The following is a 119,697-nucleotide window of genomic DNA, read 5'->3' as shown; positions in this document are numbered from 1 at the left end:
AGTTGGACTAAATGCATTTTGCATTATGTTATGGCTTCAAGCTCCATAGACTCATGTGTTTGAATGCTTGGCGATAGGGAGTAGCACCATTAGGAGGTATGGCCTTCTTGGAGTAGGTGTCACCTTGTTGGAGAAAATATGTCACTGTAGAGGAAGGCCTTGAGGTCTTCTATACTCAAGCTATGCCCATTGTGGCACACGGTCCCCTTCTGTGTCCTGTGGGTCAAGATGGCGACCTCTCAGCTCCACTAGCACCATGTCTCCTAGATGCTGCCATGCGTCCCACTCAGATGATAATGGACTCATTATGATTACCTGGAACTGTAAGCCAGTCCCAACGAAATGTTCCCCTCTATAGGCGTTTTCATGGTCATGGTGTCTCTCCACAGCAATAAAACCCAAACTAAGATACAGGATCTCACTGTGTAGCTCTGGCTGCCCTGAACTCACAGAGATCCCTGTGCCTCTGCCTCCTGAGTGCTGCTGGGATTAAAGGCAACGCACCATTATGCCCAGCTAAAAGAGAAGATGATTAAAGGAGAAAGAGGGAAACGGACTGTCTCCTAAGATGCCATTAAAGGCTTTCTAGGAAAAACATTTCTGATTTTGAGTTCATAATCAAGCAGGAAATTAAGGGCTAATTTTCCATGCCAAAAAAAAAATCATGACTGACATAAAAGTGTTGAAAGAACACATATCAAAGATTTTATTTAACTCATTATTAATAAGCGAATCAATCAGATGTCATAATGAGAGAGAAGGAGGGAGGGAAGGAGGGAGGGAGGGAAGGAGGGAGGGAGGGAGGGAGAGAGACAGAGAGAGAGAGAGAGAGAGAGACAGAGGCAGAGTGAGAGAGAGAGAGAGAGAGAGAGAGAGAGAGAGAGAGAGAGAGAGAGAGCGAGCACCGGTACCTGGTATACTCTCTATCTTAAGAGCTTCTGGTTTCGTTCTAATCCACAGCTCCTCTCCTGGTTCTCATACATGGGCATTTCTTGGGGGTATCCCTCCATCTCTTGATACTAAAATTTAGCATGAATTAAGTGCCTAATTGAAGACTTTAATATGAAATACCCCAACAGACTCGTGGTTGAACAGTTGGTCCCTATTAAGTGACAGCACTTTGGAAAACCGGAAAACCGGTGGAGCGGGGAAGTCTGTCTTTGAAGGCTATACCTGTTTCTACCTAGACTGGCTTTCTGCTTCCTGTCCACCAAGAAGCAAGAAACTGCTGGAACGTGCTTCCTCTAGCTGGCCACAGAACCAACATAGCATACTGTGGGCTCCATTTTCTGCAGCCATGAGCAGAAATAGGTCCTTCCTGCTTTCCATGGTTTCTGTCAGGTACTTAGAGTGAAAGTTTCTAATGTACCTATACTATGCTTTGAGTTCCTGACAGCCTCCATAAAGCCTCATAGGATAGTCTTCCCTTGCAGTGTGAGAAATGAGCTAGGGATGTTGAGTCACTCGCACAAAACCTCCATCAGTAAGGCTTGGTTTGGGTTCAAATCCCAGTGCCTCAAACAGTATCTTCTCTTCCTCCCTTAGTTCTGCACCAGGACACCAGAGGGCCTGTCACACCAGAAGCACATCCTACAGTCGCTATTCATGCCAGGGTAGCAGTTATCTCTGCTTTCTCTGAGAATCACAGTTCTATTAATCCCGACCTGGGTCCCAGTTTTTATTTACTCAAACTCTATACATGAGTGTTTTGCCTGCACGTACGAGTGTGAATCATGTGTATGCAGTGTTTGCAGACGCCAGAAGCGTGTGTCAGATCTCCTTGGAACTGGAGTTACAAAGGGTGCTGAGTTGCCACACGGGTACTAGGAGCTGAACCCTAGCTCTTCTGCAGGAGCAATGAGTCATCTCTCCCGCTCCTCAGTTCCAGTTTCTTACAGCTATCTCTGCTCAGCCATACACAGTGGCACCTTAAAGAGATTTTTTTTTCTTTTTGATCCTTTGTTTTGTTCTTTGAGACAGGATCTCTCTACACAGCCCTAACTGTCCTGGAACTCACTATGTAGACAGGCTGGCCTCCAGCTCACAAAGATCCATCTGCCTCTCTTTCTAGAGTACTCAAAGAAATGTGGGGGTTTTTTTGTTTGTTTGTTTGTGATATTTATTTATTTATTAAATTTATTGTTGTTGTTTGGGGTGTCGTTTGTTTGTTTGCTTGTTTGCTTGTTTGTTTTTGAGGTGCCTATCTCTCCATGGGCCCAGGAAGAGAATATTTATACAGGTATGCTTGAAGAGAAACACAGACCTTACAGATGAAGTTCGGAGGTTGGGCTAAGCGTTGGCTTAGATCAGGAGTTTACAAACCAAAGCCATATCCAAGTTCACTTGGTGTTTGTAGTATACAAGCTAAGAATGCTTTTGCTTTAATGACTAAAAATTCTCAAAAGAACAGGGCAGTGGTGCTACATGCCTTTATCCCAGTGCCCAAGGAGCCATAGGTACTCAGATCTCTGAGTTCGAGGACAGCTTGGTCTACAGAGTGAGCTCTAGGCCACCCAGGGATACACAGAGAAAGCCTGTGTGCAATAATAACATAGATAGATAGATAGATAGATAGATAGATAGATAGATAGATAGATAGATAGAATTAAAAATATGTATTAAAGAGAAGTTTTGACATATGGAAATTACTTGGCATTCAAATTGCAGTTTCTGTGTTTTCCTTAGAATACAGCTTCACCCATTGACACTACGTTCTTGCTACCTGTCTTCAAGTTGCAAGAAAGCTAAAAGCTAGAGAACAGCAGCTTCTTCACAACTCCCAGCCAACAGTGTCTTTCTACTTGGGAATAATTTTTCAGGAAGCCTAGATCACTCTGAAGAACCTAAACATTGCACGTCCTAAATCCCACAGATTTTTGAATTATGTAAGGGGAACGGGTGGGGAACCTAAGCTTGAATATCGTTTTGGGAATGTTCTCCATTGGGCTTCCTGCACTTGGCACCTCCATCGATTTGTGGCTGTCCTGGTTTGTGTCCCGTGAAAGTCTGCTTGAATTTACCATTAATTACAATAATTAAAGTCACGGAGTCTCCTCGGTGGGAATTTTCCAGCTCCTAGACAGAAATGTTTTCTTACAAGCTCCCTCTACTGGCCAGTTCTCAGAAATACATTTTCTTTTCTTTTCTTTTCTTTTCTTCCCTTCCCTTCCCTTCCCTCCCCTCCCCTTCCCTCCCCTTCCCTCCCCCCCTCCCTTCCTTCCTTCCTTTTCCTCTCTCTCTCTCTCTCTCTCTCTCTCTCTCTCTCTCTCTCTCTCTCATTTACTATCTTTAATCTTTTTTTGTACAGTCCAGTCATTATCCCCCTCCCGGTCCACCTTCCAACAGTTCCTCATCCCATTCCTTCATTCCTCTATCCCTACCCCCACCCCCGTCCTCATGTCCAAAAAAAAAAAATGTCCCCACCCCTCCGCCCCACCTAACCCCTCATCCTCCACCCCTCACCCCACAACCCCCCCTCCCCTACCTCAGTCCACCTGCCAGGCCTCCTCACTCCCTGGGGACTCAAGTCTCTCGATGGTTAGGTGCATCTTCTCTCACTGAGGCCAGGTCAGGCCGTCCTCTGCTATACATGTGTCAGGGGCCTTGGACCAGCTCCTGTATGCTGCCTGGTTGGTGGCTCAGTATCTGAGAGAGCTCAGGTGTCCAGGTTAATGGAGACTGCTGGTCTTCCTATGGGGTCACCCTCCTCCTCAGCTTCTTCCAGCCTGTCCCTAACTCCACCACAGGGGTCCCGAAGGACAATTAACCGCAGAGAGAGCAGGAAGAATCCAAAGGTATGGATCTATAGAAAAAAGTTACTTGGGGTATCAACTTTTTCAGTGCAGGGACGTCGACATCTAAAAATATACAGCAGTTTTATTTAAATGTTTTTCAGAAACGTCACACAGGAGCGTCATCTCTATCTCCATCCCTTTCTTGGTTCTTGCTTACAAAAATTGTTCCTTCATTCAAGATAATAGTCATCCAAACTCTTGCTAAAATGCAAACTTTCTCTCAGGATCTGTAAGACCATTGCAAGGTGGGGGCAGGGAAGACCTATAAAAATCCAAGTGAAAAATTCAGCTTAAAGCTTGTAACAAAAAAGGTTAATAATTAAAAATCTACACATAGGTAGTCATAATTTGCTATTGCACATTTATATGTAACTTTGAAGTCAATTCTGGTCATCTTTTTAAACTAAGGAGACAGCAATAGACCCCCAAGATATTTTGGATTAGGGTCAATTTTTATATGATGATTTTTTTCCCGAAAATTTTAAATAAAAAAACAATATATGTTTAACAAATAAAATATATTAATAAACAAGGTTCATAAATCGCTAAGTTCTGTGTACTCAGATTAATGGTAACTGAAATTAAGACGTATGTCCAGCCTCTTTGTCTTTGCTCACTTCGTTAAGCCTTTACTATCTGGGTAAACTGAGTCACACAAGAAAGTATAATAGTCTGTAATGGTGTACTATAAAGGAATAAAAACAAACGGGGGTTGGGGATTTAGCTCAGTGGTAGAGCGCTTGCCTAGCAAGCTCAAGGCCCTGGGTTTGGTCCCCGGCTCTCGAAAAAGAAAACAAACAAACAAACAAACAAACAAGAAACAAGGTTTCCAATCTCTCTATAAGTTACATTATAGTTTTTAAATTTTCCAGTCTCTCTATGGGCTACATTTACAACATGTTTCATTTTGATACTAAGAGACCTTCCATTCAAAATATTATAATTTCTGAGGCTAAAACTTAACATGGATAAAGCTGTAAAATCCTAATCTTGTTAAAGCTGCTAACTTCTTATAAACTATTAAAGATGATCAGGATACGGAAGTTAATATTCAGTCATCTTATAAATGATCACATTCTTTAATGTACTCAAAACTATGCTTGTAATCATGCTAAGTACAATTATAATTCATTCTCAGGAACGAGCTTTGATTTAGCCTTCCGGGTTATACCTAAAGCAAGTAAAAATAAAGTATGTTTAGCTCATATATACTTAATAAATACTGAATGTCAAACTTCATATAGATCTACTGGATACTGCATTTTAAATGTTTAATGAAAAAAAGCTTACTGAACCCCAGCTCCTAGCAGTGACCCTGAAGACTCCAAAGAAGGGAGCGCAATGGCTCCACCAGGATTATGGTAACACTAACCACTGTGTGAAACTGCCTCAAATGCCTTATTGGCCACCAGGACCCAGCAGGACACTGGAAAGTTGATCACCCCCGCTTTGCCTAGGCAAGGTGAGGTCATCTCCCAAGTCCCTTCTCCACTAGAAAGCCTCTCAGATCTTCCGGGCCTGGCAGACAAAGACTGCTGCTGTCCTGGGACCTCTGCCCCCCAATGGAGCACCACTGGAGCCTGGAGGGAGGGGAGGTGACTTTCTAGGTAATGGACAAGTCTCTGTCATTTTAACCGATACAAGGGCCTTTTGGATTAGACTTCCCACTATAATTTATTCTTCTCAGATCTCCGATGGCATGGCTGAGATCTTTCAGTTTAACAGCAGCAGGTAACCAGCTCCTTTCCCCAAGGCTGCAGGCACCATAGTTTATTTCCTGCGTAGACATTAGGCCTTGCTGTTCCTAGAGCTGCCAGATGTCCTGCTGAGAACGGCTGGCAGGTTTGTCTTGCCAACAGGCTTCATGTTAAAGGACAAACAGGTTTCAGATGTAACTTTTCACTGTTCCTTTATTTAAAAAGAACTTGCCTTGCAATGACTGCTCTCGGTAACAGCTCTTTGTGTCCCGGATAAATGACGAAATAAAAAAGGTTAAAAGTCTATACATATTCTGAGGGGGTTAAGGAAGTGTTTTGAGGAGTAAGCTCTGCGGATATGGACACTTAAGAAAGCTCCTGAGGGGGGTTGGGGATTTAGCTCAGCGGTAGAGCGCTTGCCTAGCGAGCGCAAGGCCCTGGGTTCGGTCCCCAGCTCCGGAAAAAAAAAAAAGAAAGCTCCTGAGGGTCTAAGAAAATGACTTAAAGTATGGAAATGCAAATTGTAAAGGTCCAAGAAAAGGGTTCAAGGTACATGAGAAATAGAAAACATTTCAGATTTCTTTCTCCCTTCTATGCTATTGTTTTACTAAGACTTCAGAAGCTCAGAGTTTTAACGTCACGGGGTGGAGTTCTGGTAGGCTGGTAGAGCCTCCTTACTATTCAGTCACAAGCTCAAGATTTTAATTTTCCTTAGGTTGTCTTCTAAATGTAGATTTTTTTTTCTTTTCTTTTTTTTGGAGCTGGGGACCAAACCCAGGGCCTTGCACTTGCTAGGCAAGTGCTCTACCACTGAGCCAAATCCCCAACCCCCTAAATGTAGATTTAAGGGTGCTTCTCATTGGGCTAAAACATCTCTGTACACTCTCTCTCTATATCTACCTCTCTGGAAAACGGGGGGAAAATATTCATGGTTTTAACCCAAAGCTGTAGCTTTTGCTATGACTCAAAGGTGTGAGTCTACTCTGGCTGTCTTACAGAGCCTGTTAGCCGATTTTCCTACAATGTGGATTTTAGTACAGATCACAAACAGCGGTAATGCTAATATATCTAAGACATATCTCTTTGTAAACTAAAAAAAATATCGTGTAAGCTTCAGGGAATTGTGGGAGTCATAAGACTCAGCTCCACTTCTCATGGGTCAAATGGGCCCCGGATTAGTATAACTTGTTTCCCCACCCGCCTATCCCAGCGATAGGATCTCTCTGTCTCTTTCCCCTGGTCTCAGGACTCCTCCACTCCCACAACTACCGGGATAATGGACCTAAAATTTCCAAATGTAGATAGAATTTTTGCTTAAGTCTCTAACCATTAACGTCTATTCCTAGTCTATATAATTGTTCTAGTGGATTTGCAGTCGACTAATGACTCAAACCGCTTCAAACATTCCAACTTCAGGTGGTCCTCCAAAACTAGCAAGCCCTAGACGTGAAGTAAGCTAGAGGCTCTGACAAAAATCTCCTACCATCGTGAGCTCCAGCTTTGGTCCGGCACTCCAGACCTGTTCCAAAGCTACCCATACTTCACCAGCCTCAGATGGTCCATCCAAACCTAGACAGCAAACCAGATGTTACCCTGCCCCACTCCAGGCCTTTGTCCATTCCAGCCTTTCTGGGCCTGGCCATGACGCCCTAGTTTGGCTAAGAAGCAGCTACAGAGAAGACTATAACATCCTTTATCATTAACGAAAGCCTGGAATATAGGTCCAAAGAAAACCAGTTCCCACTACCAAAGGAGACATTTTCCTATCACTGTCAAAAGAAACAGATGGCTGTCTGTTTCATCTAACTCAGGAATCCAGAGCCTGAAATATCTAATGTGTCCGGGAACTCTCTTATTTGCTTCTTGGTTTGGGGGACATGGATTCCTTCCACGTGGTGCTGACAGTTCTCCTACCTTGAGTGACCTTGTGCTAGATAGTTTGGCGGGGTGAGCCTCCTTCTTGGAGTTGAAATATCTGGGGCCGTTGGAGCAAGTCCATTATGACTTTCAAACATACAGCAGTGCTCGCCTCCTGTCAATAAAATATACTCTACATACTGGAGCAGAGTCGAACTGCACTGGGACACCCGGAATCCTGTTAAGTCTTTTTGTTATGCCTTCCCCAAAGAGTGTAGGGGAATTTTGAACTCTTCGGGTAGTTGGTCCAGGTTGGCTGGCTAGTCTCATTATACATTGGATCTCATTGGATAGTCTCATTATACATTGGATAGTCTCATTATACATTGGATCTCTTTGGATAGTCTCATTATACCTTGGATCTCATTGTATAGTCTCATTATACCTTGGATCTCATTGGATAGTCTCACTATACATTAGATCTCATTGGATAGTCTCACTATACATTGGATCTCATTGAATAGTCTCATTATACATTGGATCTCATTGGATAGTCTCATTATACATTGGATCTCTTTGGATAGTCTCATTATACCTTGGATCTCATTGGATAGGCTCATTATACATTGGATCTCATTGGATAGGCTCATTATACATTGGATCTCATTGGATAGGCTCATTATACATTGGATCTCATTGGATAGGCTCATTATACATTGGATCTGATCTTTCAAAGGTAAACAAGGGTTAGCTAACTGGTACCAAAGAAATAGAGAGGTAAGCATTCTTAAAGCCCAGCCTGTATAGATCTGGTGATCTGCTAAAATTTGGAGCTGTAAGAGGCTGGTTTCTGTCCATTTATTTGCTTCCTTGAGATCCTGAACCTGGTGATAACCTGAGGCCCCTGGTTTATGCACAGGAAGGAAAGGCGGAGTCCCAGCCAACTGCCAAGGGGTAAGGGAGTTACCTTCACACAGCCTCTTGAGATGTAGAGCTTTTTGGTTCCAGAGGTATCGCCAGACCCCCATTGATGTGGCTGTAGGAAGGGACTCACCAGAACTGCTAGCTGGTGCGGTGCTATGCCAGGAGGACTTTTCTCAGCCTGCATCTTAGGGAATTGTTGTTGCAAATCCTGGAGCAGGGTCCCTGGGTCTGGATTTGTTCCTGCTGTTGCATCTGGGAGAACTAGAAGGTATTCTTCAGACAGAGAACAGTTAAGCTAAGTTGGCAGGCAGGGGTAAAGAAAATTTGAGTTTCTTAAAGGGTAAAGGTGATAATGGTGTCACGGAGTTCCAGAACACTCAGAAAAGATCCCTAGGCTCAATTCAGATTTTAATTCATCAAATTTATTAAAGCCACTAGCAGGGTCACCCATAGTCTTTGGCCCAAATCAGAGACATGCTACCCAGAGGCAGGTAAAGGAAGGTCTTTTAAAGATGAAACCCAGAAGAGCTTTTCCTTCCTGCCAAGATTATATGGTCAAGATGACTTCAGAATAGTCCTTGAATGTCTACATGAGCAGGTTATAAAAACGGAAATGAGCAGTTAGTCATTTCATAACAAGCAGATGATCATGGCTGTTCATTTCTGGGGGGGGGGTCAAGGAGTCAGGGTTCCCAAGAGTTTATCTTCTAGGAACGTGAGTCGGGGCGAAACAGCTATTAGGTACCAAGATGTATGCTGAGCACAAACATGGCGTATCTTTATACAGTGGTGCCTGGTTTTCAAAGAATACCTCTGTCCAGGAGAGGGAAAGAGCAGCCTGAGACCACCACAACGGACTGTCATCTGTTTAGGTGTGAGGTGACTGTCCTTGACTGTGCCCGTGGCTCCCTGTATTGGCAAATTTGTTTGTTTGTTTGAGGATTATTCCCTTGGAAACAAACAGTACAGTATGAGCCGTAGGACGCAGAGTGAGCTGACTGGAACGCAGTCCGCATAAACCTCGCTTGTCTTCAAGCATCTACCTCAGCAGCAGCAAGGCATCGTGCCTGTCCTATAGAGCCTCAGTTATTAACTTCTTGGGGTACCTTGATGAACTGAGAAGTATTCATCCCTGAGAAGCCCTCTAGATTTTTGGGGATTTTCTTACGGATGTCCAGAGCCGATAGAGTGACAAAAACCAAACTTAATGGTCTAGCAGTCTTTCGGAGCTATTTAATCAAAAGAGATGTAAGATCTGAAGGCTTCCCCCTCCCCACCCCCGTCCTCGAGAAATGCCCCCAGGAGACTTTTCTGGACCTGGAAAAGCCTCAGAAGTTTAGTTTTACACAAATTAGAGGTTGCAAGCTGCACCCTGAATTCTAGTAATAAGATTCTGGTGACAAGTGTCCACAGCCTGCATACGTAGTGGGGTCCCAATTGGGGCATTTGGATGGAAACACTGACTCAAATCGAGTAGCTTTTAAAAGCATCCATACCAGCAGAAAAAAAAAAAAAAAGCCTTCCTTTACCTCGATTCAGATCTCTGCCTGTGTATTCCCTTTCCTTTGAAATAACCGGTCAGAAAGAATTACTGACAAACATCATCCCAGGTAGAGAAACGGGCACAGAGGACAGATTCCATGAGAGAGTTGGGGGGGTGCTTATTAGAAAAAGGGGCTCTGGGACCAAGGAAAGGGTGACACCCTTCTTTTAAACCACTGCCCCCTGCTTCTGGAGGGAGTAGCATCTTATGTGACAGAAAAAGAGAGGCTGGTACGTGAGTTAAGTATGGGACATGGTGAACCCTCAAGCTGGGAAGCCAAAAGGTTCCTACGAAAGCCGGCAGGGCTGTTGGTGAAGAGAGCAGCCGCCGCCCTGCGCGGTAGCACCAAGGCTACCCGTCCAGGTCCAGGCTCCACGCAGAGCCCAGAGGAGCGGAAGGCTCCATCCCTCACCCTCGCGGGAGCCCACACAGAATCCAGCCTGCCCAGATCCCGGTGACCTTGTCACGTGAAGCAGGCCAAGAATGGGGACAGACCCCCAACTGTAGGGCCCCCGGGTGAGAGAAACACTGGGGTGCAAATCAAAAGACTAGCAGCTAATAACGGCAGAGGGTGCCACCTACTGACAGAATACGGGAAAAGCAGCAGAATTTTAACCAATTGATCAAACAAAACACCAATAGCAAAATCAAGAAATCAATTAAACAACTCCCAAACCCAAACTGGCCTGTCACACGTTCAATCAACTCTCTGGGCCAAACTTGGCCTTTTATGTATTCAACCATCCACACAGTTGGTCAGCCAGTCATTCACTCAAGAAAAACTAAAACCAGATCTCTCATGAGAGGCAGAACTCCGAGTCCCCACTATCGACGTTCCAACTTAGTAAGGAAGGAGGATTAGGAAAGAATTCCCTACAGAAAATTGTCTTCCCCCAACCAACCAGAGCTTCCAGGGACTAAGCCACTATCCAAAGACTATACATGGGCTGACCCTGGGCTCCAACCTCATAGGTAGCAATGAATAGCCTAGTAGTAAGAGCACCAGTGGAAGGGGAAGCCCTGAGTCCTGCCAAGACTGAACCCCCAGTGGACGTGGTTGTTGGGGGGGGAGGGTGGTAATGGGGGGAGGAAGGGGAGGGGAACACCAATACAGAAGGGGAGGGGAAGGGTTGTGGGGATGTTGTTTGTGAAACCGGGAAGGGGAATAACAATCGAAATGTAAATAAGAAGGGTTGGGGATTTAGCTCAGTGGTAGAGTGCTTGCCTAAGAAGAGCAAGGCCCTGGGTTCGATCCCCAGCTCCGAAAAAAAAAACCAAAAAAAAAAAAAAAAAAAAAGAAATGTAAATAAGAAATACTCAAGTTAATAAAGATGGAAAAAATAAATAAAAATTTAAAAAAGAAAAGAAAATTGTCTTCCTAAACCAGGACTAGGGCCTTAAATACCCATCCGTCTTATCCTGAAGAGACCACCCTCTTCGGGTCCTATCTCTTTTATCCAAAAGTTTCCATGGGGCCTCATCCTCCTCACCCAGGATTCAGTATTCAGACTCACCTCCTACCAGTGATAGAAGGACTCTTTTTTTTTTTTTCCTTTGGTTCTGGGAACACAGCAGTCACTCCGGACCTCTCCAGACTCTATGAGAGCCGTGGGGCCCCTGGACTGCTCCGGAGGAGACGCCTTCCCTGCAGCCTCTCCTGCACTAGGAAGGCCAGTCTCATGGAGCAGAGGGTGGGGAATCTCACGTGGCCTCCGATGTTATGATCCACAAGAAAAACTTATTGACAACCATAATGATTAAGACAATAATTTTAAGTCCTTTTTATTAATGGCCAGACCAAAAAGGGGTGTGAGCCTTTGAAAAGATTCTTGGTACAGAGTTTTTAAAAGCAAAATCCACACACATACATTAGTTAGATGAGGCTCAGAGTGACCTTGAAACATTTACTCCTGGCAGAGCATAGTAGGTATTTTAGACATAACTGGCCAATTATTCTAACACCTCTGGACCATAGTCAAGGCCACAGAGATCTCAAACATGCTGCCAAGGTAGACGTGGCTTTTGTGGGAAGAAGTGTAAAGGACTGAGACTGTCTAGGTACACACAAAATGAAGGCAGAACAGGATAGAGTTACCTTAGTCATCTCAGTGGGAAGCTCACCCAGCTTGTGGTAGCCATCCTCAAGCCTGTGGCCAGGGTTCCAGTCAGCAAACCTGAGGTGTGGTGGAGGCTGGGGAGTGGGTTCTTCTTCACTTTGTTTTTTCAGACTGGGTTTTGCTGCCCAAGCTAACATTAAGCTCACACGCCTTCCGCCTCAGCCTCCTGTGAGCTGGGATTGCAGGGGTATGTCACCACACCCAGCTTGAAAATGTGTGGTTCTGCTGGGCTCCTGGCAGTTCTGAGGCAGCTGCTCCATGTACCATGGATTTCTGACACCTGCGAAAGAGAAAGTTCACACCACTGCCAGTGGTTCCCAACCTTCCCAATGACGCGACTTTTTAATACAGCTCCTCATATTGCGATGACCCCTTACCAAAAAGTTACTTTCTTTGCTACTTCATAACTGTAACTTTGCTACTGTTGCAAACCATAATGTAAACATTTTTTTTTTTTTTTTTGGAGCTAAAGGGTTTGGACCCACAGATTGAGAACCATTGTAACACAACGGAATCTTATGTCAGCTGTATCTTCAGATTCTGTGCAAAGTATTAGCTGTGTAAAAATCGGAATTTTGAGAGTACTATTTGGCATACAGGTTTAGTAAATAAAAGAGCTAATTTAAACAAACATATCAAGTACTCATGTAGATAAAATGTAGACATAGCTAGGTGTGGTGGTGCATGCTTTTAAGCCCAAAATACTTGGGAGACAGAGGCAGGCAAGTCTCTGTAAGTTCAAGGCCAGCCCAATCTACATATAGAGCTGTATGCCAGCTAGGGGATACATGGTGAAACAGTCTCAAAAACAAAGAAAATAAAACTTTTAAAAAAAGTGACTATAGGAAGATTTGAGCTACACAAATTAGTAATATTAGTTAAATATGCAAATAAAGTGAGGGTGAGAATAATTGGGGTGTAGCTCAATGGGTTAGAGTACCTCAGGCCTGAGTTCCTATCCAGCACTAAAGCATACCATAAAAAAATAAGAAGGAGGCCTTGATTCTCAAAACAGGAATCCACCGTCTATCTTCCCCCTTCCCTCGGGGAGCCTGCACACAAGGCGGATGGGGGAGGCTGAGCACAGGCTGAGTGGAATATGGTCTGACTAGGAATGAAGGCCAAGAGTATGGGAGGGACTGAAGGGGAGAAAGCCTTCCTCGGAGTCTTAGGCATGGCTCTCTAGTTGAAAGCCGTCCCCACGGTGATCCTTAATGAAGAAGTCTCTGAGACGATCTTTGCTTGTTCATCTTGCTTATTTCTATGGTGGATGTGAATGCCTACCCTTTCTACAGGATGAACCAGGGATTAAATACCTTTGGGGAGAAGGCATAGCCAGGAAGGGAAGCTCATTAGCTGCAGGCTTAAGTCTGTCTAGATACACTGTTAGCATGGAGAAGAACTCCAGGTGTGGTGCTCCATGACTGAGTGCCATGGTCCTCAGTGTAGCGTTGTGCTTACAGGTTTCAGAACAAGTGCAGACACACCGAAGGAGGGAATGGCTCCACTCCTGCTGTCAAATCTCAGAGATCTCCCTCCACCCCTGGGTTTGAACTCATTCAACCTTACCAGTTCTTACCCGTTCTGGCAGCACGGTCCCACATGTCCTACCTCTATTACTCAATATTAAGATGAGATGAAATGATACGAAATGAAACTAGAAGGGCGTAGATGGCTGCAGACCTGAAGGTCCTTAGACACTGACTTCGGGTTTCCATGACTATGATAAGGCCATGACTTAAGCAACTTGGGAAGGAAGCTCCTCTCTGGCAGTCTTATGGCTAAATTAGTGATGATTTGAAGAGTAGAATTCAGAATTAAACTCAATGGCAACCTTGCTTCTTCATTGAACAAGAAATATTCAAGTGAGCAGCGTCGAGTTTAGACATCTCCTACAGGCAAGGAACCAGCCCTGAAATGCTTCTGCCCACAGTGGGAGAGACTTCACATCCAGTAACATAGTCAAGACAATGTAGTCAAGGGAACCCTGATCCGGATCACTGCTCACCAAGAGGCTCTTCCTAGGGGATTTTAGATTGTGTCAAGTTGTCAGTTAGACTGAATCATGACACTACCCATAAGGCATTGTGTGGGTGTCACATGGGAAAGTGTCTAGCACAGGCAGGTAGTATCAGGAAGGAGTATAGTAGCCCAAGTAAAGAGTGGTCGTAACAGGTGAGGGTTGGCCATGGGGTCCAGCATAGCCAGGAAGAGAATAAGGAAGGATGCTCCTAGACAAAGCAGCATGGAAAGAGCTGTGATGTTTCCAGAAATGAGTGGAGGATAAGCATGATAACAAAAAGAAGGAAAGAAAGAAAGAAGGAAAGAAAGAAAGAAAGAAAGGAAGGAAGAAAGGAAGAAAGAAAGAAAGATTATCCAAATAGTTGTCCACATCTAAGAATGCTAAGAAGAGAGAGGTGTAAAGGAGAACACATACACATTCACCTAGGAATACTGGCAACAAAGAGGTGTGAAACACATGCACACACACACACACACACACACATACGCACACACACACACAGACACACATACAGATGCACACACACACACACAGAGACACAGACATACACAACAGATGCACACACACACACACACACACACACGCACGCACACCCCTCTGCATGCATCAAGCTGCTCTACCTGATGCTCAAAGCTCACATCCTCCCTGACCCTCACCTACCACAGCCAGCCTCCTAAACCACTTTCCAGTCTCTATGAGCTCCATTCTCCTCTGTGAGGATATCACAATTCAAGTCCCAGTTTGCCAACCTTCAGTGACTTTCTGCTGAACACTGAATCAAGCCCATGACACCCGGGGCCTCCTTGGTATTTCCTCTCACTGTGGGTTGGGAATCTCTAACTGAAAAGCAGACACACAAATAAAACCTGAAATGCTCAAACATTTGAAACTTTTGGAACGCTAACTTGACATCACGCTACTGGGAGACTCAGTACCTAGCCTCACAGAGCAGGTGGCAGTAAAAACACAGATGTTCTAAAGACACTGTGCACTTTAACCTGGAGCTGTGGGTACAAGGCATGTATTGAAACAGGAATATGCAAATATTTAAAACGTCTAAAAGATCTAAAATCCGAAGCTTGGGCCAGTGAAAGACTGTCTCGGAAATTAAGATGGGAGGTGACTGAGGAAGATATGGGACACCAACCTCTGACCTTTAACCTCTGACCTTCACAAGCCTCTCACACATGCATATACCCATACTCACTTGCACTCACTGTCCACAGGTCTAAGAGCCAGGGCAGAACGGCAGGGGTTCACTGTCCCTGGGAAGCTCGCAGCATGGGTTCACAGGGAGCAGTCCTAGGAAGCCTCATTGCAAACTCAGCTGTCAGAATCCTGCCTTTGGTGGGCTAGCCAGAGGTTCTCTGGGGACCTGGACCGTTAATGAGCAGTAGCTTCCCCTACCTAACTGCTAACCTCTGGGAGAAAGGCAGGGTCTCAGAATTCAAAACAAAGAGAAATAGCCGAACCTTTGCAAGTCTCCTAGGGAACCTGACTAAGGAGCTCCCTGACAGGGCTAGGGGAAAGGGGAGAAATAACAGGAATGTGCACAGGAGGTGTGCAAAACAGGCTGGAGAAGGCTGGCTGTGTGTTAGTCAGGCTTACGGGATGTGGTCACCTCTCAGTCATTCATTGCTTGCTTTTGCTTCTTCAGAAGTGGTTTCCTTGATATTTGGGAAGACCTCATAGAAATTTATCCATGAAACATCCACCTCCATTTCTGAGCCTTCAACTCTCCCTTCTGGGCCTTCTCCATTTTTCTGGGAGACTACATATACCTGTACTTCCAGCCATATCTTTCCACACTCCACTCGGACACTGTCCTCCAAGACACATGCTCAGCCCTCCGTCCTCTCCCTGCTCTGATGTGGACCACGTCCAAACAGTTGCAAACACAGCGTCCTAGTGGGGCATCTCTATTCTCGCCCCTTTCACTCGTGTCCATTCCTGACCTCTCCGCGGGGACGCTGGACTACAGCTGCCATCACCTCAGACTCACAGGTCCCATATTTGATCCCTCAGCTGCCACACATGAGCTCCCTTTCACCAGCACTATTGTCTCCATTCGTAGCTTCTCCACTGTTGTATTCTGACCCCATGTGGAGTCCCACTGGTTCTGTGGACCATTTGTTTGAAACCTCTCCGGGTTATGTCCTCAGCTCAGGAGGATTTCCAGTGTGACTGGCTCGGTCACTGAAGGGAGTTATGGACTCATATGTGTGCAAAGCTGTGGCTCCACACAAGACATTTTCAGGAATGGCCAGTCTCCGTCATGCGTCTTTTTTTTTCTTCTGTAGAATTGAATGTGGGTGATGGATGGCTTGTGCTTCTTGTGTGAGGAGAATTCCTAGTCATGAATATTCCATCTCCACAATAAAATGTAGTTCTACTTAGATGTCCTTCCGTTTCTTGGAGTCCCTTCAGATGCCACAGAAAGGGTCTCAGAAGGAGATGAAGATGCTCAGGTTCCCCGAAGGAGAGGGGCCTCTCTGCAGCACACAAGTTAAGAGAAATTCTGAGTCCCTAAGTTATGCAATTGGCAACATTTATCAGGATGTAAATCATTGTGCGCACTATGGAGGCTGTTGTGGATGTCTCTAAATTTCACCAACTTGTTTTGCTCGCTCTCTGAAGGATAACTGAACAAAGATGTAGTGAACTTGGTGGCTTTAGAAAGGAGAGATGGCTCAGTGGTTAAGAGCACCCGACTGCTCTTCCAGAGGACCTGAGTTCAATTCCCAGCAACCACATGGTGGCTCACAACCATCTGTGGAGGGATCGGATGCCCTCTTCTAGTGTTCTGAAGACAGCTACAGTGTACTCGTATAAATAAAAATAAATAAATCTTTAAAAAATGGCAGGTTAAACTGGGCATAGTGGTGTACACCTTTAATCCCAGCACGCAGAGGCAGAGGCAGAGGCAGAGGCAGAGGCAGAGGCAGGGCAGGGCAGAGGCAGAGGCAGAGGCAGAGGCAGAGGCAGAGGCAGAGGCAGAGGCAGAGGCAGAGGCAGAGGCAGAGGCAGAGGCATCTCTGTGAGTTCGAGGCCAGTTTTGTCTACATAGTAAATTCCTGTCCAAAAAAGGAAGGAAGAAAGGAGAGAGGGAGGGAAGGAGGGAAAGAAGGAGGGAAGAAAGAAAAGAAAGAATTTAACAAGCTTCAGAAATGTGAAATTTGTGTCTCTGATGGTTACCTTACCTATATGATGCTGATATTGCCATCCCCATGAGACTCAACCCCACATACCTTGAAGATACTTTAGATTTTGTGAGCCTTATACATGGCATCTATTCAACTTCTTCTCTGATGCAGTCAAGGCAACCAATAAGCAAGCGGACAGGTCTGTGTTCATATAGAGCTTTGTTTAGAAACGTCAAGATCAGGGCTGGAGAGATGGCTCAGTGGTTAAGAGCACGGACTGTTCTTCCAGAGGTCCTGAGATCAAATCCCAGCAAACACATGGTGGCTCACAACCATCTATAAATGAGGTCTGATGCCCTCTTCTGGTGTGTCTGTAGACATGCACAGTACACTCATATATAATAAATGAATAAATCTTAAAAAAAAAAAAAAAGAAATGTCGAGATTGGAATCGCATGCAACCAACCATATGGTTAACCATATGGCTAACCAACCCCTGCAAGTTTTTCTTTACATTTCACCTTCTCAGTGAAGCCCTACCCAGACGGACCCCTCTGCCCCAAACAGCTAGTGACACCAAGTCCCCCACTCCCTCCAATTCACTGTCCTCACCCATTTACCTTCCTTCTCTTGTGACTTCCCATAGTACTTAGGGAGCATAATAAATAATTTGCATATGCATGTTTATACTGTTTGTCTTCCCTCAATAGATAGAAAGCTTCTCAACTGTAGAGTTTGTTGTTCATAACTTCACAGAGACCTCCAAAGGGCCCAGAAGACTTCCTGACTCACAGAGGACATGCAAGGATGAATAATTCAGTGGATGGGTGAGGGACTTGTGAAACTCTCAATCAACCACTGGTTGGGGTTCAGGTCATTCGATAATAAAACGTTTCCCCATTTTATTTTATGTGGGTTTGGTCTTTAGAAGTAAGGCTGTATATCTTCTATTTCAAATGCCCTGCGGTGGTTTGAATGAGATGGTCCCCCACCCCCTCCCCATAGGCTCCTACATCCGCATGTTTAAGTCCTGGGTTTGATTAGCTGTTTGGAAAGAGTGGAGTGTGTGCTCTTACTTAAAAGAGGCGTGTCGCTGAGGGTGGGCTTTGAGGTTTCAAAAACCCAAGCCAGGCCCAGTGTCTCTCTGCCCGTCTCCTCTGAAACTGTAAACAAGCCTACATTAATCTCTTTCTTTTACAAGAGTTGTCTTGGTCATGGTGTCTCTTCACAGCAATAGAACAGTGACCAAGTTTCCTTCAAATTTAGAAGAAGTAAAAAGACATCATACTTTAAAGATAAAATATTACATATGTATAGTGTTATGGGTCCCTCTGTGACTAGCTTCATTCCCTTCAGCATTCTGTATGAATCTTCCTCTGCTGTCCTCTCCCCTGCAGTGGCCGGGCCTGAGGACCAGCTGCAGGCTCAATTAGCAGCCAGTGTGGGAACTTGAATCAGAAATACACCAGAAGCCAACAACTTAGAGCTTAGTTCTAAAGTGTCAGTTTCAGAACACTAATGGCACAAACCGTGTCCTTTTAAGAAATGTACTATTGGGGATGGAGAGATGGCTAAACAGTTGAGAACACTTGCTGCTGTGGGATGATGTCACAGGTGAGGGGCAGGTACAGGATAGAAGGAGTCCTGTCATTGGATGAGAAGGAAGGATGGACAGGAGAGATGTCTGAAGGAAGAGGAGGAGATGGGAACAGAAGGGAGGAAGAGACAGGAGGGACAGGGAGAGAAGCTGTGGTAGGATAACATGGCGGGTGATGTTAAGATTCCATGCTGTACCTTTACAGGTTGTTTTGAATGTTTTTAAGGGATGGATGTGTATTGGGCTTTGTATGTTTAGGTGGGCAATTACATCTTATCAATTTGGCCAAAGGTTATTGTGTTGTGTGTTCCTTCATGTAGCGATTTAAGTGTAAGAAAGTGTGCGGTGGTTGGTCTGGAGTTCGGATGTGTGTTTCTGGCATGGAAACCTGCCTTGGGAACTAGATAGGTAGAGAGATTGCTGCCAGGCTCAGAGAGAGTGAAATGAGCACTGTGAAATGGGATGGAGCAGAGCGGGTGAGAGGCTTTGCTGACTGAGAATTAAGGTATCCAGCAGATACCCCTTTTTATTTTTTATGTTTTTACACAGCGTGCTGCTCTTGCTGAGGATGTGAGTTCAGTTCCCAGCACCCACACAGAAGCTCACAACTGCCTGTAACTTCCATTCCAAAGGATCCCACGCCCTTCTCTGGCCTTCGCAGACTCTTGCGTGCATGTGACGTATTTAAACTCACACGGGCTCACACGGTACACATGAAAAGTGAATCTTTTTTTTTTTTTTAAGAAATGTACTATTTATTACCATGTGAAAATGTTTGTTATTTTTTCTTCAAGGAGTTTTTTTTTTCTTTTTTGGCTAAAATTTCATGAATTATTCAATTAAAGTGAACTGTAGTGTTGATTACAAAACCCCTTGACCTGCTTCTCTCTCCCTTTCTTTCTTTCCTTTTTTCTTTCTTTCTTTCTTTCTTTCTTTCTTTCTTTCTTTCTCTCTCTCTCCCTCCCTTCCTTCCTTTCTTTCTCTCTCTCTTTCTATAGCCATCCACAGACACACCAGAAGAGGGCATCAGATCTCATTACAGATGGTTGTGAGCCACCATGTGGTTGCTGGGATTTGAACTCAGGACCTCTGGAAGAGCAGTCAGTGCTCTTAACTGCTGAGCCATCTCTCCAGCACCTGTCCTGCTTTTCTTGATTCACTCAGTATGCAACTTAATTGGGAAAATATAAATTGTCTCTGAGAGCCCTGTTAAAACTGCACTCGGGCCTTGTGTCACATTCAAAGCTTCTCATTATGCACGTGTCACTCTCTGGCTCCAGACTAGAAGCCTCTGATCTAAGCATCTGCGTTGATTATTACATTTAAACTGCCTGAAATTAGACACTACGGCTTCTTCATTTGTATGCCCCACAGATGCAAACAGTGTTTAATTACCCGCTCCTGAACTAAAATGAAATGTATAGTTGGCTTAGCTCCAAGAGCTTCAACGGCGCCCCTCAGTTTGCCATGAAAGGCCTCTCTGATCAGGCGCCTGCCTTTGTCCACAGTCTTGCCAGCTGTCACCGCCTCCCTCCAGCTTCCATAAGTGTTTCCCTCTCGGCCCCATTGTTGTTCATTTCTTGCCTTTGCACATCCACTTCCAGCAAAATAAGTTATCATTTTGACTGTGCAGGAGCTCCTCACTAGGTTCAAGCCACAGTTTCTCTTTTTTGTTCCCCCTCCTCCCACCCTTTTTGGCCTTTTAAAGAGAATCAAAGTAGACAGCGGTCTGTCTTGCTCATCACTGCTCTCCTGTATCTGGAAAACAATTTGCAACAGGAATGGGAAGGATCTGAAATTCAGAAAGAATCCTTGATTGTCTTAGAGCTCAATGGGTAACCATGGAGGGAAGCATAGGAGAGAGGTTGGCTTAGACCCCCAATTTGTTTCTGAGTTATTCACATACGCCCTCTTAGAACAGTGCACTTGACAGCCTTGTTCTCCACCTGTAAGTAACACACATGCACACATACATGCACGTGCACACGCACACATACACACACATACACATGCATGTGCACATGCACACAAACACACACATACACACACACACACACACACACACACACGCACACATGCACCCACACCCCACAAACTATTGTCCAATTTACCTGACACCTCAGACCTCCCTTAACCAACCCAGATTATATGTACTTCCACCTCTAAATAATGTTTCTTCACAATCACACTTAAACAGTCTTTACTCAAGTATATTCCCAATGCATGGGGTATAAAGATTAGAAGGGTCAAGCTAGCCTCAACTGGTTTGAGGTGTAGGCACAAGTAAGAGGAAATTATATCCTCTAATAACCTTTTAAGAAGAATCTCCTACTTACTATCACATGCCTGCATGTGTGATTAAAGCCAGTTACATTGTGGGAAGGGACATGAGCAGTATTGGAATGATCATATAACTTGATCTATCAATTAAAATAAAGGACCATCCACATTAGCAACCAGCTCCTCCTTTCTCTTGACCCGTGAAAAGAGACTCTTTGCACTATAGCTTTGCTTCAAATAAAACTATTTTGCTTTTGCAAAGTTGAATAAGAGGCCCAAAACCTGGGAACATGCAATTCAGAACAAGCATGGACAGTTTGCTAAAAGATAGGAAGAAAGTTTTAAATGGGCGCTTTAGATAATCAGTTACAGAGTGGGGAGCTAGATCACCAAAGGCAAGAAAGAATGCTAGAGATGGCAGGAGTTAGTCGCCCACTTTAGTTAATGACTGAGAGTTTTGTGAGAAGGAAAGGCCAGTTCCCGGGTTTTAACTTCACTTTTTGGCGACACACTGAAATATTGCATAGGCGTTGTATGTAATCTGCATCACTTCAACTAGTCCAAAAGAATATCCTGCAGGCACCTTTCTTTACCAGAGTTCAAAGAGGGGAAATTAATACGTTCAAAATATTAAGCAGCAACTCAGAGTCAATAAGAGCTATAGCCAATCGAAGAAAGCGTACAGACATTTTTTTGTTTGTTTGTTTATTAGGTTTGGTTTGGGGTTTTGGTTTTGCCTACTGTAGCAAGAAAAGGAATTAGATCCACTAATCTCGGCTTCCGACTTGCTTTCGGTCCATTGTACAAATAGGAAGCTGACAATAAAGTTTATTTGAGCGTCGACGTGCCCCGGCGTGGCCCCGCCTCCTCAGCAGTAGCGGTGATTGGCGAGTTCTTACGGGCTGAGGGCGTTTCTAAGCCGCGATTGGCTCCGACTGCCGTCCGTCCGGAGCGTCGGTCATCGCCCCGCCCCCTCGCCGCGTCGCCGGTGCCTGCACCGCCCGCCTCATCTCGCTTCTCCTGTCCCGGCGGAGGCCCGGGCGGCCAGCGCGAGCAGCGGGGACCATGTTCCGACGCAAGCTCACGGCCCTGGATTACCACAACCCCACAGGCTTCAACTGCAAAGGTGGGTGGCGGCCGCGGGGTTCGGCGTCGGCGCCTTCCTAGCCCGCCTGAACTAGGACCCAAACACGGCGGCCGCTGCCCGGCGGCGTTCGGCACGCTTCCCGGCCCCGAGGTGGCTCAGCGGGCACCTGCTGGGGCAGCGGGGTAGGGGAGGGGACTGGGGATGCCCTTTGGGGCACACAGAAAGTTAGTGGTCGGCTGCCGGGGAGGTGGAACGTTTCAGAAAAAAAAAATACTGAAGTCCTGCCGGCCCGTGGGAGACTGGGAGCGAGGCGGGGACCAGGGCCTCATTCCTCCGTACTGGACGCACAGGTAGAAGTGGGGTAGCAGCGTTTGGTCTCTAGAGCATATCAGGGTCTGTTCTGGTTTTGTACTTGGCTTTTTACTCAAGGATTGGTGGGTGGCGGTAGAGCCGAAATTGAGGTTTGAGTCCTCAGTTCTCTGGCGTGTTAAAATGAGGATTTTCCTGAGGATTTTGGGAGAAAATTTAAGGAAGCAAATGCATCCTGGTAACAGTACCCTGTATTTAGGATGTTTTAATCGTTTATTCCTTGTTTATTTTACTCTATTCGCTTGCTTCAAAGTTTTTACATGCCCAGTCCCCCTAAACTCTAAAGGAACCAGAGTACTAATAAAACATAGGAAACACTGTTCCACGCGTGTTTAATTCATTTAATACTCAAAGCCTGTTTTTGAGGCTCAGAATCTGAGTGTATTGCAATGACCTATGACTCTACAGTCTGAACTTTGAGCTCTTGCTTACTTCTCTTGGGGTCAGTTAACGTAGTGTTTGCAGGTTAGAAAGCCACCAAGGATCTCAAGGGCTTCTAGTGACTTGATACGTGACGGTTCGTTGCAGATGAAACAGAATTTAGGAACTTTATCGTTTGGCTTGAAGACCAGAAGATCAGACACTACAAGATTGAAGACAGAGGTAACTTGAGAAACATCCACAGCAGTGACTGGCCCAAGTTCTTTGAAAAGGTAAGGAATCAGGAAGTAAAAGGAAGCGCAGAGAACTCTTGTAAAGGTTGAATGAGGTGGAGTTGAAAATTCCTATATTTTTTTAAGCTATAATAGTGATCACTGTAAGTGAATCAATTTTCATGGATTCAAAATTCGCTGTTTGGATTTTTAAAGCAAATTATCTTATCGCCTAACAAGCTTTCAGCATTTAGATTAAACATCATTTTCTAGGTGGCATGGCATTCCTTAATAGGATTGTCTGCATAATTTGTGTGTGTGTGGGGGTGTGTGTGTGTGTGGGTGTGTGTGTGTGTGTGTGTGTGTGTAGAGTATCCACAAAGGCCAGAAGAGCACAGCTCATCTCTCAGAGCTTTAGTTAAGGTTAGATACAAAAGTGTAGCAATATTCCTTTGAGTGCTTGTTTTAGTTACATTTCTATTGCTGTAAAGAGAGACCATGACTAAAACAACTTATACAAGAAAGCATGTACTTTGGGACAGCGCAGCACCATCGTGTGCAGAGTGTGGCGGCAGGCAGGCAGGCAGGCAGGCAGGCATCACTGGAATCAGAGCTGAGAACACACATCCCTATCTGCCAGTAGGAGTCAGCGCTAACTGGGAATTGTGGGAAGTAAGAAGATGTGGGTTTCAAAAGCCCCACTCAGTGATACACCTCCAACAATCTCCTAATCCTTCCCAAACCAGTTCACCCACTGTGGACCAGACATTCAAATATATGAGCCATGGGGGGCCCTTGTCATTCAAACCATCACACTACTCCTTAAGAGACATAAATTTTGGGCCTGGAAACTTGAAACTGTCATATTCATTCTTATAGGTAAGGTACAGATGGCCCTGTATTTCATAGAAATGTTTTTGTGACTAGAATTTCACGTTGATTTATTTTAATGTTAGTAATATTTTTTCAGGAAGAATTGTTTCCAAACTTGATAAAAATCACATTATGTCATTACAGCAGTGTCAACAAGTGGGAATGACAGTGGGAGCTGTCTCTTTGTATTCTTGCTCATGAGCCGTATACTCAATGTGCCTGTTCCCGTAATGTTTACCCATAACGAGGCCTATGTGCTGCTCACCACTGCAAGTATTTCTAGTGGTTTATCTTTGTTTATACCCTTAGACTTTTTTCAGTTTTCAGTGGGCTTTTAAAGATGTTAAAATACAGTGCTAGTGTTTTCTGTTGACTCATTTGGCCTCCGCAGCCGCTCCTCCACGTAAAAGGTCCAAATGAAAGAGTATGCAGAGATTAGAGACCATTGCTTGTTTAAAAGCCCCAGACAAATAGTAACATAAACAAGCCGTAAACAAGCCGTAAGTCACACAGAAACTGTCAGAAATGTTGTTTACAGTATCTTTGGAAACATCTATGTGGTAATTAACATAGATTGTTCTAGACTGCAGTGTCCTTGTCTAAGTGAGATTATCCTTATATCTTGTCGTTGTACCTGGGATCTCCAAGTACAAACATTTTTAAAAGGGAATATTTCATTGTTTTCCTTAAAATGGTAGTTTTAAGCATTTTCCTCTGAGCTGTATAATTACATCAAAGGTTTGATAATGGAAGATGTGGTGCACGCTGAAATCCTGCGTCAGGAAGATGGAGGTGAGAGAATCAGGAGCTCCAGGCCAGTCCTGGATATGTGGGGTTCAGGACCAGCCTGGAAGAAATTCTCAAAGCTCCAAACTGAGGCCTCTGTCAGTCTGCTGTTCTGTGTTTTGTGGCTACGTGATAATGAAATAGATTTTCCCCTCCTTCCCTTCACAGTATCTCAGAGATGTTAATTGTCCTTTCAAGATCCAGGACCGGCAAGAAGCCATTGACTGGCTCCTTGGCTTAGCTGTTAGGCTTGAATATGGAGACAACGGTATGTTCTGTGCAGAATGCAGTGTGGGTGTGGGCTCAGGGGCTTCTCCAAAGACTCTTATTTCCAGTCGTGTGTGTATTGTATGCCTTCTACTGTAGGCCAGGAAAGGACATCGGCTCTGCTGGAGCTAGCTACAACGGTGACAACTGGCCCTGCCGTGTACTGGGGGTCTAGTCCAGGTCCTGGCCAGGGCTTTCCCACCGAGACGCCTCTCCAGCCCATCCTTACTTTCATGTCGTGGGTGGCTTTTTAAGATGAGAAAGAAGGTTGTGGAAGAGGTTTTTTGTCTTATATTTTACTTTTGGTTTATTTTATTACAAAAAGTGGAGTGAACTTTATTTTTCTTTTAGAATTTGGAAGTTGCTTCTGAAAAAGGTTGATAGAATACCTTAACAAGGAGCATTACTTGGTTAATTTACCAGCTTCCACAGTCTGCAGCTTAGCCATTGACACTGCTGCCAGCCTCAGAGCCCATGGGGTTTGGAGCATTGGGTACAGCAGCTATTTCACAGGAGATAGAAACATTCTGGGGTGTCTAATGCCAGTGCACACTAAGACAGCATAGGCCTACATGTATGTGTTACGTTTAATCCTCTTTAGCTATTGACGTTCTTCTGTTATCGGAAGCTTTTGAATTTGGTGCCTGTGGAAAAGGTGACTTACCACACTGCTTCCTCTCACTGAACACCATGCTTCCCTTCCATCCAGGGTCTGTGTGTTTTCCTTCACGGTGCTGTCACTTTCAATCCTAGGCGTGTGCTCCTGAACCTGTCTGATGTGTGTAGCTTCCCTCTGCCCCACCCATCCGTTACCATTAGTCTCTGTCCTGTTCCTGCTGCTGCTGCTGCCCTGCTTCAGCTCTTGTCACCTTCTAGTACGGGACAGTGCCACCTCCTGTTCTCAGCTGCATGTCCTCGGGCTAACTTTCCGAAATGTGCTTTAGAATGAAGCTTCTTTCGAAAGACCAGGTCTGGTTGCATCTTCTAATCTAAAGCATTGCCTCTTTCTCATTCTCATAAAAACACCTAAGCAGCAGCCCTGAGCTTGCTTTCCATGGTGGAAAGCCGACCCCAGCCTTGCTGATGGTCTGGGCCTTAGCAGTTCTCTCTGTTTCCTGCTCTGTGCTGGCAGCAGCCCTGTGGGAGGTTATTGCAACAGAGTATCCTGGGATCCTGGCCCTTCTCAAGGCTGATCTTCAGATGCTCCCAGGTGGAGTCCTGGCCATCCTCCTTCTCTCATGGCATTTGCTCCGTCTTAGACTGACCTGCAGGGTTGTTGATGTGTATCTCAGCACAGCATTCACATATGCATTCATGTCTCAAGTAGTGTGGCTTCAGTAAAAGCCTGTGTGTGAAATGGGGAATTTTTATATTGGGAAAAGGGAAGTGGAAAGATAATAGTGTGAAGAGTGTATTACAAGTCTCAACCAGACAGCGAGCTTTGCTAGTGTGCAGTTTCAGCACTGCAGGAGCAGGCTGAGCTGATTACGGCAGCAGTACTGGCCTCAGCCTGCAGGAGGCGCTGGCGTTCTTGCTGTTCAACAACTTAAATTTGTTGAAGTCTTTGAGAATTTTTGTGTGCCCTTCCATTATTTAAGAAAACTTTTATTCATATTCCAGTTACTTAATGTTATTAAAATCTGATTCAAATTTCACTACTTTTTTAAAAGTTTGGATTGATAGAAAAATTCTAACAGTAGAGAGTTTTCTTATACCAAGATCTGAGAAGCCATTTTTGGCGTTAAGTTTATTCATTACTTTAAAATATTTTTCAAGTGAAAACAATACACCTTCAAAGTTTTTAATTTTCATGGTATTTTAAATCTGTATCATAAACATTTTAAGATATTTTGATCTTTGTACTGAAAACAGTATTTTACATACTGAAAAGATTGGGAGGAAACTTTTTTAGTGTTTGCCCAATACTTTCTTAACTTCTCTCTTCTGTTTAAAACCTGAGACAGGTTTTTGACAAGCTGCCCGTTGTCCCTGGATTTGGTTTGTAGCTCAGGCAGGCGTGTGACTCGTGATCCTCCTGCTTGTGTCTGTAACTGGGATTGGGATGTGTTGCCACCATGCTGCTGTCTAATCCCTGGGTGACTCATACCTGTGTGCTGCCCTCCCTCCGTCTGCCATGCACCCCTCCTTGCACCTGTTCTTCACTCCCACATTTACAAGGAAGTTCTAGAAGAATGTATTTCCTAATCTTCAGATGTTGAGTTATTTTTAGGGACGTTTATGCTGTAATCCAAACAGTTGGGAAGTAGAGGAGGAGGAGAAGGGTCAAAGTCAGGGCCAGCCTGTGGTCCATCAAGCCTTATCTCAGAACCTTGTGTCAAGTGTTCCAGTAAGCATTTCAGCTTAATCAGAAATTTACGTTATCTTTTTTTAAGTTTTTGTGTAGTGAAGTATAATTTTGAATGGATGTCATAATCGGACTAAACTAAATTCAGTAAATATGCAATATTCATCTTAATCTTAAGTTGCAGTTACTCTACCCTGTTGCTTGTTTTTTATAGCTGAAAAGTACAAGGACTCAGTGCCTGACAACAGGAAAAACGCTGACAACGCAGCTAAAAACGCGGAGCCATTGATCAACCTGGATGGTGAGTGTGATGCTCACAGGTGACAGCCTTGGTCCTGTAGCCGCTTTCCGCCTGTGGAAGGCCGGCCGTGAGTGCCTGGCACGAGTGCACAACAGCCTCTCCTGTTGGAGACTGTCAGGCAGTGAGCTTTCCTTCTCCCCATCCCTTCAACACAGAATATTTGAATGTTAAAAGCACCAGTGGTTTTTTTTGCTTCAAGTAATTTGGATTTTGATTTCTTGTTCATTGTGACACTCACTGGTCACCTTCCTGGCAATATAACAAATGTTAAATGTTTCATTATTACAAGCCCCACATGCCCCTTTAGTGATTTCCTTTTAAAGCCTGAAGATTATGGGAATTAGCTACAGTAGAGTGTGTTAAGTAAGCGTTCACTGACTGAGTCATTATGACCTGCAGTAATCTATTCTTCAAAGGGAATGAGCTTGCGTACTCCAGAGCCACTGTGCACAGGAAAGTGCTAGGAAAACCATCCATTGAATGCATCTGTATTAAAATCCACAGCTTTGGGAAGAAACATTAAAAAGTGTCTGTAGGTAGGCCTTGCAGACTGCTCCAAGGCAAGCATACTGTGAGTTAAGGTAGCCATTGATGAAGTCCCCCCACGTGGCTGGTGCAATTAGTAAGAGGCTTTCTCCTGACTGTAGACATGCTGTGCTTGCTTTTTTCCTTTCCTCGAATGCAGCAGAAGACCAAAGATGACTCAGTCCTAGAAAGTTGCTACTTCTGTAAGCTCATATGTTCAGATAAGCAATTATGATGTTTGTAGAGCTGGATTTTGCTTATTCACTTTTAATCTTTTACAGTAAACAATCCTGATTTTAAGGCGGGTGTCATGGCTCTGGCTAACCTCCTTCAGATTCAGCGTCATGATGACTACTTGGTAATGCTGAAGGTAAGCTGCCCGTTTTATTCTTGACAAACTGCACGTGTAGAGAAGTCTTCACTTTTCTCTATGCTATCTCTTTACTTACCTTTATATGGGATGATGAATAGAAATTGAGAAGACTGTGGGACCGAGAGCACATGCGTCCTTACTTTCTCTGTTTCACACTGTCCAGCAGTAAGCTGGCATCTGAGCATTAACTGTGTGCACCAGTGTGTTCTGTCTTACAGAGGTAAAACTTCACTCATCCTATTAATATCATGCTGAGAAGTACTAAGACCAGCACAACAGGGCCTAGGGAGCTGGCTCAGCTGGTGAAGTGTTAGGTGGTACCTGGGTTTGGAACTCAGCACCCACATAGAAAACCAAGCAGAGTGACAGCTCTACCCCAGTGCTGGGAGGCAGAGACTTGGGACCCTGAGCATGCTGGCCAGCTAGCCGGCCAAGTCAGCGTGAGCCGCCTCATTCTCATCACTGCCTTCGTTTTATTTTTGACAAATACCTAATTCCACAGAGAAGGGCTAATTTGAGAAAAGGTAGAAAGCAACTGAGTAGATATTCAGTGCCAACCTTTAATCTTCACACCCCTTGTGCACACCCATACGCACAGGTTTGCGTGATCATGCATACACCTCACACCCAGAGAAAAGATGTTACTAGGAAGCAGATCTAGAAGGTCATGAACATCCAAGACAGAGAGTGCCAGAGCCAGCTCCACTCAGTCTGCTGAGAGTTGAGTCTGTTAAGGAAGGGGAAATGCCAAATCCCTAACAGTGAATTTAGCCACACAACAAAACCTCTTTAGCAAACAAATGCTCTCTTCTTCAGCATCTTTCCTTTCTAGATAAACCATGCAATTTATACGTCTACAGCAAGGAACAGCTCTCTGAAAGAACATCATTTTGAGAAAGGAAAACATTTCCTAAACTGTGTGCTGTGAATGTGCAGGGGGTGGGGCAGGAGGATGCAGACAGTAGCCGTGGAGACTGTTAGATAAAGGCTGTTGCAGATCTCCAGTGACGCTTACTGTCAACTACTGCGTAATAAATTGAATAAACTTCCTCTACCCAGAAGGGGTTATAATTTAACCTTCTTAGTAGAATTGCCTGGGTTACATGGACAGTTTTAACAACAGAAGTAGTGTTCTTAGCTTAATAGAATATTCATGTTGAATTCAGATGGATTTTTCTCACCCAACTTGGATGCCAAAGATATCAAGTTGTTAGTGAAATTTGGCTGTTTCAAAGTTTTATTTTTTGCTCAATCTAGTATGCAAATATTTCCTAGGGACAGCCCCATGTCAGTTTCAGTCATAAACTAAGATAGAAGAAACCAGATAATGCAGTATATTTGGGGTTACTTTTACAAAACTTTGAAGCCCAGAAGGAGTACTTGCACATACAGTAGCTATATCAAAAAGCTTTGTAAAGTCCTAGGTCTACATATGTAATTATCCTGTTAGGTGTTCACGTAATCATGGTACTGTATGGAGGATATTTTAGGTTTGCCAGGCACAAAAGTTAGCATATTAAGGGCTGATGTAGCTCAGTGGTAGAGTGCTTGCTTTGTGTGCATAGAGCTTGGGTCCAATCTCAGGGCAGGGGTAGACATTTGTGTCTTAGTGATTTGCCAAAATAGTAAGCTTGGTCTTTATTGGGTTTCCTAGGCAATTCGAATTTTGGTTCAGGAACGGCTAACACAGGATGCAGTTGCTAAAGCAAATCAAACGAAAGAGGTACGTGTGTTTCTAGTTCTAAGCCAGTCAATGGAGGTTCCTGCTGGTGTTGCATGCATTTAAACTTGTTATTTACACACTCTGGGCTGGGTATGGTGGCTCACACCTTTAATCCCAGCATTCTAGAATCAGAGGCAGGCAGATCTCTTGAGTTTGAGGCCAGCTGGTATACATAGTTCTAGAATAGCCAGGACTACATAGACACACACACACACACACACACACACACACACACACACACACACACACGCCCCATAAAAAAGATGCCCATTCTGTTAGAACAAAAGGAGAAAAAATAGCTGACTTATGTGTGAGTTGAATTTTAAGTAAACTCAGTGTATTCAATAGCTGAGGTTCAGACAAACGGGTGAGCAGTGAATTTCATGTTTGACACATTTCACATTCTAGAGACTACTAGTCCATTCAGTCTGGAAATGGAGGCAAGGCCAAGGCCTTGTGAAATATGGATTGTTGGACACATGGTAGAAGGCGGCAGAACACACTTAAATTTATCTCCCTTTGCTCAGTATGTCATGGCCACCTCCCCTTGCAGAGTACCATTGGGATTATTTTAGACCATGCCATCAATACAGATCTCTGAAAATGCCAGGTGTGGAGAGACAAGCATTTAATCCTACTACTAGGAGGCAGGAGGTCTCTGATTTCAAAGCCAGCTCAGGCTCTGAGGGTAAAAAAAAATGAAATTCAGGAAAAATTAAATCTCCCCAAAGCCACAATGCAGAGAATGTTTTTGGGTAAGAAGGAGCAGCTGCAGTTCTCAATAATGGTCCCTTCTTACCACACAGATGTTGAAGTGACGTGCTTTGGGCATAGCCAGCATTCTGAGGACTCTGGCCCCTCCTTTTTCCCCCTCCCTCAAGTCCTCCAATGCCCTTTGTCCTCTGACCCCTTTAGTAAGTTCCAGTAGTAATGAAGGCTGCTGATGCCAGGGCACTGCAGCGTGGGCACCTCTGAGACACGCTCTGCTTTCTACCAAGGTTCTTACTGGCTTAATTACGTATGAATTGGCCACTGGGAATTGGATCAAAGATCAGCTTATTTCACCCACATACAGAACAAGCAGCAAATTGTTCTGGCATAATAGTCATTCATTCACCGAAGTGATGTCTTTGGTTTGGAGGCATTGCTGAGCCAGAGCTCTCTGCTTCTGTTTGCAGAGTAGAATCTAGTGTTCCGTTGCTGCAGTTAGTAACTTCAGATTACTTCAGATTACTGTTCTTCGTAGCATCCCTGACTGAGGGATAAGGTGGATGTCAGGGATAAGTGTTCCTTGGTGGTCTGTTGGCAGACAAAAAGAACCCTAGTCTGTGGTGCCAGGACATCAGATAAAGCCACTCAGCCACAAGTCTCCTCTCCACTTTGTTCTCTGCATACCCGTGCATCTAAGCTATAGCCCTGTTAGAGCCGAGGGGAGCATGTTAGTAGATGAGGCTAGAACTTAGCACTAGCTGATTATCTCCTGGCCTCCTTTCTGTGTTAGGTAGTTATTGTGCAGAGTGTACAGTCTGGTATTATCCTGACTGAAAGTAACTTCTATAATAAACATTTACATATGACCTAGTAAACAAGCAGGCTGAAAAGATTCTGTTTTAGATACATTTGTACTGTAGTTCCATTTGTAATCTAATATGCACAGCACTTGCTTACCCACCAGCCCTCCTTCCTTAGCCACATCAAGTGCTTTTGCAATAAGGTCTCTACGGGCTTGACTTAAAAGGTTGGATGGGTCTGATGTCTCTGGTTCATTTGAAGAGCATCACAAGCTAAACCCTGATAGTCCCTAAACCAAACAGCCCGCTGGTCTTTAGTTCCAAATGAGAAAAGTGACCCTTAACTAAATAGTCTTGTTTTTTTTTTTTTTTTAAAGGGCTTACCTGTTGCTTTAGACAAACATATTCTTGGCTTTGACACAGGCGGTAAGTCATTTTGTTGAAGTCAAGCTATTTTGAGGGGCTTGGTGTAGTGAGGTGCAAGTGGGTGGCTGGAAGCACAGAAACCATACATACAGATGCACTGTTCTTGTCTTGTGACAGATGCAGTTCTCAATGAAGCTGCTCAGATCCTGCGGTTGCTACACATAGAAGAGCTCAGAGAGCTACAGACAAAAATTAATGAAGCCATAGTAGCCGTTCAAGCCATCATTGCTGATCCAAAGACAGACCACAGACTGGGGAAAGTTGGAAGATGAGCACATGAGGCTATCAGCTTCTCACCTTAGTGATGGGAACTGTCACACCAGCATGTGCTTGGAAATCAAATGTCACACTTTCAGGGGAGGAGTCCCAGGAGATTGACCATGTCCTAGAGATTTACCACAACTGCTTTTTTTCTTTAATAAAGTTGGGGAAGTAAAAGGCTTTGTTGTGCTTTGCTTTGAATTAGTGTATTCTGTTTCTATGATTATTGTGCATTCTTTATGGTTAGAGACTCATCCCAACCCTTAATATAGATATTTAGACCACAGAAAGCTTTAAAATATTTTATTGGAGTTATATAGAAAATTTAAGAACTGCTGTAGTCTTTGGTGTTTTATACAGAATACTTTTGAGGGATGCTTCTGCAGAGGCACTTGGGGAATCATTCTAGCACCTTTAGTATAAATACAGTCTGAGGACTTCACCGGGCAGTATAAATAGGCTGGGTCAACCCCATGGTCTGCTGGACAGGGGTCTCTGAGCTTTAGGAATAAGTTTTCATAACATTCGTTTGCTTCACTTTTCTTGGCCAGGTAGAATCCGTGGCAAACAAAAGTCAGACTTGGTGTCTGCTCTAGCTGATTGTTTATATAACATTCTATCTGAAACTTGTGATAACCTTTGTTTTTAAAAATACAGTAGTCAGGATTGAGGTATACATTTCACAAGATAGACTTGAGTCTCGCTCCACTGAAAATGCTCGTTTTGTGTGCCAAGAGCTCATAATGGCCAATTCCTCCTTCACTCTTTGCCTTCGTAGCAATGTTCTTAGGTTCTTGTAAACTTGAAATCCTCCTGTACATTTAATGTTCACTTTCTTCCTGTGGGAGAATGGACAGCAGTGAGTGTTTCACTGGTTAAGGAAGGCAGTGTGAGAGTTACCACAGCCCCCTCTACCCGCTGGTCCAAGGAAGGAAGCCCAGTGATGCCCTTCGACGGACCCACCTGTTGGACAGTAGGGATAGACTGCAGTGATGCCATAGAGGTGAGAGCGCTGTTCAGGAAGATACTCGTCAGTAAGCTGGCCACTGTCTTTACTCACTGATATAACACCATCCCTGGTAAAGGAAGGAAGATTCATGGGTGGTCAGTCTCAAGGTAAAATTTCAGAAACAATTCGGTTGAATGATTTTTGACTCAAGTGTGTCTATACCAGTGATCCTGGATGTAGCCCCACCAACATCACCTACAGGAAAGGCAAACTATTGTTCCTCTAAGTCAAAACCCTGGGTTAGCACACAGGATGTACTTAATGTTCCGTGGCCGTAGGAACCAGTGGTTAAATCAGTTCCTGATTCTGGCTAGGCCCATGGTGTCCATTCAAGTACTGAAGATTGTAGGACAGAAGAAACAAATTCAGAAATGCGCCTTTGTTCTGTTTTGAAGTGTTCTTAGATGATGATGATGATGATTACTGATATTTTTTTCAACAGGATTTCTGTTTTTAGTCCTGGCTGTGTAGACCAGGCCTGCCTCAAACTCAACAGATCCTCCTGCCTCAGCCTCTCTAGTGCTGGTTAAAGGCATGCCCCACCATGTCCTGCTTATTGATGTTTGTACCGCTTAACACTACAGATTCTCTAAGAACATACTTAAATAAATGTTTCTCATTAAGTAGCTTATTACCAAAATATCTTCAATGTACATGTTGCCCACTAGCAACACCATTAAACTTGAGGTGAAATACAGGGATGATTCCAAGTTGTTACCCTGCAAGACCTGTGTCTACTAATGGACAAAAGTCCAACAGGGCTTCCAGCCAAGGCTGCCGACTGTCAGAACGCAGCATGTTCTCCAGAACGCACCGCCCTTCCGGGTTGCTGCAGCGTGCTTACCTCCGCCAGTCCGTGTGGTAGAAGTGATCCGCGTAGCTGACGACACTGAAGGGGTAATTGAGGTGGTTTTGGATGACACGGCGTCCAGTTCCATCAGGTAGTGTACACTCCAGTTTTTTGGTTCCTTTTAAGACATCCAAGAGAGAAAATGAGTTCCTTTCATGCCCCAAGCAAACCACTGCTAACAATGAGGTGCCAGAGTGTTTCTCAAGGGAACAGAGACAGAATTTAAACACGGGGCATTATATGCCCACTGCAGTTCACGTTAGCATCTAAGTCTTGCCCTAGGATTCATCTCCACCTGGCATGGCGGAACTCTGGTTTTGAGGTTCAAACTTCAATCTTTTTGTGGAAAAATCTAATATATTGAAATCTATCAGTGTCTTTCCAAGGATGACATTAAAGATAAGTATTTTTATAATTTTAAGTCTAAACATCCAGATTGGCCAAAATACTTATAAACTTATAAATTCTTGGTAGAAGAAAAAGAAAATGGTACTGGTTATTTTTACATGGTAATACATTAAATTTTTCAAGAATTTTCAAATTTCATATTTATGAAGACTGAATTTCATACATCCTTTTAAAATGTAATATTCAGCCAGCTACATATTTCATAAATTTGAAAACTAACTTTGTTTAGTAGAATGAGATACACACACACAATCTTTTAAGATTTTTTGGTAATGCACAGCACACCACAGCATAGACAGCCCCCATGTTAACCAAATGCATTCCTGAAGGAAGACATCCTCTCACAGCATTCGTCAAAAGGATCACAGCACACCAAGTGATGAGGGTCAACAGCAGCCAGTACTTCAAATCTAAAGGTTTCCAGGTGGGGTCAGGGGTCAGGGCAGACATGCTACACAGTCCAGCTGCCTCCCTGAGCCCTGGAAATTTTACTGTAAGAATCACTGTAAAATGTCCTTTTAAAGCTTACAGATCTGGTATGTTCTGTACTGTCAGAAATTTAGACCAACAGATGGAAAAGCTGGGCAAGACTTGGTTTGCAGTGACATCCCAATAGTGCTCACGTTGCTTGCCGTAAGGCAGGCTTAGCTCTTCCACATCACCAGTATTACCTGCATCTGCCCAGCAGAGAAGTTTGGAGAAGGGGTCAAAGGTCAATCCATTGGGTAATCCAATATCTTTGTTGATCAGAATTCTTCTGTTTTCACCATCTAAAGATGATGTTTCAATTTTAGGAGCTTCTCTATTCCAGTCTGTCCAGTACAAGTTGCTGTGGACAAGTTTTAAGATTGTTATGAACAACTGGGCAGGGGTTGGGGGATACAGATTAGTAGTGGGGTTTTTGTTTAGCATGGATTTTATACGAAGCTGGATTTTATACAGCAAGCTACCTTTTGCCCAATGGCCAGCAATACCCTGAGGCCTGCCAGCGGTCCACATGAGATTTTTGGAACGGGACCTTCTTTCTCGGAAAGTCTGGATCACACTGGCCTTGCCTGACCACCGCTCGCTACCTTGGTTGCTGTTTCTTGACATTACCTCATCTAGATACCTCACTCACAGTGACAATGCTGTCTTAGGCTGCCATAACATATGATTCTGACAATCATAACTGTGTGGGAAGTCATTATCTGCTAACTGTCTACATCCTTGCCTCTCACACACCTGATGCAGTTGCCCAGAAACCTTTAATTTGTGGAAATAATTGAATTAATTAGAGCTTGGGCCTAGAATCCAAAGAAATGTATTTGTTAAAAACAGTCTTGCGGTAGAAGCTATGAGACCTGTTATAAAGAACTAGGTGGGACTGAGGGATAGACGGAGAGTTTCCTGGGAAAACACAGTGTTGAAAGGGAAACTTAGCTATCCTATACCTGACAATGACCTGGACAGAAACACTCTGACCTAATGCACATAGAAAGCAGGATCTCATTAACTGGAAGTTATACACATGGACGCAGGGTTACAGAGCAGGAACAGTGAGAGTTCCATGAGAGCTAGAGCTATTTGTTGGTTGAGCCACAAAGAAACCCACAGAAAGGAGAGAAACAGTTTCCTCTACTGCGGGCATCACTCCTCGTGGGTGGCAGGAAGAGAGCAGTTTCCACTTTGGGGCAGGCTGAGATCCGCTCAGTGAGCAGTATCCTTGGAGATGAGTGACCAACCCTCCATGAAGGCTCAAGTGACATTGTCCTCTAGATTCTAGATCTTGGAGCCTAATGACCAAACAAGGCGCCATTGTTCAGTCCCTGCCCTGTCAGACAAAGCACCAAGAACTATCAAAGAGGAGCCCTTAGGGTTAGTTAGTCCTGCAGATAGGGAACCTTCATGTGGAGAACTGGAGTCCAAACCATCTTTCTGCCTTGAAGGGCTTCTCTGCAACTGTGTTTGTGGAAGCTGCGTCTTGATAATCCCGGGGACCCCTGACCCAGGTCGGGACACCGCAGGTGACAGCCTTGGTAGTTGTCACAGAGAGAACATTTTTATCTGGATTTTTGTACACTCTCTATCCAGAACAAACAAAAACAAGCAAATAGAAACCCCGCTGTGGTTTCTGTGCTCGAGGTACTGCTGAAGGAAACCACCTCCTCCTGTATACCCATTATTTTCCAAGGCCTTGCCTAATGGTCACGATCCAGGCAGCTCTGGACCCTCCCTGATGGAGCTTGGATTCTTGGCGTGACACATCCCATCCCAGGCTAACACTCCTACTGAATGTCATCTTACGTCCTGCCTCATACAATGTAAGTTCCTAAAAACAAAATAAAATTTAAAAACAACCCTGATTTTGCCTATAAGAATGCTTGACACCAAACAGTGTCTCAACATATCTGAACTGCTGTATTTGAGTTTCTATTCTGGTCTATCTAGACCTTTCTATGCCATATAGAAGAGCCACGGGCTCCAAGACAGACGCACAGGTGAAAGGAGAGAAGGGGGCAAGCAGCTCACCCTCGGATTGGATCCACAGTGATAGCTCGTGGATTCACCAGATCTGTGTGGAAGAGGACCTTACGCTCGGAACCGTCCAGTCCAGCCCGCTCTATCTTATCCAGGCCGCTGTCTGTCCAGTACATCGTTCTCCGGAAGTGGTCAATGGCAAGTCCTTCTGGGCTTATCAGACCTGGAAATAAAGGTAAGACAGGAGAGCATTGGCCAGCGTAAAAGGTGAACTCAAGTTCCGTATCTGCTGAACGGCTTACAGAATGCAGAGCACAGAGGCCTTCATCCCCAGAACGAAGGAAGACTAAGAGGAATGGATCTTCCACCACCTTTTCAACCATATCCAGTCTCTCCTGTGCCGGACCTTGCTGCCCCAATGGCACCTGGCATCTGTGCTGCTAGGGACAGGCTGTAACCTGCCAGCCCTGAAGTCCTACTGGGAACCACTCCTTTGTGGGAAGTTCATCTCGTCCTAAAACCACCTTTCTGTTCATCCCGTATAAATGCATGTTTGCAGACAGACAAGGCTTGTGGAGCTTAGAGATAATCTGCGCAGAATTTAGCCTTCTTTTTAGATGAAAGCAGGAGAAACCAGGACGAAACAGGCAATGCAGTAAAATAAAAGGTACCGCGGGGTATCCTTGGGAAGAAGCTGCCGACCTGAGGTAATGATGGTCTCGGGTTCGGCTCCTGCCTCCAAGCTGGCACGGCTGATGGTCCGCCCGGCAACGTCTGTCCAGTAGACCATCCTCTCCCGGCAGTCATAGTCAATCCCCACGACTATGGAGCCCTAAGGACCAATGGTGACATCAGGATTAGGATTTCCCAAATCCCCAATCCTAAGTTCATGGCTTCACTTCTGCACTACTGAGAATGACCTGCACTGTGGTGGCCTGAGGCAGTGACAGAGAGTGAGCCAGGCTCAGGCATTTAACCTCCATGCTTTCATTTACCCCAACACAGCAATCAGTAAGAGGTTTATAAAGAGTCCCAATGGCGACCTCCAGACAGTAAGCTCCTCCAGCACTATTAGTGCTGTGAAAACGGTCATTTTATGAGAAAAATCAGACCTTTCACTGATGAGAGGAGCGTCCCACTAAGTAAGCCCTTAATATTTAATGGTGCAAAAGACGAACGCTTCCAAGTGTTACTGGCACCTTCTCAAAGAGCCTTTCTAAATCTGACAACACGTGCCAACGAAATTTTCCCTACTGGGTGAATGGAGTGAAATCCTCCCCACCCCAAGGTGTAATGGCCCCTGGCTCTTAGTATAAGTATTCAGTTGTGCGGTATACAAGAGAGCCTGTAATTTAACAATTTGGGAGGGCCGTGGTCACCGGCCTTTGGCTGGTGGCACAGTCTCTCCCTTTCCTTCCTGATGAATGACAGTCTTATTCAGAACCCTGAATCTGTGATGTTCCTCCACAGAGGGCTTCTTTCCATTTCTAACCCAGTTTCTTGCTGTGAAAACCCCCAGCAGACATGGAATTCAACACAGGCCACACCAGTCCCCACCTTGCCTAGCAACACTGCCCAGGGTTTGGCCTAAAGTAGTCACCACGAAACACTGTATGAAGAATTTGGCTCCTGTAGAAAAGCTTCATTTATATGGGGGGACCTAAGGTCAATGGTACTTTTATTTGAAAATTAAACTTAAAAGGCCCCCATCTGAGGCAAGAGCACACATTCATACAGGCGGCAATGAGCCCGGCGATTCATGGGATTCACAAGCCAGGCTTCTGAGTGTGAAGGTCACATTTTAGTTAACATTCCCTAAAGTGTGCCTGTAACCCCCCTTCTCCTTCAGTTCTACCTATCCATCTTCTCCTTGTCTTTGGACATGTTCAGGAAGGCAATCAAGTCATCTGTTGTGTCTCGAACACAAGACGGTTAGTATGGGGAAACTTATAAAGGGCTCGGGGATGGAGCCTTGAGTCTTGAAGAAAAAGACCAACTTTTCATCATACACTGGCTGCTTTGCTGCCTTCTTGGGAACAGTAGTTCATTAACGGAGGTAAACAGACCTCTGCCCTGTATGAGAAGTCTGCTCAGTGTATACTGAAGACAAGAGGGTCAGACCAGCTTCCATTTTAGCTACTGCCGTCTCTCTTGTCCCCACTTCAGAGAAGAAATCCCTCCTTCCACATGGAAGTGTCTTGCTAGCTCAAGAGATAAGCACATACCCAGGGGCTGAGCTGGGAGACAGGGCAGGGTGGGGGTGCATGGGCAGCACACATTCCCCCAAGCTGCACAAGAGACCAGGCTAGGAAAGAAGTGAGTCAAAATGAAAGCGACAGTCTGACAAGCCACAGTCGTCCTGATTTCTAACCCCTACTGGTCTCAAATGACCACCTCCTGGGGTTTTTGTCTTTGTTTTTGTTTTGACTTCCAAATGTCTGCGACCTGAACAGAACCCCCCCAGGAACTTGAGGTGACAATGATCTTCCTATAAACAGACAACAGCTCTGAAATTCATTGGCTATCTGGACTTCCATGACACTCTCAGGGTATAGCGGCTAGAATGGGCCAGACATGATTTCCACCAACTAAGCCCCACTAAAGCAGACGGAAGCCCAGAAGCATGCCAGGATCCCCTGCACTGCACTTCCCTCTGAAAACCACAAAGTGCAGTACCCCCAGGCCCACAACCACAAGCCCAGCCTGCAGGCTCACCCTCATCCCAAGCCCACACTTCCCGTGGAGCCCACCCCCCCCCCGGAGAAACCCAGTTTACATGTAGTGACAGCAGGGTCCTGGCTGCATCCTTCTGAAGCCTGCTGCCATTGAGGGGCAAGTGACCGATCTGCTGGCCCTGGGCATAGAGCAGGAAGGTGCCCACAGAAGGAGGAGTCACATCAGGCCGGGGTGTGGGCCGGACCACGGGTGGGGCGACGGTGGGTATGCCTGTTTGTGGGAAGGTAAGGAGAGGAAGGAAAGTTACTTGTGCACACGAGACCCTCCAAAATTAGTCCTTCATGGAACATATTTCTTGGTTGCTAAGGTTTTTTTTTTAAGATTTTTATTCAAATTTCTGCCATTTACTCAGGAGATAAAGACAGCTATCCTCTGAACCAAGTGCAGAGTTTTAGGATATGGTACAGCAGCCAAATGTCGCTGGGACCCCCAGGGAGGCACTGTCCCCTTTCACCCAGGGCTAGGGGGGGCAGAACGGTCAACACTCTGGCCCAAGATTAGCTGTTTTTATAGCAGGGACTACGAGTGGCAAAGCCAACGTTACGTCCATACTGGGATCCTGAGATACCGAGCACATGGATGAGGTGACTTCATCCCTCAGACTGGGTAACCCTTTTCCTCCCTTCTCTGCCCACCTCAGGAAGTGAAGCCCCAACAGAAATGCCTCAGTGACTGAAGGGAGCGCCTGGGCCGTCCGTGCTTACATGCAGGCATGGTGCCTGGCTGGGAGCGGGTGCCCGGAAGTTCTCTGCCATCCTTGTCCACACACCAACAGAAATCACTCTTCCCGTGGCACTGCAGGGGGATGAAGTGGCCCAGGTCGTCACACTGGGGCACATACTGGTCGTCCCTGGGTGTGCCCCCGTAGTGTTCCAGCAGGCTTTCCCTCCAGCGCTCACAGACTGTCCGAGGCCTCTGGGTGGGCTCTAAGACGGGGAAACAAAACTCTGGATGACCCACCAAGATCCATACAGTTTCAGGTCCCAACTCGTGCTCTCCCGGCCTTCCTTTTCCTCTGTCCAGTCACGAAGTTTTAGCCATGCCCGTGGACACAAGCCAAGGAAGCATATGTGTTCTCAGAAATTCTCTGTGGAAACCCAGGAAAGAAATCGCCCTGATGTTCCTTGAAGTTCCTATCTCCCATGGCCAGGAGGACCTGTTGCACGGAGGCCCAGCCACATCAGACAAGAACAAGGGGACAGCTCACTCAGGCCAGTGGAGATGCATGTGGACATTTGGTCATGTGCCCAGGGCTCCTCTGATGACACAGCATGGTTCAGACTCTCTGAAGACCCACTGACCCATATGACACTTTAAAGCAACTCCTTCCCACTTCTCTCAAGTTCTTGCTAAGAGAGCCATCAGAGGCTGACCTAAGTGTCCTAGAAAAAGAGGCTGAAGACCACGCTGAGCTATAGGCAGCCCTCGGTTTTACTGGCCAGTCACAAGGAGCAAGAGTGACGGGGTACTGTATGCGGCCCAGCAGAGGTGGCACTGAGCATCGGGGAACTGCTTCTCGGACTATCCGATTTCGAGAATTCACTGCCGCCATATTGCTGGAACTACCTCAAAGCTGAACCTTTCCTCCGAGCTCTAGTTTTCTGCCACAACACTGTCCTGTTTTCGCTCTAGTACGCCACAGGCCCAACCCTCCTCAGACCCTCGGGCTTCTGGTTCATGCCATGATTAAACAATCATGCTGGCTTCTGACGTCTGCCAGTCCCTCCGCCCACCACCCACCTGCCATGGCTGCAACTTGAGGGTCATGGAGGCTCTGCCCTACACATGGGATCAGATCTACACAGGCTCTTGAAATCACTTCTTCGCTGATGGCCTGCAGAGCACAGCTAAAGGCGTTTCTGGTTCTGTTTTCACTGCTGCACCGCAAAGCCTGTGCTCTGCAGAATCACACAGCCAATTATCTCCTTGCTACGCACATAGGAACTCTAGCACGGAAGCACAAGTCAGGCTCCTGCATTCTCCCAAACTGGATCCTCGTGCCCTTTCCTCCACTAAATGCATTTCCAGCACCTGCGTTTCCCACTGCTCAGAGGAAATCACCTGAGGGCCCCTTTCTCTCACTCCCCACATCTCAGGTCAAAAAAATCTCATCGGGGGTTGGGGATTTAGCTCAGTGGTAGAGCGCTTGCCTAGGAAGCGCAAGGCCCTGGGTTCGGTTCCCAGCTCCGGAAAAAAAAAAAAAAAAATCTCATCAAATTTACCTCCAAAAGCATTCTGACTAGAGGTGGACGTGATTAATAGTGCATGACCTTAATACAGCACTCAAGAAGCAAGAGGCAGGTCTATCTCTGTGAGTTCGAGGCCAGCCTAGTCTACATAGTGAGTTCCAGCTAGGGCTACATAGTGAGACCTTGTCTCAAAAACATACCAAAACAAACCAAAACCAAACAACAATAACAAACAAGCAAACAAACAAAAACCATAGACTGTCTTGACTTCTTGCTACTTCTCCCATATGTCACCCTGATTACGTGAATTCTCTCACACCAGAATCATGACAACAGTCTGGCTGGCTTTTTTGCTTCCACTGTTTATCACCAAACCAATGTATACTCATCCAGCAGCTACCGTGGGGCATTTAAACCCAAGGCATCATCTTACCCAGAGACCATGGCAACAGCCTTTTGGCTTTTGCTGTTCCCACCTTCCCATTCACTCCACCAATCCAGTGCGCTCAGCCAACAGGCACAGTGGTGCGTTCAAAACCCAGGATCTTACTTATTAGTTCATTCTTCTGCTGAAAACCTTCCATCACTTCAAAGAACAAAGCTGGGGGCATCACAACTAGGCTGGAGGGGAGATACCAATAAAGTCCCCGATCTCGAACTCAGCAAGTTCAATCAAGACTCAGCTTTGGGAAGTGTCTGACCCTCAGGCTGCCTCAGCTCATGAGCCAATAGGAAACAAAGGAGACAAAGGCAGGACTCCGCCCTGTTCAGCCCAAAGGGTTCCAGGTTCCAGGACAGGCTTCCCCCTCAAATACCCACCAGATACCTCACAGTGGGGTGCACTGAGAAATCCACCAACAGCCCATTCCAATGGAACACCCCCAAGAGTCACTCGTTTCTGGGGACCACCCCAGTTTACTTATGTGAATCTTTAGGATTTTTTGTTTTGAAGAGTTTTGTACAATCTATTTTGATCACGTTCACTCTCCCTCCCCCAACTCTTCCCAGATCCAGGCCCCTAACTTTTATCCACACGCATCTTAGAAACACTAAAGTTACGAATGCTAAAGAATTAAAACTAACTGCTGGAAACTGTCCAGCTCAGTTTCCCTCACACATTAAAAGCTGAGATCAGTGGCTTGTAGATTTTTTTGTGATTATTTTTCTATTTTATAATCTAGCTCCCAGATCAGGAAGTGTTTGGGCTGAAGCAGCAGTATGTGTTGCCCGATCCAGAATAAGTCAGCAAGAGGCGGGAAAGCTGCTCAGTGTATAAGCGGCTCACACTGCGGGCGAGGCTCTGCCCACCATGCCCTAGCTCCGTGGCAGGAAGAAGGCGGCCATGTCTGCCATGAGCACCTCAGATCAGATGGATGGGTTCCTACACTTCCTCTGAAAGCAGCTGTGGAAAGAAGACCTTCCCAAGACCACACGGAATTGGCTTGGAAGGGATGGGTCATTGGATTAGAAGGAAGATGGATCCGCTCTGAGTTTCATACCTAATTTACCAGCTAACACTAGCACAGCCTTCAGACTGCTTTCTACACGGTTACCTTGAAAGAAGTCTCGCTTTTGGATAAAACGCCATGCAGGGAAAACTCGTTAGCTCTCTCGAGCCTCTCTCAGTGGGCCACAGCCTGACTCAGACACTCAGCTTCCAGTCACAACTCGGCAGGGATCTATGCAGCCGGAGTCCGATGCATAAAGGACCCCACATGTCACCTATGTATCTATATATCCTATGACATTAACGTGCACATGGGTGTGTCTATGTCATCCGAGTGCTCTTTGGAGGAAAAGAAAGCTATGAAAAAAACAGTAGGCAGTCAGACCCACTCTGCAGAGCTGCCTACTGCCAAAGCCATTCTATTCCTTGACTCTAGGCCCAAGCAGGCATAAGTTATTTCTTTGGGGCAGGGGGCTCACCTGGAGGTGGTCCACAGTGGGGCGGTGTGGAGCCAGGTGGAGTCTGGGTGCCGGGGACTTCATGGCCATTTCGGTCTACACACCAGCAGAAGCCGGTGCTGCCATGGCACTGCAGCGGCACAAAGTTTCCCTGGTCGTCGCACTGGGGGATGTGGATCCGTGACCCAGCATGGGCATGCTGTGCCTGGGCATAGCGCTGCTGGTATTCACAGGGCTTCAGTCCTGGAATGGAATCTTCTGGAACTGTGTCTGAGGGAGACATGAAGGAGAAATACGCCACCCGTCCTCCCTAGCCAGTTCCCCATAAAGTCTTCTGTAGAGAGCGTTTCTTCCGTGCAATTCGAAGTTACCAAGACACTGAGGTTTCTCAGTTACTGTTTAGTAAGACACTAACATTTTACACTCCTGAGTTCTTACTTTGGCTTTGGTACCATCCATCTAATTATTATGAATTCCTTCCATTTCCCCGTACATCCCTACACGAATATAAATGTGAGCTAGCCCAGTTTGTCCCTCAGCCTTGGGGGACCAACTGACATCTGGGCAAAATGAAGAATAAATGTTGTGGCTTGCCCTGAAGTTACTGTATTTTGATGCTAATTCCACTGCCCCGAGGACAGCTGCCTAGTCAAGGTCTCAGAACTCAGGTGACTTCACCAGAGCCACCTCTCCATTGAATTTGTAAAGTACTGGTGAGGGGGAGGTACAGGATAGAAGGAGGCCTGTCATTGGAGGAGAAGGAAGGATGGGTGGGAGAGAAGTTTGAAGGAAGAGGAGGAGACTAGGGGAGAGAGAGGGAGGAGTCGGGAGTGAGATGGGGATTAGATTCAGAGAATAGGGTTAGAGAAGACAGTTGGCGACAGTTGAGCCAGTAGAACCTGAGCAGGGGTGGGAAAGCATTGAACAGTTGATATAGTTGGCAGAGTGAGTATTAAAAAAAGTGGGAAAGGGACTGTTTAAGCACACGACGGGGAACTGAGAGAGGAGGAGACAGGAGATGGAGAGAGGGGAGAAGCCATGGCAGGTGATGTTAAGATTCTGTTCTGTGTATTTATAGGTTGTTATTAATGTTCTCAAGGGATAGATGGTACTGGGCTTTGTATGTTTAAGTGGGCAATTATATCTTACCAATTGGATCTAAGATTACTGTGTTGTGTGTTCTTTTATGTGAGGGTTTGAATGTAGGAAAGTGTGGGGTTGGGCTGTGTTTCTGCCAAGATATCTAGCAGATATCTGGGGCACTGAGGTGCAGGACCTAGCAGGGTAAAAGACCAACATTACCGTTTTATTTTTATAATTTTACAACAACAAATAAACTTCCCAGCATTCTGGGAGACTCTGGAGATGACAGGTTAACTCCATCCACTCTTTGGGACCCAGAGTCTAAGTCTGAGAAGCCCAGGGCAATAGCAGGCACGTTACTGTATGCTGGCCAAGCTCTATGGAAGGTCTGAGAAGCCCAGGGCAATAGCAGGCACATTACTGTATGCTGGCCAAGCTCTATGGAAGGTTTGAGAAGCCCAGGGCAATAGCAGGCACATTACTGTATGCTAGCCAAGCTCTATGGAAGGTCTGAGAAGCCCAGGGCAATAGCAGGCACGTTACTGTATGCTGGCCAAGCTCTACAAAAGCAGTCGCCACGTGCGCTGACTTCTGGCTCCTTAGTACAGGAGGCTCCTACTGAGTAAGCTCTTCCTCGATGGTCTTTCCAAACACCACTCAGCAAAGTAGATCACTCCGGCGGTGGAACCAGAGCAGCCACGGGGTGAATGGCAGAACTGCAAGCTCACAACGCAACCAGCAGTAAGTGGACGTCAAGAGGCTACTGAGGAGAATGCAGAGCTTGGAAAGCCCCCATTCCGGGCCTCAGACCAGGTTCCGTCTTGGGCAGGGAGGAAACTATGAGGGAAAGAGCTGGGAAATCCCTGAGCTTCATCAGGTCTTCCATACTTACCAGGGGTGCAGTGAAACCCGTCCCCGTGATACCCAGGCTGGCATCGGCAGGAGAAGGACCCGGGGGTATTGTAGCAGATGGCTGCCCCATGACATCTGTTTTCCGCACATTCATCAACATCTGCAGAGGTCAGGGACGGACGCAGAGAGGTGAGGAGAGGAAGGAAGAGCATGACTTCATCACAAACAGCTGTGTGACTACATGGTCAAAGTGCATACAGCTCAGTAAGTTATCAGCTTTAGAACCTCCCTGAGTCTGAGGTGATGTTGAACAGTAAAGCATAACAGAAAACAACAACCAAACATCCCCCCGCCCAAAAAAAAACAAACCACGTACTAGCAGTCATGTCAACTCAACACAAGTCAGAGACAATAAAAGAGGTGGGAGCCTCCACTGAGAAAATGCCTCTTTACGTATGTATGTGAATACACTGTCACTTTCTTCAGACACCAGAAGAGGGCATTGGATCCCATTACAGATGGCTGTGAGCCACCACGTGGTTGCTGGGAATTGAACTCAGGGCCTCTGGAAGAGCAGTCAGTGCTCTTAACCACTGAGCCATCTCTCCAGCCCAAAGGGTATTTTCTTAATTAGTGATCAATTGGGGGAGGATCCAGACCATTATGGGTGGGAGTGGTGCCATCCTTGGGCTGTTCGTCTTGGGATCTGTAAGAAAGCAGGCTGAGGAAGCCATGGGGGCAGCAAGCCAGGGAGCGGCACCCCTCCTTGGCCTCTGCATGAGGTCCTGCCTCTAGGTTCCATCCCTGCATGGGGTCCTGCCCTCACTGCTTTTGATAATGAACTGTTATATGGAACTGTGAGGGAAATAAACCCTTTCCTCTGAAAGTGGCTTCTGGTAAGTGTTTCATCACAGTAATTGTTACTTCAACTGAGACAGAAACAAACCCGGGAGCATGTGAGCTAACAAACAAGATGAACGCTCGTGTAGAAATCTAATCTAATCTGAGCATAGGTACTCACAGGAAAATAGCCCGCTGTGGACTTCTGGGGTGTTTTTTCGCTACTGTGAATTCCAGAAGTTATTTCCTTTCAACTATTAACCTAAACTGTAAATCATTAATTTCCTGTTGGTGATATTGCAAAAATAGGATAAATACAGGAAACAATAGTTTTTCCTTCCTCGCTTGGCATCCACTCCTTTTACGTTCCTGTGGAGGGACAGGTGTCAGATGAGGCCCAAATACATTTCCAGTTTAGAAGGACCTTGCCTGATCAGACTGCTGTCTAAAACCTCCAACCGGAGACAGCTTTACAGAAACGTACTTTTCACTTGTACGAAGAGAAGAGCGTCACTGGCACTTTTGGAACAACACACGCACACGAGAGCCTGAACTTACTGGCCATAGATAAGCAGCCCAGGCCCCCACACTCTGCAAGAGCTTCCTGAGGGAGTTACATAATTGTACAAGATGAGCAGCTTGAGCAAAAGCCAACTGATGTGCCTTTTATTTTACTTATTAAAGCTGTAAAGCTGGCCCATGTTATGTCAAGAGTCACCCCCCCACACCCCGAAAACTCTCTGCAGCGGAAAAGCTGATGCCAGGGGAAGAGGTACGCTCTGGGGGGGGTGGGGGGGAGCAGGAAACCTTCCAGAGGAAAAAGAGGGCAAACAAAAGGCTTGACTTCCAGACCTCCAGCTTGACTAAAAACAAAACAAAGCATGAGTCATACTCACGGAAGAAAACAGAAGTGTGAGGGGAAAACCAAACCAAACCAACAACAACAAAACCCACAAACACTGGACAGGGTGATGGCGGGAGACCCAGAGCAGGAAAAGGAGCTGGCCCATTTAGTATGGCCATGGCAGGCACACACCAGCTTGGAAAGTGAACTTTATAACCGGGGTCAGATCTGAATGGGATCAGGGACAGACTCTCCCAAGCCCCCATTCTCCTACATTCTCCTCCTACAGCTCAGGAGTTTTCTTGGCTGGCGGCCACTGTTCCTCATACCCAGGCTCACGCCCAGGCATTCCGCCCGTTCCCTGGACAGGAAGCCCTTTACCCATCTCGGGAGCATCTGCTTTGAGTCCAAAAACCCCTGAATGCTCAACAGAGCAAGCTTAATTCTACCCAGAGTGGCTCTCCCTGGGCAAGCAAACGGCCTTTTCTGGTCATCTTCGCCTCCCAAGATTAAGACGGGAGGTGTTTAATGAGCATCCTAGACAGTACTTCTGTTACTAAAGAACTGTCATTTGTACCCTGGTAGCATATCCTGTCTCTTCGGAGGCCAGCCCCAGGGCACGACTGTGTGGGGAGCTGACTGGGCCTAGACGCTCTAAAACTGATGGAGGAGCTAAAGCTATAAAAATGAACTTCCAGCCAATTTCAGGAAATTCCAGCTGTGACAGAACATACCCTATAAGTACTTCCAGTGGCAACAGGAACCCCAAGCAATGGCAGGAAGCAGGAATTCCTGACCATACAGCTGACTGCAGAACCCCAGGGAGCCCTTTCTTAGGCTATTTTTTCTTTTTAAACTAAGGGAGAGGGGATTCCCCAAGGTTGCCAAATCTCTGTCATTATTAAAACCCTTACCTAGGGATTCTGACCAAACCTGAAATGGTCACTCTCCCATTGTTACACTCTTCAAGAATGCCATGGTTACAGCAGATGGTAGTTGTCAGGAATGACCAGAGAGCAGGAAAAAAAAAAACCTTTGAAGAAGTTTAATACATCTCACACACACACACACACACACACACACACACACACACACACACACACACACACACACACACACACACAGCTGGAGAACCATAGTCTCCCAGAATTGCAATCCAACTCCATCTTGGAGGGCCTCCATGATGGACAGCCAAAGGCCAGTCAGTGGATCCAGGGCCTGAGCTCAGAGCTGGCTTCGCACCTCTTCTGGAGCACAAACACCGTGGGGTTTGCAGAGAGTTAGAGTTCATTTCACAGGACAGGCAACTGTCCAGAGAGAAGATGGGGAAGGACTTTGGCCTCTTCTCAAGGCAGGAGCTCTCTCTTTAATCCCCACTGAGACGAGGATGCCAGTAACAATTGACTGGTGGGCAGGATGATGTTCAGGGGCTGATGGAAGACTCAGGTCAGGACAGGAGGACCGAGAGGAACAGGACAGTCCCTTGTCACAAAGGCAACAGAAAAAAAGGCAGGGAGATTCCAGCACAATAGACACCTCCACCATTCATCCATTAAACTAAGGAATCTGTTAGAAAAACATGTCTGGAACCTTCCATTTGGATCTCATCCCTTCCTGCCCTCGTTCTGAACAGAAGCATCTGGAAGCAAATTCGACCACTGAATGACTGACTTGTTTTTGTTGTTTTAATTCTCTGGTGCTGATTAGCCTTTAAACTATCCACCTTTGGTCCATATGGCCTTGCCTTCTCTCTGCTCCCTAACTGTCCAATCACACATAAATGTCTGCTGTTCGTGTTTGTGTGGCATGGGGACATCTCCCTTGGGACCTGTAATAAGGCTGTGGTAGTGGCAAACACTGTTCCTTCTATGTCCACACCCTCTTGTCCGTGCTTTATTCAGTGTCTCTGAGCACAGAAATCCTGAGAACAATGTCTGTGCCATTCATCTGCCTCCCCAACAAAAATGTAACAGACCCTCTCTACCCCGGCTTCTTTCGCTCAGACCTGAAACTCCAAGACAGTCTGTTCTTCCTGTAAAGTCACCCAGACTCTTAACAACATGCCTGGGACCCAACCAGCTCACACTAGTACAGGCTGGAAACTGCTCCAGTTGGAGGGAAGGTGGAGAAGACTTGACTCTTTTCGAATCCAAGCCTCCTGCTAGTGACTTCAACCAGACTGAGAGGTGGAATCCAAGGGCGCCTTTCCAGGGCGCCTGGTTCCCAGCTAAGCGTGGCTGGAGGAAAACGTACACACATCCTCTTTTCATCTGATGGAACAAAAAAAAGAAAAGTGTGCCTGCAGACTGCATGGCTCCCAAAACACAGAGCTGTCTTTGCTCCCAGATGTGAGCACCATGAAACATCTCTAAATAAGAATGCATGCGCATATCTAACATGTTGTAGGTTTATTCTGTAAGTGACTTCCATGCTTATCATAGGCTACCATTTGGAATCTTTAGGACAGTTACAAAACATGGTTGTGGTTTGCTGGGGAGCCTCCAAGATGGACCTCAGTGACCCCCGTCTCACGATATGCATTATTTCTATCAAGCCTCTCCCGAGAGACATATACGATCAGAACAAATACTGTAGAACAACACTGCAAGCACCTTTGAAACGATGACTTCCCTCTTGCTGGCAGGCCATAATAAAGCAAGCTGTCTTGTGACTCAAACAGCCTTGTCTCACTCGTGAGAGGCCCACATGACGAGAAACGAAAGGGCACAGCATGCTATGACAGAACGGAAGCTCTGTGTCCAACAGTCCTGACACCTGTCCATGCTAAGTGGTGGTTCGTGTCTTAAGCCTTACCAGAGATCCTAAGATTTAGCACCTACTGAATCATGCCCAGACTCCTGACCCATGGGGAACAGATGGGGCCTTGTGAGGTTGTTTGAAGATCAGATTCATACCCAATAGCGTGACTGTTTAGAGAACTGAAGAATGCATCAATGTAAAGGTTACTCAGGGAAGCTTTTAAATCGTCTGAATAGACTGCAGTACATGACAACACTCAGCTACCGTAAGAGAATACCATGAGAAAATAAAGGCTGGACAGCATTTGAAGTGGGAAAGGGCCTCCTTTGAAAATAAAAATCTAAAAGGTAATCTTTTCTCCTTTGCCACCTCCTGCCTGGGCCTTCCAAGATAATGTGCTAGGACAGTCCTGGAACTCCCTGGGCCCTCGTGACCAATGTCAACAGCATGCCCCTTCACCCCAATCCTTGTTCTAGCTTTGCTTTTCTGTTGCTGAGATGAAACACGTACCCAACGCAGTTTAGGAAAGTTTACTGCTGGCACTTCCAGACCACAATCGGTGATAGTAACTCCAGACAGGAACTGGAGCAGAGACCATGACGGATCAATGCTGTGGATCAATGGCTCGCTCTCAGGCTCGAGCTTACCTAGCTCTCTCACACTGCCCCGGAGTACATCTCCGGAAGAGTGGCCCCGCCTCATATCAATTAGGAATCAAGAGAATGCCCACAGGCAAAGCACATTGAGGCAGTGTCTCAATTGAACCTCTCTCTTCCAGATAAATCTAGGTCAGGTCAAGTTCATAATAAACGCCGCCAGGTCTGATGGCGTTCCCCTTTGATCCTTGAGGCAGAAGCAAGTGTCTCTGAGTTTCAAGCCATCTAGGACTACACAGAGAGACCAGACTCTGTCACAAACCAAACAACCAACCAACCAACCAACCAACCAACCAACCAGACAAAACAACCACGTTAACCAACACAGCAGCCCATCAAACCAGGTGTTTGAGGAAGGTGGAAGAACTTAGAAAGAACTGTTGAGCTAGCCTACACTAGCTCCAAAGAACAGAAGGTTCCCAGGCTGATACCAACATTACAGGACAACCACGGGTGTCCATTAGTCCAGCACCGGAAGACCACCCTTGGGCTCCCTTTCTGACTCTGAAGATGCCTGCTCTCTTTCAGTAATCTCAAGGCTGTCTGAGTCACAGGAGGGGAGAAACTGTATCTCTATGGGGATGTATACCTAAAGGGACCATGCAGAGTCCTCAAGACTTACCCACAGGTACTCACCAGAACACTGGTGCCCAGTGCCAACAAAGCCGGGCAGACAGGCACAGCTGAACGAGCTACCTCCATGGTGAATGCACTGGGCCTGCCCCTCAGGGGCACAGGTGTGACTGCCATCCAGGCAAGGGTTGGGAGGTGGGGCGATCACTGAAAAGAAAGTGAGAGTTTAAACGTGTGTGTGTGTGTGTGTGTGTGTGTGTGTGCGTGCGTGCGTGCGTGCTTGCGTGCGTGCGTGCATGCATGCCTGCCTGCACGTGCACCCACAGACTAACGGCAGCAGCACACCTGTGGATGCGGGGTCTCAGGGGATTCAGTAAGAACCTCAATTTCAGCAAGATTTAGCAAGATTCCTAGCTCAGAGTTGAGATGTGCTAGTGTGCTTGAGTTTAAAATATCAGACATGAGGGTTGGGGATTTAGCTCAGTGGTAGAGCACTTGCCTAGCAAGTACAAGGCCCTGGGTTCGGTCCCTAGCTCTGAAAAAAAGAATAAAAAAAAAAAAAAAAATCAGACATGACATTAAGTCACCAAAACATATCCAGGTCATAGCTTCTAATTCTCCAGAGTACTGCACACATATGACAGACAGACACAGACAGACAGCCCACACAGTTCCTAATACCACTGTTACTCTGTCAACTCATTGGCGACTGAGATGTGTATTTCTCTATTACCAGTTAGCCCCATTGGTGGGGTAAATTTGGAATTCTAGGTCTTTCAGATCCATTCGTAGAGGGTATATTTAATGTGGATGGGGTCTTTGGCTCCGCATGTGAGACAAGCACTTTTCAACACGAATTCTGTCTAGAGCTGGGGGTGTTACCAGTCGCTGTCCGGTCATGTGACCAGGCCAGGAACCCCAACTGAGAACACCTTCCAGTAACTCACTACAGCACCTAGACGGGGAAAACCCAATGGCGATGTGTGTCACTGTGACAGGGCTGAGCTGAACCCCAGCAGAGGGCTGTTTCGTATTTCAGGAAAGCCACGCGTTAGCGCTGCTGTACAGCGGGCTCAGTAGAGACGTACGCAGATCAAAAGGTGGGATTCAGCAGCCTCCTAGCCGAAGGGAAACGGGATTCCGGTACTCACAGACACAAGTGTGCCGGTCATCTGCGAATTCATAGCCGCTGCGGCACTCGCACCTGTAGCTCCCCACCAAGTTGACACACACGGAATTGGGGCCGCAGCGATGGAAACCAATGGCACACTCATTAACGTCTAGGCAACAAACGAGAACGGAAAGCACTGACGAGACAAGAGCGTTCCAGAAACGAAGGTCTGACGGCTTCATTTTCCCAGCACTCCGAGGCTGGGTGGGAATTTTTGCCAGCTAAATGGCTGGCGAACAGAAAATGTAGAAATCCCAGAGTTCTGGACAATGGGCAAAAACCCAAGCAGCCGTTCACCAGAGGAACAAGGGAAAACCTTTTCAAATATTTCCAGTTAAGCCATCAGGGAGATGGATTTTTGAACACTTTAGAAATTCTTTTAAAACGTGAAACAATTATATTTTCACAACACGGTTTCTTTCTATAGCTCTAACCCAAATGCCCACCTTCAAATTATCTTCCCAAAACCTAGCCAGACTCTGCCTCAGCTTTCACATAACAACATTCGGATTTACGGAGACTAAAATCATTGCCGGAGGACGGCCACAGGTTCTTGTCTCCCACAGACCTCGACACAGGAAAGACCAAGGTGAAGACCAGGGCTATGCGACAGAAACAGGGAACATGTCTCTCACCCACACAGCTCCGTCCGTCACCCTGGAACCCGGGCGTGCACTCGCAGGTGTAGTCCACACCGGTCCCCGGGTGGCACCTTGCTGTTGTGTCACAGGTGTGGCTCCCGTCATAGCAAGGATTCACTGCAGTAGGGGCCGAGTCCACTATGCACAGGGAACAGAAAAAGGCAGAGCGGCTGTCACAGAGAGAACGGGGGAGAGAGGAAGGGGATGGAGTCTTTGCTAGGTCACGAATTCAAAGCTAAGGTGAAGCGGGAAAGCCTCTAGCCTCTAGGCTCTCGGGATGACTCTGTGCTAGACTTCTGTTCCCATAAGGAAGGTGAGCAGGAGACGTGAGATGGATTCCATGAAGCCAGAGTCAGCAAGTGTGTATGTTGGCACAGACTCAAACTCCAAAGTTCGGGCTCTGAGTCTGTCAGCCTCTCACGTCAATCTCACTGTTTGGATTAAATCTAAAACCTCACAGGGTCTCAGGCTCTGTCCCCGTCAGAATCTCAACTTCAGTCAGATTCCTAGATCAAGGGTTCATATGTGTGATAGCTGAGGAGTGCTAGCGTGTTGATGGTCAGAAACACGAGGCGTGGCAGGAAGTCATCCAAACGGGCCTTGCATGCACATGACTGACTGACACACAGACAGACACACAGTTTCTACTACCACTGCCACTTCCTTATCTGATAGAGATTTGAATGTTTCTCTATTATCAGCTATCTCTATCAGGAGGATAAATTCAGAATAAGTCATTTTGAAAATTAATATATATATATATATATGTAATTTTGTGTATGTACACACAGGTATGCACACTCCAATGTCCAGTGTATGTGTAGAGATCCAAGTACACTTCGTAGGGTGTGCTCACTCCTTCCACACTTACGTGGGTTTCAGGACTTGCCCTCTGGTTGCTGGTTAGACTATCAACTTGACACACACTAAGGCCATCTCGCTCATTTGAGAACGCGCCTCCTCCATCAGACTGACCTACAGGCCACCATTTTCTTGATTAATGATGGATGTGAGAGGACCCAGCTGAGGGTACCACCCCTGGGCAGGTGTTTAAGAAAGCAAACTGAGCAGGCCAAGAGGAACAAACACTTCTCCATGGCTTCTGCTTCAGTTCCTACCTCCCGCTCCTGTCATGAGCTCCTGCCATGACTTCCCCTCATGATGGGCTGTAATCTATAAAATGAAGTAAACCTTTCCCTCCCCAAATTGGTTCTGGTCATGGAGTTAATCACAGCAACGGAAAGCAAACTAGTTCATACGGGAAGCTCCCTTTACCCACTGAGCCATCTTGGGTCATCTTCAGGGCCCCCAAACTTTCTTTGTAAAGATGCAACTGAATAAATAGAAATGGTTTCCCACTGCCTACCCTTCCTAAGTCTCACGAATCCATCTCTAAGTGACTTCTAGAGAGTGTCATACAAGTTGCAGTTGACATTCCCTGAGCATCTCCTCAGTGGCATTCAGAACTCTCCATATCCAACCCCATTTAACCGCACGATCACACAGCAGACGGCATCAATGGCTGACCTTCCTTCTCTATGCGGCACACAGGCAAGTAACTTGCCCAAGGTTACAGTCAGGAGAAGTAACAGGCAGGGACAGGAGATAAAAACTCAAACAGCCCCAGGCCAGGGCCCAGGCCGCCCACCACTCTGCTACAGCCGCCACCAGAGGAACCTTATAAAGTTACCTGCCTAACCCAAAGGCACGGACAAGGACGACATTCAGATTCAGATGCCCAGTGACTCCCTTCGACTCCTCTGTGCAAAATCCAAATGACATGGTTTGTATCTCCCAGGTTTGCTCTTTAAAACAAGGCATACAATATGTCTCAGGCTCATCCGGCTATCCTGAGGGACTGTGTCCTCCTCCTCCCTTCTCTCTGTCCTTATCTGAGGTGTTTGCTTTGCCTCCACTTTGCCTCCCTCTGTGGAATTGTAATCTTGGACAGAGAGCTTCAGGAGCCCCGTGTACAACTGTCGGTCTCAGTACTGAGCCACTCCTGCTATCAACACTACTCCGTGCTCGATATAACAGCAGGGGCCTCTGCCTTCTTAAGTCTGTGTCTGAACCCTGTGTTGGAGGGCAAGTTTGTACACACCCAAGGACACCCCACCTCTTACCTGTACAATGGTTCTCTCACTGGCATCTGTACACACACCTTAGCAGGACCTGTGCTTGCCACTCTGCACCAGGATTCTCTGTCACTTCTATCTCACCCGTGACTCCCTGACCACCTTCTACAGCTGAGACCTGTCCAAAGTAGCAGCGGGTTACCCCAAGGGCTCGTTACCACAGCCTCCTTCGGCTTCCCCTGAATCCTTCAGGACTCTCGCTGTCTCCCTGGTACTTCCCCTGTCCTGATGCCCAAGTGAGACTCTTCTGGTTTGCTTCAACAACAGTCTGCAGCAACGTGAAATGCCAGGGCTGAGGTACGTCTGCTTCCTAATACACTCCTTCCATCCACTCCATAAGAAACAGCACAGTGCGGGCTGGAGAGATGGCTCAGTGGTTAAGAGCACTGACTGCTCTTCCAGAGGTCCTGAGTTCAAATCCCAGCAACCACATGGTGGCTCACAACCATCTGTAATGGGATCTGATGCCCTCTTCTGGTGTGTCTGAAGACAGCTACAGTGTACTCATATATAATACATAAATAAATAAATCTTTAAAAAAAAAAAAAAGAAAAAAAAGAAACAGTACTGTGCATCCCCACGGCAGAACATTCATTTTCAGTTCCCCAATCGGGGCCTGAGTACGAGGTTGGCTACGGATCTATCCTCAGTTCACCTCAACGTTGGCTAACACGAGGGAATCTCTTGCCAGACCAAATAAAAAAACGCCCGCCAGCCATCCTGCTAATGCCTTCTTCTGGACCTGTTTGCCAAGGGACAAGAACCCAGCAGTGCTCAGTTAATGTGGGCATGCAGACAGGGTTCCTGAAACCGGTCTCCGCCAGATTTTAACTAAGAACAGGGTCACAGCCTCGCACCAGGCCCATACAAGACAAGAACCTCCCTCTCCCCACAATTATTTCCTCATTTTAGAATATCTTCCAAAGGGAACAGTCATCTTCAGAATACTTTAATTTATAAATACCAGTGCTTAGCCTTCTTAGGCAGCCCTTTCCAGCATCCAAATTTGACCACAGCGAATTCCAGGAAGGATTAATGAGTGCACGAGTTTGTCAGAGCCTATCTCCCTGCTACGCAGTAAAATAAAAAAAAAAAAAAATTTCAGAAAAGCCAGCTACTTCAGTGAGCCCTTCTGCACGCAGCCACTAAGTATAGTGTCCAGTGACCTCTTGAGGAAAACGTTCCTAAAGCCACTTCACTGTTCGTAATTTCTGCGCCTGCTGGCTCTCTCCTCTCACAGTGAGCCAAGGACAGCAGCCAAGGGCTGCTTAAACTAGTGATGCCCTTATGGAAGAGCTAGAACTCACTGACTGACTTAGAAAGAGAAGAATGGTTTCCTTAAAGGAGCCGCCACTGGGCTTCGCTGAATTGCTTCCTGCCCAAATGTCTCCCAGAGACCCCTGGTGAGGGGGGCTGAGCAGCATGGTCTGTTCTGTGACAATATGACAAACAAATGCCTGGGACACAGGCCTGTGGTTGGAGGGCAGCAAGGGCCACAGGGTTTCTTCCTCACCCGGAAACAGCAGCATCTGCATCTTGCAAAGCCGCACAGTGTTGGAGTTGCTCTTGCGTGCTGTGTATTCAGACGCTGAGTTCTGTGCCCCAAGATTAGGCAGCGGTCTGACACGGGCACTGTGCTGACATGTGCTGTGAAGAATGCTCCCCAAGAACCTCCAACTGGGTCATGAAAAGCTAGAGCCTGTGACTGGGCAGAGGGGAGAGGGAAGCAAGACTTTGGACTAAGTGATCTCATGTGGGGACCATGAGAAGGACAAAGGAGAAGGGAAGGAGAAGGTCACCGTGAGGCGTGATGGACCCATAAACACATGGCCAAGAGAAGCTCACCCTGAGAACACACACAGAGCACAGCACGACTCAGTTGGCAAGTAACGGGCGTTTATCTGGTTACTGATAGACGAGTCGGGTTAGAGTAGCTCAGAGCCTGCCCAACAGTGCCTTCAGCTTGTCAACAAAATCTGATGTCTCCCTATGTACTCGGAAGGTAAATGGGATAGAGTGGGGGCAGACCTCCCATAATATTACTACTATAACATAAGAGCCGCATTGGTTACGTGACCTGGCACGCCTTCCAGACCGACAGACGCCCCCTCTGGAAAGGCTCCTGTGCAACGAGAGGGGAGAAAGCAGGTGAAGCACGGTTCAACCTCAGAACGTTAAAGCCTACCTTCCATGGGATCTGGGGCTACACCATGAGGCTGTTGTGAAGCTGACCGAGCCCATGTGGTGCAGCTGCACTCTGTGGGGCAAGTGTGGGCTGTGTGCCCAGCGCCAGGGTTTGAGTCCTAGCCTGCCACTTACCGGCTGCCTTCCAAACCGTTCCACCTCTACATCTATAAAGAAATAACAACGCACCCGTTAAGTAGAGCTTGCTGTGGGGATAAGCTGACCCGTGTGAGGTGCCCAGGACGGTACTTGGAAACACACCACACTATTTTTTAAATAGTACTTGGGTGGGAAAGAGGCTCACAAGACTAATTAGCGACTGGTACGTTTTGCTAGCTTGCTCTCGATTTGGTAAGAGACCCAAAGGTATTTCCAAAGACGGGAAAACCACTTTCCTAAATGGGTCCACGGGATTCTACGGCATGGATGGTTCTTCCTCACAGATCAGATCTCTGCACTCGGAAAGGGCAGGGCTAGGCATCTGTGTGAGAAGAGGTGGTTTGTGTGACACGAGTGATTTTTTTTTCCATCTTTCCCCTCATGGAACGCAACTGGAGTCTTCCTTCTTCGTTTACACGCTGCTCTAAATCAAGCTGCTTCTCCACGCATGGATTTACTACGTTATGATGCCATCTCTGGCTGCCCAATGTGTGGATTCTTTTGCCCAAAGCAACCAAACTAACAAACTCAGGTTTCCTTCATCCAAGGTCCTGACACCTTCCTCTTTAGCTAATGTGTTGCCGAGGCAACACCCCCAATACCCAATACTCTCACACAGATTTGCTCAGTCACCTCTCACAGGTACCACTGCCTCTGGGCTCACAGGGTCAACAGTGACTGAGAGAGACAGGTCCTTTCTCATCACGCACCTCTTGCTCCAGGGGGAAAGCACAATGTATTACTTTAAAGAATTCAAATGTCGGGGTTGGGGATTTAGCGCAGTGGTAGAGCGCTTGCCTAGCAAGCGCAAGGCCCTGGGTTCAGTCCCCAGCTCCGAAAAAAAGAAAAAAGAAAAAAAGAAAAAAAAATAATTGAAATGTCACCTCAATTCTTTGTGGACTTTCTAGATTTTGCAGGCCCATCTTAGCTTGCCTAGGTCATGTTTTTGTGAAACAGGCAGCCTCTGAGGAACAAGCAGGTTTACAGAAAAATTGCTAAGAGCGTTTCCCTAGCCTCATCTCTCAAACCTTGGCCACACAGCTCCTCTATCATTAGTGTGCACGGCTGTTGCAGTACGGGTGACTAATGTCCACGGATCTCATGCGGTGTCACTCCAGAGGACACTAAGTCCTGTCAGAGAGAGAGCCCGCACACACATGTTCAGTTCTGCACTGGTCACAACAGCAAGGAAATGGAGGCAATACAGATGCCCACATCACAGACAACGGCTAGAGAACATGTGGTACACACAGACAACGTACTTTCAGTCAGTCATCGAGAAAACAGAAACAGTGACATCTGCAGGAAAACGGATCACCACACTGCTTCTTCTCGTAAAAAGTCTATGTTCTAATTTCTAGATAGGTGAGCATATGGGCGGCCATAGAACTAGGAAGAGTGCCGTGAGAGGGGAAGAGGTTTAAAAGGAGACAGAGTAACAGAATACACAGTCATGAAAGAACGGGGTCCACTCTTGGCAAAGGCAAGGGGTAAAGGGGGCAGCGAGGCTGAGAAACAAGAAAAGGTAATATAGGAGAAAAAGGTAAGCCCAAACACAAATCTGTATGAAAAGCCATAACGAAACCTATCACTTTGAATATTCATCTTAAAAATCAATAAAATGAATACAATTTAACAATAATAGGGCTTACACTGGAGAAATGGCTCAGTGGTTAAAAGCCCTTGCTGCCCTCTCTTCCAGAGGACTGGAGTTAGGTTCCCAACACCCACATCGGCTGCCAGAACTTCATTAGATCTGATGTCTCTGGCCTCCCAGGGGATGGGGGTTGGTGCGCACACACATGCACATGCATGCGCACGAACGCACGCACGCACATGCACACACAGGCACACACGCACTGCATGCAAGCAGTCAGGTTTTGACTAGCACACATGCCTAAGAGTATCAGACCCGCCATCAGAGTCGGGGTGCACCGTGGCTTCACAGACCTAGAAGACCCAGCTCCTCTCCACCATCCTCCTCTCCACCCCGCCCATCACTGCTCTTACTTTACCATCACCTCTACAATTCTCCCTTCTCAGTTCTGCGGGGCTGGAGTCACCCAGTCTGCAGCCAAATGAGACTGACTGCCACATAAGGTTCTGCCGTGTTCTGCTGCTGCTGGCCACAGAACGTTCCTATCTGCCAGGAGGGGCTAAGGCCCAGTGAAATGTGAATCATGGCGTTGCTTCCACCCGTTTCCCTCGGTTGAGATCCGATACCCGTGACGCACAATCAACTCACTTGAAGGGCAAAACAATGACTTCACCTCAGTCGGGGCTGCACAACCACCGATGATCAATTCCTGGGACGTTCATCACTCTCGGAAGGAAGCCTGCACCCCCACGTGACTATCCTTGGTGTATACCCTCTTGTCCATCAATCTACTTTGTAACTCTCTGGGTTGCCTGTGTGTGGGCATTCTACATACATGGAATCACACACCGTGCTGTCCCTGTCACTGGCTTCTTTCACTTAGCGTGATGCTGTCACACTCCACCCACGCTGTAGCACATATAAGTACTCTATTCCTTTTCATGGCTGAATATTAACTCTACTGTGTGGGTTTAGGACTATTTTGTATGTGCATCAGCTGACGGCCATCTGGGTGCTTTTACCTGTTGGCTGTTATGAAGAATGTTGCTATGTTAGTGTTAACATCACTGCCTCAAAATACAGAAAGAAATTCAGAAACGAACAGATTTATTCTGGCTTGGGTTTCAGTGTACAGAACGACTCTGTTGCTTCTGACTATGGTAAGGCGATCACGATGGTGATAGGATAAGATAGGAACCATGAGGTTATGACCCCATGATCTACTTCTTCTGCTAGTGCCCATCTCCTAGTTTCTGGAACCTCCCCAAATAGTATAGCTATCTGGAGATGGCCTTTGGTAAATGCAAAAGTTTAGTCCTCCCATTTAGTCTTTGATCCACTCTGAGTCGGGTTTTGTTTATGCGTGAGGTGAGACAGGGGCCCTACTTCATTCGTTTGCATTTGGAAGTTGATCCACGATGATCATATTAGCTACTATGGGTTCCTGGAATGCCTGTTTTAGAATCAGTTTGCTTGTTTCTGCAAATAAGTCAGATGGTTTCTGATAGAGACTGGGTAGATCAATAAAACAATTTGGGAAGTAATACCAAATCAATATTACATCTTCTAATGAATGAACCTGGAACATATTGTCACTTACTTGTGTGTGTCTATATGTGTGTCTATATGTGTGTCTATTTGTGTGTGTGTGTGTGTGTGTGTGTGTGTGTGTGTGTGTGGTATGTTTATGTGTCTGCATGCATGCACATATGGAGGCCAGAGGTCAGTATCGGTGTCTTCCATGATTGTTAATCTTCATCTTAAATTTTAAACATTTACTGTGAACGTACACATGCAGAGACTCCCATGCCATGGTAGGCATGTGCAAACCACAGTGCGTGTGTAGAGATCAGAGGACAACTCTCTTGGGATCCAGGATTTGAACTTGGGGGGATCAAGAGCAAGAGCTTCTGCCCACAGCAATTCTCACCACTCACTGATTCCGCGCTATGCTGGCCAGCCAATGAGCTCCAGGGACCTGCCTCTGTCCATGCCCCCAGCACTAGGGGAGAAGCCTGGCTGGTACCACCCAGCCTACGGGTTTATGCTCTATACATGTGTGTGACCTCTGGCGGGGACTGTGTTCTCCATGTTGTATATCTGCCTGTCTACACGTGCAGGCCAGGACAGCCTCTTTGACTTTTCTCTCTGGCACTTAACCAAACTTCACTCACCCCAGACCTATTTTAAGGCTTCTAAGAAAGGATACGATTTTTTTTTTTACATACCTTCGACAGGGCCAATCTGATTGGTCACAGCAAACCTCAGCACGCCCTCCTCCTCACTGTACAAAGCAAAGGCCCGGTCCACAGTCAGTTGCTGGGTGGCAGGGACGGCCAGGTGTCTGGGGGCATGACTGCACGCCTTGTAAGTGATGTTCTGGTCGATGCGGTAGGACCGTGTTTGGTTGATAGAACCCGAAATGAGGGAGAAACTTCGGGAACTGGAGGATGTCACGACTGTAACGAACGTTTCACAGGCAAACCGGTAAGATTTTTAAAATAGTGAAAACACAAGCAACCATGTTTGGTGCATTTTTCTACAGTTTCCTACCCCGTTCCTGGGAGCAGGTTTCCCCAAGAGCTCCCATCGGCTTCTACAGAAAGCTTGCAAGGAAAGACCTGGAACCTTAGGAATCTGAGTGGATGTGAAGCCCCACTGCTGAGGAGAAGAAGGGACTACAAGTGCTGCAGTTGTCATCGCACACTAGAAACCAGCGTCATGATGTCACGGTGTGTGTGAGCTAAGGGCTGTATGCTCACCACGTGGTTTGCTCCTCACCGCCTGCAGGCGGTGGCCGTGTGTGCAGAGACCACTGAGTTTAGGTGAATAGCCTGGGATGTGGTAGATCTCTGACTAGAACTCAAAGCCAGCCAGCTCGATATCTCTCAAGATTTGAGGTATAAAAGAAATAACCTCTCACCCCCCCCCAACAGCTTTACGCTTCGGTAAACCATCAAGGCTTAGGGAAAGGCAAAGCAAAAGGCTGTTCCTCTCAGGAGCTGCACCAGGACTGGCCCCAGTACATTCTGAACACAGCGAAGGTCTGCATTCCAGCTTTTTCCACGTACCCAGCTCACATGCTAGAAGCCGGGGGTACAGAACAGGTGCTACTCAAGACACACCAACTGCACAGTGACAATCGTGAGGACTGGAGCATCCTGCACACGGCTAATACTGTGCAGGGGTGTGCCCAGCTCTCTGACGGTCTGACATGACACTATCATCTGCAAATGTGTTGGGCTATGTTTATAGCTACCCTGAGACATGCAGGCAGGCTGGACATGCTTTGTAGAGCGAATTGCACCGTATGCAACTTATCAACAGCAGAAAATATGTCTTTATTCTTATGCTAAAAATGAGAAAATAGACTTTCCAATGATTCTTTTCCCCAAAGACTTTAATGGCAAACCCAAGATGTCAATCAATTCATCAATATGTTGACTTCAAATCTCGGCTTTGTTTCAGAATGCTGGGAAGCATCATTCTGTGACTCTCAAACTAAAATCGTCATCTGAAATGGCTACAATCATAAATCTAACAGTCAATACAATCCATGCCAAGAGGGTAATATCTTATCAGTTACTACTATCAGAAAGCAATGTGCAAATACATTGACATTCTTGTGTAAGAAGTCAGGACTCTGATCATATATACACATCAATAAGAACGGAATTATCTCAACCTCACTTTGTGTCCCATGCAGTTTGGGACATTCCATGTGACCATTCATCTAACCTAACCCTTGTCACTGTCTTGTGAGGCCCGTACCACGTCCACTTTAGAGCTGTGGAAACTCACACATACCTGAGTCTCTGTGATGATAGAACTCTTGGTACGGAGCAATGTGGGCTGTGAAATTCGCTGGGATAAAGGGCACCTGGCCTTCGATGTTGGTCTTAAGGCTCAGATAGTTCTCTGGGTCAAGCCCCTCGGCGGTTTGAGTGATACGAACCCTCTCCTCTCCAGGGTGAAAAGTGACTTCCACGTCATGGACAAAGGTAGCTCCTGCAGGAGACAGAAACTCAGCAAGGGGCTGACAGGAACTCTTGAGTCATTCTGAGGCCTGGCTGGGGCTTGGGCGATAGGGCACCTGCCTATCCCGTAAGAGATGTGGGTTCAAATGGCTGTCAGGAGTGTGCCTGTCCTCTCTCCAGTCTCTGTCGGACACGGTGCCTAAGGAGGGTATGCCATGCCCCGGCTCAGTTGTAGAAGCTGCAGACCCTCCTATCTCTCAAAGGTCTCAAAGACTCTCAATTCTCCCTGCCGGGTTCTCTTTAAAATCTAGCGTATTAACAGAGAATGTTAACTTGATACTTATAAGTAGGAATTCACCTGTCATGGACATGTCATCTGCGGAGGCTGCCTGGGGACGGTTTTTGAATCCCTGTTTGCCAGACCTGAGCTCTGCTCACCTGTGAGGCTGAAGCCATTCTCAGAGCCTGGCTTCTCCAAAGCGAAGAGCCAGCCAAACAGGCCTCCGATGGGCAGGACAGGGAGGAGGGCCTGGGCTGCGGGCTGCGGGATCTGACTGATGGCAGTGTAGGCTCTGCCGTCATTGCTCACGATGTAAGCGTGTAGATCCACGTCCGTGAAGTGCACAGGCGTGTGGCCCACTCGGAGGTGGCCGCTCACCTTCCCATTCACTCGGTGAGGCGCCCCTGAAAGACAAAAGCAGGCCTTTCAGCCTTGGGCATCAGCACGCTGGGGACAGACGTGCACAGCTCACTCTCACGACCACACCTCACGCCCACTTTGGAGGAAACACTGCTTTTTCCGATTATTATCATTATCACCGTTAACTTTGGTTTTCTTGTCATCAGCTCTCTATGGATGCCAACTGAGGATTCACGGTGAACTCCAGGCTAGCCTTCAACTCTCCACCCTTCTGCCCTCTGTTTCGGCAGTGTTAACATTTGCAGGCACGGGCCACACTGAGTTTAACAAGTCCCTCGGATGAACAATTCTTCACTTGTGTGTGACCTAGTCCTGTCTGTCTTCCATTCCCCTTTCTTTACACCCCCGCCCCCTTTAGCTCTACCAAGTTAGAAAGAGGGCAAAATGGAAACATTTCAAGTCTTCTCAAACCTATCTTATCACCCCCTGAACACTCGCAAGTCACTGGTGCTGGGATTCAGGCAGCAGAGACGTAAGGCAGAACCCACAGTGTAACCAGAAACAGGCAGTTGTCAACAACGAACGCACAGCCACCCTGGCCTGTCAATCACCTTCTGGCACGCAGTGTCTCCCGTTTCCGTAAAACCTAGACTGGCAGTGGCAGCAAAAGCCAGTGGTGTAGTCAGTGCAGAAGGCATGCCGGGAGCACTGGCCGTGGCTGTGTTCACAGGTTTCCCGGTTGGCGCCATTGTAAGTGAAGACTGCAGAATAGAACAGAGAAGCCTTAGAAGGGCTGAAGGATTCCAGCATCGTTACCACCACGCTTCCCCAGACATCACAAGTGCTCTGTGAAGTCAGCTTGGACTGTAGTAAACAAATAGATGTGATGTTGCAAAGACAGGGAGGGATAACATTCAGCCTGAGGAATTAACTTTCTATTTTCTGGCAGGCAGCTCAGATCAGTGCAGCCAACTGGGTCTCTTTACAACCACCGGTGAGCTAAGGGGCTGCATCACTGAGGCCTGAGAGCAGCCCTGCAGGCAGGCAAACCGTAAGAGCGCATTAGAGTGAGCTTCATGAAATCACTATTTGGTGAGGTTAAAAAAAAAAGGCCAGATACTAGTAGTTGTTTATGACTCAAGCTTGAAGGATGTACACACACTTGACATCAAATGCAGGACTGGGCAGGGGAGAGAGGGGACCAAGGAGCAGTGTTAAGGAGCTCCAGGTCCACGCAGGCGTTGTCCTTTCTGGCACGAGTAGGATTTTCACGCAATAGAAACAACCTAGTCCATAGTCACAGAATCTCCACAAAGCCACTCTGAACCAGGGTAAGCTTAATTGCCCAAATCTCACAAATACCCAGTAAAGAGAGGTGTTTGTGCAAGAGGGAGAAGGAACAAACGGAGGGAGGAAGAACGAGAGGAGCCTGGAATCAATGCCAGTTATGTTTTCCTCTAGGGAAGAAATGGCCAAAGTGTGCCTGGATGTGTCACAGGTAGGATGCTGGGCAATCCCAATCCCAAGCTCGGCCACTAGGAGGCAGAGTAGGCTAGAGACACCTGGAGAGTTTGGACCAAGCAGGAAGGGCAAAGAGTTTCAATGCACTCTAACCACTGATACTGGCCTGCATGTCAGCTTTGGCCACTTAAAGGAACAAAATAGGCTGTGGTGGCCTCTCAGGGCTTTGTCTGAAAACGAGGAAACAGGCCGGGGTGGACGAAATTCAACACTCAATATTTACTGAGAGTATTCCCAGGGAGAACAAAAACCCAAACATGGAGAGATGATCTAGCTCCCGATGTGTAACAATGTAGCCGGGACAAACACCTGCGTCAGCAAGGACAAACACCTGCGTCAGCAAACACAATGATTACAGAGCTAACACGTAAACCGGCTTGACACAGACCACCAGCTTTAACATTAACCCTCCATTTGCACCAGGGCCAGGGGGAGCAAGTACTACTTTTAATCTGTTTTCCAGATAAAGAAAGGGAAGCAAAGGGTTAAGGTGACTCACCCGAAGAAGTCACAAGAGTAGCAAGCAGCTGGGTCTGAACTCTGAAGGTTCCAGATCCTTACTAACATCTCTGGGGCATCCAACTAACACTAAGGGTGTTTACAGCATGTTGGGAAAAAACACCCAGGTAAGAAGTGGCAAAGAGGACTGGAGATGGCTCAGCAGTGAGGAGCAGTAAGGACCCAAGTTCGGTTCCCAGCACTCCCATGGCTGGCTTCACAATCACCAGTAACTCCAGTTCCACAGGGTCTACTGCCCTCTTCTGGCCTACTTTTGCACCTACACTCATGTGCACATTCCCAAACACACAGGCATTAAACGTAAAATACTTATTGAGAAGTCCTGACAGCAGTATAAGCCCTGGGAAGTATAGGTCCCTGAGAAGCAACAAGCTGAGGGGTCATCAGGTCAGAATACCTTGGCTGAAGAGAAAAGCCGAGCTGTCAGAAGGGAGCCAGTGATTCGCCTGAGTGATCCCAGCTTGACAGAGATAGAAGATGAGTCAGAATTCAACTTTTCTCTTAACAAGAAAGTGACAGGCATTAACTTTTAAAAAAAAAATAGAAAAATGGCAAAACTTACTGCAAAAAAGGGCAGAATGGATCGTGACAAGGATATCACAGGCTTTCTACGGAGAGAACTACTTATTGGTTTAGGATGGAGGGGGTCGGCGGTGAGTGTGTATGAGTATGAGAGAGAGAGAGAGAGAGAGAGAGAGAGAGAGAGAGAGAGAGAGAGAGAGATCTGAGATTGATGTGGGGTAGATCCTGGGGCCTCCTGCACACTGAGCTGCTCTTTGTCACTAAACAAAGCCCCTTATCTCAACTAACAGCAGGTGAATAGAAGGCTGTGAGTGTAACGCAGGCTGTCAAAGGGCAGAGTTCCTCGGCTCAGGTGCACGTGTACAGGTGTGCTCCTGAGTCAGCACAGATGCCACTTTGGAAGGTCACAAGCTGGGCCACTTTTCAGCGGCTCTGTGAGACCACAGGCAAGCGTCACCTGCACACCTGCCTCAGAAGTCCCCAGCACGCGCAGCCAGAGTCAGCCTTTTCACCTCTCTTCTGGCACGAGGGCACAAAGGCAACCCGATGCAGGTGGACAGGAGAGACATTTTTCAGTAATGTTTGCTAAAAAGAAAACAGGTTTCACGCACGGCGTGGCTTGCAAATCAAAGGAGGGACAGATGGATTTTGCTGTTCCTGTTATTCTGTGAAGACTGTATTGCTTCAGTCCCTACTTCAAGCCTTATCAGGAAATGAAGAGTGGGAGGGAGAGGGGACCAGAGACAGAAGAGTTAGGTTAAATTCAACTAAAACACTAGACATGGTCATTGCATGAATCACAGACGCTGTCCAGTCGCTCACACGAGACTCTGCATGCAAAGGGGCTATTTTAATACTTATTTAGTGTATGTGTATTTGTCTTTGTGTCTGCTGGTCAAAGACCAGGAGAATCAGCTCACAGATGCATGCACCCACGAAACACACACACACACACACACACACACACACACACACACACACACACACACAATCATAGGTCCCGGGTCATCAGGCATGGTGACCATCTCTCAGTCCCAGGGAAGGGGTTTAAGTTAGTAAGGCACCAGGATGAAAACATGATAAAGGCTGGAGAGATGGCTCAGTGGTTAAGAGCACTGACTGCTCTTCCAGAGGTCCTGAGTTCGATTCCCAGCAACCACATGGTGGCTCACAACCATCTGTAATAGGATTCAATGCCTCTTCTGGTGTGGATATAAATTTAAAAAAAAACCACAAAAACATGATGAGGCTTCCTTATAAAGGCTATAGTACGGCAGACTCCCAACTCCAAACCACAATGACTGAACTCGTTATTGGGAAGCTAACCCGAGACCCTCCTCAGCTTTTTATGGAAATTCGTATTTTGGGAGTGGAACTTGAGTCCAGTCATGCGGCAGCCATGGGTTAAGGAAGCTGTGCTTCATGTAAACCCTCATCCATCCCCTCCCGCACATACACCCGCACACCTTACACCTAAAATGGAAATGTGCCAGCAAAAGCAAACACCTCACGAGATTTTCTTTCTTTCGTTCGTACAATCGTTGAACAAGTATTTACTAAACACTAAAGTCAGGCAGACAGAAGCTTGTGTTCTCCTGGGCAGCAGCCGGTAAACAAACATGGCCGACCTCAGAGAGCTGGGGCCTTGGTAGTAAGGTGCTAAGGAAGAGCAAGGGAAGGAAGGTGTCTAGGAGACTCCGGAGGCAGAAGAGACAATGTGAGGTGTGAGAAAGGGGACAGAGTGCGGGACAAGCCTTAGCGTGGGCAAGGCTTCACGAGGGTGAAGCGGCGGCCCTCCTCGCACTGTGTGGAGGGTAGGCTTCCAGGTGATTGGCAGCCTTGACAGCTGCTGAGGGTTTCCTCAGGAGACTCGATGCAAAGCCCACCCTCAGCATGGCGCCTTCACAGGGAGGGTTAGCATGATAGGAACACTGAGATGATTGTTAAAAAGACTAATCCTGAGGCCCACCTTAAACCCATCACTTCCTAGCTCTCTCTGGGAATGCCAGGAATCTATGCTGTTGCGTCCACATACTATAGAAGGCTAAAATGCTACGCAGCCAAGCCTGGGTGGGCGATGGGCAGAGGCTGCCAGGTTCAAAGAGCTCAACTTGCCATACACTTGACACCTGAGGTCAGACAGCTGCAAAGGGCAACTTGGGGGTTTTTGTTTTTTCTTACTGTTTTAAAAACAAAAAACAAAACTCTTCTCATATCCTTAATAGAAAGAAGAATGGGGTACGAATCTATACAAGACAAGGCAAGGGTGCTGCCAGGGTACTTGAGCCTTCTCCTAATTGGGAGTTTTTAACAAAAATAGAAATTCTCCTCTGGACTTGCTCTGACCCATCTGTCAATCTTTCTTTCCCCCCAAAGGCTGCAGCACTTGTCTTCAGCTGTTGGCCTGCCTTCTCACAGAGTGCAAGCTCAGGAGGCAAGGAAGTTCCGTAGTGAACATCGCAGGAGAACACGGGGTGTTCTGCACCTGCCCCATAGCAGCTTGGGTAACTTTTGCCTTTAACAACACTGACAGCTCCCTTAGAAACAAGAATCAATGGTTTCACTGCAGGGCAGATTCCCAGGTGCCCGCCCGTCTAGTTCACATTGCCGAAGGCAATCATACTGAGGTTCATACAGAAGAGCCTCAGCAGGGTCAAGAGTACCCCAAAACCAGTTAGTGCCTGTCTGCCAACACAGGCAGTCTCCGGTCCCTACCAGCTTTAGCGTCTCTGGTAACTCCTTAACTCGCCCTTACCCTGGTTCCATTTCTACCTCTGTACCTACCTTCCAGAATGTTCTTATTCTCCTCCCTTTAATGCCTTGGATTTAGATCCCTCAAGCATCCCTCCTTCAGTAAGACTCCTCTGACCGCAGCCACCAACACAGCTGTAGCCCTTCGATGACCTTAGTGCGAGCATGTCTGCCCCTTTACCCAGCAAGACACTACCCATTTCCAGCCGTCAACCAGGAAGGCTAATGCTATTAACTCCTTCCAGCTAATTGCGAGCATAAACCAAGATAACAGGATCTAAAGCAAAGTTCCTGCTTAGAGTACCAGACTGCACAACGCAGCTCAAGGAAACGTTCCCCTCAGTCACTTGCAGGAGGAAGCATGCTGGTGCTTGGGTAATTTCTTGGCTTGACAACAAACTACTGGAAAACGTAAGTCACCTCAGAGAAAGGAGGCTCACACGTCTGCTGTACTGCTGGCTCATTGCTGGCTCTGTGAGTTATGACAGCAGAGTTAAGCAAAGGATAAAAGGCTGGAGTTTATATGTGCAGATGTAATTTGAAAAGAATCTGGATATGATAAAAAAAAGAAAAAAGGCTTGTAAGTGGATAGGCCCGGTGGTACACACCCGGTACTCAGAAGACAAAAGCAGGTGGATCTCTGTGGGTCTGAGGATAACCCAGTCTACACTGCAGGTTCCAGGAAAGCTAGGGCTACAGTGAGACCCCGTCTCAAAAGTAAATAAATACATAAATACATAATCTATAGGGCTGAGGAGGTGGGTCAACCAGTAAAGGACTTGCTTTGCAACCATTAGGACCAGAGGTGGATTCCCAGAACTCACGTTGAAAACAACAAAAAACAAAAACAAAAACAAAAAGACAAAACCAAGAGAGGTAGTGAGTTCCCTAGGACTTTCTGGCCACCAGTCTAGACTACGTGGCAAGTAAATTCTAAGCCAGCAGGAGACCATGTAGATGGCATCCCTAAGGTGACACTCAAGGTTGTCCTCTCTCCTCCACCCAAATGCACCCGCACATGCACGCATGCATGCACGCACGCACACACACACACACACACACACACACACACACACACACACCCTAATGAAAACAATACTAAAAAGAAATTTTCTGAGCCTTTAACAAAATTTTTAGTCAAAATTCCCTGACTCAGCAAACCAAATCCTATACGCTTAAAGGGGAAGTTAAAATTTATTGGAAAGGGTGCTCTCTATTCAGAGAATAAGGTTCAAACAGCATCTGTCTTCAAACTATGCAACAGAGCTGTGGGGGAGCTCAAGTCCATCCACTACCGGAAGCCGTGGATGTCCTACCCTGAGCTGGAACTAGAAGGTCTCAGTTACCCCCATGTCTCCAGCTACCCAGAGTAAGCCCACAGCTGCTGGATAAACCTCCGGGACACCAGTGTTTCCTCTGAACATGAACAGTAACAACTACGTGTTTCTATGCTTCACGCAGCTCACAGAACATTCTTTTCCTAAGTGCTAGGCTTTCCCACACATGAACTTGTACACATGAACACACATAAATATTTAAGTAAAATTTAAAAGTATTCCTCTAAGACTTAAAAGCTTCCAGTTGGACAATCTCCCCCTGAATGTCTTTTTCGTAAACATTCTGGCATTTAGATGTCAGTATTGACTACATTTGGCAGCTGATTAAATACCACAGTTCATGCCCCTCCTGGGTTATGCCGTTACCCTCAGTTCCCAGTGACTGATTCCATTTCAGGCTTTTCTGAGCTCTTAAACAGCCACGCACAACCTTTGACACTGTGACACATTGTCATCTACAAAGTTCACGCTTCAAGAACCATGACTGAGTTGCAAAAGAAAACTCTCAGAAGGTTTTAAGTGAGTTTACAGTTTTGTGCTGGGCCACAGCCCGCTCCTCAGGTTGCAGACAACTGTACATACACCTACTTTCCAATAACTGTGTGCTCTTCCTGGGCCAGGAAAATACAACCCCTAACAAAAGGCCACTCAGAAAAACATCTGTAACACAAAATCCCTTTGAGGAAACTTTTGATTCATGCCTTTAAATCTCTTTAGATAGAAAGAACTCACACTGAATTTATTTTGGAGATTGTTAGAAGAATCTGAAACTTCTAGAACCTTTAAAAAGAAGTCCACGCCTTAGGCTTTACAGGAACAACTGCTCACCAAACTTCATCAAGGAGAAAAGGAGCCAGGAGGCAAAAGCTTTTTAATGAGACTTTCTGTTTTCAGTTTCTCTGTTTTCCAGCCTAGCAGTTCACACACACCCCCCAACCTCCAAAGTTTCCTATGTTTTAAGTCCTCTAAAGATTAGTAACGATGGCCATTATTTTCTTCTAAAGAACCGACTAATGCAAGTGTTCACGACATAACATATACTAACATTAAATCCTGGCAATACGTTAATAAAAGAAAATCAGAGACTTGGGAGTGAAATAAGTTGCCTTAGCATGGCCAAGATTCAAACTTGACAACAACGGTCCTACCCTAACTATTACTCTATGCTCTGTTAAACACAAAGTGTTTTCTTCCCTCCTGAACTGTTTCTCCAAACAACTCCTGAACCTGCAGAAAATGTCCCAGCAGAACCAGAAGGTCCTCTCTGCTAGGTTAATGTTTTTGTGAAAACTCTGACAGAAAAACTGTAAAGTTGAAACATTGTGCAGAGAGAGCTGGGACCTCTGACCCTTCCTCCTGGCAGAGATCATTGAGCAGGGAGAGGGGAAGAGAGGGGGAGGATGAAGCTAGGGCCAGTTTCCCAGTCCATCAGTGTGGATGAAAAGTTGTTCCCTCTGGGCATTCCCCTGCCTTCCTTCCTCCAGCTACGATTAGTGCTAGTGCATCACAGAACGAGGATAAGGCTCGGGGGAGGCGAAGGCCACAGCTGTGGGGACCAGAACCAGAAATAACAGCAGACACAGGTGTCTACCATGTTCTCTCCCCCTAAGGCTCTTCCACATGTTTGCCTAAGCCTGCACAGCTAACTACCACAGTCAAAGCTAAATGGCTGTACCCTCCGTCCTGCAATGCCTACGGAGCCTCGAAATGGCTCACCTTCTCTGAACTTGCAAACCGAAATTTTTCTTTACACTTGGGAGGAGAGCTGGCACAAGCAGCACAGTTCTTTCCCCACTCCATGAGGCCTAATTTTTTTTTTTTTAAGAACACATTATTAATGGTCAGGAGGCTCCAAGAAGAACTCTTCTGCCAAGATGTACTTGGCAAAGGGAATTTATCTCCTTAAAACACAAGGAGGAAAAATCAATTCCAATCTGCTTGCTAAACTTTTCACCTATTCACTCAGAAGAACACCACAGCTGTGTTTTTTTGTTTTGTTTTGGAAAAGGTTCACTGTATAATCCAGGATGGCCTAGAATTCTCTATATGGCCCAGGCTAGTCTTGAACCTAGACAATCTTTCAGTCTCAGCCTGCCCCAGCCTGCCCGGTACACGAATGGGCCCAAGTGACTGACCATGTCTATTTTGTAAACTCTGCTATATTTTCTTTGAACAACACCTCAAATGCCCAGTTTTTCAATGCACTTACCTTGATCTTTAGAACTCACGTGGTCCTCCAGTCCTACCACATACCTCCTTCCACTCAGGGGTGGCACGTGACCAGACTCGGGGTAATTAGGAAGGATTTCTCTTTCCAGAGGAGCGACAGGACCCTCTGGCTCTGAAGGCACTGGCCGTGCCTCTGGATAGGACTGGGTGTCTCTGTTCCCAAGGTCTTCCCTGCCTGGAGTTAGGAAAGCTGCATCTGCCCCTGGAGGAGCTGGGGTTCTGGTGCCCATCTGATCCAAAAGTTCTGCTGGGTCCTTGAAATCCAGGACCTCTACCTCTCCCACAGGTGGCCCCTGTTTGGTTTGAGGGTCCAAAGAAGCCGATTCTGTTTCCCGGTAGGATGGCCAGTTACCAGGTACTGGGTGTGGCAAAGGAGAAGCATGATCAGAATCTGGAGACGTGGGATTAGCCTCTGAATTGAAAGACACATCAATTCTGCTATGGCCTTCCAGGGCCTCCCCTGGTTCAATGGGTGGATACTCTACATCCTCTTCATTCTCATTGTAGTAATCGAAACTGTCCTCAGTATAGCTCTCCAGGGCTGCAGCATGGTTGAAGGAGTGCTCCAGCGCTGAGGAACGGGCTGTGGAATGGTCACCTCCGACCGTGGCTGGCCGGACATTGTCCAGGGCCAGCCTGCTGCCGATGTGAAAGGCCCACGCTCCAGGAATCCCCAGGTTGCTTAGTCTAAGAACAGAGGAAAGAGCAGATTATAACCAGTCTATTCATCCTCCTTCAGAATTTAGTTTGAAATCAAAAGACTCTTAACGATCAAAGTCGAATATTCCCTGCTATGTCAAACAGAAGCAAAGCTTCTAAGTGACTGAGACCAAATACCGTACTGGAACTTTGCTATAAAGCTGCCTTTTGTCTGGCACTGTGTGTGGAACGCTAAGCCATCAGGTTGTATGTCTGCTCCAGAAGCCCAAATCAAATGTTCTGTCAGAAACCTGGCTGTCTTGAGAGCAAACATGGAATGAAGAATATTTTATGCTTTCTCGACGTGAATGAAAACTTAAATCGGACTCAAGGTTACTTAAGCTTACAATTCCTAAAACGCTTAAATAGTACTGATTTCTACAAGCCGTGCCTACACCAGTGCTTATCAGTCTTCACTGTGCTCTGCAAGATAGGGGTGGTAGCTGTGCTAGATCTTAGTGAGGAAAAAGTTGGTTTTGAGAGGTTAGCTAATCTTCAGATCATACAGCCAAAAGTTGGCAAAGCCAGGGCAAGAATTTCATACTAACAAGAAACTTTGTCTTCCAAACATCTCTGTGTACTCTGATTCACATGGACTAATGTATTAATGACAGAGGATGATAGATCTATCAGTACTTTTTAATGACCAAGTCTAAAACAATTTTTGAGCAAAAGTTCAAAACGGGTGAGATACAAATGTATTAATCAAAATGAGGCTCAGTATCTGGGAACAGATCTTCATTGTCTCTGTAGAGTAGACCATGAACCCCTCTCAGTTCCCAAGAATCTCTTTTCTCAGAGGAGTCTCACCAGATAGTCCCAGCTATCCTGAAACTCGAGATCTTCTGCTGGGATGTGGCACTACTCTCGCCAGCTCAGTGACCTACTATCTCAGTGTCAATGGTACGCTTGCTGTGAAGAGGACAGCCATGTGTAAGACGACTCCTAACCGTAAGAGAAAGCTGGGGTTAAGAAGCTCTGGAAAGCTAGACCTAGCCAATGACACCAATCCTGTGTTTGCACGAAATACCAAGCTCAAATTCTCCCACACTACGGGATTTCCTCAAAAGTCAACAATGAAGAATAAGAGGGAATGGCTAAGAAGAAGTATTAAGAGCCACTGAATCATATAATGAGATCTTTGTTCACTGGGGCAAGTATTCACCATTCTAGTCTAGGTTTCTACTGCAATAAGGAAGAGAGTTGAGGTTTTCTTCAGTTCTCTTTCTCTCTCTCATTCTGTGCACTGTCCACTAGCCACTACCTGTACCCTAGTGTATTCATGATACTCTGCTGTACTGGCTGGATTTCGTCACCCTGATGCAGACCTGAGAAGAGATTGCCTCAATCACACAGGCCTGAAGGCAAGTCTGGGGGAGGGGCGTTTTCTTGGTTAATGATTGGTGGGAGGAAGAGCAGTTCACTATGGGTGATACCACCCTAGGGTACCAACTCTGGTTGTGTAAGAAATCAGGCTGAGTAAGACAGAGGAACCAAGCCAATAATAATGTTCTTCCATGGCTTCTGCTCCAGTTCCTACCTCCTTCTAGGTTCCTGTCTTGTTTTAGTTCCTGCCTTGGCTCCCCTAATGCACTGTGTGACCCAGGACAGTAAACCAAATAAACCCTCTCCTCCCCAATCAGGTCAGTGTTCGTCCCTTCTGTGATTTGTTATATTCAATTGCTAAGGTTTCTTTTCATTTTTTGAGACACAGTCTCATGTAGCTGATGATAACCTTGAGCTTCTATTCTTCCTGCCTGCACCTCCCAAACATTGGGATACCAGCTGTGATACTAAACCCTGTTTGTGTGGCACCAAGGTCAAAACTCTGGGCTTTGTGTCCGCAAGGCAAGTGTTCTACCAGCAGAGCTTCAAATCTTGCCCTCAGTTGGTGCTTATAGAAATTAGGGTTGCAAATAAAACACACCACAGAAGACAAAACTCCAGGCTGATAAAATGACTCAGCAGGGAAAGCCACTTACCTACAGGAGCTTAGAGCTATACCCAGAATCCACGTGGTGGGGGGAGAGCACAAACTCTGACAAACTGGCCTCCGACCCAGACACACCACCCCACCAGCTGCCTCCAACCCCCAACTCCCGCACAGTAAATGTAATTTTAAAAACTGAAACCAATCAGTAAGAAGAGACCCTGGGGCCCCAGCCCATCCCACAGCAGGGGTATTGCAGCTGGGAAACCTCTTGAGTTTGGAAGTGGACAGCTATAACAGCTTCAAAGAGTAGGAAAATACAAATCATGCAAGAGTGGAGCTAAATAAATGCCTTCTAATGAGATATAAATCAATATCCTGGCGTTTGCCACAGTGCCTGGTGGGAATCTAAGCAGTTAATTTACCCTCCACTCTGAGGTCCTTTTGAATGCTCACGGATAGAATTTGTCTCCTAGAAAGAAAAACTGTATCACAAAACAGGACAGCCATGCTGGCCTGCCTGTGGGTAATCCCTTCCCAGGAACTACTCTCTTCTCTTCCTGAGTGTGCATTTGTTTCAGAAGAGGCCTGCAAACATGAATAATGTATGACCTCTGTTGGAGGAAGAGATTCCAGGACTAGGAAAATGTCCTTCTCCTTGGAGGAGTGCAGCAAAGCATCCAGAGGGAGCTAGGACCATGATCCTGAGGTACTTTAGTTCACAAATGTTGTCCTCAGTGCTGGGCATGTATGATGCAATGTTTCAACCCTTAAGACAATGATACTGACAGAATCTGGAGGAAAGAAGCCTAGGAGACAGTGTTAAGTATGGAAACATTGAATGGGAGGCAAAGCCCACGCTGAAAGGGGAGGTAGCAGAGTTGTCACTCAGAGTAGTGGTAGGATAATTCTGACTTGCATTTTATGTTATTCCATTGTCTGTAGTTTGTCTCATTTTATTAAGCGTGAGGCACACCAAATCTGTCAATCACTCTGGTTATGTCTCACGCTGCTCCTTTTTGGCACGCGCCTGTGTCTTAAAAATCGTAGTATTTCAAGCACTCAGCCCTCCTTCCAAGGGGCTCTAGGTGCAACCTGGGGAAAGAGAGTCTTTAAGCTACAGGGGAAGAGGTAAGAGGAGAAAGGATAGAAGGCCAATAGCTAAGTCTGTTCTAGAGTCTAGACTACACAGCGGGTGAGATGGAGACCAACACCCGGTATGGATCACAGAATAGGAAAGGACACTTATATGTAGAGCCCTTGGAAGTAGGGCTGAGTGCTTGAAATACTATGAGTTTTAAAAGGCACAGACCCTAGACACCAACAGCATCTGGGAAGAAGGACCAAGAATCACAGAGTATTAGAATGAGAATTGGTACCTGCATAGTCGTAAGAAGTTGATGTGCATGTGTGTATGTGTGCCCATGTGTGTGTGTGCCCATGTGTGTGTGTGCCTGTGTGCCCGTGTTTGTGTGCAAAAAGCATGTCAGGAGAAATTTGTGTTTCCCTACTAGGGCCATAAAGGCATTTATACACGTGTCGCACACATGCATGCACGTGTGTGTGCACACACACACACACACACACACACACACACTCTCATCCACCCACTCAGGTTCTTCACTGTCTCTCCTTAGATGCTTTCCAGAAATATCAGAATTGCAGGAGAGGGGCAGAGGGAGCTGTGACCGGAGTGACTGACAAAATGAAACAAAATACGAACAACCAAGTAACATGAATTTTTAGTAAGAAACACCCTATCTACTCTGCATAAGAGATCACCCCTGTATCCGTACTTCAGAGCTGTATTGACTATGGCTCGGCCATTTAACTCTGACATAAGCACCTTCCATAATTTCTGTAAGACTATTTGTAAAACTGGGAAGATAGTTATACTTACCGCCTTTGAGTGAGTTTTAATTAAGATAATATCTGCAAGTGTTTTATCACAATGCTCTGCAGATAAAGTGATCAGCAATTTTTGCTCAGTCACTCTATCTGGCCGGGATCTAGTTGACAAGCACAACAAGGTGCATGCATGCAAAGTGTGTTTCTGTAACCAAGCTGGATTCAGTGTGACTGAGAAACAACTATGAGAGGCCACAAAGTAACTACTGTGGGCTAAGCCCGTATTGCAGAATATGAAGACAAAAGAGCCCACCTGAAGCCAATAGGTCTCACAGGAGCACCAACTGGACAGACACCTGCAGAATAGCCTATCCCAGCACGAGCAGAATAACCCTCTGGGGAGACTAAGAAATGGATTTGTCTCTGGCAACACTGTGGGCAAACCAATCAGCATGATTTCAGGTGATGATGCCAGGAGAATCCTGAGACGTCTAAAAGCCTCATCTACCCCCCCTCCCAATTATATTACTCATAATTTAATCCTTAACAATACCTGTTTGAAAGACTGAATCATGATGCCTCCTCTCCAGAAATCATTAACCTGAAAAGCCTCCATCAAGGTAGTTATTACTGGATATTTTTATGTAGCTCCAAGAACAATGTTTTTCATAGCAAGCCCCAGTGGTTCTGCAAAAACATATGATCGCTGCTGGTTCTGGTTTCTATGCCTGACTGACAGTGCAGGAAAAAGAAAGGATCTTTTACATCTTGGAAAGCCTGAAGCTCCAGGGGTCCAGCTTAGCTCCTGGTTTTGAGCCAGTGCCTTTCTTAGAAGCCACCAAAGGTTATTATGAAATGGTTTCTGGTCACTAGAGATTGTGTCTCTCCTAAATGTCCTTCCAGTGCATAGCACGGGCACAGACCCCACATTACTCACTGGTAGAGATTCTTCACCGACTGTTCAGTGTTAGTCAGGCTGAAATACAGCGCTTCTCTCTTCAGGTCGTCTGCTTCCCCTCGGCAGAAGCCCACCCTGGCAGGAAGCAGCAGCTGGACATTGTAGGACTCTTTGGGGCGGGTTCCAAAGAACTGAAGACCATTGGCAGGATAGAGAAAGAGGGCGTAGGTATCAGACTCATCGGATGCCAGAACGGCCTGGAAAGTGTTCAGCTGTGGACAAAAAAGAATTGCAGACATCCTTAAGCAAACAAATAAACAAAAGAAGAAAAACAGAACACAGGCAAGGTGTTCCAGCAAGGGGCCGGAGCCCAGATCCTTTTTAGAATTTCCCCAAGTTGGTTTTGAACATAATCTCTTTTAGAATCCCCTCTTCAAATTACAAATATAATTTTGTAAACTGTATGAGTTATTATTCTATACCTCTTCTACCAATTTAGATCCATAGTTAAATAATGCATAAATAAAACATTGGTTTAAAAACTTTAGGGCTACAGGGAAGAGGATGAAGAAGAACTAACCAACACTAAGGATGTTTGAAAAAGCCGTATGAAGGGCCAGAGAGACGGACATTTAAGGGCATGGGCTGCTCTTCCAGAGGTCCCGGGTTCAATTCCCAGCACCTACTCAGCCATAATAGCTCACACCTGCTTGTAACTTCAGTTCCAGGGCTTCTGACAGCCTCGCACAGACATACAAGTAGGTAAAACATCCATGAATATTAAAAGACAAAAGCCATATGAAAAGCTACTTGCCAACTTACAACAAGCATTTAAAGGGAACTGGCTTACAAGGTGGGTTTCTCCTTCCATTGGCCACAAGTTCTCAAAAAGCCCAGAGCCAGGTGTAGGACACCTCACTCTCAAGTTGTTGGTCAAGGATGTCACAGAGGCGATACCAGAGTTGTCAATTCTCATTGCTCAGGGCTACCCATCAGAATGTGATGGTAAGATTCTATACCTGATGATACCACAAGTGTAGATCAAAGAATTTGGAGAAATCACACAGACCTGCACGCGCAAGCACTCCTGAGCATACAGTACTTACATAACAAAAGCCCTGGCAAGATGTACTCATGGGTGCGCCCTAAGTGGTGGGAATGTTATGAGGATCACCAGTCATTTTCTGGGTGGATTTAAGGTCTGCACTACAAGAGGAAACTTTTGCCTGGCATTGTAAATCTGGTCAAGAAACTATGGTGGAGAGGCTCATAAGCCCTGGGAGTGAAGCATAGGTTCTATTTTGTTAAATGGATATATAGTATCAACTATACTAGTTACAAACTCATAGATTAACGCAGCTCTCGGTGGTCATCAGGGAAGCATCTTCGTACAGTGGATGGTAGTTAATACACATTCATAACTAGTCCAAGTACCGGGAACGAACTCTCTGTGGAGAGCTCAGTCACAGATGCTCCCACCCGTATCAAATTCCCTCAAGGCTCAGGGAATATTGGAAAGAAAAGAGGTGGAAAGAGTTTAAGAGCCAAAGGTCGGAAGGAATGGGATCAAAACAATGGCTTGTGCTCATGACACGATTGTTGAACTCTCACAAACTCACAGCAGCTGGCGACCAGCAGAAGAGCAAACCACTCAACATTCCAGCACGGAAAACCCTGCCTGCAGCTGAGAAGATTCTGACAGTTGAGAACTGCTAGGGGAGGGTTTTCTTTAGGGGTGTGGTCCGGAGTGGGTGGACTATGCTGCAGTGGTGGCCCCTGACCCGTGAGTAGGCTTCACTGTCCTCAGGGGGTTATTAGAACAAATACAGGAAGTGAAGTGGATATACTGAAATATACTGTATCAATGTATGAAATTCTCAGCAAATAACATTGAAACAGTGTATTTAAAAGTGATAAGGTTGCAAGCTTCTCCAGTCCAAACTCTTTTGAGAGTTCTGGACGAGGAACAAAATTAACTTGCTCATTCCTATACCCTCAGTCCTGGTTTTTATCTTGTGTCTCAGCGGCTTTCATATCCATATATCATATCAGCATCCATGCATGTACCCACCCATGCATCTGTCCATGAATGCATCCATCCATCCAACCAACCATGCATCCATCCATCTATGCATCCATCCATCCATCCATCCATCCAGCCAGCCATCCATCCATCCATCCAGCCATCCATCCATCCATCCAGCCAGCCAGCCAGCCAGCCAGCCAGCCATGCATCCATCCATCTATCCAGCCATGCATCCATCCATGTATCCAGCCATGCATCCAGCCAGCCATGCATCCACCCATCTATCCAGCCATGCATCCATCCAGCCGTGTATCTATCCATCTATGCATCCAGCTAGCCATGCATCCAGCCAGCCACGCATCCACCCAATGTCTACTGCAGGCAACACTCAGTCAGGAAGCAGCTGATCAAAAGGCATCCTTACTTATCTCACAGCCAAACTCCCTTTCCTCTTCAATCTCTTTACAACACGAGTTATCTTGTCACATTGCAGATGAAGAAAGAGACCCAGGGGCTTGCTTAAGGTCGGGCAATGATTAATGGTGGAAGCCAGCCGGACCCAACGGCGCATCCCCTGCAATAGACAGTCATCTGAACTCTACCAAACAAGCCATTCCAGGACACCTGCTCTGACCCAATCTCCCTTCCCTGGCTCAGCTCCACTAAGCCCTCTACACAGTGTTTAAGGGTCCCCACTCCTACTAAGTGCTTTGATGCTGTGTCCATCTTTCCCTGCACCAAGAAAATCCTTACCAGCAAGCACTGCCTCCTGGGGGTTGAGAACTGTGATTCCCTGCGGAACCCCTTCCATCCTTCAGCACCCACTATGTTGGTTTTCCAGTATGTATTTGGCTCCTGTTGGTTGTCTGGTTTGGCTTTGGCCTCCACTCACTAACACATCTGAATATTAATTCATCGGGGTTGGGTACCCGCTAAACCACATTATGTTTGATGCTGCAGTCAGGACAGAGCCAAAAAACTATGCCCCAAGAGCCTGAATTATAGGAGAGAAAAACAGCCAGGACTGGAATTTTAGGAGAGTGACTGGGGACAGGCATGGTGGCAGAGGCCACAGAAAAAGGAGAGTGTCCAGGACATCAGAGTGGGGTAGGGTAGCATCACAGTGGCAGCCAATGAATGAAGATAAACACTGTGGGAGCCAAAGCAGACCTAGATGAGAGTTGGAGTCTGAATTAACACCAGGGTGACTGTGGAATTACTCCCTGATGTTTCATTTACTGAATTTCAAAGGGACCTTTTCTGCCATTACCACCTTCTTCCACCAAAGAATTAGTTAAGGGATGCTCCTCTGTCTTAGACTCTGTAGTTGGCTTCTCTCACTAGATCATATATGCTTTACAATTTAATAGGGAACTGGGGAGACATTTCTCTTACAAATACTCGCTTTATAAAGAAGGTGGATGACAAGAAGAAAAAGAAATCACTTATTGGTATCATTACCTCTTCATTTTGCTAAACAAGACAAACTGACACAGCAAGAACCTCAAAACTGAATACAAGGAACGAATGTGTCCTTGTGTTTTTTTCTGTCTTGTTCTAGAACATCTCAAATGTTACTTTTACCTTTCTGACACATAATGCTAAAGTACAGCTTTGAGGTTTGGGTGATAAGACAAAGAAATGCAGATAGTAAAATGGTTTCGAGAAAAAAAGATACAATGTATCTCCTCTGTATTCTCTAAATGGAAGAGTCTGCTTACCTTCCTTGTTTTTTTTAAAAAAAAAGTTCATGAATTCAGTCCCCACATGCTACATTTGTTGCAGCTGTAGTCCTCAACTATCTGAGCAGCGGGGCTTGACCCTCCCCGGAAAGGTCAAAACCTCTAAGTTTCCACCTCAGGTACACACAGAACATGAGTCATCCATCATCAGTCAGGGTAGGGCCAGAGGCTGCCAAAGCTTTATTTCAGTCACAACAAAGTTCAAGTAGGAGATAAAAAGCGGAACTAATAATCCCATCCTTAAATAACCAACTGTGGAGGCTCCTGGTATGGTGGCCACAATCAACATCACAAGATAAGGGAGAACCAAGGTTCTAAATTTAGAGAAATTCCATATGATAAGGGCTGTCTACATGGGGAGATCAGAAGGCGGTGGGGAGGAGGTCTGGGAAGAAGTGAGGAGGCTGTGATGGGAGAGCCTGACTTTTAACCTGGAGATCTGCACATGTAGTGCCTTATTTGCTCTATGTCTTTTCTGTGTCACCTTTTGGAGAAGCACTCATTTCAAATGGCAAGTTTTTAATTTCCTCGTCTCCATTAAAACAGGCAAATACCAGAGAAAAAAAATCAACAAAACTTCCTTTAAATATAGTTTATGATCCCAAAGTACATTCCGGAAGAGCTGAGCTGCTTGAAAACTGCCCACTCATGAACAGACCCCTTGTCAGGGCTACAGACTTCCGCACAGAATGGCTAAGAGGCCACTGAAGGTCCTGAAGAGCCCCTCCTCACAGACACCCTCTGTCTGACTCGTTTCCAAAGGGAAAGGCCCTCACATTCCCAGAGACAAGCTTTCCAAGAGCCCTCCACACAGGTTCTGAAGGGAAGCCCTCAGATACACAGCCAAACCCTGTACAAGAGTCAAGGCCTCCCAACCTCCCCAAAGAGGAAGAGAGAGTGCCAGGGAGGAGAGGGCTCTCCACAGGGTGGGGAGCAGTACAAAGAGGATCAGGCCAGAGTTGCCCAGCTGCATGGTCTCCAGTTTCTTGTTCAGACAGAAAACCAGGAGCCTTTGAAGAAACCACACAGGAGCCTCCACGCTCTTTCTAGATACAGAACATGGCTTTCCAGTGTTGATAGGACACTGGCAGAGCCAGGTGACAACTAAAACATACCGTCCCGGGGGTTGGGGATTTAGCTCAGTGGTAGAGCGCTTGCCCAGCAAGCGCAAGGCCCTGGGTTCGGTCCCCAGCTCCGAAAAAAAAAAAGAAAAAAACAAAACAAAAACATACCGTCCCACAAGGGTAAAACATCAGCCAGCAGAATGCCATCTTTAAAACAAGGGATCTGTCTATCTAGCCTTACCAAAATGATAACAAAATTAGAAATGGGGTGATTCCTTCCGGGGGACAAAGTTCGATGCTCAGTCTTCCTTAAGGACACATTCTCTGGAGGTGTAAGGCCACTGATTCTGGCCTCCTATGTGTGGTGTGAATACCAACCACCACTTTGTATGTTATTCTTTCCCCATTCCTGTGGGGACACTGGTGTTCTTGGGGTGTTCCATATTCACCCTGGTACTGCAGAGTTAAGAGAATGCCTAATGCTTTCACGATGGCATAGTGTATCCTCCTTCATATGTAGTCTCCAAGGACACCTAAGCAGTTTTCTTCAACCCATTTTCATATATCTAGTTATTCTCTATCCTCTCTGTCTTCACTGACATGTGGTAAATTACACACATACCCTTTCTGTGGACTCTAGCTCCATAAATTAAAAGCTCCAGCTAAATCCAAAGTTCTTGATCAACAACTGTCACCTCTGCACCAACTCAACACCCACCATTCCATGTTAAAGCGTCCAGGGACCAGCTGTGATGCATACTATTAGCTGTCAATCTGACACTATCTACAACCATCCAGGAAACAGTCACCAGGCATGTCTCTGATAAAGTATCTTGATTAGATTAATTAAGGAGGGAAGACCCACCCTAAATATAGACACCACCATTCCCTGGGCTCAGGCTTGCACTGCATACAAAGAAGAAAGACAGCTTAGAAACAACACCCATCTTTCTCTGCTTCCTGACTACAGATACAATGTTTCCATCCTTTTCTGAAGCAACCTCCACGCTCCCATCCCTCTCCCAGGGATGCAGCCCAGACTAGGGCAAGCTCTCCTACCACTCACACTCAGTTCCCATTTCTGTGGTCCTTCCAACCCAAATGAAATTCCTCATCAACAAAAACCTTCGACATACTATCTAACTCAGTTCTAGATAACACCCTCCTCCCCAGTGAGAACACAACAGCCTTCCCCTGACACCAAAAACACACAGAGCAACAATGACAACAACAACAAAAACAGTACCCATCATTACTCAGATCTTCCAGCCATAACCTCTTTGCTCTATGAAGTGACAGTTTAAGAAATCTCAGATTAGGGCTGGAGAGATGGCTCAATGGTTAAGAGCACTGACTGCTCTTCCAGAGGTCCTGAGTTCAAATCCCAGCAACCACATGGTGGCTCACAACCACCTATAATGAGATCTGATGCCCTCTTCTGGTGTGTCTGAAGACAGCTACAGTGTACTTACATATAAATAAAAAAATCTTTAAAAAAAAAAAAAAAGAAATCTCAGATTAACTACATGAACAATCGCTTTATTTGCTCATTTTTTTTTTAAATACAGTTACACCATGCCATTCTTGCACGCCAGGTAGAACACTCCGTCACACCCAATGTGAACGTCCTGGAGGGAATGAAGAGCAGCAGAAGCATTTCACACTGTAAAGACGTTATTCCTCTGATGTCAAGTTTCCAGTGACTAATATTAAGATTACTACACCAGATGTAAGAAAACTATGTAGAGACCACAGAATCCTCCAGGCAAAGGAGATTTGTGTGTGCCAAAATCTACCTCAAAAATAAAAAAAAAAATCTATCAAAGCAAGAGCTCAATCCCAGGGCCTTCAAAGTATTCAGAAGAGCCTTCCACAGGAGTAATTGAAAACACATCCTGTGCTCAAACCCTCATCTAACGGAACAAGTCCTGAAGCCCACTCAGCCTGTGGCAATATCTGCAGATATGGATGTTTGGAAAAGTTAAAAGACAAGAAAGCTACAGAATTTTCCCCACCTAATTCCCCTACAAAAAGATAAGAAAAACAAAGGGGAAAAAAGTGATTTGGAAAACCCTCCATTTAAAAAGTTCTTATAGAGAGGGCCAGAGGAGGCTCAACAGGTAAATAAATCCCTTGCTTTGAAATCCGAGTTCAGTTCCAGGAACCCATATAAAAGGAAAGAACTGGTACCGGGAAGTTTTTCTCCCAAGCTCTGCCGTGTGTACACATAAATCATACAAAACCACATACCATTCATGTCATACACACATACCATACACACACACCACATATACATCATACACACACAAGAGGCCTCAATGCAGTGTGCACATACCGTACAAACACCACACACTCACACACAACGTGCACACACCATATGCATAGAAACACACCATACAGACACACACAAGCACACACATGCACACACACACATCATACACATATACCATACACAGACACACACATCACACACACATATTCATACACATATACAAACACACACATAATGCACAAATGCAGACATACATACACATCATGAACATGCAGACACACAATTTCATATACAGCATTAACATAGATTATTTACATACACACACAATACATAGACATACATATTCACATGTAGCATGTAAACATATACATACACATACATGCACACACAGAGAGAGAATAAAATGAAATAAAACAACCAAGTCCTTACATAAAGGAGTTCTACCACAAGATCGTTACATGGCAGGAACAACACATCGCCTTGGTTAATTCTCATGACAACCCTAAAAAGTCAGCACTACCATGTCAATCTACAGCTTAGAAAATGAAGACTGAGGGCTTGTGTCTTCCAAGACCACTGCTGCAAGTGTTTTCTGCCTTGTTCCTGACTTCACAAGTACCTGGAAGGTGTCATGAAAGAATTACTGTGCCTATGGGTGTTGCTCATTCATGAAGGACTTACTTAGCTAACCTTCATGAGGACTTGTGTTCAAGTCCCAGAACTGCAAAACTGAAGGAAGAGCTGGGAAAATGGTTCAGTGTGAGGAGTTGCTATTCAAGCATAAGCACCTGAGTTTGATCCCTAGAATACACACTGAACAAAAACAGTCATAGTGTCTGTCAGTCCCAGGTCTGTAGTCCCATAGGTAGGAAGGCAGCTCCGTGTGCCTCGTCACCCAGCAATCAATCCTGGCTTAGCTGCTGAGTACTGGGTCAGAGGGAGGTGTGCCTGAAAATGATTTGAAAGGGAGCTGGACAGAGTGCTCAGCAGGTTAAAGGCGCTAACCTCGGAAGCCTGATGCCCAGAGCTCAATTCCCCCATGAAGGGGGATTAGCAGAGAGCTGACTCTGAAGTTGTGACTACCACAGTGTCAAAGTATGCACACGTACGCAGAACAAATAAATAATTTTTAAAAGGTGGATAGTGCCTAAGGAATGACGCTCTCCTCTGGTCTGCACACACATGCATCTCCACACAAATGTGAGCCATGCATGAATGCATGTGTGCACCTGCATGTGCGGACACGTGCGCAGGCACACACAGAGACACAGGTACCGCATGCACGGACACCAAAAGGAAATTGTCAAAGACTGTTTCTAATGAAATGTTGCTAATGAAATGAGAATCCTAAGTAGTGAACTCATCTCTCTGGGGCTGTAACCTTCATGTCAAATAAACACTAAAACACTTGGGACCCACCGCAGCCTCAAGACCCCGGAGCCTCAGTGCAAATGCTTCTTGCTCTAATTCTTCTTTTTCTGTTGCAAGAGGCTAGCTAATTCAGCTGAATTTTCCTTGGGAGCAGCAGAACACTAATTTCAAAGTGAGGGTGTCATCAGAAGGGTCCCTCACAGCAACTTCACTCCAGTTCACACCTCCTTTGACTATGGCTCCAAGAACTGTCCTAGCACCAAAGCCGCAATGAACACTAAAACGCTAACCTTATTTATTGGATGTCTTCAGAAAAAGTGCAGCGATTGTTACTGTAACTACTTATATGATTCGTGTACAGAAAATGGGTCTTGCATGAAAAGTGTAAGAAAGGGGGAAACTATGTCTTTTAAGGTGCCTTTGCCTCACTTAAGGCAGATTTGGAAATTATTTTCTCTTCCATGATACAAACAGTAGTTACTGTACTTATCCTGTGGGACTGTGTCAAGAAGACAGTATAGGGGTTGGGGATTTAGCTCGGTGGTAGAGCACTTGCCTAGCAAGCGCAAGGCCCTGGGTTCGGTCCTCAGCTCTGGGGGGGAAAAAAAGAAGGAAAGAAAGAAAAAAAGACAGTATAAAACACTCCTGCAAGAAGGTAAGGAGAGGGGCAGAGGGATGGCTCCCTGGTTGAGATCATTGGCTCTTCTTCCAGAGGACCTATGTTCATTTCCCAGCACTCACATGACAGATCACAACTGTAGGAAATCCGGTCCAGGGTATTCCACGGGCACTGCATGCAACGGTGTGTAGGCATATGACCCATGTGCATAAACACAATTTTAAAAATTTAAAGAGAAGTCTGATGGTGTGAACAAACAGACTATTTAACAGTTGTCTAAGAGTTTGCCCTTCGACCCTTACTAAGGTCACCAGAAAGACTGTGGCTCAGCTAGTAGAGTGCCTGGTCAGCCTGCACTCTCGGTTCAGTTCCCATCAAATGGGTAGGGTGTGATGCTGCACACCCACTATCTCAGCACAGGTCAGTCAGGTCAAAAGGATCAGAGATTCAAGATCATCCTCCATTATGAGGTTCGAGGCCAACCTGAGATGCATGGGGGTGGGGGGGATCAAAAGCAAAACAAAAGGAACAACATAAACGTCAGACTCCCCACTTCAAATCGTTCAAGGCTGCCCACTTCCAGGAACCAATTGCAGTCCTCAGAGGGGACGTCTCCACCCTTGAGTTCTCCTGCATCAGATCCCAACACCCTGCTCTTCTGAAAGACACTGTGCCTGCCATACCCCTAGTACATTAACCTCCAGCACACAGGCTGATACATGCTCTGCCTTCTATCCTGGAGAAATTGCTTGCTCACTGAAACCTACGCAAATGGAATCCCTGAATCAGGATGGGTTAGGAGGAAGCTCTAGCTGGAGAGTCTACCATATTCATAACAAAAGGTTATCAATGGTGTCCCTACTAAATGTAAGAGAGGCCTTTCAGAGTAAGAGCAGTTTGCTCAGAGTCTGCGTCTATTTCAGTGCTGATATAAGGCGACTGGGTAAAAATAGTTTCTGAATTAACGAATATCAACTATGTTTAAATAGAGATTATATATGCATATATATGACTCTCTGCATATATATAATCCTAACCCCAACCTTAACCCCTAACCCTGTGACATAGATTTTTTTTTAAGATTACAGGAGAAGCTGGGAAGGCGGCCCAGCCTATGAAGTGTTTGCTGTGCGTGCCTGAAGTCCTGACTGATTGGCAGCACCCAGATGAAAAGCGGGTCGCTACAGCACACTTGTAATCTCAGCTCCGGAGAGAAAAACAAGCAGATCCCTAGGGCTCACTGGCCAGCAAGCCTCGCCTAACTGGGGAGCCCCAGGTCCCAGAGAGACCCTGAGTAGAAAGACAAGATGGCTCCCAAGCAAAGACATTTAAAGTTGACCTCTGGTCCACACATGCATATGCACACACCCAGATGCATGTGCACACATGCATACGCACCCACATTCTCACTCATAAATGAAAAATTAAAAAAAAAAAACTTGTAAGAAAATGTTAGAACTGGTGACCTAGTTGCTTGAATTAGAAAAGTTTATTTTGTTTTCGACTATAAGCTTGTTATACACGATTTTAGATAAATGTTTTAAAAAGAATGTATGAATGAGTGAATGAATGAATGAATGAATGAATGAATGAGCGAATGAAACCTAACAGTGGGGACTGTCTTCTCTAGCCCTGTAGCTGGCTGGCCTGCATGAAGGAGGCAGTGTTTGAGTTGAAGGTATTCTGTTGAACTGTAATTGAGATGTCAAACCCAAGACTAGTCAGTAAACAAAACTGTCAAGTAAGAAACCCCTCGATCTCTGCTGGTGTAGGCTTTAGGAAAACATGTCTCTTCCTTTAAGTTCACAGAACAAACACAGCCACTGTCAATGACAGGACAATGGGCAAGCTCTTAGGGAAGACATCACTTCTGTAGCTCAAAGGCACTAGGGGAGTTAAAGCAAACACAGATTTGCTCCAGGTCTATGGCATTTTACACCCAGGTGGAATTTCACAAGAGGACTCTGTCTCTACCTACACCAGCAATGAGGCCATTTACCCTCACCCACCCATACCCGCATCACATGTTGCCAAGACCAAAGCCAGAGCAGAGTTGGTGTTTTCTCCAGGGAGACTGCAAAGCAGGCTCCTACAGACAGAAGTATGTAAACTGTTACAAAGGCAATGTGGAGAAAGCTACAAGGAACTTACTAAGAAGTTCATGGCATGCTCGCTCACTCTCCTGTGATGTCAGCTAAGGCTGTGCACTGTTTTGACACTTTAAACCGTGTTGGCTTTGAAGAGGTGGCTCAGCACCTAGTAGTCCTTTCAGCATGCTAGCTCAAATCTCTGTATCCATTGTCAGTCAAGCAGTTCACAACTGCCTGTATGTAACACCTCCAGGGAGCCCAAGCCCTCTTCTGGTCCTACCAACACCCGCAGACACAGAGAAAGACACACACACACACACACACACACACACACACACGCGCGCGCGCGAATAAAATAAAAACATTGAAAAGTGTTTTATAGTATTGATTATAGTAAAAAAAAAAAAAAAGTCACAGGAGCAACCTTAATGACCACTAGGAAGGGTGAGATCTTATACGGTTGTAATAAATGATACAAAAATACACTGACCAGAGCATACTATACAGCAGAACGAGCAAGTGAAACAGTAATATGGGCACTGTGGACCCACTGTTGTCAACGGCAACAATATGCTGAAGAAATAACTAGAAATGTACACACAAAAATATATGTGTTATTTCTAGTTTGTCGAGACAAGGTTTCTCTGTATTCTGTCCTGGAACTCACTTTGTAGACCAGGCTCCCCTCAAGCTCACAGAGATCAGCTTGCCTCTGCCTCTGCAGGGATTAAAGGCGAGTGACAACACGCCCAGCCCATACCCTCCCCCCCCCAAAATTAACGGTGGTAGGAAAATAAGAGGTTGTTACTTTTTAAATTTCCTGAATTTTTCATTTTTTCAATGAACATATTAGAAATATTTGTGTACTTATAGGTGACTCCAGAAAAAAAAACAAACTGTAAAGTACCTTAAGTTTCCCCAGGGTCTTTGGTATCTGCACCTTAGTCCCTCATTTTACTAAGCGATTTTCTTTGCTAACTTAGCCAAGTTGCAGAGCCTTAGAATCCTCCCAGAGACAATAGACCTCACTCACAAGCTGCCTAAGCACTGGTTTCAGATGGTTCCAGCCAGATCAAGGGAATGCCTCCTAGCCAATGCCTTAGCTTCCAGCTCAAACCCATCCCTTCAGTTTGTTCAGCTGCAGGGTATCCCTCGCTTACCTCTCCGGATGGCGCAGCCCCGCGCCTGACCTCCTCGTAGGCGCCCACGTGCTCCCAGGTGGCCAGGAAGGCGTGGGTAGGGGTGAAGCTGGACCCGGTCAGCGGGAAGCCTGTGCGCACGTAGCGGGCAGCCAGACTCAGCACAGCCTGGGAGGTGTCCTCGCGGTACAGGATCCGGCCCCTGCTGTGACTAGTGTCGATGTCAGCCAGGAATGGGGCGATGGCTGGGAAGTCAGTAGGAAAATCATCATCTACATATTGAGTCTCCCTGGGGAAGTCCTGGGTGGAGATGATGCCGTTGGTGCCCACCTACAATAAGACCACAGGGCTGTGAGACAGTTCAGTAGGTAAGGGCACTTTGCCATTAAAGCTGACGACTTGAGTTCTAGTAATAAAAAAACTGGTTGTTTTCTGATCTTCACATGCACGAGGGGGCACGTGAATCCCGCCCCACACAAACATTTTTTTTAAAAGGGAAAAATAGTGGTGGTCGCTCAAGTCCCAAGGGCAGCCACCAGTCGAACGCACCTACGGTCCGAGTTCTGCTCGAGTCAAGAAGACTTCCCCCTCTTTGCAGACTGAGACACATCCAGGGTAACAAGCTCAACTTCGGCGACAGTCCTGCTCCTACCTCACCCAAGTGCACTGCGACCCACAGGTGCGGCCGCTCTCGAACCCGTACATCTTTCTCCACCACTGCACATCTTGGGCGCCACGTTCTTAAGAAGATAGCTATGCCTGCGTGCACAGCCTCCCACCGCCCCTACAACGCAAACCCCACCAGCCGCCTCAACTTCATCTTCCTGCCTAGGATGTCAAAGTAGAGGGGGACGGTTCCAGCTCTCCCTTAAAATGATCCTTATTCCTCCACAGTAGGGATCAAGACGCTGCAGCGCCGCTGCTAAGCCTGGTCCCCAGAGGGGACGACAGTTAAACATGGAGGTTAGTTGCTCCACACCCTCGGAAGAAACTACGACCCCGCACCAAGCCGCGCACCTCTGGGAGCTGAACTTACGTAGAGGTTGCTGAACTGGACACGTAGAAGCGTAGAGGTACTGCTAGCTTCACAGCCGCGGAGCTTTCAACGTCGCCCTCCCGCAGCAGCCGGTCTCCCCACGACTCCCCGTAAGGAAAGAGCTCTTCAGGATGCAGAGCCCCGGCTCGTGACAGCAGCACCAGCACCAGGAGCAGCGATAGCGGTGATGGCGGTGCCAGCCGCCTGGCTGTCCGGTCCCAAGACATGCTCACCCCTCCCTGGCTCTGCCCTCCACTCCGCGAGTCTCTGCAGGCCACACTGCCCGCCAGACTCCAACTCGGACCTCTGGTCCGCAATGCGGGCCCGCCCAGCGCGCTGATTGGCTACAGCTCTCGGCCACTGACCAATCAGCGACTCTGAGAAAGTTCGCCAGCGGCCACTACATATGGTTTTCATTAGGTTTTTTCTAAGACCGCTGTAGTTTGGTGGAGCGGCCGGCCTGGGAAGGTGAGGCTGTTAGCCGGATCTGGTCTGGGCTGTCCCAACTCCTGGGCTACCCACAACTCTCCAGTATGGGTTACGACGCTGCAGGCAGGAGGTGACCTCATGGGCTGGAGGGACCTGGGCGCACGGGCAGCTGTAGGCTGCAAGCGACTGTGCGCGCTAGGCTGGCAGAGCGAGGGAGGGTAATGAGATTACACACTGGAGTTTGCTCCCTGCCCTGGGGTCCGGAGTACCCCTCTCGCTAGAGGCCAGGCCCTCGGATAAAGATTCAAAGGAGCTTTGTCTCTATCCCTGGACTGCTCCGCCCCACCCACATTTCCTGCTGAGAAGCATGCCTTTGTGAAAGGCTGACTCCCAAGTTCCATCCCCAAGCGCTGGCTAGCCTTTGGGAGGACACTGCCACCCTCTGAAATGTCCTTCCCAGCTGTTTGCCTTCCCTGGGCAGACGGTGAATCCCACTTTGTGTGATCCCCTTGAATTGGAGCCTGGAGTGAGGCTGCCAGGCGCCGGGGCGGGACGACTTGAGTGTTTTCTCCCAAAGCCTGGGAGTAAAGGAACTGCCCTAGCAGGAGGCCACAGAGTCAGTAACCCGAGCTGCCCTGTAGGACTGGGAAACCTCACAACCTGGAAAGCAGCTGCGCCTGTGTTGGGGAACCCCCTCCACCATAAACATCCCCTCTGCTAAGCCTCGGGAGCCGGATGAGATTTTATTACCATTTTATTATCAGGAGCGTGAAATTTCCCACGTACAGTCCGTTTTCTCTCAGCTAGGGCCACCCCCAACGGGCTCCTTAGAAGCAAAGATCGTTTTAAAAAGAAAAAGCCTTAGAGATACTTTAAAGGACTCCCCAAACCAGCTTTCTCTTTGTGTTTATCCCAGCCATGTAATTCCTAAAAACCCAAAGGGCCAAATACTCAAATTCTTGAAGATACCAGACTGAAAGACTCAGAATTAACACAGAAAAGGCCCGGAGCAGTTTGTCCCCGCAAGCTGGAGAGAGCTATGTTTGCTCCTACAGAAAACAAACTGAAGTTTGCACATACATTTTTCTCAGATTCCCCCGCTGGGACCAAGTATTTACATTTTGCTGAGGACAAAATGGTGTCTCAGAGGCCGGAGGTGATTTGACTTGTCCAAGGTCACCTTATGTTACGCTTCCACCCACCATACACTTCTCCTCTGGCTCAGCACCCCTCCACTCAGCACGACAATAGCGCTAACATTGACTGGTGGTCTAGCCTACAAATTAGAGGAAAACCAAAATCCAAGATGGAATTCCCACAGCCTGATTTCCTAGTGTTCTCTCCCTTGTATAAACCCCCATCCTCCCACCTCCCACCCCGACCCCAACCTGGGAAGGGTAGGCTAACTTGTGAATTCTGACCAACAGAATGGGGCCACAGTGGTCAGAATTCACTTCAGTGGCCTTTTTGTCTTGCCAGCCAACACCTTATGTCCACTGGTTCTGAGGAAGCCATATACTGCATTAGGAGGGCAACACATAGTGAAGAACTCCAGACAGCCTCTCTCTGTTCACCAGCCAGCAAGAAACCAAATTCTGCCAAGAGTCCTATAAATGAGCTTGTGGAGTTTTGAGATAGCATCACAACCCTGGTTGACTTTGGTTGCAGCCATGTGATAGACCCTTGAAGCAAGGGCCTCAGTTAAGCCATAACACATCCTTAATTCGTAATGACCCTGAGAATTACTAAATATGTGTTGTCTTAAGGCATTTCATTTGAGAGGAGTTGCTGGACATCAATAGATAACCAAATCAGGACGACACTGTGCTAAGGAAGCTAAGCTTGAAGAGTGTTTGGTTTTTTTGGGTTTTTTGGTTTTTTTTTTTAAGTGATTACTGTCACGTGACTGGTGTATGTCAAAGCTTATTTAAACCCAGTTTTGTCTTGTCTCTAGACTTCTACCTTCAAAGGCTAATTGTACTGACTCAATGGCATTTTTACTTTGCAACATAACTTAGGTTAGATTCATCTCTGGCTATGCTATCAGCTGTCAAATGCCGCCTCCTACATTTCATGATACAGAATAACTCACACACTAGTCCCCTTCCCTGTGGGGGGTAAATTTTCTCACCAGTCTACAAATGACCCTTTGTATCCCTCTAGGCATGAAGCAATAGTCTTCAGAATGCTTTCCTGGACAACAACTTGATTTAGAAGCCTCTTGCCCAGCACATGCCCCACGCTTACTTACCAAGGTGGAATCTCTTCCCACATCTCTCTTGTGATCCAATTAGACACCTTCAATATGTTTGGGGAGAAGAAATTTCGCCTTATTCTGACCCTTATTTCTAGTCAGATGCCTAGAAATTCGAGGAGTGTTTGTTGAATGAGTGAAACCAAGCAAGCCACCCTGGGACTAGGACCCAATTTTGCTGGCCCAGAACAGCATTCTTTCTCCCTGTCCACCCCACCCTTTCTACTAATGGGACCTAATCTGTAATCCTCTTTACCAGGCTGCTTAGCAACCCACCCACTACTGTTCTCCAGTTTTCATCAGTCTCTCATTCATTCGTGCAATATTCCTGCAAGCTTACCCCGGTGGGTAAGCTATGAGGGCTTTCATGACCTGGTCCTCGACCTTACCGGCCCACGATCACAATTCGGTTGGAAACTGAAGCATAAGTATACAAGGCTCTAACATACCATGTATTCACCAGCAAAACAGGCAAACTGGCTTTGAAAGTAAAGATAGTACTGGATTTGATTCCTACGTGATCTGAGGATCAATAAGTGAATCCGGTAGAGAGATGGCTGAGGTGAATGGTCTTGTGTCCCTGAATTAGAACTGTGCTTACACAGACATTCTTTGGAGCTTTTACTCTAATTTATTTTTAAATAACTCCATTTTAAAATGTCACTTTGTGTCTTGGGGAAAAGAAATTTTCTGTCATAGCTGTTCCACTAGTCAGAGGGAAGAACTGCTTCTCTGTACCCATAGCTCCATTTGCAAGGATAGAATTTCCATGGAGCTGCCCAGCTGGCTGAAGAGGCAGAGGCCCCTTTCAAGCTCAGATTGTAAGGGACTACAGAAGTGTTGAGTCCTCTTGGATTGGGTCCTTACGGTGACTGACACCATTTGAGAACTGAGATTATTTTATCCCCCTCAAGATAGGGACTGAACCAGACACCATGCTTCCCAATAGATCTCAAGTGACTCTCCACACATTCCTGTTATGAATACCGTGACCTCAAGAATGATGATACTTCCTGTTATTTTGCTTAGGAAAATGAAAGCACATCTGCTCCTCCGTGTGCAGATAGATGCAAGTTCTCAAGAGCACGTTCCATGCATAGGCAGGGGAGCATTCCCAATGGTTAGTTAGGTGAGCATGCTCAATGGTTAGTGAGATGAGCATTCTCCAAGGATAGGCCAGAAGTATATGCTCCATGGACTGTCAGACAAGCATGCGCCATGCAAAGTCAGAGGAGCACACTCTCTGTGTAGCCCAGCTCTTGTAGTACTCACGGACTCTTTGCATAACTTTGCTATCCAACTATATTCCAACGTTGGTGTGATGGCCTGTGAAAAAGTAGAATAGGGCAAATTAGCATGTCTTCTCAGACTGAGGCTCACGTGGAATTATGTTGAGCCTAAGAAATACCATTCACAAGATAGTATTTGATGTAAGATGTATGGTGTATGAAGACTGAGTCTTGCAGTCTTGTCATCGGTGTTACTGAGCATGTAGGTTTCCTATGATTTTAAATACAGAAAGCTGGCGTGGTGGACATTCAGATTCTTTCCCAACGCCTTCCTCTTCTTTTCTTGGGACTCAAAAGCTTCATACTGTTCAGACTCTAAGTGCAGCAAAGCTAGGAATGGTGGCCCCCATTCTGACAGACAACTAAACTTGGTCCGGCAGCCATGATTACAGTTGCTACCTCTTCCATTGCAGAACACATCCCTTGGATGTCTGAAACTGTGTGTTAGGGCTTTTCCTATGCACCTCTAGGACAGCATTGAGTTGTAGCTGAAGGGGCTGGAGAGCGCTCAACAGTTAAAAGAATTTGCTGCTCTCACAGAGACCCTGAGTTTGGTACTGGGCACCCGCCTCATGCAACTCAGGACTGTCTCATACTCTAGGGATTGTGGAAACCAGACACACACACACACACACACACACACACACACACACACACACTACACATAGTTAAAAAATAATAATAAAAGTAAACCCTAAAGGCATTAGCAAAAAAAGAATAGAACAAGATGCTTTAATAAGACATATTAAAAATCTATGCATTATTTATTTCTGGAAGTTTGGGGGCTGCAGGTAGTTGGCCATGAATAACTAAGGCAATAAAATACAAAGCCATGGACAAGGGGAGATGCCTGAATGCCTTTTCTCCTTCCTACAAGAGTCTCCTGTGTCTTCAACCATTCCCTTCCTATTGGCCTTTCTCCTAACCTCTAACTATACCCCATCAAGCCATTAATGTTTTTCTCTACTTCCTATTGCACTGATTTTCTTCCTCTGCATTTTTAGAGCCTCTGCTGAGAAGGAATTTAACCTAGCCAGCTGCCTTCCTTTACAATACAGGGAAATGGACTGTCCCATCTCCACCAATAGACTGCTCAGATCGAGACCAGCTATGAAATCATATGACAAAATTCTCTATGCAATTTCCAGTCTTTTACCTTGTTAGGCCTCTTTGGTATTTCTGGCCCTTCTGGAGCCTCTTCCTAGAAATTCTCTGCCCCCCGGCTTCTCCAGTCATCTCCTTATAGTCTCCCTTAGTCTTCTGCCTCTGCTCTAAAAGCATGTCATTACTGAGGCCTGATGCTCTTTCTGCTCCATGACATCCTGGAGTGTCCGGACTCTTCTAATGGCCCCTCCTCCCGCTATAGTCTCAGACCCAGCCCCCAGCCTTTGGCTTTCGAACTTACATCCAGCCCTTTGCTGAGCCTCGCCTGAGATGGCCCCTGACTCCACATCAAGAACTAGAAGAATTTCTAAGTTCCACGTTTCTTCTAAAGGCATGTATTGTTACCATTAGCCTGCTGCAGGTCCTCATTGTATCTCACCTGCTCCCTATGGTAGAAGAAATGGTAGCTTAACTTATTCATTGTTTATTCCCAGTTTCCCATGCCCAGACCTTTTATACAAGGAGAATTACTGCTTGCTTAGCTTCTCTTACAAAGGTGGCCATTGGAGAGGGTATCTACTTGACTTGCAGAAATCTACTGAGGCCGTTGGTCTCTGGAAGGGCTGTTATGATGGATGATAAAGGACCTGTTGGCTTAGATCCCACTCTTGTATCATTAAACGCAATTGCAATGTCCTGTGCTCAACCAACCATCTTCTTATGGCGGAATGGCCTCTATGAGAGCAAAGCATGACAAAGCCAAACTGCAGAGAGCAGAGTACCTGAATCAGTCACTGCCCTCCTGTCACCACCCCTTCACTGTGAGAGAAAACACACCGCTGCTGGCGTAAGCTTTTCTTACATGTAGGCATTCCTATGCCTTATTAATACAGTCTACACTTAACCCTGTGCTGTCCATAAAATTTAAACAAATCTATGGTATATCTCTGTCTGACATGCTTGGGTGGAGCTTCCCCACCTTCCTGGAAAGCTAATGCTGTCCTGCCATTCTGTATCTCCTCTGATATATCCTGTTCTTTCCAGCCTTACATCCTCAGAATACCGAACTGTTTCTCTCCAGTACCCCATCCACAAAAACAGCTGGATCCTGGTATACTTCAGCGGATGCTGCTCCTTGCCATTCCCACCTGTAGATGTTCCAAAGAACCTGCTCTTTCTGCATGCCTAATACTTGGGCATATGTTCCTCAGCTTTTCATCTAAACTCTCCAGTTCTCTAGTTAGGCCTGTCATTTCCAAAGGCTCCAGGGTTTGAACTGTAGTTTCATCCCATGGTACATCTTTGACCCACTCTGTCTGTCTCTGTCTATGTGTCTGTCTCTGTGCCCCCCTCTCCTCTTTCTCTCTCACTCATACTCTATCTACCTTATGTAGCCACTTAAGAATGCTTGTTTCTCTGATCACAGGACAAGAGAAAGCTTTACAAATGTATTCCTGGCTGGCTTTGCATAGGCATTGGAATGTGGTCAGAGATACATAGTATCTCTCTGTCTTATTTTTCACAGCACAGACCTGCTACACAGGGCTGTTCAGTAAACCCTTGCTGACATGAATAGGAAAAAATACTACTCGGATGGCTTTCCTAACTCCCACACTTTCTCCTGGATAATCCACTCCCTGATTCTTTGCATTCTTGCTACATTCTTGATTGTTACTAGAAATACATGGGACTTGAGTTAAAAAACAAAACAAAATAAAACAAAACAACAGGCGAACCCACACACAAGTTATACTTAACTATATTTTATCAGTCCCTATGTCCTCCAGACAGATGTCTTCCCCTCCTCAGACTGTTTCTCTGAGGTTCTACTTTTCATTTCCTTTAAGACTTTCACAGCTGCCCTAACACAGTGTTCTGTAAATAAGTGCTGGTGGACTTCTGATGATGCAGAAAGAGCTCGTGGCTGCCCAAATGTAACATCAGTGTGAGCTGTCTCCACTGGGTAGTGAAAGCAGCCATGTTTCCAGTTGTCTTTGGCTTTCTTTGTGCTGTTTGCCTAGATATGCTGTGCTTTTCCCCAAATCAAATCACCTGTTATTGTTACATGTGACCTGCTGGCCACCAGCACTTCCTCTAGAACTTGGTACTTGAGTCAGAACAATGTTCCTGAAACCAATAATAACAATAGCAAGCCTTAACTGAGCCATCTATAATGTACCGGGCTCAGCCTGGGGACTCTTTCCACTGTTTTGTTCATCCAGTGAACGTGACCCATTTTCAGATACAGAATCCGGAGTGGAGAGGAATTACCTGACAACAAGAACCCACTCAAAAGAGTGAAAAGCAAAAATTCAAGCCCACGCTATCTCACCTCTGACCTCCCCTCAAAACATGGGCAACAGCTGAACCTCTAATTCTGCCAGCCAGTTCTTGTGTTCCCGATTTTCATGAAGTCAGAATTATGTGCTGTCAACTGGACATACCTCATAAAATTAGAGGACTTTAAATATCTGGATTCTTTAGACTGAGAAAATATGACACCATGCCCTTTAAAAGCTTGCAGTCTAGATTTGTTGATGATGTTGTCATAACTTATTAAAAATTTATTACACAATAGACATTGGAATGGATTCGTAATCTTCATCACATCGTATGAGATAAGAAAATTGAGATTTTGAAATTTTAAGTGGCTTGCTCAGGCTCCAACAGCTAACAGTAGCTAAATGAGGATCTGAATGGCCCCGAAAAGCAACCTCACGCATAAACATAGCTATGCTTCATTAATCCAGCAGCAGGAACTGGGGTGGTAAGCCATCCAGAATGACTGCAAAGTTCAAAATTCTCAGAATTCCTCCAAGCACGAGCACCACACATTATACCACAACATAAAATACTAAATGAAGAGTAGGTTCCACTGAGATGGTATTGTTCACTGGTAGTGGAATGTCATATTGCACACTCTGCATGTTTCTTCCTACTGAAATACTATTGTCGAGATTATCCTGGGCAGTTGGGAGTTATCACTTTCTCAGTGATGGAAAGGGGGGCTATATTCTAAGGCTGCTTTTCTTCTTTGTTTTGGTCATTGTGTTGGCTACTTTTAATTTTTATTTTTTTTCGGAGCTGAGGACTGAACCCAGGGCCTTGTGCTTGCTAGGCAAACGCTCTACCACTGAGCTAAATCCCCAACCCCGTGTTGGCTACTTTTAACTGTCATTTTTACACAATCTAGAATCACCTGGGAAGAGAGTCTTAATTAGGAATTGTTTAGATCATGTTGGACTATAGGCATGTTTTGGTTGTGGTGGTGGTGGTAGATATCTTGATTTTTTTTTTTTTAATCTCAGCACCCAGCAACTATCTTACTCTTGGTACCATTTTTTGTTCTAGTCTTATTTGTCTTACTGTCATAACATATCCTGCCAAGAAACAATTTAGGGAAGAAGGGATTGTGGTGGTTTGAATGAGAATGGCTCTCAAAGGTGCATATGTTTGAGTGCTTAGTAGGAAGTCCTAGCCCACTATGGGCAGCACCATTCCCTAGGTTGGGCCCTGAACTATATATAGAAGTAAAAAAGGCTTCCAAGTAAGGATCCGTGCATATATGCTCTCTTTACTCTTGACTGTGAATATTTTTCAGCCATATGCCTCACATTCCTGCAATTCCTATGATTTTCCCACAATGATGGACTGTTACCTGAAATTGTAAGTCATATAAACCCTGTCTTAGTCACTGTTCTATTGCTATGAGGAGACACCATGACTAAAGCAACTCCTGTAAAAGAAAACATTTAATTGGGGGCTTGCTTACAGTTTTAGAAAATCAGTACATGTTATCATGGCCAGAAGCAAACAGGAAGGTGCTGGGGCAGTAACTGAGAGCTTTACATCCTAATATAGCCCAAAATGATACACTGGACTTGGAAACCTCAAAACCCACTCCTCCAATAACATGCCTCATCCAATAAGACCATATTTATTCCAAAAGGCCACACCTCCTAATCCTTCTTAAACAATTCAACTCCCTGGTGACTGAGTATTCAAACAAATAAGCCTTTTGGGGCTCATACACAAGAGAATGTAAATGACTATACTCAATTCTACACCAAGGACTGTGGAGAACCAACCCATTCATTGGTCATTCTGTGCATGTGATGGCTTGTACTGGGTAGGGTTTCTCCTAAAAGGAAGAAACACACAATGTAAATCTATAAAACTATTGGATGCTACAAACTGTTACTTTCCTCACTGTGAAACACTAATAGACTTTAAAAATCTGTTTTTTATAATAATCACAAGTGACAGAATACTAAGGCAGCCACATGCCCCTCCCTCTATGAGAGGTCTGAAATGGCACTACTGTTTTTTCCTGAACTTTGAGAAGAGACAATTGGACACTTTCAGTTGGGTTCTATTGAGAAGCCTTCATTGGGATCTAGAGGTGGGGGGGGGTCCATTCAGGTATTTTGATGTCCAGAAGCCCACCTCCAAGAAGAAAACCGGACCAACCAGCTTAGCCTCAACACAACTCCTTTCTTCTGGTCAACTTTAAATAGTGGGAGGAAAAAACAAACCAACAAAACCCCAAAGCATAATAAGGTTATGATGAGGTAAAGAGCTACCCTATAGATAAAAAACTCCACAAAGGTCTGCTGAGGTAATCCAGAGCTAGAACTGAAGCAGTGAATCCCAGACAGTTGCATAACACCCGTGTCAAGTATTTTACACACTGCAGGCCCCCTAAGAATTGCACCCCACACACCATCCACTGTGTCCTGGGTGTTGAGGACTTACACATTCTGTTTAAGTAGTTTCTGACTACATGCATGTGTTCTCTACTGTGTGGTGATATTTTGGTACTATCCCTCTAGGACCTTGCCCATCCTACAGGCTTGCCTTCTCTTGGGCACGCTTGAGGTTTTGGGCACAGTCAAAACAAAACACCGTTTCTTTCCATTCCCCCTCTGTACTGTTAAGTCAGCAGAAAATAAGCAACTTGGATTGCACTAAAGGTACCTTGGCTGAATCAAGATTAATTTGGTTAGGCTTTCCTTTTTAAATTTCCATCACACTCTTATGTGTATGTATGTATATACATGTATGGGTGCGGAGGTCAGAGGCCAACTTGTGGGTGGTAGCTCCTTCTACCATATGTGATCCAGGTATTGAATTCAAGTCATCAGGCTTTGTGGCAAAAGCCTTTTGCTGAGCCTTCATGCTGATCCTCAATTTTTATAATAGTTCTTCATGAGGAAAATGGACTTGACAAACAGATCTTATATTCAAGACTATTATTACTGTTGGTGAACTTTCCCATATTGATGTAAAAGGATAAAAAAAACCCTCCTAAACATTAATGATTGAACGAGGGGAGCATTCAACTAAATGGGTGGCTCCTCAGCTAGGCTTTGAGAAATTAGAAAACTACAGAAATAACCAAGCCCGGGAGTTTAATGTAGGCCTTGTTCTGTCTGAGGACAGAACTTGGACTAGATGTTGACCCTTCACATCATCGTGTTGAACACTGAGCGTCCTATTTCCCCAGTCCATCCCTCTCCTGCATTCTGCTGATATCTGTGGCACTGCTGTGTGTAAGGTGATGTCATTATGCAGCAAGGCGGGTCCGGGATAAGCCGTAGCCTATCATTGGATGAGAAGGAAGGGTAGGCGGGGAAAGTCTAGGAAGGAGGGAGGAGGAAGAGGAGCGAGGAAAACCAAGATGGAGACCACAGAGCAGGATGATCCAGATCCAGGTGGACTGGGTCGGTTTTGTGTTGTGTAGGTGGGCGGTTTAAATCTTATTAACTGGCAGTGACTTTGTCGTGTGGATGTAATGTGGATTGGGAATTCAACATGTAAATCTAATTGCTAAATTACAAGGTTCTGGGACTTTGGTTTACTGGGCTAAAGGACAGTGTATGAAAAAAAATGGCTGAGATTGGAAAGGCTGGATCTGGTTCTCCTCCCGTGGGTGAGATCACACAAGGGCCTGCAGAATGAGGTGTGTGTGTGTGTGTGTGTGTGTGTGTGTGTGTGTGTGTGTGTGTGTGTGTGTGTGTGTGTGTGCATGTGCCAGGCATAGTAACTACCACCTAGGAGATCGAGTGGAGAGAGGCATCTAAAAGGGAGACAGTTGGGAGAGGGCGGCTTGTGGACCTTGTGGTAGAGTAGCAGCCAGAGTGATCGGATCCGGCTCGCAGGAACTGATAGAAAACGTTCCTTTTTAATATTACCGAAACACCTGTGTCCCCAAACACCCCCTGCAAATGACATTTTGACTTCCCAGTTTCCATCTCATCGATGCCGAGTTACTTTACAAGGGCCCCAGTTCCTAAAGGCATGGAGACATAGATTCTGCCTGCTTTAGTCACCGAAGCATTCCCAGTTCTCCATAAGAGAACTGTTCAGTAACGGATATGTGAGTGATGGCCACAGACTTACTTTCTGCAGGGTTTCTCAACTCTTCTTACCTCACAGTCACTGCAACTGTGAGTCCTCAGCATCGTTCCTGTCATACAGGCCCAATGTCTATCTCATCCTGAGACCCCGCCCTCCTCACAAAGTACACATGGCCCTGTCTCTGTGAGTTCAGATGCTGCTCACCACTCACTGTGAGTTTCTCAGCCTCTTCCTAGCTTGAAGGTACCTTTGTTCTAGTGTTCAGGATGAGTGCTTGACATCATCCTTATGTCTTGTCTTAGGGTTTTCACTGCTGTGAACAGACACCATGACAACTCTTATAAAAGCCAAACATTTAAGTGGGTCTGGCTTACAGTTTGAAAGGTTCAGTCCATAATCATCGTGGCAGAAAGCATGGGAGCATCCAGGCAGGCATGGAACTAGAAGAACTGAGTGTTCTACAGCTTGCTCTGAAGGCAACCAGGAGGAGACTGTCTTCCAAAGGAAGCCGTGAGGAGGCTCTGGATCACACTGGCCAGACTTGAGCATATATGAGATCTCAAAGTTCTGCCTCCACAGTGACATATTTCCTATAACAGAGCCACAGCTCCTAATAGTGCCATGTCCCTTGGGCCAAGCATATTCAAATCACCACATACCTATTTCTAATAATAATTGTATAGCCTAGGAGGAGAGAGGGCAGAGGGCAGGATCAGTGTGGGGTCAGATGGTCTATACTCTATCCGAGTTTGGCAAAAAGTAGAGATTATGTACATGAAAGCAGTTTAAAGTGGCCAAATATCATAGTTGGGCACATTTCATAGACATGCACGAAGAAAACCCTGAATCATTTTCTAAGAGCCAAAGTGTTTCAGGGCGTCCCAGCAGTGGCTGTCTTACTTTAGACATACTTCTGCTAAAGATTTTGGTTCAAAATCTTACGAAATTAAAACAACCCTTGTATTTGAGGAGTTTGCGACTTATGACTTATTTACTTTTTATTTCATATGCATGAGTCTTTAGCTTACATATATGTCTGTGTACCACATTTAGTCCTGGAGCCCTCAGAGGCCAGAAGAGACAGAGAATTGTATCCCCTGGAACTGTGGTTACAGAGAACCATGAGCTGCCATGTATGTGGGTTCTGGGAAACCAACCCCTGTCCTCTGCAAGGGCAGTAAGTATTCATAACTACTGAATTCTCTCTCCAGCCCTGAGTTAGTGGATCCTTTTCTCTTTCAGAGTCTCTCTGTGTAGCCCTGGCTGCCCTGGAACTCTTTCCGTGGACCAGGCTGGACTCCACCTAACAGAGATCCACCTGCCTCTGCCTCCTGAGTGCTGAAATTAAAGGTGTGCACCACCACCACCAGCCAAGTTAATGATTTCTTTTTTTTTTTCCTTTTCTTTTTTGATGCAACCCAGGGCCTTTTGCTTATCTACCACTGAGCTAATCCCCAACCCAAGTTAATCGATTTCTAATGCACACTTTCATATTTTACATAATTCATTCCAACATTGTAGACAGATCTGCATCAGCAACCTAGTGGGAAGGTCAGGGGACATGCTCAGAGCCACCCAGGTAGTCAGTCAGTGGTTGTAGTTGATGCACAGAAACTATGGCTTTTTGGGATTACAAAGACCTCCTTTTAGTGGCACTTGAAGCACTTGGCAGCCATGGTAAATAATTACAGACTCAAAGGAACAGAAGAGAGGTTGGAAGCTGCTGGGCTCCCAGCAGGAAGAAAGAGGTGGTCTATTACAAGGGTAGACCATGAGCAATAGGAAGCACTTAGGAACTGTAGTTCCCATTGTCCTGGACCTTGAGTGAGTAGCTGTGTGAAATGGCCACTTAATTAAGAAAGTCTAAGATGCCATACTCACTACCCAGGCTTATTTACACAGAGCTGCTTCTTTATACATCTTATTTGCAAGGCCTAATTTCTTAGGCCTGACTCTTTAATAGAACTCAATAATAATACTGTGCATAGAGTAGGATCCTTCCTCAGAGAGTCTGAAAAGAAATGGATCTAACAAAGTTTAGCCTTCCAGCTTCACCCAGAGGTCCCCCAACCCTATTCTTCCTTTTCCATTGCTTCTGTATCATTACCTCGGTCCCCTTCTCCCTCCCCACTTTTTCTTGCTCTGGATTCAGTCTTACTGCTCCTCTATTCTCCACATAAACTTAAAAGAGAAGCAACCCAAAGCAGTGCTTTTGTTTTACTGTATAATAATAATAGTAATAATAATAACAGTAATAATAATGGTATAATTGTATATATACATTGTGTGTATGTGTACATAATAGTGTTAGGTTTACAGTGCTTACACCTGAGGAGATTAATCTCAGATACTTTAATACTGCCTGGTGTAGCGTTATGAGTTACGTGTTTGAGCTTAAACAGATACACTGAATTCAGTCCAGAAACCTGTCAGAGGAGGGACACCTTGCCCTGGCTGTAACACACCTATTTATCTAGTGTTTGGGACTTAAGGCAGACATGATTGAACAAGGTGAGGCGTTCCTCCAGAATGAAAGGAGAGTTGGTTGCTGTGAGGGCTTGGCATAGACCATCCACAATGTGGGGTGACTAGTTTCCCTGATGAAGTGTTGGCCTCTGCAGTCGTATGGAGTTTTCCAAACTGTAACTATGAACTCCCAGACTTTCAGTCACTTTCCTGGTTTCAGTAGAGCGACTGCCAGTTTCAAAGCTGCTTCTCTTGACTGGACAGAGCAAGGCCACAGGATAGCTTCAGAGGTACGAGGAGCCTGGCGATGTAGCTGTCAGCAGAGCTTTCCCAGCATGCACAGCTGTCAGCAGAGCTTTCCCAGCATGCACAAGGCCCTGGATCCCATCCTCAGCACGACAGAACAAAAGCTCACTTGTGAAGCGATTTCTAAAGAGAAAACATGAATGGAGTGTATTTTGATAGCATGTTTCTTTTTGAATTTTTAGGTTTGCATACAGCCGTACTCATTTTGATGGTCAGATCTCTGAGAGCGACAGATGCTTAGAGACCTGTGAGCAATACTACAGTCAAGAGACACAGCTAGCTGTTCCATCCCTAAGGCTTCCACTTTCCTCGTACTCCACCATCACATTGTGTTCTCCAACCCTCAGGCAGGGTTGCTTTTCCCACAACATCATATAAATGAGAACAGAGTCCTTGACATCTGGCTTCTTTCACTTAGCATAATGCCTTTGGCCTTCATTCATGGAGTTTGTAAATGTGCTTGGAGCATTGTACTTTAGGACAAGTGTTGTACCGCACCAGGGTGTCAAGGCTATACATTTACCAATTGAAGGACCAAGTGCTGCTTCCAGATGGCAATGACTGTGAATAAATCAATAACAAATAATAGCGTGTGATTTTTGTATGAAAATAAGTGTAGGCCTTTTCCTAGAAGTGGAATTGCTGGGTCATTTACTAAGTATATGTTTAACTTTTTAACAACACTTGCAAACCTCTGAGTGGCCATACCCCTTGCAGCCTCCAGTGATGTGTAAATGATTTGCTCTGGCTGCATCTGCTCCAGCATTTGGTATGATCACTATTTTACCCTCCCCCAGGCATGCAGCCATGATGATTGGTACAGAACAAGTGTTACATTATGATTTTAACTTGTTTGTTCTAATTGTAATAATCATTATTTGGTGTTGAGACGACATGACTTATCTCTACATCCAGATGTTTGACGTAGTGATTATTTTATATCAAAGATGATACATGCTTGCTATTAAAAATAAAAAGATAATGTATTGCCAAGATTGGTGACACATGCCTTTAATGCCAGCACTTGGGAAGCTGAGGCCCAAGGGTTAAGAGTTTGAGTCCAGCATGGGCTGAATAGTGAGTTCATGCTGGCTCAGGAGATACTTTCCTAAGTAATCAAATAAAAGCCAGGCAGTGGTGGCACAGGCCTTTAATCCCAGCACTCTAGAAGCAGAGGGAGGCATATCTTTTCAAGTTCAAGGCCAGCCTGGTCTACAGAGCTAGCTCTAGGACAGCCAGGTCTGCATAAAGAAATCCTAACTCAAAAAAAACCAATCTACTCTCCATTCATCCAAACAAACAAACTAAAAACAAGACAATAACCCAGTGATAACATGCTATAGAAATATCTTATAGAAAATACAAGTTTCCCATAACCACTTCAGTTTCTGGTTATAGCTACTGTTAACATATCCTCTCGTGTTTCCTATGCTAGCATATGCTTTAAAAAGATTTTATCATTTATTTACTTTTCGTGTATAATTGTTTTTTTGGCTGTATGATCAATGTGTAAAACCATTTTAGAGATCAGAAGAGGAAGTTTTTTTAGCGTGCAGACAGTTGAGCTTTTTGCTGAGAACTGAAATTAGATCCTGTGGACCACGTAATGCCTGGAGCCCTCACTCTAGGCACGAGTGATACTTGGATCACTTTTAATGCTGGATTTTTGTATATACTAATCGAGAACATTTTAAGATCATTTCATAATAATTTCATATAGTGTTTTATATTAGAACGTACAGATCCAATCTACCTTTTCCTCTGGTGACCTTGTGAGAATCCCATGTTTTATTCACATTTTATTATATTTTCTTTTTTTTTTAGATTTATTTTATTTATATGAGTATAGCTTCTTCAGACACACAGAAAAGGGCATTTTCCCATTTCAGATGGTTATGAGCACCATGTTTGTAATAATTCAGGCTCAGAAGAGCAGATAGTGCTCATTTCATAGCCAACTTCCAACTCCTTTGTTTATATTTTCTAAAACATAAATTTAATTTTTTTTTTCCTGGAGCTGGGGATCGAACCCAGGGCCTTTTATTCAGGCAATTTATACTGAGCTAAATCCCAACCCCATAAATTTACTATTTTTAAGTTGAAAAGTCATAATTTGACAATTCCGTGTTCTAAAATAACAGCGACAGTACTTTTAGTATATACTAGTAAAATCTGGGGCAAAATCTACCACTGTCGTCTCATAATCTTAACCTTAGACCTCTGTGTTTGCTTAACCCGAAAGAAATAAAAGGAAAATCCAGTCATGCTTTCAAAGGTTCCTTTTATGCAGAGATAGGCACAGTTAATTGTACATTTATTGTCCCACTAAATGATGGAATTACACACTTCATGCTTTGAGCATGTGGCAGTTATTTTAGTAACATATGATTAATTGAATTCTGTGGAGACATGAAACACAGTCCTGTTGATTTCATGGTGATGCCTCAGGAAACTCCATCTGGATGGCTGCAGTACCGTGAGGGTGAGCAAGAGGACCAAGAAATACATGACGCTGTGTTACGGCCTCCCTGGCTTTTCCACATCAAGCAAGCTGATTCCAATGCGGACCCACAGTAATCTCATTAAAAGGCAATTCTTTCTGCATCAGTCACTCCCACTAGCTTGTATAATATCCTCAGGGGAGCTAAAGTCCCACCAGCGTCCTCGTTTTCATTTATTTGATTTATGTCTAGTGACTTAACCTCAGACCCTGGTGTTTACTTAACTGAAAGACATATAAAGGGAAAATCCAGTCATGGTTAGTGTTCTTTTAGCCATAGATAGGCAGACTTAATCTTAGAAGGGCTACACAGATGTGAAGATGGACCTCTTTCTCTCTCTCTCTCTCTCTCTCTCTCTCTCTCTCTCTCTCTCTCTCTCTCTCTCTCTCTCTCCTGTCTCAAGAGTATTTAATGTTTGGTTGTCTAAGCAAATCTCTTGCAGCTGCAGCTGTTCAGTTCTCTGTTCGTGCCAAGGACCCTTTGTTTATAGTAAGTGCACCCAAGGAATTCTTCTAACACAAGTTGTACTACTTAAGCTCCTTTGCAAGTCTCAGACTGTATCGCATCCACAGGGAAGCAGAACCAGGCTCTTCTTTCTCGACATTCTTTCTGGTCAGAGCAGAATGAGGAGGATTTGATTTCTCGCACAGCATTTCTTAACCTAAGCGTGCTCATGGTTTCTGCGTAGGTATGAAGGAGAAAAGACTTCCTCGGACCTGTTTCTGGATGGGCCCAATTTCATGCTAGGTGAGGACCCCCTTAGAGGGGCCTGAGCAATATTTAGTCCATCTGTTGAAACCTTAAAGTCAGAAGAAATCGAAAAGCTGAAGAAACAGAAGAAACAACTTGATCAAAGGCTGCAGAGGGACAGGAGTGCCAGGCCCATGAGCAACTCAGGGCCTCTCAGCACTGTGGGAACAACTAGTTGACACATTTCCTCCCCCTCCACTTTTTTTTATTTTTTAACGAACAAGCAAGGTCTTGCTATGTAGCCCAGGCTAGCCTCAAAATCTTTTTCTTCCATGTTTAACCTCTCAAGTTCTGTGGCTACAGGAATGCACCGCCACACCTCTATTGTAGACCTCAGGCATGCTTTTCCTTCCTTGTCTTTCTTAGTGTGTGTATGGGTGGGTGGGGTGGGTGACTGTATTTGTGCTTCCCTGCTCCTTCCCCTGCCCTTGTTCTTCCCCCTCCCCTCCCCTTCTCTGAGAAAGGATCTCTCACTGGCCTAGAGCTCATAGCCTTGTTGGCTGCCAGTGAATCCCCAAGGTCTATCTTTTCAGTACTGGAATTTCAATCACAGGCCACCACACCTGTTTGTCTGTCTGTCTGTCTGTCTGTCTGTCTGTCTGCCTTCCTTCCTTCTTTCCTTTCTTTTTCTTATTTTTTTATTTTGTTATTGGTTGTTTTAACTAGCTCTCCAACCCCTAGACATGCTTTCAAGGCCCATGAATTTTGTTTAAAAACTAGTTATAGGTGCTGGAGAGGTGGCTCAGCGGTTAAGAACACTTGTGGTTTTAGAACCATCTCTTTCCCCCCATCCACCCCACCTCTGTTTCTGTGGATGAGACTCCCCCTTCTGGATTCCCACAGACAGCAGGCACAGATGTTGATGCACACATTCATATGCAAATATTCATACACATAAAATAAGATAAAAAATCTAAAAATACTTTTCACAAGCTGGATATGCTGGTGCATGCTTTTAATCCCAGTAGTAAGGAGGCAGAGGCAGGGGGATTTCTTTGAGGTCAGTGTGGTCTACATAGTGAGTTCCAGGACAGCAAGAGCTACATAGTGAAGCCCCATCTCAAAATTAATTAAGAAATAATAAATTCAGCTTATCTCTTTTTGACCATCAGACTCAAAAGTATATAGTTTCAGAGATGAAACTTCTGGTAGCTGACTGTGGACTCAATTCTAGACATCTGTTTTTCTGTCAGAACTGCTTTAATAAAATGTCTAAAATTGTGTTTGATTTTGAGTTTTGGTTATGTTTTGATCTTGGTTTGGCTTTTACTGAGACAGGGTTTCTCTATGTAGTCCTAGCTGCCCTGGAACTCACTCTGTAGACCATGGTGGTCTCAAACTCCGATATTTGCCTGACTGCTTCCCAAGTGCTGGGATTAAAGGTATGTACCACACACTCATGGACCGTCCAGGTGTTTTAAAGATGTAAACACAGCCAGTATCCTGATGTTTGCAGTGTTTGCCATCACCAATACAAGAACCCAATGTTTGGTATCATACAGGGAAACAACATCTGCCCAAAGCACTTGACTGAAACTGCCTCTTTCCGGTCTTCGTTAACTTTTCAGTGCCTTCTCTAAAGGTCACCTTCAAGGTGCAAGCGTCTGGCTAGCACTAGTCTGGCTACAATATTCACTTGTATTCTGTGTGACCTTCACCAAAAACTCTCTGGATCTCTAAGTTCTCTTTTAATGAAGTAAGGAAAGCAGTAGTGTCTCCTTGAAGTGGTTATGGGCAAGTCAAGGTAGAAACACCATGTAAACCTCCAGGGTAATGCCTGGATGGGTTGTCACTAGCGGTGTTCTGGGAAGGACCTGTGTGGGAATGAGTGTAGCAGGAGGAGTGGTCAGGTGACAAGACAAGTATGCCAGGTTCCTCAGGGTATTTGATGACAAATAGAACGTACAAGGTGAGCTTGGTGAGTTGGCCACAGCTGACGTCAGAAAGAGTACATTTGGTAACATTTCTTCACAAGTCTGTTCAGTGCAATCAAGTTAGTGGCTGGAGATCAGCAATGGTGGGATATTTGTATCATGGGAACCACAAGTATGAAACAGTCTCTTCCCTACCAGTACCCCGAGTGGTAAACTCTCCCTGGAGCACACTGCCAGGCTGGAAGAGACACCCACACTTGCATCCCAGCTCCATGCCTCATCAGCCCTTAAATCTAAAACCACAGCTTCTTGAGTTGGCGATCACCCAATGTCTGGCAACAGTAACAGATTCGAGTACTTTGTATTGCGCATGTGTCATTCTGGCAAGACTAAGGAGAGCCCAGTGAAGTGACTGGGCTCAGAGTTTAGACTATTGTGCGTTATGAACAGAGCATTTCCTATAGTTCTCTGTTCTCCTAGCAACACAGTGGTCTCATTTCAGAAGACAAAGACTTTTAATGTTATCTGGCCGTTATGGGTCGGCATGTAAATGTCAAATCCATACAGCTCTGGGTTTTAACTACTTTATCTATGTGCATGTCCAGATTCGTGAAAAAGTTTCTCAAGTGAAAAGGATTTCAAGCAGGGAAGTTTAAGAATCCCTGCCTTTGGGCTGGAGAGATGACTCAGTGGTTCAGTGGTTAAGAGCACTGACTGCTCTTCCAGAGGACCGGAGTTCAATTCCCAGCACTCATATGGCAACTCACAAGTGTCTGTAGCTCCAGGGTCTGACATCTCACACAGATATACAGCAGGCCAAACACCAATACACGTAAAATAAAATGAAAAGTAAATAGATTGTTAAAAAAAGAAAGAAAGAAAAGAACCCCCGCCCTGCTACAGCAGCTCCCTCAGGCAATTGAGCCTCCAGCTTCTTGCCTGTACTTGAGGAACAGGTATGTAAGGCAAAGGACTGTCAAAAGCCAGGCTGGAGGTCAGGGTACAATACCAGCACTTGGAAGGCTGAGGCAGGAAGACTACAAGCTTGAAGCTAGCCTGGTCTTTATACTGAGCCTTGTTCCTTTTCCCAAAAAAGGATCATTAAAAAGAAGAGATAAGATACATGAAGGACTTAAAATGTAACAGCAAACAAAATTGCTAGTGCCTGTTCAAAACCTAGAGGATACAAATCTCAGCTGAACCTTGCATCTTTTACTTGTTTTGGATAAACAGTTGATAAAGATAAGAAGAGTATGTTGGAGCGATTTGGTCAGTCAGGCTTGGGAAAGGGTTTGTTTTATGGGGGAAAAATTCTGAATAAGTTCTTTCCTTGTTTCTGTTTGAGAAACTATTTAAACAAATTTGAACATCTAAACAAAGATAGTCTTAAAGCCCCAAATCCAAGTGCTCTAGGTCTCCTCTGAGCAGTTTTCAACAATGTTGGGCCCAAAGCCAGAACATGTTAGAAACGTTTTGAACTCACCCCACCCTGTCTCCATGGCCATCCTCCCCCAGAATTTGATACAGTGCCAAAAATAGGATCTTGTAAATGTCTTAAGGCTTTCATCCTTTCCCCTTAAAATCAAAAGTATCCAAGACCTTGCAGTGTAACAGACGGAGGTGAAGGGAATACTGGCATAGGAAAACTGTGGGTCAGAGAATGCCCGGGAAGACCGCTGTCTGCAGTACTCTTGCTTTGTGGCAGGAAGAGCCTAGACAACTGCACAGCTGGCTTCCTGTCCAACTCTCCAAGCTTCCCCTTCAGTTTAGTCATCATGCAGAGAGCAAGGTCTCACCCCTGATGGAATCCTTGACCCTCGTAGGAGCTCAAGACCATCTCCAGTTGGGCAGCTCTGGGATGGGCCGTGGAGTCCCTTGCTCTTGGTTGCTATAAAGCATGCAGAGGGAGTGGCCGGAACAGGAGAGGAAAGACTGATTCTAGACCCTGGTGAGGCTCCGGAAGCCACACCCCATGGGCTGGGGAAGGAAGGAGGCAGAAAGGAAGCGTCTGGAAGGCTCTCCTGTGTTAGGGAAGTTCTAATACTTCCTCTTTGTCACTGCTGTCTGCCTCCTTTTGTTGGCAAGGCTGCTAGGAGCCTGGAATGTTCAGTGTACCACCCTAGTCACATACTAGCACCCACATGTGCGCGTGCTCGTGCGCATGTGTGTAAAGGCCCAAGTGGTCACTTTTTACTTTATCTTTTGAGACAGGGTCTCTTGAAGAACCCAGTGTTTCCCAGATTGACTAGACTGGCTGGCCAGTCAGCTTTGGGCATCTGCCTGTCTCAGCCTCCCTGCGTTGAAGTTAGAGATGTATATGAGTGCGCCCTGATTTTTAAATGTGTGCTAGAGACCTGAACCAGGGTCCTCATGTTTGTGCAGCAGGCACCTTACAGGCTAAGTGTGGTGGTCTGAACAGGAATGGCCACCATAGACTCATGTGTTTGAATGCTTGACTCATAGGAAGAGGAACTATTAGGAGGGTGGCCTTGTTTGAGTAGATGTGGCCTTGTTGGAAACAGTATGCCACTGTGGGGTGGCGGGCTTTGAGGTCTCCTATGCTGAAGCTGAGCTCAAGCTACATCCAGGCCCATTGTGGACACAGTCTCCTTCTGCTGCCTGCAGATAAAGATGTAGAACTCTCAGCTCCCTCTTCAGCACCATATCTGCAGGCATATTGCATGCTTCCTGCCATGATTATAATGGATTAAACCTCTGAAACTGTAAATCAGTCCCAGTGAAATGTTTTGTTTTGTTTTTAATAAGAGTTCCCATGATCATGGTATCTCTTCACAGCAATAAAACCCTAAGACACTAAGCCTCCAGTCTTCTACAGAGCTTTTCTGGTACACTGTTGTATAATAGTTTCCTCTAAGACTGGAACATTTCTGCAGGGAAGCTCCTTAAGTAGATAGGTCAACAACTCAAAATAGTTTTAGGAAGTCCCTAAAACTGAGCGGACTCACTAGGTCTCTCTCTACCACAGTAAGCATTAAAAGCTGAGAGTTCCTCTCACATAAGAGAGGGCTACCAAGAGGATTCTGAGAGCAGAAAAGCTGCAAAGAAGACTCTGAGACCAGACCAGCTGCCTGCAAGAAGCAGAAACCAGCTGAGCTGCCAGGAATATGTTAAAACTGGAGCCCCTTGGAAAGGACACTCTGCAACCTTTTGAGCTGCCAGCAGGATGTGCTGCGTGCTCCAGGTTTCCCAACTTTGTAAGCTGTTAGCCATGCTGGGGTGGGCCTGCGTGATGCAACTGTCTTTGAGTCATTTCAGCTCCTGTAAGTAACCCTTAACCAATATTCCTGTAAGTAACCCCAGGAAAACTCATTGGTTCAACAATTTGAACTCTGGCAGTTGTAAGTGTTGCAGCTCTAAGGGGAAATGGTTTCCCCAGTGTAAGTGTTGCTGCTCTGAGGGTAAAGGTATCCTAGCAGTTGGGAACCAAGGAATACCACAAAGTCATACTGCACAACAAACCTCACCTGAGAGATTTATTGGGAGAGACACAAGAGAGTGCTTGCCTCTGCTTGGATGAGAAGCAGCAGGAAACAAGACAGGAGGCAGGCTTTATGTAGGGATTCTTGGGGGGGGGGCGCTTTCCAGGGTGGGGATTTCCAGGGTGGGGATTGCTGGGATCTCAGTGAAAAGCCAGAGATTGGTAGAATTTCAGATTCAGAGATTGGTGGGATTTTGAGCTCAGGCATTGCTGAGTTTTTGAGCTCAAGGACTGGTGGAGTTTTGAGGTCAGGCATTGGTGGGTTGTGGTGAGCTTCAAACTTGGAGTGAGCTTGGACCTTTGCCCCACTGCTTTTGGACATCACCTGTGAATCTGTTGCCATGGCAATGGCCATACATTTCCCAGCATACTTTTGGTTCAGCTCCCACCTTCACCCGGGAGCAGTTAGGTCACATTTCAAATAAAAAGGCAGACCTTTCTGCCCTCTTCCTCTCTTTTCTTTCTCTCTCCCCCTTTCCCTACACCCCAGTCTCCACCATCCCAATAAACCTCTCCACATGGAACCATGTTGACCTGGTGTGGTTTGTCCAGATGGGAGCTGTGATTTCCATCCCAACAGTATCTGTACTTTGGTCTGTTGTGAGTTCCCTATCTAGCTTGAGCAGATGTGTGTGTTGCATGTCCCCAGGAAAAGTTTTGTCACGGGCTGGAGAGATGGCTCAGAGGTTAAGAGCACTGGCTGCTCTTCCAGAATTCCTGAGTTCAATTCCCAGCAACCACATGGTGACTCACAACCATCTGTAATAAGATCTGATGCCCTCTTCTGGTGTGTCTGAAGACAGCTACAGTGTACTCATACATAAAATAAACCTTTAAAAAAAAAAAACGTTTTGTCACACAGTACACACCTGTAGCATTACCAAACTACGCCATTGCTGTGGAAGCTAAAGATAAGTAAAACTGTTTTACTCTGTTCCATCCACAAGATTCCACACAGTGAAATCCTTCTTTGGAATTTGTGAAATTTTATCAATGGTGCATCTAGGGCTTGGGTGGCTTCACTTCTTTTCAAATTCATTTCCCCCTGTTCATCTGCAAGCTCTCAGACTTCAGTTCTCCTTCTCCAACTTCACTTTGTGAATCCTGCATCCTGAGGCTAATCTAGAACCACAGTTCACAGTCAGTAAAGCCCCTGTTCTTCCATTTTTGATCTGTGCCAACATCACCTATTTAAAATGAAAACACAGATTCTCTGTCCAAAGGATATGGTTTTACTGCAGTGTACTAGGAGTTCTCTCTGCAAAGATGAGTCCCTCTAATAAAATTTTACAAGGATGGTTTAAGGATGAATCTTAGCCAGCAGTGGTGGTGCATGTCTAAAATCTCAACACGGGGAGGAGGAAGTAGAAGTTGTGGTGGTTTGAATATTCTTGGCCCAAGGAAGTGGCACTAGTAGGAGGTGTGGCCTCATTGGAGGAGGTGTGGCCTCATTGGAGGAGGTGTGGCTTCATTGGAGGAGGTGTGGCTTCATTGGAGGAGGTGTGGCCTCATTGGAGGAGGTATGGGAGGAGATGTGGCCTCATTCGAGGAGGTATAGACTTTTTAGAGGAAGTGTGTTACCATAGGGGCCAATTTTGAGGTCTCCTCCAAGTACTCAAGCTCTGCCCAGTACAGAAAAGAGCATCCTCCTGGCTGTTTAAAGAAGAGAGCCTCCTGGCTTCCTGTAGATGAACATGTAGGACTCTCAGCTCCTCCAGCACCATGTCTGCCTGCATGCTGCCATGCTCCCCACCATGATGATAATGGACTAAACTTCTGAAACTGTAAGCCAGTCCCGACTTTTGCCTTTATAAGAGTTGCCTTGGTCACGGTGCCTCTTCACAGCAACAAAAGCCTCACTAAGACAGAAGGGTACCGGGAATGCAAGCCTGGAGTCCAGAGTGAGCTGCGTGTGTGCCTAGGCTAGAGCCTGTGACCGTGCCTCAAAACAGCAATAAAGGAGTGAGTCTTGACAAAAACTATCTGTGGCTTCGACATTGTATAAAATTATAGCTATAGTTCTTCATGGGAGATGTGGTTACCCCTCCCTGCCCTGGTCCCATGTACTTTGAGGTTGTCTGAGTGTGGACATAGTCACTTTCTTGGTCAGTGAGCTATGAAGAAGTGGGTGGCTGTGTGGCTTGAGAAGATGTCATCTTTGATCCTAAGGTAAATAAAAAGTAGGAAATGACTTTATTACCAGTGATGACTAAATGACAGGGAATGCTGGGATTTTTTTTTGTATTTATTTTTGTGTGCAGTTTTTTTTTTTTAAGATTTATTTTATATATGAGTACACTGTAGCTGTCATCAGACACACCAGAAGAAGGCATTGGATCCCATTACAGATGGTTGTGAGCCACCATGTGCTTGCTGGGAATTGAACTCAGGACCTCTAGAAGAGCAGTCAGTGCTCTTAACCACTGAGCCATCTCTCCAGCCCTGTACATTGTTTCTTGTAAATTTACATTTATGTTTATGCCACGTGCATGCTTGGTGCCCAGGGGGCAAGAAAAGGGTGCTGGATTCCATGAGACTGGTGTTGCAGATTGTCGTGAACTGCCTTGTGGGTGCTGGGATTGAACCTAGATCCTCTAGAAGAGAAGCCAGTGATCTTAACCTCTGAGCCATCTCTCCAGCCCCTAGAGGGGTCAGTCTGAAGCTGTGATTGATACAGTGTGGTAGAGAGTGGGGAAACTCATGAATTCTCATTGATATCTTTTAGACACAGGGAAACCTTACAGATGCACTGATAATTCAGATAACCCATCCCTTATTGCTTGGACCAGTTGAATCAGTATCTTGGTTACTCACAGTTGAAGCCTTGTATATCAGGTGCAATAAGTGGTTTACTTTAGAAAACAATTTCCAATGAATTTACACAGCTGAGCTCATCAAGAAGATACATTTCATAAAGTTAGAAGTCCTGCAGGAATTTTATTTCTACTTTTTATGTCTTTAAAATTTTCAGTTTAAACAATCTGTTCTCACCAGGCATGTTGGGGGACATGCCTTTAATCCCAGCAGTCTGGAGGCAGCCAGGTGAGTCTCTGTGAGTTTGAGGCCAGTCTTGGTTACACAGCAAGTTCCAGGATAGACAGGACTACATAGTGAGACTGTGTCTCCCAAAACTACTACCACCACCACCACCACCACCACCACCACTAATAATAATAATTATTTAACATTTTGTTCTATACCACAGCCTTTAGAATCATGGAATCTTGGTTGCTCACGTGTCTGTTAGCTGAATATTGTAGTTTCGTTTTGTTTCTGCAACAAACATGAGCAAGAGGAACTTGGGGGGCGGGGGCAAGGGTTTGTTTGGCTAGGTCACAACACATGGAGGGAAATCAAGGCAGGAACTGGAAGCAGACACCATGAGGAATGCTGCTTGTTGGTTCACTCCAAGGACCATGCCTGGCTCGCTTTATTATGCAGTTCACGCCCACCTGCCTAGGGATGGTACTGCCCGTAGTAGGCTGGGCCCTGTGAATCAGTTACTAAATGAACAGTCCTGGACTGACAGGTCCTCAGGCTAATCTGCCTTAGGCAATTTCTCAGTGTATACTTTCCTTTCAGCTGTCTCTAGAATGTCGGGGTAAACCAGAAACAGTAACTGAGGATAACTTTAGATTTGCTGGGTGGAGGGTATGACATCTGTCCACGCAAGGAGTTAAGCTGGTCAGCCCCTTTACTTCAGTAACATGGGAATAAAGACTCTTGGCCTTGGCTCCGCTGACTGTCCAAACATCTGAATCTGACTTCGATTAGCAACCCGGATATTTCCACTCCAAATTTTGCTGACTATTACAGCTTTCTGGTTGCTGTCTCCCACAGCTCACGCAGAGCCCAGCTGCAAGCAAGGAGCTTGCCAAGCGAGCTACAATCCATCATTCCCCCCGCTGGAGGTTAGAGGCTGCCTGGCTCAAGTCCGTCCAGCAAGCCTGTGGGTAATAGTGCGCTCCCTCCTCCTCTCCAGATCTCTGTTGACCAGAAAATTACTATTTTAATGTCAGGATTCCGTGGGCACCCACTAGGATTTCCAGGTTCTTGTTTCCTGGAGCAGACTGGACGGAGGTACGAAGAAAGAGGCAGGCGACGCAGAAGGATTTGTGAAGAGAGATCATATCCCTGAGGGAGGGAGTGGGATGAAGCACAGATGCCTTAGCAATTCAGTGCACAGAGCATGGGTACCCACATGGGTGGGTGAGGGGTCGGGGACAGTGGGGGGACATTCCTGTCACATGGTGCAGGTTTGGGGATCATTTGTACAGTGTAGACTTTCTCATACATGCTCTCTATGTGAAGTCCACAGTGAGTCACCTACAGGAAATGCAGTGCCACTGAACCTGTGCCAATGACTCCAGACTGGTCTACGTAGCCTGTCTTGAGGTGTCTAGCCCATTTCTTTGGCGGGAAGCTTCCTTTGTGTGCTCATTTTTCTGCCTTTCTAAAATGCATCTTGAACCTTGCACTCCATCTTATTCGCCTATTTCAACTCTTTCTGAGAGCTGTGGAACCGGAAATCTTTTGGGGCAGGGAGCTGAAGGGTGATGACCTGTTGTTGTTTTATAACCACTGCCTTTATGTTCAGGGATATCTCCCAGCTTGAGAGGAACCACAGGGCTCTTCCTGTTCTGTATAGATGAGGAAGAAGGCCTGCCTGGCCGCCTCCGTCTGCATGGCTGTAATCCCTGTATCACAGGAGTTTAGTCTGACCCTTCTGTACTCTAGAACACAAATTCTGTAAGGATGTTGGTTAGAGAGATAGGGTCCAAAGATTGATTACACCCATCAACAACCTCCCAAGGGGCAAGCACTAGGAAAGCCATGACCATGGGATAGATTTACAGGTAAATAGGGGGATAGAGAGGGGTAATAGTGAATATGGCTCCTAGAGAGGACCCAAGTCCAGGTCCCATCATCTATGTTGGACTCACACCCTGTACCTCCATCCCAAGGAGTCTATACTTTTTTTTTTTCTTTTTGCCTGAACCCAGGATAAAGCGCTCTACCCTGAGCTAAATCCCCAACCTCCCGAGTCTATACTCTCTTCTGCCTACCAGGATGGCTACCGTCATTTACATGCACTCCTGCACGCATCCATACGCACGCACATGTCCTGTTTTTAAAATAAAATTACACCTTTTTTAAAATTTTTTGTAAATTAGCATGTTGGAGGAGGGTGTGCATGTGGGTGTGAGT

At 45.9% G+C, this 119,697-nt stretch overlaps 2 protein-coding genes across 3 annotated transcripts; one reads left to right on the top strand and one right to left on the bottom strand.

Annotated features, from left to right (window-relative positions):
- Window positions 1-21,941: 21,941 nt before the first annotated feature.
- Rtraf (RNA transcription, translation and transport factor) lies at window positions 21,942-32,555 on the top strand. Of its 2 annotated transcripts, XM_032917425.1 has the most exons (8): window positions 21,942-22,101; window positions 22,960-23,084; window positions 24,852-24,951; window positions 27,470-27,556; window positions 28,363-28,451; window positions 30,109-30,177; window positions 32,066-32,114; window positions 32,232-32,555. In XM_032917425.1, the coding sequence occupies exons 1-8, from the start codon at window positions 22,041-22,043 to the stop codon at window positions 32,384-32,386; spliced, it is 735 nt and encodes a 244-aa protein (XP_032773316.1). In that variant the 5' UTR covers window positions 21,942-22,040; the 3' UTR covers window positions 32,387-32,555. The 2 variants fall into 2 exon arrangements, with proteins under 2 accessions (XP_032773316.1, XP_032773317.1); XM_032917426.1 differs by lacking the exon at window positions 30,109-30,177 and having other exon boundaries at window positions 21,944-22,101.
- A 106-nt stretch (window positions 32,556-32,661) lies between these two features.
- Window positions 32,662-91,927, bottom strand: LOC116913299 (nidogen-2-like). Its single transcript, XM_032917427.1, is given in 22 exon segments — window positions 32,662-33,214; window positions 33,339-33,451; window positions 34,229-34,352; window positions 35,314-35,471; window positions 37,154-37,325; window positions 37,805-37,934; window positions 39,879-40,048; window positions 40,543-40,764; window positions 43,954-44,202; window positions 45,908-46,027; window positions 51,604-51,747; window positions 52,692-52,820; window positions 53,347-53,490; window positions 61,656-61,886; window positions 63,235-63,435; window positions 63,843-64,088; window positions 64,656-64,805; window positions 72,904-73,610; window positions 78,338-78,570; window positions 90,643-90,951; window positions 91,658-91,680; window positions 91,683-91,927. Coding segments are annotated over 22 exon segments (4,188 nt in total). The 5' UTR covers window positions 91,885-91,927; the 3' UTR covers window positions 32,662-33,203.
- Between the last annotated feature and the right edge of the window lie 27,770 nt (window positions 91,928-119,697).

This window comes from Rattus rattus, chromosome 12 (genome assembly GCF_011064425.1).
Source record: "Rattus rattus isolate New Zealand chromosome 12, Rrattus_CSIRO_v1, whole genome shotgun sequence".
Classification (NCBI taxonomy): Eukaryota; Metazoa; Chordata; class Mammalia; order Rodentia; family Muridae; genus Rattus; species Rattus rattus.
The sequence above is the reverse complement of the archived record's forward strand: the minus strand, read 5'-3'. Positions and strand labels throughout refer to the sequence as shown.

Bases quoted from the DNA above. Each gene is read 5' to 3' on its own strand.
- Rtraf (XM_032917425.1), top strand. From the start codon at position 22,041: ATGTTCCGACGCAAGCTCACGGCCCTGGATTACCACAACCCCACAGGC. The intron at 22,102-22,959 runs GTGGGTGGCGGC...GGTTCGTTGCAG, and splicing joins CACAGGCTTCAACTGCAAAG to ATGAAACAGAATTTAGGAAC. The intron at 30,178-32,065 runs GTACGTGTGTTT...TTTTTTTTAAAG, and splicing joins AAGCAAATCAAACGAAAGAG to GGCTTACCTGTTGCTTTAGA.